General features: G+C 38.5%; 1 protein-coding gene across 2 annotated transcripts; it reads left to right on the top strand.

The window, feature by feature from the left end:
* Positions 1-41,775: 41,775 nt before the first annotated feature.
* Positions 41,776-120,334, top strand: LOC148874165 (Translation elongation factor EF1A/initiation factor IF2gamma family protein). 2 transcript variants are annotated; one of them, XM_088964961.1, is made up of 19 exons: positions 41,776-42,092; positions 42,657-42,710; positions 42,823-42,897; positions 49,814-49,867; positions 49,983-50,090; positions 58,982-59,093; positions 61,112-61,157; positions 61,945-62,016; positions 75,593-75,655; positions 75,767-75,921; positions 76,031-76,095; positions 84,363-84,513; positions 92,597-92,702; positions 92,786-92,921; positions 99,848-99,912; positions 100,052-100,216; positions 100,310-100,382; positions 100,469-100,539; positions 119,884-120,334. In XM_088964961.1, the coding sequence occupies exons 1-18, from the start codon at positions 42,089-42,091 to the stop codon at positions 100,534-100,536; spliced, it is 1,572 nt and encodes a 523-aa protein (XP_088821087.1). In that variant the 5' UTR covers positions 41,776-42,088; the 3' UTR covers positions 100,537-100,539; positions 119,884-120,334. The 2 variants fall into 2 exon arrangements, with proteins under 2 accessions (XP_088821087.1, XP_088821088.1); XM_088964962.1 differs by lacking the exon at positions 119,884-120,334 and adding an exon at positions 119,248-119,758 and having other exon boundaries at positions 41,841-42,092.
* The last annotated feature ends 23,845 nt before the right edge of the window (positions 120,335-144,179 follow it).

Genomic DNA, 144,179 nt, shown 5'->3' with positions numbered 1-144,179 from the left:
AAATGCTCTTTATCCATTCATATGTCCCTAAATATTAAGCAGTATTGGTGCTATTTGTAAACATCTATCTAATTTTACTATTTTATAAATAGATTGATGATGTCAAAGTTATTGATACTTTTTGGGGGGTGAGTTGCTCAACAAGACATTGATTTTTTATTGTTAAATAGTAAATTTCAAATTAAATGATACTGTTGTTGCCCCTTACTTAGTATGGGGTCATAGATAAAACATGGTAAGTCTCTTAAATCAAATAATTATTTGTTGGAAATTACTGAATTAAGTAAACAATAATAACAATCAATTATTTATCGAAATGATTAATAATAATAATAATCAAGTACTTAACTAAGTAAATAATAAAAAATGAAATAACAATCATCAATTATCATCAATGCTTATTCAAAGCATGCCCCATACTAATTACCGAATACAGTAATTAAACCTTAAATAAAAATTAATATTTATTAACAGTCATTAAAATTGTTAAGTCGAATCATTAATATCTATTCTTAAATTCAAAATATGAATTAACAAATCTATTATATAATAATTATAGTCAGTTGGAAAAATATTTTCAATAAATATTTAAATAATTACAAATTTAACTAATATTATTGTTATGTAACAAAAATTTTAAATTAAATACTAAAATAAATTAATAATAATAATAATGGTTAAATTAAAGTAATAAATGGTTCAAGTTGAATTTAGTGACCCATATAATTTTATGGGTTTGACATATAAGGGTCAATTTATATGGACCCGTAGACTGTATGAGTGTCTTAAAAATGACAGTTTATAAACAATAATAAACATAACAACAAAAATTATTAATGTATATATATACTATATATATATATATATATATATATATATATATATATATATAATAATTTTCTCGTACTTAGTACAGGGTCATTCACTAGTTTAAAAGATGGATGACGATTGAGGTGATATAAGACGAGGTGTGTTAAATGAGAGATGACGATGCGGACCCTACCTCTTATGGTGAAGAATGAGTTGAACTTGCCTATCCAAATGCAATGAGAATCTAGTAAAACCTGAACTAACCCTTAACAGAGAAAAGTTCAATAGTTTATGCTAAAAATAAAAAAAGAAAGGTTAAGTGAAGTAGAAAGTTTAAAGAACAAAAAAAAAAGACATGAGACACTGAAAAATATACTTCGAAGAGGACAAGCTGTCAATGCATGGTAATTAGAGGTGTAAACACTAAAACTGGCCGTGCTGGGCTAATATGGCATGACCAGCATGTGGCCCGTGTAAAGTGCGGGCCAAGCTGTGTTGTCTTGGGCTATGCCTTTCTCTCTTGGGATATTTTGGGGTTGGTCTGGTATGGCCCAAGCCCACATGGGGCTGGGCCGAGCCATGGATCATGTCAAGGTTATTTATTTAAAAAACTTGAAAAAAACTTAAAATTTTAATTTTATATGAATGTTGATGTATACAATTGTATATATACAATAATTAAATAAAATAGTATAATAAAATTGAAAAATAATGTTATTTTATTAATATATTATATATTATATAATTATAATTCATATAATATTATATATGTTATATAAATTATATATGGGTCGTGCGACAATGTGAGCCATGCCAGCATGACCCGCTGACCTAAAACACTAAACCCAGCATGGCCCATATAATCATGTCACGCTACAGTATGGCCCGTGAACCTTTAGTGGCATGGCCCGATTTACACCTCTATATCGCAATTGCAGGATCGTTTAAATAGAGAAAATGCTAATAGGATTCATCGATTAAAATAAAAATAAAAAACAAAAGAACGTCATCTAACAAAACTATCTATATTACAAATTATGCAAGCTCAATGAAAAATTTACCAATTAAGAATTAAAAAGATAAAAGTTAAGTAAAAAATTATGACTGAATCAACGCTAAAAAAATCATAACAATCGTGATGGTTCTAACATAGCGAATGCAACAAAGAGACATACGGGTCTTCCCAACACATCCATATGTAGCCTGAAGTATATTTGACATGCTGGAATATTTTATTTATGTTTGCACCACTCTAAACGATTTTAGCTTTTTCACTAGTGTTGAGCTCAAGTGTTTGGTTTGAAGGAAGGGGTAGGGAAAGGAAGGGAAAGGCAAGGAAATCTATGCTGGAATACTTTATTTATGTTTGAAGGGTTTACTTTTTCCTTCCTTTCCTTACTTTTTCCTTCAAACCAAATACAGCCCAAGGTAAAAGGGGTTCTTCAATCATCCTAGCATTCTTGGGAAACACTCTCTTTGTGGTTAGGGCATTTCCCTCCCTAAACTCTTGTGTCTTTAGGTTTGGAGAGTACCTATAGTTATAGGGAAATTTGTGCTTATCTTGCATTAAATCTTAATGGTTGAAATTTGATATGGGAAAATCAATTGTTATGGTTAAAGTCTCACTTACATTGGGAAATGGAGTCTTAGAGCTTCACCAATGAGGAACAATTTAGGACTAAGCTTACAAGATAAGATAGGACACTCCACTTCTTAAGGCTCCACCTAGACTCCCAAAGAATGAGACTTTCTAGTCTCATTGGTATAGCATAAATTACACCTCCAATTGTTAATTTAAAAGAACAAGATTACGCCTATACCATTGTTATGGGGGATGGTAAGTTTGGGTCCCAGGATGAGTGGGTAAATAGTTCATTTTTTGCTCAATCCACCGCTTGAACCTCTAATTGACCTCAAACACCGATCAAGCCCCTCTGATCCCTCCAAAACACCTAAAAAATTCAATTTTTATCCTAAAAACCCATAAATTCATCATTAAATTTGCCCAATACCAATTCGATGGTTCTGGTATAACTTAACCCTCAAATCATACACCACCATCAGCCTCAAGACCTCCCAAAATACCTACCCATAAAGTCCAACTCAAAATTCCCCCGTTTACCCTTTTATGAAACAATAATTCCATTTCGAGCCCTTTCATTAGCCTAAACACCCGCAACATAGATCCCCATTGATCCAAATACATATAATCCGATCAAACCATACAATCGAGCTCTAGACACACCAAAACGCCTACACATAAAGTTTCAATCCAAGATTCTCTCATTTACCCAACCATAAAACCAAGATTCCATTCTAGATCCCATCATTTACCCAAATTCCAACGATCTTTACAACCCTTAACCTGTCAAACATTTAGCACCAAATCCCCGATTATCTAAAATGCCCACCTATAAAATTTTAACCAAAAATACCCATGTTTCCCTCTTCATCGCTCAAAGATTTTATTTCGAGGCTTTAAATTGATCGAATCAAACACTCTTCCAAATCTACCCGATTCGAGCCCAATTAGCCTAGTCCGCCTCTACCAATCAAATTAGCATGTCCAAAAACTCTACGTTGCCAAATTTCAAATCAAAATACTTCTATCTACCAACTCACCCAAAAGATTTTGTTTTGACTAGTCCTACTAGCTCGTAAACACAAAACCATTGTGCACACTTAGACCCACCTCAACCCTTCACATTTTTACCCAAAATCTCGTTCATCCATTCAAAATCCCAGTTTGAAGTCCCTTAGACCCGAGACCCGGTTTTAACAAAATTCTCTAAAATTACAAAAATGCCCCTTATTTTCCAATATTTACATTACCCTTAACCCTACATATAAAGTCAACCTAAAGTTTTGAATCCATGCAAATAGACTGTTCGACACCATTCATCTCCATTTTACTCGATGTAGAACGAATAACGGCAGCGGTAACCCCCCTCCACCTCCAGCCTCTCCTCTTCTCTTTCTCTATCTCGCTCTCTCTCTCTCTCTCTCTTGTCTTCCCCTCCTTTTATTCTTCTCACCTTCTCTTACATCGGCAATTTGGAACACCCCCTTTTCCTCCTATCTCTCGCATTGTATTTTTTATTTATTTCTTTCTCAATCTTTCTCTCTCCCTCTTTCTCCTTCTACAGTCTATTTCTCTCCTACATTTTTTTTCTTCTTCCTCATCGGTTCCTTCTTTCTTTGATCTACTCGACGCTATAACTCACAGCAATAGCAGTTCTCTCTTCCCCTCATCTCGCTCCGTTTCTCTTCTCTCCTCCTCTATCTCCCTTCATTGGTGTCGTCTACAGCCCATCGTCCTCTTCTGTTATCTCGTCACAAAAGGGATTTCATATCAGTGGAAATCGCTTGCCTATTCTCTAATTTATCGAGCTGACTGTAGTAGATCACATTGGATTCAGGTGGAGCTCACACTTGGAAGAAGTTAGCCTCCTGACTTCAATCTTCTAGTCCCTATTTTCCAGTCGACTTTGTTACTCAGAGATCAATGAACCAAGGTCAAAGTCTACCAGAATCTCTATTGCATCGTTCTCATTCAAGCTAAAATCCCAACCAGGTATTCTACCTTTGTTTCTCCTACTTTCATTTGTTTTATTTATTTCCTCGTATCGCCTCTCTTATGTCGCATTTTGCCACAGATTAACCAAAGTTGAAAGGGAAAGAGCCGATGATGAACCAGCTCCTCTAACCTCCTGTAACCTCTCAATGTCCCTAGCCCCGCCCTGAACCCATTTTCAAAGTTGTCTTCAAATTTGCTAGGTTTAAGCCGTTTTATTTTGTGCTTTTTCCTTTGTTTTCTTTCCATTTCATGGTCGTCTTTCTTTTGAATTTCGATCTATTGTGTTGAAGATTAATGTTCGTATGAAGTTCGACCTATTTTAATTGATGATTGATTAGTCTAGATTTCCTTTTTTTTTTTGTTTATGTTTATATGTTTACCAAAATACAAATTGAATAAATGCCCAATAGTTGCCCGAGTTAGAAGAGTTTGACGATTAGAACTCTTCAGTGATAAGGGGTTTATTCGTAGTAAAGGATAAATAAAGTTTTATAAATCAGCAGATGATATTTCAAAACAAATAAACAAAATAAAGGAATAGGTAAAGGGATTAGATTTTCTTTGTAGATTGGGGGAATGAAGAGGGTGCTAGTTGCAGATTTGGATGTTTAGATAGAATACTAATTCAGAAGAGGGAAGGATTAATATAAAAAAAGAAAGAAGAAAAATAAAAAATATATTACTAAATTATAGAAAAGCACAAACAAAAGAAAGATTAATTTTTTTAGAAAATAAAAAATAATAAATTTCATAAAATAATTAAACAAATAGGGTGGTATAAGCAAATAGCAAAAAATAAATAACAAAAGTAAAAAAAAAAACAATAAAAAAGAATAATAAACATAATAAAAAATAAGTATTTATTTTGTGTTGGTTTGTTCTTGGGCTTGCTTTCTTTATTGTTATTTTCCTTGATTAATTGCATTTTTTTATTATGTTTGTTTAGGATACCATGTGGGCCCCACCAATTGGACCTAGGCGAGGTGTTCCTAAACCCTTCCCTCTCCCATCTAACTCTTACCTAGATTGGTGTAGCCGGTGCCTCGCTTTGGAGTCACTATTAAAACAAAAACAATTTTGAAAATCATTCTTGGATGTCCCATCACTTTCATTTCCATAACGGGTGGGCAGTGACTCTAAATCCATCAAAGAGAGTCGTTTTTTGACACTCACAATGATATTGGATTTGAGAGATTTTGGTACCATTGGATTCAATAGTTTAAACTCTACGTATCTACGTTTTCATATTTTTTACGTGATGGGAAAAAAGGCTTCGAATCAAAATGATCCCATCAGACAATCGGAATCAGTTTTGACTTTGAGTCTTAAGATGAGGGGGTAAGCGGTGTTGGATATGAATGACCTTAGTATCGTCGGATTTAGAATTTTGGGCTCTACGTACCTACGTTCATAGATTTCTAACTTGACATGGGATAAGGTTCAGGATTGAATTGATCTTGATCGGATAATTGAAATCGGTTCCAACTTCAGGTTTTCAGATGAAGGGGTAAAATAGTGTCGAATTTGGGTCATCTTCGTATTGTTGAAATTGCAATTTTGGGCTCTACATACCTATTGATGTAGCGCGATCTGGTTGCTCTCACATGTCAGGTGACTCGGACGCTGATTCGGATGATTACCTTGTCAGGCGATAAAACTATAAATGGCCGAGCTTTTTTTTTCTGCAAAGGAGACAAAATTAGAGTGCTGGGGTTGTTTTTACCCGGGGTGGGCACTCCAATGATTAAGTCAGAGAGTTGTTTGAGAGTTCTTTAGTAGGTAAGAGTATTTGAGAGCATAATCATGCGTACCTTTACTGGTAAAAATGAGGACTTTATATAGGTGTGAGTGACTTGAGCCATATCACAACGAGTTTCATGTTCTCACGGAGCCGTTTCTGCTTAGTCGGGAGAGTAATTATGTCAGTTAAATAATATGTGCGGGGGTTACGGTCCGTTTGGTTAATTTTGATGTGCACGATGCAATAGGCCAGCCTAATGGTCGATGTATTCGGAGATCTCGGGCTGGTAACGTATCTATGAGACAAGTCAACAGGCTCACCTTGCAGGTTGCCACAGGTTCTTATAGCTCGGTTGGTCTCTAAGGTAGGTCGCCATATGTCGAGAGACCTATTAGCCCAGCCCGGCTGAGGTAGTGGAGGTCAGCCTGGGCAAGGTGTTTTAGGTCGACTTGCTGAGCTGGTTAGCTTACTCAGTATCAAGGTGTCGCTTGAAGGCCATGTGTCATGATGTAATTCAGAGGACCAAAATACCCGTCATCAATTGCCCCCTACTCCCGAGCCTTCGTGAGCTCGGCAAAGGGAGTAGTTCTTAGTAAGGGAATTGGTCCGGCTGGTTCGTAGGTTGCTCGACTCTCTCACTTGATCCAATCTGAGACTAGGTGGTATTGCAGTGGATTTCAAATTCCAAATTCAAATTTTGTGACCTCTCCTTTGAATTTGAAATAGCTCGTGAATGGCGGCAGTGCCTCGACCGTCGATCTACTGCCAGCACATCTCAGTCGTTCGCCTTTCTTCCCAGTGGACTATAAATATGGGGTCCCCACTAAGGCCCCACTCACACTGTTTTTGGATATTTCTCTAAGGTGGAAGGTGTCTGATCTAAAAAGGTTTCTGTTGAGGTGATGTCATCGGCTTGTCTATTGAAATTTTGTTCGTCGCTGGGGCCAATTTTCTGTTTGTTTTCCCGATGAGTAGCTCCCTTTATCGATATATCTTTTGATCCTTCATAGGGTAGATCGCCAAACCATAGGTGGGCCAAAGACGCGGGCTCTTCGGGAGAGGATTCTTAGAGAGTCTTCTGGTTCTCAGTTAGGGGCGGGAGCAAAGGTTCGAGTAGTGGAATCCCCTTTTGCTCTAATCGAGCTCTCTGGAGAGTGTATAGTAGAGTTGTACAGTATTTACTAAATTCCTGTCGAATTTGACTGTATCTAGCCCGGCCCTGACGAGTATCCCTAGAGTCAGGACCGAGATGCGGTCTGTGTCTTTGAGGAGGCACTGGTCGTCAGTCTCCATTTTCCTTTGGACCCTTTTATTCTTGTGGTGTTCTCTTATTACGGTGTCTCCCTAGTTCAACTTCACCCCAATGCAGTCCGAACTCTAGTATGGCTGATTTCTTTGTGTCACCACTGCAACTTCCCTCTAGATTTTGATATTTCCCCGGACTGTGCTCTATGGTGAAGGTTCCCATTGTTCCCTATTGTTTTTACCTTCCCTTTAATGCCAGCTATAAGGTGTTAGTTGACTTTCCCTCCAAAGTTAAAGATTGGAAAATTAGGTACTTCTTCCTTTCTCGTAGTAGTGGCGGGAATATGGATACTATATGGCAGAGGGATTACCGAGGTTTTAATATAGAATTTGATGGAGAGCTGCGACTTGCAGTTCAACGTTTTGTTCACCGGAAAGTTTCAGTAAAAAACCTTTTGGCTAAGGATATGCTTATACAGGCTGACCCGAGTCGCGTAGGTAGGTTGGTCGTATCTACTTTTAATATTTTAATAATTTTTTTGGCTCGGCTAATTTCTCTTTCCCTTTTTTAGATATGGTGAGCATGGAGTCAATGTTGGCGGCATCTAAGAAGAAAGCTTCGAGGAAGAAGTGAAGGGTTGATCATTCGACAATGAAGGGTACCATGGCTAGCGCCGAGGTGAGGTCGTCATCGTTCACCCCTCCTATCATCGACCTCGAGGGAGGCGGCGACCAATGAGTACCGACTGGGACTCCATGGGCCCTACTACCTTTCAATCTCAGGCCGGTTAGGAGGAACGTGTTTCTAGCCCTTACACCTCGGTGTGAGCTCCGGGAAGCTCATGGCCGGCTCAAAGAGATTGAGTCGCCACCCATTTTTTAGAGGAAATAGGCCCTCACTTTCATATTTGAAAATCTTGATTTAAATCCTTGATAGTGACTCTGTTCTTGGCCAAGGAAATCACTTAACCAAGAGATTTTGGATTCAAAGGATTGGGAGAGGGAAGGTGTTAGGCACCCCCCCCCTCCAAGATGTTGTAGTAGCCTAAAACAGAAGTAGTTAAGGCTCAAATTTTAACGAAACATCAACTAAAAGAATTGCTCAAAGCTCCTGAAATCTGGAAACACGTTCCCAACTTCACCCATAACTGATTTGAGGTGATGTTATCGGGCCTTAGGTACTAGTTTCCCTAAGACCCCCGCCTCTCTACCTCTTTTTCTCAATCTGGAAGAAGTTGGGAATGCAAGTTCCCCAGTATTTTAGAACTTTTAAGCAAATTGAAACTAAAATAAAACAGAGAGATGGTGGAATGAGAGACTTACCTCTCATGTACAACCCTGAAACAAACTTACCAACAACTAAAAGGATTTCTAATGAAACATGAGCAAGGTGGGAGCTGGGATGAGGTATTCTGGTGTTAAGTTTGAAAGACAAGGGGTGAGGCTTGAGCTTGGCTTTAGGGATTTCAGGATTTTAGGCAAAATAGGTGTACCACAAAAGATGGGAAACTCTTCTCCCCTTTCCTCAAGTTCGAATTAGGCCTCTATTTATAGAGAAAATGGAGAGAGATGGGTCTAAAACTCGTCCAACAATATTGTCTGTGGTTCAGTAAAGTTTTTTTCTGAAATAGACAACAATTTTGAGAGAGAAGGGCTTGCAGTTGACCATTCCTTCTTTGTGCAACAAATTTTCTCGAGGGATTGGGGCCTGCCAGAACTTGCAGCCCCACATTTGGAGCTGGTAGTGGGATAAAACATAAATTTGATGAAATTTTAAATGAGGTTTTGTCCTTTCTTAGTTTTAAGTGGGGCTTTCTTTGGTATTTTGAGATTTTTAAGCCTATTAGGCTCAAACTCATTGATTCAGGTGTTTTAATGGGGTTAAGTGAGGAACTGACGCCAGTCCCCACCCACTTAAGATCTTAGGTTGGACAATTGATGTGGCGTCAAAAAGGTATCTCTCCAGTTTAACGTTCAAACGGACGAATTTGGTCATAAAATTTGGCATGCTAGGGTTTTTTGGGTCTCTGAGCACAGTGGTGAGTTCTGATCAAACAAATTGGGTCAGGATGATTGAGTTCTAAGGCTAACAAGTTCGGACTAATAAGATTTACTAAAATAGAATTTTTGTTTAATGAAGGGTCAAACGAGGGAATTTTTTGATGAAATTTGCTGGGTACGCGGTTTTGAACACCCTAAATTTGATGGAAGTGATGGATCTTTGATCAAAGGTGTAGATTGACTGATTCAATTGAGATCATGGTCTTAGCTTATGGTTTTCCAATTAATGAGAAGGTCTAAGTGGAATCTTACTTTTCAACGGTGAAATGGAAGTGTTTGGTCGTGAAATTTGATGTGTTGGGGTTCTTTGGGTCTCTGAATATTATGGTAGGGTCTAACTGGTCAAACAAGGCTTGGAAGATAGAGATTTGAGACAGGTGAGCTTTTGATCAAAAAGATTCGCCAAAACAAAATCAAGGCTTGTTGTTGGGTTAAACAAGGGAATTTTGGGATAAAATTTGGTAGGTAGGTATAGATTGGGATTATGTGGCTATTGGAAGGTTTGGTCATGTAAGATATGTATAGATCATGGGCTTTAGGTTTGAGGAGTGTTGTAGTATTAAACGCATCAAAAACGAATCTCTAATGGATGATTGGTAAATTCAGGAATTTAGGGTTAAAATCTTGTGTGATTGGTTATTTGAGGATTTTGCTTCATGTGATGGAGTTTCACTGGGCTAGATTTAACGGTGGATTTGTGGGCATCTGGGCTAGCATTTGGGTTTTTCAAGGTTTAGGCATGTTTTAAAGTGACTGGCGTGGTCCGATCAGGCATTGGGAATGTATGAGGTGGTTCAAAGAAATGAACAAGCAAAAAATTGGGTGCTAACACTTGGACATACCTTGCTTCGTCCCGAATGTCAACGCCTATGTGATTGATCATCTGGACAACCCATACGTAGCTCTTCAGATGGGAAGGGGCATGCTGATTCCGGAGGATGTATGGTTTTACCGTGGTTTGGACCCAGCCAACAATAGAGCTTGCTTGACTCGCAATATACTTCAGGTTTGTTTTCTAGCTTTAGGAGCTTCTGTCTTTTTGTGATGTAAATCTCGTACTTATCACACTTTTCTATTTTTTTTTTTTTGGCAGGCGAACACCATAGGGCAAGTCCTACTGGATTAGGTCGCCTCAGGCCAGAGGGAGAGAATCAAGTTGTAGTCTTAGATGCGTAGGATCCAACTCAGCACCAAGGAGGACCGTCAGTGTTTCATCGAGCTAAGCGGGAAAATGCAACGCGAGTTGGATGAGGCCTGAGAGACCATTGCCACCCTGGAGTGCCGACTAAAGAGAGGCAGACCAAGTACATTGAGGATATCCGCCGAGCAGAGTTGGCAATCAACGATCGTTTCTGTGGCCCTCTCGAGTATGCCCAGGAAAAGGTGGAGTATGCAATCCCCGTGATGAAAAAGGGATTTAAGCTTTGTTGCCGCTACTTGAAGATGTTGTATCATGATTTTGACTTTGGCACATTCTCTGTCAACGACGTGTCGAATGAGCTCATTATGCAAGTTGATGGGGAGCCCTAGACTCCAGACGAGGGTGAAGAAGTAGTTGGCACAGAAGAGGGTGAGAAGGGCGACGACGTCAATGATGAGCGGTATGGCGATGATGAGGAGTAGGTCGGCCTTATTGGTTTCTTTTCTTCTGATGTTTTTGGGAGCCTGTGAGCTCCTATAAGTTGGTGCTTCCTTGGGCCCGCACGCCCATGTTATTCAAAATTTGGTACTACCGCCTCTTTTTTTTTTAATGTAGCTCGGCCATAGGCCTTATCTTCTTCTTTTTCTTTTTTCTTTCTTTTTTTATAATATGTACCTCGTTCTTTGCCCTCAGCAACTTAATGAAATTTAGTTTTCCTATATCTAATATCATCTTCGAATTAATGTTTCTTTCTATTTAACTGTCGCGCAAATCGATAGAATTTTCGTAAAGTCGGTTGGATGCCTTAGTGCAAAAGCGTTGGTATCCCTTTAGGCTTTTTGGCCGAGCTGATGAGAGGTTGGCCCAGATGCCTTAGCAAATTTTTGCAAATCCGTGAACATAGCCCAAAACTCTTTGTCCATGCTTTCTTTTGGTCGAGCTGCTGAGAGGTTGGCCTAGATGCCTTAGTAAATTTTCACAAATCTGGGGACGTAGCTTGGAACTCTTTTTCTTTTCAAAAATAGTATCTCCCAAGGTTCTTTATATTCCATGCACGGGGTACCACCTTCCCCTCCAGTGTTTCGAGTTCATACGCATTTTTGCCTATTACTCCAAAGACTCTGTAAGGGCCTTCCCACACCAGGCTTGGGCACCATAACCTTCTTGATTTCCAAGTCGCCAACCCTAAATTAGTGTTTCTTGACTCGGGTGTTATAGTACCGAGCCATTCGTTGTTGGTATGTTGTAGTCGAATGTAGGCTAGGTCTTGAACTTCTTCTATTAGGTTGAGGTTAGTCCATAGATCTTCTTAATTAGTCTCTTCATCGAACATCTCAAATCGTAAGGTTGGCACTTCAATCTTTGTTGGTATGACGGCTTCAGTTCCGTATGTCAAGTTGAAGGGTGTTTCACCTATCGATTTCTTAATGGTCATTCGGTAGGCCCATAACACATTAGGCAGTTCGTCCACCCTTAAACCTAGCTTGGGAAAGTCAAGTTTTAAGGCCACAGAGGATTCCCAAGTTTGTCACCTTGGCCTGGCCGTTAGCCTGAGGATGAACAACTGAGGTGAAGTTTTGCTTTATGCCCATTACTACACACTAATTCTAGAAATTGATATCCTCGAACTACTTGTCATTGCCTGAGATCAAAACCATAGGCAGTCCGAATTTGCATACAATACTCCTCCAAAAGAAGCTCAGCACATTCCGAGTTGTAATGGTTACTAGTGGCATTGGCCTCTACCCACTTCACGAAATAGTCGACAATTACCACTAAGAATCTTCTCTACCTAGCCATTGGCGGGAAGGGGCAAAGTATGTCAATTCCCCATTGTGCAAACGACCGTGGACTGGTAAGGTATTTTTGGTCGACAACCGGTTGGTGCAAGATGTTGGCATGTCGCTACACTTGTTGCACTTCCGCACCAATTGAATCACGCCCGCCTTCATTGTGGACTAATAGTACCCATGTCGTAAGGCCTTTTGGGCGAGTGCCCTTCCCCCAAGTGTCCTCCATAAGTCCTTCCTGAATCTCATGCAACACTTGGTCTATTTCAGTTGGGCAATATTCCATGGCATAGATAATCAATGAGTGGATCTATCCAGCTCAGTAATGTTGTCATCACTTGGACAACCTCTTCTACCGCCCTTTCTATAAATGGGCATGGTAAGTCTTCTATGTAGACTATCCTTTTTGTCAAGTCGATTGCATTGGCCAACTTAGAGAGTGTGTCGGCCTCAATGTTTTCCGATATTGGGATCTGTTGGATGTACCAAGAGTGGAAGCCGGGCAGGAGTTCCCTTACCTTGGCCAAATAGGCCGACACGGAAGGCTCCCGAGCCTCATACTGTCATTCACTTGGTTGACCATGAGTTGCGAGTCGCTGCATACGACAAGATGTTTATCCTCGACTTCCTTTGCTAGTGATAGCCTGGCTATGAGTGCCTCATACTCGGCTTCATTATTCGAAGCTTGCAATAAGAACCGAAGCGTGTATTCCAGTTTTACTTTGCTAGGTCCTTAGAGGATTAACCCAGCTCTGCTTCCGCTCTGGTTGGAGGATCCATCGACATGGAATATTTAGGGCTCCTCGTCCTAAGTCGAGCTCTCCCGAGCTGGGGCAAGTGCCACGTTGGTTGAAGCCTCTGAGGTAGTTGCTAGCTCGGCAACTTCAGGGGTCGGTGAGCTGAAGGTGTACTCGGCAATGAACTCGGCCAGGACCTACGCCTTGATTACTGGTTGCAGCTTGTACTGAATATCATACTCACTGAGTTCGATTGTCCACTTCGTAAATCTCCCCGAGACCTTGGGCTTTTGAAGGATTTGCCTTAGAGGTTGATCGATTAAAACAACGATAGTGTGAGCCTATAAGTAGGGTCTTAGCTTTTGGGTTGTCCTTCATCCTGAGCAGCCAATCACATATTCTACCAATTTTATTTGCAACAGTATTTCACCCCTTTTTGCATTTAGGGGGTATATGTTTTATTATACAAGGGGGGAGTTCTAGATCGTCGGCCTGAACCAAAACTTCGATGAGGACACTTGCTTTTCCTTTTGGGCTAACTGCTTTATCGACTTCTTGGTGACCAACTTCTCTTTGGTGACTTGCTTCTATGCTTTGACTTGTTGCTTCCTGCTTCTTCTTCTTCTACTCGCTTTCTCTTTCTAGACAACTCTAATTGTGACTCCAAGGATTCTTCTGCTTTTATGAATTTATTTTCTACCGTGGGGAATTTTTCCATGGTTGTCGGGGGGTTCCATTCCATTTCCCAACGTAGGTCGATGTGAAGTACGTCATTCTTGGCCGTGATAAGTTGTACCACTAGGTTTAATTTCGGGATTTGTAGGCATTCTATAGTGAATCTTTTAATGTAATCCCAGAGTGTCCCATTAGGGCACGACGTTTCACAACCAGGTTGCAGATTTTGAGTGTCTTTTGCTGGTTACAAAATGGGTGATAAATAGGGTAGCAAGATGATTCGAGCTTTTTATGGAACCAGGGGCCAAGCCCAAGTACCCCAGTGGAGCTGCATCTCAAAGAGTTGTAGGGAATGTGATGTGCATGCTCGCATCATTGGCTCCGTGGAGTAACATTAGTGCTTGGAAGTTGTCAGCATGAGCAACAGGGTTTGTCGAGCCGCTATAGGTTTCAAAGCTGGGTGCCCTAAAATTCTTTGGCTTCAGGGGCAAGTGGTGATTCTTGAGTTACCGGGCACCCTGATGAGATGCCTACCTGGATGGTTACTTTACTTTCTTGCTTCTTGTTCATCACACTCCCAACCAGAGCAACCTGACTGTTCCTCGAGTTGTGGTGAGCACATCTTCTATGCCTCCTTTTAGAGCCTTCGGAAGAACTAGTGGCCTCTATTCCAATGGGAGCAGTAGCTTGATTTTCCACTGGAAGCTGATTCTAACTTTGGTTGGGGGCCGCGTTCTCTACTAGGGGCTGGTTGTTGATCGGGTCAAGGACCCGGTTGGAGACCTGGTTGGCGACCTGATTAGGGACCCGATTTGGGGTCGGATTTTGGTTGTTGTTCTGGTTTAGCCTGACATTTTGTCACTGTTGTAGCCGGGGTGGTTGTACCTACTTGCTTTGCTATCAAGTCTGCTGGTGTTGTGGTTGTTATTGCCCTCCCCCCATCATAGTGGCAAACTTACTCTCCCAAAATCTTATCTGGTCACTCATCCCCCACACGCATTGCACCAGGACGTAGAACTGGCGCACGTCGACCCCAACGGGACTCATTGTGGGCTCAACCACAGGGGGAGACGCATTCATGTGAGCTGGCACGACGGTCGGGTACATGGTAGGCAGAATGCCTGGTGGAGTCAAAGGGACTTCTATCTGTCCAATGGTCTCTGAGGGTACTTCTGGGATCACCCCAAGTTACTCATAGCTCCCAATGACTTGGTTGTCATTGGAGGGTTGGTTACTTAAGGATGCCATAGGCATTAATGTGTGATGTTATGGTAAAAAAAAAAAGAATGAGAATTTAGTTTTTTCTTTCGTTGTTCCCATAGACAATGCCAAATGATGTAGCGTGATCTGGCTACTCTTGCATGCCAGGTGACTTGCACGTTGACTCGGATGACAAATGATGTAATGCGATTTGGTTGCTCTTGCGTGCCAGGTGACTCAGACGTTGATTAATGGGTAAATAGTTCATATTTAGGTGATATTAGTACGATCGGATTTGAAATTTTGCGATCTTACGTACCTGTGTTTCCAAATTTCTAACTTACATGAGATAGGATTCATGATCAAAATTATTTTGGCGGGATGATTATAATTGGTTCCGACTTCATGTCTTGATATGAAGGGTAAACGATGTTGGATTTAGGTGATTTTGCTATCATAGGAATCTGAATTTTGGGATCTACATACCTATTAGGTTAGATTTGTGATGTTAGGCTTGGGATTGAAAAGACTCCAAACCAAGGGTTAGGATGAGTTTTGTCTCTAGGTCTTATGACGAAGGGGTAAACAATGTCAAATTTGGGTAGTCTTGGTATCGTTGGATTTGGAACTTCATGCTTTTACGTATCTATTGGTTTGATTTGATTAATTTGGCAGTCCGATGAAAAAATACCAAAAATACCTCAAGGTCGACTGAGAGGTTGGTTGAAGCATTACTTGAAGATCAAAGTGCTACAAAAGAGACATATAAAGACTAAAGGCCACAAAAATGGGGTGTCTACACCAAAAAACAATCTTCTTAAAGTAGTCAACTACTTGGCGTGTCATAGTTGAAGAACTCTCACAAGATCATCTGAGAGCATGGTGGATTCAAACCAAGCCAAGCCTACTATTTGGCTATTCAAGATTGACTCGCTAAAAAATGTTAGGCTCAAACACTATTCGAGCTAAAGACTTGAGCTCGATTTTAGATTGACTCAAAAGTGTATGCATTCAAGCTCAGCTCGACTCAAGTTCAACTATGAGCCAAGCGTCCTATGAAAATATTATTTTTTTTCATTTTACATACAAAAAAATAAGAATTATAAAAGAAAATATTTATTATCATACATATGAAAAAATAAAAATACTATACATATATAAAATATTATTATATATATAATAAAAAATATTTATTAGCTCACAAACCTCATGAGCCGAGCTCCACTGGGCTCGAGCTTGGCTCAATTAGCAAATGAGCCTATATATTGAGCTTAATTTTAACTTGAAGATCGGTTTAAACTGAGCATAATCGAGGTTTTCATGAGGCAAGCTTGAATAGTTGTGTATAGCTTGATTTACTTTCACTCCTAACCAATAGTCAACTACTTAAGAAAGATTGTTGGCTTTCATACAGAGACAAATTTTTGAACTTTAGTAGTTGATCATTTAATTCTAATAGTTAACTACTTGGCTCTTCCTAAACCTCACTATTTCAAGTAGTCAACTACTTAGCCTTCCAAAGCTATTTATAACAACTATTCAACTATAAGAGAATGGTAGTTTACTTAATACTTGCTATAGATCTCTTTGGAATGCTCAAGTAATCGACTCCTAAGGCTAGGAGGTCGACTCCTTAGACTCCCAAAGATTGACACATTACTTTTTAATCAATGAACTTGATTTTCCACTAATGTTAATGTTTGAAAAGTATTGCCCAAGGCCTTTCCTAGGCTAATTATTAGCCTATAAGATTTGAAGTGACCCAAGATAGGTCCATATTTGAGCCCTCGTAATGCACATGCATATTAATTGCATCAAGTTCTTGTATATAAACCTCTTGAAATGAACTTATCTTCATCATCTCCAAGGGAAGATTCTTGCATTTCTTAACTAAAGTTTAGTTTAATTGTGGGAAAACTATTGGCTTATGTTGGAGGGAGATTCAAAATTTCAAGAATCTCTCTCCTCCCTCTCTTGTGTTTGACTTTTCCTCTTCCTACTCTTGAGTGCATGGGAAGGGATCTATAGGAGGAGAGCACTATAGATATTCCATGCATGTGAAGGGGGGGGGGGGGGGGGGGGGGGGGGGGGCGAGGGTGCTTTTCACATGCATGCGCCGAGCCGCGCCATGTTGGGGCGAGGGTGCAGGTACATGTACATGTATGTGTGTTACACCAAAACACTTTTTGCTTTTAACCGGATTTGATTTTCGACTCTCTATGTTCTCTACATATCTGACCATTAGTCTTCTGTGGTTCGCGGAGGTTTGGTAAGCGAGTGCACGCCTACCAGTGGCCTATGGGTTGTTTTATCTTAGCAACCGATTTGTGATCACTCGAGTGCATCATAGGGAGCAAATTCGGTTTTAAGGAGAGTGACCAAGTGGCACGACTCAGCCCTCCTTCTCCCTGCAGTTCTAGGTTTTGAGTTTCTGCAACATTACATCTCTGCAATTTCGGTTTGAAAAGCGATTATCGATAAGTTCCATTCTGCCTTCTTTATTCTTTTCTACAACAGCTTATCTGTACACTTGGATTCAAGCTTCATTAGTACTTGCAATGAATTTGTTGTCATCAAAACACATATGGTCAATACAGAGATCAAGGATGGTGTGATGAATAAGAACTACATATGTGGACAAACATCAAATAAAAGAAAACAAGCACTTGAACATGCAAAACATAGGGGAGGAAGTAATCAACAATTTATTAACATCAAAACAAATATGGTCAACATAGATAGGAGTGCAACTTGGGCGGGCCCAGCCCGAGCCTAAGCTGGCCCAACCCGGAATTTTACACAGGTTGTGCTTCGGCCTAAGAAGTCGGCTTTTTTTATTTTTTAGGTCGGGCTCGGGCCTAGCCCTTAGGTAACCCGAACCCGACCCAATTATATACATTTATACATATATGTGTATATATGTAAATGTTGCATACATATTTATATACATACTTAGATATATATATTCGCATAAATACATTTATATATAATTTTAGAGTGGGTTCACTGACCAACCCGATCCCAACCCGAGTGCATCAAATTACTGGGCGAGATGGCCTCGGGTTGGGAAAATCGGGCTTGACCTCGGGCTTGGGCCATAAGCCCAAATTTTAGGGTCGGGCTAGAGTTGACCAAAAACCTGGCCCAACCCGCCCGACTTGCACCCCTAAACACAGAGAACTTAAGAGATGTGATGAATAAGAACTGCATGTGTGAACAAACATCAAACTAGGGGTGTCAATGGTATTAGAAAGTATGATTTTGAATTCAAGATTTGACACAATCGAATCAATTTTGGATATGACCTAATTCGATTTGATAAATATTTAAATTCAATAGATTATTTAATTCTTATATATAATACTACATGAAATATTTAAACACTTTATACAATTTATATATAACATTTAAATTATATAATAATTTATATATTTATATACTTTATATAAATAAAATATTTATTTTATATATTTATCAATTACCTAAAATAATTAGTCGATCGAATTGAATATTCAAATATTTAGTTGAATTCAAACATTGATTTTCTATATCCATCAGATATCGAATTTTCTAGTCGATTTCAAATTTGGATATTACCTGGTTTGATTTGAATTCGATCCATTTACACCTCTACTTCAAACAAAAGAAAAACATTAGAACATGAGAAACATAGGGGATGAAGGAATCAACCTCTCCTCGTGTGTGTGTGTGTGTGTGTGTGTGTGTGTGTGTGTGTGTGTGTGTGTGTGTGTGTGTGTGTGTGTGTGTGTGTGTGTGTGTGTATGTGTGCATGTGTGCACAAATTAAACTATTACTTTTTTGAAATTGGTTCCTCATTAAATTTGAGAGTACAAAATGTAAATAAACTACTACTTTTAACCACATTAATGATTTTCTTCTCATTAAGTCTTATGTTTATAGTATTACTTCCCATTTATGTTTATTGGATCATAATCTTAACTAAAACACCCATATCTTTGAATTTGGTCTCTCTTTGATTATAAGGGCAGAAAATATAATTTAAACTACTACTTTTGACCTCATATAATTCCACTCAATTCATTTTTACATTTAAGGTGTTAATTGCAATAAATTCTATCAATTAGTTTTAACAATATAAAACCCATATCATCACTGTATTTGTTCATGCCTTTTCCTAGCTATATAGCAGCAATTTTCTTTTTTTAAATGAATCATGTTTCCCCAATCAGTTCCTTTATCCATTGTTTAAATCATTTCTTACTATTTTATGCCCATGTCCTTGTTGGTCTACCACCAACTCTTTTAGCCCCTTTAACTCGTGACAAATCACTTATTCTAACAGGTGTTGTTGATGGTCTTCTATTCATGTAACCAAACCACTGTAGCTTACTTTGTTTCATTTTGTCATTTATTTGAGCTAGTCATAAGTTTCTAAGGATGACTTCAATCCTAATTCTATAATTTCTAATTTTTGGCTCGTCTACTTAGCATTCACATGTTTGCCACACTCATTTTTATAGACATGCTATTTCTTGACTACCCAACACCTTGTTCCGTACAACATAGTTGGCCTTACACTCTTTTATAAAAATCTCCCTTTACTCTAAGTGGTATTTGCCTATCACATAAAAGTTCATATGCATTCTACCTATATTAAAGGTTCAAAGTATCAGAAATGCCAAGTATATTGGAAAGGCAATTTCAAGAGACGTATCGGGATTCGCCTTGGATATGCATGTGTATCGGAGAAAAATTAAGATATGTGTGAAAACACTACAAATATTTCAATAAATCATAAAAATAAATTAATAACACTAAATATAAGACCTCAATAAGGTATATATACATTAAATTAATATATTTTAATGGTTTATGAAAAAATACATCGTAGTTAATTATAATTTCATTAAAAAACCAATGCTTAATTATAATTTATAATTTAAAATTCTTAAGTTTTATGGGATGAGAAAAACCAACTCCCCTATCCAACCATCAAACACGCATTGGCACAACTTCTAAGTGAAAATATAATTAATAATTATTTATTATTTAAATAATAATTAAATTTTTAATTCCAAAAATTATAAAAAATAAAAAATAAATAAATATTATACAATATATTCTAAAAAATACATATTAAAGAAGAATTTTCAATATCATTGTGGATATGATGGAAAATCCATAGAATTATAATATATTCAATCATTATGATCAAATGACAATTTAATATTTACTTTTTAATTATAAATATAAAAATAAAAAAATAATTATTAAAGAAAATTTTCAATTGCTTTGTATATATGATAGATCATGCATAGAATTATAATATATTCAATCGTTGTGATCAAAATGATAAAATATAATTAATTATTATTTATTTTTTAATTTAAAAATTTTTTAAAATTAAAAAATTAAAGAAGAAATTTCAATTGCTCTATGGATATGATAGATAAATCCAATGATCTAAAACATATTAAGGCCATGTTTGGGGGTGCTAAAAAATAAGTGCTTATTTGGGCCATTAAGCACTTATTGGTATTTGGGAATAAGCCCAAAATAAGTGCTGATTTTAAAAATAAGGGCTTATTATTTAAGCCCAAATTTTCGGCTTTTTTTAAGTGCTTATACAATGAGCACTTATTCAAATTTTTTCTTCCAAAATTAACCCCAGTTGAATTTTAAAATACCACTTATAATATTATCCTTAGTTGAATTTTATAAAAGTACTTTTATAAAAGCACTTTTTATAAAAGTACATTTATGAAAGTACTTTTATAAAAGTGCTTGCATAAAAGTACTTTTATAAATGTACTTTCGTAAATTTGTTTTTACAAAACTACTTTCACACAAGTGTTTTTATAAAAGTACTTTGATAAAAGTGCTTTTAAATTATGTATTTTGAAAACTTGAAAGAAAATGAAGGACATAATAGTCACAAATAGACCTGGCAAAAAGTTGACCCAACCCGCAAACCTGATCCAACCCAACTTGGAAAAGCAGGGTTAGGGTCTCATATTTAGCTACCCGAATGTGAAAATAAACTGACGCTCGACCCAACCCAAAAAAAACTGCGTTGGGTCATGGGTCAACCCGCTGACCCAATTGTCAAATCCAATTGGGATTATTTATGCATTGTTAGAAGTTTCCACTCTTTAATTTTTTTCTATTTAGTCTTTACTTTTTATTGTTTACTCTTTAAATTGTTAAATGTTCAAGTTTTTTTATTTTATATTTGGAATTTTAAGGTTAATTCTTTTAATTTTGACATTTTTTATGTTAATTTTCTTTATTTTTTTAAATTTCAATTATTTTTGTGATGACCCGAATTGACCCATGGGTCAACCCTAAGCTGAACATTTAGGGTTAGGGTCTAGCATTTGACAACCCAACCCGAAGACCTTGACCCAACCCAATTGCCAGGTCTAGTCACAAATGCTTATTTAAGTGCTTATTAGAGAAAAAAACTACCAATTGCCCAATATAAACAAGTGCTTATTTTAAGCACTTGAAAAAGTTGGGTGCCAAATGCAAATAAGTGCTTATTCGAATAGGCACTTGTTTTTAAACACTTATTTTTAACTTAAGCACTCCCAAACATGGCCTAAGTCTTTATAGGTAGAGAAAAAATTATATTTTCAAATTTTTTGTTAATTTATATTTTCCCCAAATATCTTCATGAAATTTCCATAGATATATTCATAACACAAAAAAAAATGTGATTTTGAATGTAGAAAATGTAGATCAACATATATTTAAACATTCAAAAAAAAAAAAGAAATCACAATATATTATAAAAATTTGAAAAAAAAAATACATATTTTTGCCATATATTTCAAAAATTGGCAATTCATGCTTGTTTCTTGCAAAATTTTGCATATCTAGCACTCTATGAATGAGGTTTGGAGTTTTAGAGTCATTTGGGGGTGAATAAAGGCTTATTTGAGGGAAAAGAATTGTTTCCCCATTTTTTTCAGTTTTTTGCCATATCTTTTCTGTAGTGTATCAGTCGATATGCCCCAATACACCCCGATACGGTAGAAAAAGGACGATACCGTCGATTTTGCACCATATATCGTATCAAAATTTAAAAGATACGGTACGATATGCTGAGTATCAGGCATATCATATCAAAATTTGAAACATTGCCTATACTATTATAAAGTAGATACTTTTCATTTTGGTGATGGTCATGAAAGATAAGTTTGATTTTCTAATGTCAACTTATATATTTTCCCTTACAATAGTGTTTTTAAAACTAGCCCAAAATGAAACTTATTTTTTACATCTTGGTGGTAGGTAAGCAAATTGGTCAACCCATTATATCATAATTAAACAATAAAACTTTTAAAATGAAATTATAGAATTAAAAATATTGTAACAAAAATTTGACACATCTCTAATATCTTATATTAACCCTATTAAAGAAAAATAAGCATGATAAAAAGTTATATTTTTATTGATGTTGGAAATGAAATATAAAATTAAAAATTGATAAAAAAATGAAATTGTTCTTTTGTTTGATGCCGGGTTAACAATCCAACCCTTTTGAATCATATGTGTCAACTGTTGGTATTAAAATTAATTAATAACATTTAAAAAGATAAAAACAAAAAACTATGATAAATACAAAAAACCAATGATATTTTATATTAATCCTATGAAAGAAAAATGTGTGTGATAAAGAATAATTGTTTTTTTACTAATGATGTAAATGGGATATAAATTTTAAAACCCACTCAACAATGAAATTTTTTTCCTATTTGATGGCAATCTAAGTATAACCTTTCAAGAAAAATGTGCCAACCATTATTATAGTAATTAAATGATACAAAAACTATCAAATATAATTGTTTTTTTATGATGAACATAAAATACAAAATTTAAAATTGACCAAAAAATATAATTGTTTTACTATTTGGTGGTGGGTTAACAATTAACATTTTGGGTTAAACCTGTTAACTCATGATGCCATAATCAAATAATAAAATCTTGAAAAGATAAAATAAAAAAAAATTATAAAAAATACAAGAATTTTGTAGAAAACAGTTTGGCACGTCTCTAACAATATATGTTAATTATATTTAATAAAAAGACAAGTATGATAAATACAAATTATTTTTATATACATATAATATAAAAAATGTAAAGGGATTTGGGCTACAAATGTTCACCTCTACTAACAATTAAGGGGTAGCCTAGTTGGTGTGCTGGATGAATTGTCCCAACCGTGGTGTGGTTTTGAGTCCCGCAATTATCATCTATGCAAGAAAATAGTTGTTGATCTGATTTTGCACTGTTCACTTAAAAGAGTAATGACCCATATGAGGGTATCATCAAGGTTCAAAATTTTGATACGCCCATGTGTATCAGTACTTAAAATGACATGCTCTTATGTTTTTTTTTTTTCAAACTTTGGTTTTTGGGCCTATTTTTAACCATAGTTTCATTAAATAGAGAGGGGTCTCGAAACACTTGTAAATAGTTGTATTGTGAAGCCACTGATATGATACGGGGTGTACATATCGAAATTTTGAACCTTGGGTGTCAAGCAATGATTAATACCAAAAAAAAAATACTAAAAATTGATTTTTAGAACTCTACCCCTAAAGAACAAGGTTCGTCCAACAATGGTGAGACACCATTTATAAGCTCAAATTCAACCATATCGCACTTTGCTTCTTTCTTGTTGTTTTGAGAACCTATTTTGCGCCATTCTTATTTTTTGAGGTTTTATTTATTTATCTTTCAAAAATATGATTAAAGTTGGGCGTTAAAATGTTTAGGTTCCCAACTACCTTTGGGAGACCAAATGTCTCAAAATATGCATTAGATTCTCAAAATCAAACTCATAGCCTCTCAAATTATCCATTTTCAAACGCCTCAAACATCACTCTCACAGCCTCTCAAAATCGACCTTTTCAAACGTCTCAAACCCAACTCTCAGAGCTATTGCATGTATTAAATGTCTCCTGTTTTAGGTTTTCAGCTTTCAAGGTTTTTTTTTTTTTTTAGTTTAGCATATTCAAACTCTTAAAAGTTTCAAACCATTCTAAGTTTAAAACACTTCTAGGTGGCAAACATTTCAATTGTACTAAATGTAGTTGTATTTGGTGATGACGTCCATGCGGTTAAGATTTTCATCCAAATTTTAAACACAACATTAGGTTGGAGGCCAAACCCCTTTTTTGTGAATAGATGTATAGAATATTGAAAAATGAAAAAAAAAAAACTATAAATGATAAAAATAGAGAAGAAAACTAATCGGGATTATGCACAACCCATTTTACCGTTTGGGCGAAGAAGATGATCGAAATGGGTCTATAGTTACCTGTTTTTCGATAAACCCGATTTAAAAAGTTGAGCAATATGTCCCAACTTGTGTATAGCACGGGTCATTTATCTATATATAGAACCAATTTCAATTTATAATAATAACAATCAATATTATTAAATTTGCTAATTTAACAATATTATTTGGATTGGATGGGAACAAGCTTTACCCAAATGAGAAATATGCTATTCAAAATTAGAAAATGCCAATGCTGAAAATATGAAATTTAATTAGAAAATGCTAAAAACAATGAAAACAATGCAATTAATTTGTTGTAGTTATTGAAAATACGCTGAAAAATTTTTTTTATCAATGTTTTATTTGGAAGTTATTCAAAATTAGCTTAAATTTGTTATTTGTGAAATTACAAAAATGACTAACAGTTAACGAAAAATACGAAAAATTAATGAAAAATATTGAAAATACGAAAAACACAAAATATTTATAAAAATAATTGAAAATATTAAGGAAAAAAAGGCAACAAAAAGTTAATTTTCAAGTGAAAGTTTATTGCGAATCAACTGAAAATTATTGAAAATACTGACAAAATATTGAAAATGGTGAAAATTTATAAAAATAAAATAAACTAGAAATTATTGAAATTTTACTAAAGATTATTCAAAATATACTCATAAATTAATTTTCCTAAATCTTGATGAAAAATGCTGAAGCATAATGAAAAGATACTGAAAGCCCATAGAAATTATGAAAATGCATTACTGAAAAATAACTGAAAATTGTTGACAAACGAGTGAAAATGCAAAAAAAATACTAAAAATTATTGAAAATCTCTGAAAATTATTGAAAAATACTGGAAATACAGAAAATGCAAAATAACTCTGATAATTAATTGAAAACTATTAAAAAATACGTACAGTGAATCAAGATTCGTTTAAATCAATTTTGCAATGGCTAACTATTAAAATGTCCTTTTATAACACTAGCAAATAATATGTAAAAAAACAATTATTTTATTGAATAATTATCGATAATTTATTATTTTTGTTAAAAATATCAATAATTAATCCAAATTACTATATTTATAAAATATTTTGTAATAAATTATTAAAATAAAAATAATTATTTTAAACACTATTGTATTCCTTATAATCAGTTTTTGTTGTTTTAACTTCCCTCGACAAATCTAGTACATCTCACGAATCCCTATTTTAACAACTAACTAGCGGGGACCCGTGCGATACACAGGATTTATTAAGCGAAAGGTAAATAATAAAAAGGTTCATTTACTAAAATACCCTTATAGCTTCATGGATTTACTAAAATCTACCATATAGTTAGCATTTTACTAAAACACCACTTATAATTTGCAACGGATTTTATCAATCTTCCATTAGATGATAGTGGAAAATGATAGTGATGACCCTAATGTTCATTGAAATAAATTAATCAAAATAAAATGTAATTAAAAATACCATTTTTGCCCTTAATAAGACATAAGCAACCACTCTATTGGCTATATTTGACCATTTTTTTCTCTATAAAAAAAGTGTTAAGGGTATTTTTGTAATAAAAAATCATGAGCCTAATGGCAAAACAAACGCTCCTTAATGAAAGGTTGATTAAGTAAATAAGCTGTAAAATATATGGGATGTTTTAATAAAATGAAAACTATAAGGTAGGTTTAAGTAAATATGTAAAACTATAAGGTGTGTTCTACTAAATGACCCTAATATAAACACATAAGAGTATACAATTGTTTTATATTTTTGACTTTTTTAATTATTTAATAACTTTTCATATTTATATACTACTTTTAATAAATTTTGTTATAATACAAAAAAAAAACAATAACTAATTTCAGTTAGGTTTATTCATCAAACTTATGAAACCAACTAACCCGATCAACTCGACCCAAGTTGGTCGGTTTTTTTAGTATTTTATGTCGGCTTTGGTTCAAATAATTCCCAATTTGACCAAATTGGATCAGTTTCACTTAGGCCATTCGTAAAACGACCAAAATCAGACGACTTAACCATGGATATATATATTAATATTTTATATTTTAAATATAATTTTTAATATGAAAATGTGAGAAATTTTTCATATTTCTTAGTCTAAAATATTTTATTTCATAAATCTAATTTTTAAATTTATTTTTTAATAATTGCACTATAATTTTTAAAATTTAATTTAATTTTTAAGTTGAAAACTTTTGAATCGACTAACCTCTTGTGAAAACCGACCCAAACCAATACAATTTTAGTGGATCGATTTTCACAAAAGGTTAGTCGGTTTCAACTGACCAACTACCCAACCTGGCAATGTCAATTTGGTTGGCCAAATAGCCTATGGCCAGACTGAACCAATTCATGAACATTCATAATTTTAGCTAAAAATATAAAAATAGTTTAATCTCAAATAATAGTAATTATAAAAATACAATAAGTACTAAGAATATATTAACTTGGTCAATAAATAGTATAATCTCAAATAATAGTTTAATCTCCAATAAATATTAGTTAGTCAATAAGTTATAACAAAATTACAATAAATACAATAAGTACAATAAATTAAATTTAAAAAATTCAATAATATTAGTTTAATCTCCAATAGTTATTGAAAGTTTTTTGTTAAATAACAAAACAAAATAAATTTATACATAATCATTGAAAATACATTTATCACAAAAACAATAAATAATAATTGAAATACAATAAATATTAATTTAAGTATATATAATTGTATAATAAAGAAGATTAAGAGTTTAAAATTATTATTAATAAATATTAATTTTTTTATAGTTATTTTCTCCAATTATTACTTGATATAAGTGAAACTAGTTATTTACAATATCATGTAAACATTTTAAATTATTATTAATTTTGATATTGTTATAATTGTTTTTATACTTTTAAGAATTTCTTTTAAATTTATTACATAACAGTAGCAAATAATATGTAAAAAATTATCATTTTATTAAATAATTATCAATAATTCATTTTTTTAAATATCAATAATTAATCCAAATTACTTTATTTCTAAAATATTTTTATAATAAATTACTAAAATAAAAATAATTACTTTAAACAAAATTGTATTCCTTATAATCAATTTTTGTTGTTTTAACTTCCCTTGACAAATTTAGTACGTCTCACGAATCCCTATTTTAACAAGATAAATTTTTTAAACTACCCTTATGATTTAGCTTATTAGATGTACCCTTATTATTTGAAAATTGACTAATTCTGACAATTGACTAACTTTACCCCTGTTAATGATCTGTCACAATACATGCACATGTGATCCCGCGTGATGTATACAATTTTTTAAAACCCAATATTGCCCTCGTACCCTGAGCCCCCACTCTCTCTCTTCTAAGACCTCCCCCTCTGCCTCTGCCCCCCTCTGGTCTCTCTCTCCGTTCTCAACCTATCGTCTCTCTCTCCCCTCCACCCCTCTGTTTTCGTTCGAAGAGGGCTCATCGCTGCCGCCAGAGCGAGAAGGGAATGCCGCTAGTTCGCCACTGTGTGCAGCTGCATCCTCACCTCTCCCTCTATCTCTCTTTGGTCTCTCTCTCCATTCTCAACCTCTCGTCTCTCTCTCTCTCCCCTTTGCCCCTTTGTTTTTTTTCGAAGAGTGCTCATTGCCGCCACCGGAGTGAGAAGATGATGCCGCTAGTTCGCTACTGTGTGCATTTGCGTCTTCGCCTCTGCCTCTATATCTCTCTCCGTTCTCAACCTCTCATCTCTCGTCTCTCTCTCTCTCTCTCTCTCCCTCCCTCTCCCCCCCCCTGCCCCTCTGTTTTCATCCAAAGAGGGCTCATTGCCGCCGCCAGAGCGAGAAGGGGGTGTCGTTGGTTCGCCGCTGTGTGCACCTGCGTCTTCACCTCTGCCTCTATCTCTCTCTGGTCTCTCTCTCCCCTCTTCCCCTCTGTTTTCGTTCAAAGAGGGCTCATCGCAGTCGCTGGAGCGAGAAGGGGGTGCCGCTGGTTTGCTGTTGTGTGCAGCTGCGTCTTCACCTCCACCTTTGTCTCTCTCTCCATCCTCAACCTCTCGTCTCTTTCTCCCCTCTGCTCCTCTGTTTTCGTTCAAAGAGGGCTCATCGTCGTCGCTAGAGTGAGAAGGGGGTGGTGCTAGTTCGCCGCTGCGTCTTCACCTCCACCTCTGTCTCTCTTTTGTCTCTCTATCTCTCTCCCCTCCGCCCCTCTGTTTTCATTTGAAGAGGGGTGTCGCTAGTTCGCCAATGTGTGCAGCTGCGTCTTCACCTCCGCCTCTTTGGTCTCTCTCTCCCCTTTGCCTCTCTATTTTCGTTCGAAGAAGGGGGTGTCGCTGGTTCGCTGTTGTGTGCAACTGCGTCTTCAGCTCTGCCTTTGCCTCTCTCAGGATGCCACTAATGAAGAACATGAGGTGGGTCGAGTACAGGAGCTCGATGCACATGTCGATATGAAAGCTCCGATTGCAACCACATAAAACTTCGTGTACTTGAGCCTCCCGTCGAATCCTGGTATGGGGTTCCAAACCCTAACCATGAACCCTTTTAGGTTCTTTACGTACCTCACCATCGAGCTCCATATGTGCCAAATCCCAACTAGAAGAAACAACGTCCCTGCAGAACATGACCCTTGAATGATCATGGTGCTGCACGATCAATGAAAGAACAGAGAGTAAGAGTGCTGAAAGTGCTTAAGCTTCAATACCTTTGCTTCGTGAGGGTTGGGGTTCTTTTATATCAGAGCTCGGTCACGTCTGGCATAACCGCCACTGCCCTAGCTGTTACTGCCAGGGCAGGAGTGGCAGGTGCAGGTTGCTGCTACAGGCTGCTATTGCAAGGTAAGGACTTTCCAGGCGTGCCATGCTTTTCAGAGACAGCAAGCAGAACGCTGCCTGACAAGGGATCAGAGCCCTACCACCGGATCTGGCAGGTATGGATGTCAGGCAGGTCTCCCTGCAGCCTGCCAAGTTATGGTACACCGAACCACCTGGGGCAGGTTTGCCTTGCATCGAGGTGTCGAGGTGCCTGCACTCGAGGCGGGCTTTAAGCAAGTTTGAACAGTCTCGACAGTGCTGCCTGAGGTGTCTTTCCCTCGGGACACTTAGCCAAAAATCGGGGAGCTCCCTTCTTAGGAAGGGAAAGCTTGGGGCCTCTTAGGGGGAGCTCGGGTCTTAAGGGGAACTCGGGCCCTAAGGGGAGTTCGAGGTCTCCCATACTTGGCGGGAGTCAAGGCTGGTCGAGTGTTAGTCCCCGACGAGTTGCTTAACACGCTGAGTGGCCAATGTTGGACTCGACAGGTCCCTCCCGTCGAGTCACGGTTGTGCTGTCAGGCTGAGTTGCTCGTTGAGCCAAGTCACGCACACGTGTCCCTGTGCTACGAGGTCGGGCCAAATCGCCCTCCATCAATTGCCCCCCACTCCCCGTGCTGAGGGTGGTGACCCAGCGCGGGGAGTTCACGGTGCATCGGGTGGATTTGGCTCGGTACTTATGCCACCCCATTGAGCAACCTGTTGGCCAGACCGGTCTGGTGTTCAGTTCACTCAGAAGGAAAAACCTGGGTTGTGTACAACTTACGTGTGGACGTCACGCGATCTGGACTTCACGGACGCCAAAAAATGCACTAAACCAATTTCGCCTCGAGAGTTTCGCAGCCGGTTTTCTTGAGGACCGTTAGATTGCTTCGATCTTGACCGTTGGTGTCTGGGCCCAACGACTATAAATAATGGGGGACCCTGGTCATTTTCTTCCGCCACTAAGTATCCTTCGTCTAGCTTAAGCTCGCGTTGGAGTCTTTAGCTCGGGTCTTCTAACACGTCCAATTCTAGTTCGGTTGCATTTTTTCTCGGTGAGTCCCCGAGCTTCCCTTTCTTTTTCATTTCATTTTATTCAATGTCGAGCGGGGATAGTTTTTTAGATGAGCCCGAGGTGGGCACCTCTGGTCAGGGTGACCCCGCTGTTGCCCAGCCTCCCCTCGAGGCACGGGTGACCTCGGGTAGGCGGGCGTCCACCTCCCATCGTGGTCGGGTGCCGGATCAGTTTGGTCCATCCACTATGACGTTGTAGAGACTTCAGCATCTCATCCAGCACTTCAACCTACCTCAGGAATCTACCTATAGTCTTCCTACCGGCAACTTCCCTTGGGAGCACGGTCTAGATGAGATCGTGGTCTTTAGGGAGCAACTCGTCGGCGAGCTTCATCTCCCTCTTCACCCTCTAATCCCTGAGGTGTTGAGACGCTTTAACGTCACGCTGGACCAGCTCCATCCAAACTCTATCCGAAACGTGGTGGGGACTATCTCCCTTTGTTTCGAATACAGCCTTCCCTTAAACATAGACATCCTATGTTCCATTTTGTCAATAAAGAAGAGCGCCTCAGTCATTCTCCCCGAGCACAGGCGGACTTACTATCTGTCCCCTCGCCCGGGCTTCAAATTCTTACATAAACTCCCAAGTAAGGTTCCGCCCTGGAAGCGGGACTACTTTGTAGTCCAAAGCAGCGCAGGGTGGCCCTTCCTCACTAACTGGAGGGTGGCTACCCAAGACCTCGGCATTATTCTTGACCGGAAGACAAGGGAGACACTCCACTCATTGGCTCGGGTCGGGTTTGATCACAAAGATTACATTGCCAAAGAGAAGCTCATTCAGGCCGGTTTGAGCTCGGGTAGGTTTATTTTTACCTTAGTGTATCGCTTATTCAACTAAGTGTTTTCAAGCTTACTGACACCGAGCTCTATTGTAGGTCCTATGGAGGAAGAGAGGATTACCGGTCAGACGCTCCTTCTTCAAATGAAGAAGAGGAAGAAGCGAGCCGCCAAGAAGGCGCGCATAGAGCCTCCGAGTACCCCCACCCCGGAGCCTGACTTCCCGCAAGCTCCCATCTCGGAGCATGAGCTCCCATAGGCTCCCGCCCCAAAACTCAAGGTCCCTAAGGACCCCCCAGTGATAGATTTGGTGGGGGACTTGCCATCTCAAGAGCCTAAGGTGGCGGTAGAGCCGGTCGCTGAGCCAGTTGGGGCTACTGCTGAGGCTTCCGAAGAATCGGCTCATCGTGTTGCTGAGGCGACGGTGTCCAGCTCGAGGAGTCAGGAGGAGGAGGAGAGCATCTTGATCCCCCACTATAGCATTGAAAAAAGTAAAGGGGTTGTCTAGCCCACAGAGGTTGTGAACTAGATCAATCTCACTCCTGGACAGCTCGGGGCCCGTGTTGCAACCCACGCTATGGTGGTGAGTTCACACTCTAAGAGTCGTCATTTTCCCATTCTTTCGTTCTTCTCTTTGGTACTGACCAACCTCCTTTTGTCTGGTGAACACTGCCGTGCACTCACTGACCCTTCAGTCTGACAGACATCTACAACGGACCTTGGCTACTAAGGAATCATCTCGCGCAGCTCATACTGATCTGAGAGCAGCTCGGTGCAAGACCCATCAACTGGAAGGTGACACTGCAGCTCAGAAGAGCTTCATCGAAGCTCTATTGTCAGAGAAAGATGAGCTAGCCCGCAAGAGGGACAGGCTGAAGGCTGAGGTGAACGGGCTCAGAGTAGGCCAGGAGGCCTTAAAGCTCGAGGTGGAGAGCCTCAAGGCGGGCCAGAATGCTTCGCAGCTCGAGGCGTAGGTGCTTAAGGAAGCCAAGGGGGCCCTGGAGCACGAGGTGGAGTACCTCAAGGCGGACATTAAGGAGAAGACCAAGATCTTCGATCAAGCTCTTGGGGAGACGAAGGTCCAGGCCGTCATCGACTACATTAAATCATTTAAGTTTGATGATGTGATGTCGTAGGTCTACCATAGGGGGTTTAAGCACAGTAGGTGGTTGATAAGGCATACATACCTCGACCTCGACACAAGTGCCATCACCACCTGGAGGATCATAGACAACATGGCCTGCTAGGCCATGGATGACCTGGACTTTGAAGAGGAGGGCGGCGATGAGGAGGCTGGTGCTACCGACCTAGCTGACACCCCCGAAGAGGCTCGGAGTGAGGTCGACAAGCCCTCGAAGTAGTTTTGTGTTCCTTGTACCCTGGGCCTACGAGCTCAGTTTTACTTTCTCCTTCTCTTGATCCCTTGTACTGAGGTTTTTACAATGGAAATGCTTGTTATGTAATGAGAGTGCATGTTTTGTTAAGTGTTTGTGTAATTATCTTCTACTGAAGTGTTTGTCTTATCCCGAGCTATCGAGCTAGCAAATTTAGTTCTCGAGGTGGGCGTCCTTTTACCGTTATCACCCCGAACTGTTTCCCTGTACTTGGTAGGGGTGACCATAAGATTTTACAACATACCCTGAGGGGGACATATTAAGGCGTGTGCCTGACATAGGTACTTAGGTCGGTGTGTACCCCTGTCAACTTTTATTGAGGTAGGCTAAGTGTTAGGGAGTTCGTACCCGAGATTCCTTTTGTCCTTGGCATACTGAGCCTATGCTGGAGAGACGGTTAAGTCATGCATAGCGTCGAGGTCCTCAGTTAGTTTAGCGCATTGCCCCTGCCAAGGTGGTGACTAGGTCTCATGTTGCCGGGGTCGTCGCTAGCTCAGTGAATTGGCCCTTTGGCTCTGTGAGCAACCCGTGGTCTACTCAATTCGATAATTTATGGGTAATGTTGTCGTAGTAAGGCAAAGTAAGGCATAGTAGTGCATATGCCCGAACTGTCTTCTGGTTGTATGACGAGGTGAGCTAAGCATTGCGGGATTCGCTGGTCTGCTTGCGCCCTCAATACGTCATGTACTGTGGTAGCCCCTTAAAATTTATCTGCGTCACAGAGGTGGTCTGCTCTCGGACTTTTATTGTGCCAAGGTCTTTGTTAGCTCGGCATTTTGGCCCTTTAGCCCTGAGTGACTCGAGGTCTACCCAGTTATAGGTAGCCTTAGGTTGACAATATTCCACGCCCGAGGTACTTGTTCCCCTTCTAGGGTTTCAAGCTTGTACGTTCCTTCCCCGAGTACCCGATTTACTCGGTAGGGTCCTTCCCAGTTCGGACCAAGCTTACCAACACCGGGCTCAGGCACCATAACCTTACGGAGGACTAGGTCGCCAAGGCGGAGAGTCCGCTTTTTTACCCTGGCATTATAGTACCGAGATACCCTTTGCTAGTAAGCCACGGTCCTGATGTATGCGAGGTCCCGTACTTCTTCAAGCAAGTCGAGGTTGGTGTGTAGCTCATCTTCATTCGCCCTACCATCATGCGCTTCTACTCTCAGCGATGGTACTTCAATCTCGGCCGGAATGACTGCTTAGGTGCTGTAGGTGAGGTTAAATGGGGTTTCTCTTGTGGCGGTCTTTTCTGTGGTACGATAGGCCCATAATACACTTGGCAGCTCGTCTGCACATAGTGCCTTAGCTCGGTTTAGTCACGACTTTAGTCTGTGGAGGATAGCTTTGTTCGTGACTTCCGTTTGACCATTTGCCTGAGGATGCGCCACCAAGGTTAAGTTCTACTGAATTCCCATGTCTCAGCATCAGTTTTGGAATTTGATGTCTTCGAACTGCTTACCATTGTCTGAGATCAGTACCCGAGGTACTCCGAAATGACACACTTTGTTCTTCCAAAAGAAGTTCTGCACATTCCGAACTGTGATTGTTGCGAGAGGTTCAACTTTGACCCACTTTGTGAAATAGTCAACTGCTACCACTAAGAACCTCCTCTGTCCTATAGCCGGTGGGAATGGTCCAAGTAAGTCAATCCCCCATTGTGCAAATGGCCACGGGTTAGTGAGGTACTTTAGGTCAGCGGCAGGTTGGTGGTAGATGTTGGCGTGCTTCTGACACTTGTCGCATTTTTTAACAAGCTCGGTCAAATCATCCTTCGTCGTTGGCCAATAATACCCTTGTTGTAGTGCTTTCTGAGCGAGGGCTCTACCCCCATGTGTCCGCCGCATAGGCCCTCATGGGTATTGTGGAGGACGAGCTCGGCTTCAGAGGGTTGTAGGTAGCGCAGGTAGGGGAGCGTGTAGGATTTTCGGTACAACCATCCGTCTATCATGACGTATTTGGCTGCCCGATGCTCTACCCTCCTGGCGGCATTACGATCTGCGGGGAGGGCCCCATATAGCATAAAGTTCATGAGAGGATCAATCCAGCTCGACTATGCTTGAATGACGGGAGCGACCTCCTCTGCCCCCCCTGAGAATGCTAGGCCGAGGCAAGTTTTCTATATAGACAGTCTTCATGGTGTTATCTCCCATGCTGGCTAACCATGATAGGGCATCGGCCTCAGCGTTCTCTGATCTTGGGATTCGCTGGATGAAGTGTCACTGGAAGTTGAGCAGAATCCCTCTTACTTTGGCTAAGTATGCTACCATGGTTGGTTCGCGAGCTTCGTACTCACCCAGAATCTGATTGACCACGGGCAGGGAGTTACTACAGACGACGATGTGCTTGGCTTTCACTTCCTTTGCAAGATCTAGCCCAACTAACAGTGCCTCGTACTCAGCTTCGTTGTTGGATGTTGTGAACTCAAAGCGTAGCACGTACTCCAGTTTCACACCGCTTGGTCCATAGAGAACAATCCCAGCTCCGCTGCCCTGCCGATTTGATGAGCCATCTACGTGAAGGATCCAGGGTTGTTCATCCCAGTTCGGGCTTGGCCTAACTAGGAGAGATGCCACGTTGGTTGCTACTTCATGGTGCTCGAGTTCAACCAGCCCGGGAACTCCGAGCTCCCTCATACTGGGGGCCTCGTGTTCCACCGGCCTATGGACTTAAGCTAAAGGTGCATTCTGCGACGAAATCTGCCAAGGCTTGGGCCTTGATAACAGTTCGCGATTTATACTGGAGTTCGTATTCGCTGAGCTCGATGGCCCACCTTGTCAACCTTCCCGAGACCACGGGTTTGAGCAAAACTTGCCTCAATGGTTTATTGGTAAGGACAACGATGGTGTGAGCTTGAAACTGTGGGCGGAGCTTTCGGGCTGCTATAACCAATGCATAAGCTAACTTTTCTATCTCCGGGTACCTTGTCTTTGCTCCCTACAACACTTTACTAACATACTAGATGGGCCATTGGACCCAATCTACTTCTCTTATTACTACCGAGCTGACCACCTCGTCACTTGCCGAGAGGTATAGCTCTAAAAGATCACCCACTTCAGGTCGGGTTAAGACTGGATATTGGTGAGGTGCCTTTTGAGCTCGTCGAATGTGAGGTGGCACTCTTTGGTCCATTCAAAGCCTTTGCTTTTTATGACTTTAAAGAAAGGCAGACAATGATCTGCTGACGTGGACAAAAAGCAACTTAAAGCGGCCAACTGGCCATTCAGCTTCTGAAACCTCCTTTAATTTCCGGGGTGGTCTCATTTCTAGAATGGCCTTGATTTTGTCCGGGTTGGCCTCAATGTCTCGCCGGTTAACGATGTACCCTAGGAATTTACCCGATGTGACACCGAAGACACATTTGTTTGGATTCAACTTCATATTAAATTTACATAGAATTTCAAAAACTGAATGTAAATCTTGCACTAATTCATGTGAAAATTGGGTTTTGACGACCATGTCGTCTACATAACACACTACTTTTTTGCCAACTAGTGGCTCAAACAACTTATTTACAAGTCTTTGAAAAGTGGCCCCAGTGTTCTTCAGCCCGAAAGGCATGACCTTGTAGCAGTACAAGTTGAACTCGGTTATGAAGGCAGTTTTCTCCTCATCAGCTGGGTCTATTTTGATTTGATTATAGCCCGAATAAGCGTTCAGGAAACTCAACAACTCGTGCCTTGAGGTCGCGTCCACTAGACGGTCGATCCTGGGAAGGGGGAAGTAGTCCTTTGGGCAAGCTCGGTTCAGGTCGGTGTAGTCGACGCACATGCGCCACTTACCATTAGCCTTTTTCATCAGAACAGGGTTGGCCACCCAGCTCGGGTAATGGGCTTCCCTGATAAAATCGGCTGCAAGGAGTTTCTCGACCTCCTCGTCAACTGCCCTTAAGCGCTCCGGGGCTAGGTTGCGTTTCTTCTGTCTAATGGGCCTAACTACAGGATCAGCATTAAGTCTATGAGTGATAACGTTGGGGTCTATGCCGGGCATTTCTGCCACTGACCATGCAAAAACATCTAAATTTTCGAGTAATAAGCTTACCAGTTGAGACCGCAGGGACTCCTCGATAGAAGCGCCAATCTAAAGTACCTAAGCTGGATCATCTGTTGAAGCCGGGATGGGGATGGTCTCCTCGGTGGGTGTAGCCCACTCCGCGAACTGCTCTGCAGGTCGTCCTAGGTCAAGGTCGTCAGCTACCTTGGCCTTTCCTTTGAGGGCGGCAACGTAGCACTTGCGACACTCGAGATGATCGCCTCGTGCCACTCCGACTTCAAAGTCTGTAGGGAACTTCGTTGCTAGGTGATAGGTGGAGACTACCGCTCATAGGACGTGGGTGATGGACCGTCCTACTATCGCGTTGTATGGAGAGGGGGTTCTGACCACCAGGAACTCGTGGTTGAGCCTTACCACATTGAGCCAGGTACCGACCTCCACCGACAAAGTGAATTTCCCAAAAGGCTTGACTCCTCGCCGTCGAATCCCACTAGTGGAGTGCTTGCGGGCTTCAGGTCGCTTACTGGGAGCCGAAGCTGATCGAAGGCTACCTTGAAGAGGATATCCGCCAAACTACCTGAGTCTACTAGGACACGACTAACTTCAAAGTCATTGATCTTAATCTTGATGACGAGTGCGTCATTGTGGGGATAATGGACCCCTCACGCATCGTCTTCATTGAAGAAGATTGGTTCCTCCACCCTCTGTCGCTTTGGGGGGTTTAGTTCTTCTCTGGCGTCTTCGCGGGCTGATGACCGGGCTACTGCCGAAGTGCAGCCCACGACAATCGACCCTCCGACGATTACATGGATTGTCCCTCGGACTGGTCTCTCGTCTGGAGGCTGCTCTGCCTGTCTACCAGACTCGGGGGCTTCTTTATTCTGCTCCTCGTGTCGACCTTCTTTATTATTATTATTATTGCTATGCTACACAAAATTTCTCAAATATCCGCGACAGATGAGTTCTTCGATCTCATCGCGAAGATTCTTACAACTTTCGATACTATGGCCGTGATCTCTATTGAAACTGCAATACAAATTCTTGTTCCTAACATTAGGATCGGCCTTGAGCCGAGGTGGCCACTTTACATATGGGGCGTCCTTGATCGCCATGAGGATCTCAGCCCGTTTTGTGTTGAGGGGCGTAAACGCCCTTTCTACTGCTGGAGCTCAAAAAGGCTGGACTGGCTTTGCTCCCCGAGCTTGGTCCTTCTTCTTCTTGTAGTCACTTAGAGCCGGGGGTTCCAGTTCCCTTTTTCTTTTCTCGAGGGTGTGCTCACCCTTCTGGTTGATCTCCTCCTCTGTCCCTATGAACTGATCTACGTGTTCGAGGAACTCGGTCATGGTCTTGGGTTGGTCGACGACCACATGCCATTTAAACTCTTTGTGGGTGATGCCCCGTTTGGCCGCAGTGAGCCGAACTACCTGGTCCAGGTTGGGTATCTGCAGGCAAGCGTCATTAAACCGCTTGATATAGTTCCGGTGGACTTCCCGTCCCTCTGGACTATGGTGAGGAGGCTTTCCCGAGTCTTCAGGCACCTCTTACTGGTGACAAAGTGGGAGGTGAAGACCTGCACAAATTGTGCCCAGCTCCTTATTGAGCCTGGCGAGAGGTTTCAGTACCAAGTACGGGTCACTCCCTTGAATGTAGTGGAGAAGGCCACGCAAATGCAAGATTCACTCGCCCTGGCCAGATGCATCTGGGATTGGAAGGCGTCGACATGGTCATTTGGATCGAAAGACCTGTCATACTTGTCCAATGGTGGGAGCTTGAAGTCCCTAGGCATGGGGACAGTGATGAGTTCTAGAGACAGAGGAGAGGGGACCGAGAGAAGTGGTGCAGCTCTTACCTCTCCCGAACTTATTTCTATTTTGCCCTTGAGCTCGGGCAAATCTTGGGTGGTGGTAATTCGGCGAGCCCGGCAGCGTCTCTGTTGCTTCTTGGCCAGTTCGGCGTTGGTGTTGCTGGCCTTAGTATTGGTGATGAACCTACAATTTATCAATAATTTTTGAGGACTTTAGCATGGATTTTTATGCTGGTTTTATTAATTTTTGCCTTAATTTAGCTTAATGCTAAGAATAAGTTTTAGGGGTAATTAATCCAAGAAAATGAAGGAAAAAGGCAAGAAAATAAGGTTCAAAAAGACCAATTTCGGCCCAGCAAGGAAGGCCCATTCTCAGCCCAAAAGAGCAGCTCAATGTATAGCTATCATGTGCTAAGAGAGAGCCTAAGTGCAGCCCAAATAGCAGCCCTTAGGAGGCTTTCAAGAGAGCTCTAGAAAGTTCAAGAAATGGGTGTAATACACCCCATTTTAGAGGCTTCAAGAAGGGGCAAGAGCCCCCTTGAAAAACTATATAAGGAGGCCTCTAGGAAGTGAGAAAGGTGTTCAATTGCTTGAGAAGAAGGCTCTCCCACTTTTAGAGGTTCGGCCACCTTGAGAGAAGAGAAGGGAAGAAGGTTAGGCACAAGGAAGAAAAAGAAGAAGGGCTGAAGGAAGTTCAAGACAAGCAAGTTAGAAGAGAATGTGAGTTCAAAATTGGGGGTTTGTGATTCAAAGATCATTTGTAATAATTCAATTGTAGTTTCATTATCCTTTAATTTGAATTCTGTTTCTTTGTTATATTTTTTTTTCTTTCTCCTTCTTCCATTCTTCCTTGATGTATTTTAGTTTGTAAAATTTCAGTTCAGCAATCTATTTCTTTTTTATTCATTCGATTGGTCATGAATTGTACTTGGAGTTTCTTGAATAAGGGTGTTATTGTAGATTAATTCGGCCAACTAACATTCAAAACTCATATCTGAATTATCAGATCTGAGATTGCAAGATCTGAATTGCTTGAAAGAGAATTCAGATCTGCAATTTTCAGATTGGCCGAATGGATCTAAAGCTTGGAATTCCTAGAGTGCTTGAGAGAGACTCTAGGAATTCAGATCTATTATTCAAAAACTGAATTGGATGCAAGATTAGAGATAATTTGCACAGTTCAGTTGGTGATCAATTCAGTTTTGAATTGATGCCTTAGAAGTGTTTGAAGAAATGCATGCACGGGGATTAGATTATTGTTAGAGATAGAAGAATTGTCACTCATGCATAGGATGAATATGCGCTTGAGAGAGGCTGCTCATGACCTTGGGGTTTCACCAAACCAAGGCTCAATTATGATTTATTCGAATGATCCAAATTGATAGGTTGTTGAATTCTGAGATTGAAATTTACTGCTTATTCTTCTAACCTGATTTAGTTTTCCTAAATCCTCGTGGGAACGATACTTCACTCACTACTTTATTACTTGAACGGCTAGTGCACTTGCTAGTGTCACAATGAGCCACACATCAATTGTTGAGCTCGATGGGCGTAGGGGGAGGTAGTGATGGCTGTCGGTAGCTACGGACAGAAGGACTTTGTTCCAGGTCAGCGACTAACACCTATTCTCTGCAAGTAGAGGCTCGAACTGCGAATGCTGAGGTGATGCCGGTCTAACTGGCTGGGAAGCCCCCGACCTGACTATGGGCCGCTTGGCGGGGGTGGAGAGTCTTCCCTTCTTTCCATGAGATGATGCCGAAGTCTCTCCCCGACAAGAAGGGAGTTTATTGCAATGATGAGGCTTAGTTGGCTATGCAGCCAGGTGTCGGGGAGGGTGTGATGGGAATTGTTGCTGGTACTGATACTGGGATACTTGGTGCAACACTTGCTGCTGGTGGAACTGAAGTTGTTGAAACTGTTGCATCTAGACTTGCATGGCCCGCATGCACTGCATCAGGTCTTCAAGTTGACCTTGACCGGCCACTGGAGGGGGCATGGTGGGTTCAGCGAAGGTCGTCCCGGCTGCAAGGGGCAGCGGAACAGTCACGGGTGCCACCGTCGTAGGCATGTTCAGGCTAGGGACCCTGTCATCAAAGAGGGGAACGATGAACTGCCCGATGCAAATGATGGGCAGTTGAAGTTGCTCCTCTGGGGTGTTCTAGCGTGTGGTGCCAAATGATGAGTTAAATAGAGGGAAGTTTCACAGAAGTTAGAGGGAGGCTTTTTGAAGCGTTTCCCACAGACGACGCCAAATGATGCTGCATGATCTGGGCACTCCTCGCCGGATGTGACTTGGCTTCTGGTTGGAACAGACGACACCTGAGAGGAAGGAGAAGGGTTTCCGGGGAGTTCTCCCGGTGGAACACTCTGATGGCTAACTTAGAATTGGAGAAATCTCAAGGAAAGAACAGAGATTAAGAGTGTTGAAAGTGCTTAAGCTTCAATACCTTTGCTTCGTGAGGGTTGGGGTTCTTTTATATCAGAGCTCGGTCACATCTGGCATAACCGCCACTGCCCTAGCCGTTATTGCCAAGGCAGGTGTGGCAGGTGCATGTTGCTGCTACAGTCTGCTATTGCAAGGTACGAACTTGCTAGGCGTGCCATGCTTTTCAGAGATGACAAGCAGAACGCCACCTGGCGAGGGATCAGAGCCGTACCCACTAGATTCGGCAAGTACGGATGTAAGGCGGGTCCCCTGTAGCCTGCCGAGTTATGGTACACTGAACCACATAGGGCAGGTTTGCCTTGCATCGAGGTGCCGAGGTGCCTGCACTGGAGGCAAACTTTAAGCAAGTTTATACAGGAGTCTCAACGGTGGTGCCCCGAGGTGTCTTTCCCTCGGGACACTTAGCCAAAAACTGGGGTGCTCCCTTCTTAGGAAGGGAGAGCTCGGGGCCTCTTAGGGGGAGCTCGGGCCCTGAGGGAAGTTCGAGGTCTCCCATACTTGGCGGGAGTCAAGGCTGGCCGGGTGTTAGTCCCCGGCGAGTCACTTAACCCGCCGAGTGGCCAGTGTTCACGGTTGTGCTGTCAGGCTGAGCTGTTCGTTGAGACAAGTCACGCACACGTGTCCCTATGCTACGAGGTCGGGCCAAATCGCCCTCCATCAGATCCCATATCTCCAACTCACCCACTGATAAACTTTGATCTCTAAGCTTCTTTCTTCTTCTTTTCTGGTCGTGATGGAATATCAAAATCCCTATTTTATGTAGCACAATTGCTGACATCTGTTTCCCATAGTGTTAATCCAAATTTTCCTGTTACAATGGCAAGGATTTCAAGATTTATGCTCTCTATTTAAAATCACAAGTGACCGAAATTTTCAAGGATCGAACTTCTACCTTAGATTTTAAATCGAACAGAGGAACAAAAAATCAAAATTCTTTTGCTCTATTTTCTAGTTTTTTTTTCGTCATAGATACTTTGACCTCGTCAATTTTTCTATTCGAACCCTAAATAAATCACAAAAAAAAGATTTCTTTCCGATTTTCTCTGTTTTATTTTGAAAATTTAAAGAAGAATAAAAGGCAAAATAGTCTTTTTTGCCTTTCTGTTAAAGAATATTAACAAAAGAGGTAGAATTAATCAATTGTCCGAAACATAAAGGTAGTGTTAATTTTAAAATAGTAAGAATAAACTTAATCAATTAACTAAACAATAAGGGTAGTTTTAAGAAATTTACCCTTTTAACAATTAATGGATATCAATTTTCCGGTCCACCGCACGGATCCTCGCTAGCTTTGTCAACAACTTGTTAATGTTAGAACACCTCGAAATTAGAATAGAGACAAAGGAAATTCGTGCAGATTATTATCGATGGTATCCAACGCGAACTTTGAAATCTGAGCCGTCCACGCAAGTAGATGTGAAAAAGGCGTCAAGGCGTGATACCCCGGTATACATGTTTTGGCGCCGCTGTGTTTCACCAGCTGCGCGTTGTCCGATCCCCTCGGCCTCTCTCTCCTCTCACTGTCTTGTGCACTTTGCAGGCGAAACCCTAGAGTGCTGTAGGACAATTTCTCAACAATGGGTAAGACACCAACCCCCCTCTCTCTATCTGTTTCCTACTGTCTACTGTTTTTTTCCCTTTTCTCTCTCTTGTCACTCTACAAGTCGATTGATTTATACCTGTTTATTTAGTTATCTGTTTGTTTGCTTATAGTTTTTGCTTATGTTATTTAATCTTTATTTTGATTGATTGGTTGATTCTCAGTTTGATTATATTGTGAATTTGGGTTCCTGATTTTTAGGTTTCTCACATCGTATTTTTTCTTTTGTAAATTTTAAATATCTTTGAGCGCAGAATCTTATTTTTGTTTTATTTTACTATTGATGTAACATGCAAATGAGTTGTGCAATTAACATGTTGTTTGTTCGATAAGAAGACAAAGGATGGATTCTGTCGGAGTGGGATGACAATGTCTTACAATTTGAACAAATATTGAGTACATTGAAATTGTTTGTTGGCTATATCAAGTCATATACAGGGATTTAGATGCTTCATTGAAATTTTTGGTTTATGGATTTTGAGACAAATTAACTGCTTTAATTCCCTTTACTTTAATTGTGTTTGTTTTAATTTGCCTGGTTCTAGATATCGAGGAAGAGATCCGATCAAGCATCCAGTCACTGCAATTGGATTCTTCAGGTAATTATTCTAAAATGATGACCCAGTTGTTTTTTCCCTGTGAAGAGAGGGAAGATTTTGCTTATTTCTGCATCATTTTAATGCTCTCCGTGAATACATTGCTTTTGTGCAGAAGATAGTAATGAAGTGGCTTTTCCAGAAGAGGTTAAGGCAATAGAGGTTGAAAAACCTGATAAGCTGGAAGAAGGTAGGAAGCACTAGCTGGAGTTAGCTTGGAAAAATTTGACCATGCATGCTGAATTTAAATAGTTTAAACCTGATCACTGCAATGATTTTGAATTTAACGTCATCGTTCTATTTTTATTTTTTGGGGTAAGCCGGTAAGGATTCTGCTTTCATCTGTAAGGATATTATTACCCTGCTTGTTTTCTGGCAACCTGAGTTCTGGACTTTTTTGGTTCTCTCCCTGAAGTTAATACTTTCTTTTTTTCCTTTATTCCCCCAATACAAAATCAAGAAAGAGAAATTAGAGGACAGAATCTTCTGTGTGGGAAATTACCTCTTTTTTATTGTTGAATGGGAGACTACCATTTTGCAGCACTTCATGATACTGAGATAGCATTCTTATTAATTTGGGGGGGCTAATACCCAAGGGGGCAGGACAGGGGGAGAATGTAAAAAATCTAGAAGAGGTGGTTAACATAGACTAGCCACCTTTTAAGGAAAATAGAACTACTCCCTGTACTCTTTAATATTCACATTAATAAAATCCAGAATAGTTATTTAAAAAAAGGTCACTTGCATATCTAACTGCCATGTACACCAAGGCGCTGAACAAAATAGCTTGATATTAACATATGAGTAAGATATCATGGTCAAAAATCAGTTATATGGCAGTTGTTTGAAGTCTTTGTAAGCAACAAGCCATGATCATGTCTTTGATTCTCCCCATCACCACCTCTCATGTTGTAGATATGTTGTTCAAATAGTTGGTTATTTCTTTTAGGCTACACAAAAAATAAGTTAAAGGTGTTAGACTCCAAACTGCTTTCTTCCTCTTGCTTAAGCCTCTAAGCATACAGCTTATCGGGAAAAGAGTAATTGAAAGCTGTCTTTGAGTGAGAGAGCAGTCGTGGAAGGGGTGGAATGGCCAAGAATTGATGATGGAGTGGCAAGGTGGATGGAAAGGGATTTCGAGGAAGAAGAGATTAAGAAAGCTGTCTTTCTAATGGATAGATCCAAGGCTCCAGGTCCAGATAGCTTTACAATGGGTTTTTATCAAGATTGTTGGGAGGTGTTGAAAGAGGATTTAGTTGAAGTCTTTAAGGAATTTGTAGACAATCACATTATAAGCCCTGGAATTAATGCCACCTTTTTGGCCTTGATACCTAAGAAGAATGATGCCAACCCAAAAGATTATAGGCCTATTAGTCTGGTGACAAGCATCTATAAAATTCTGGCTAAAGTGCTCTCGTTGAGGATCAAAACAGTCCTCCCTTCTATCATTAGTGAAACTCAGGGGACCTTCATTCAAGGGCGACAAATAACAGATCAGATCTTAATTGTGAATGAGTGTGTGGAGGAAATGAAAAAGTCTAGTAAGAGAGGTTTCATTTGTAAATTGGATCTTGAAAAGGCCTATGATTTGTTGGATTGGAAGTTTCTATTAGAGGTTATGCGAAACTGTGGATTTGGGGACAAGTGGTGTAGTTGGATTTTTGGGTGTATCAGTACATGTCACTACTCTATTATGGTAAATGGTATGGTGAGGGACTTTTTTCCAGCTTGCAGGGGTGTCAGGCAAGGGGATCCACTCTCACCCTTTCTTTTTACCTTAGTAGCTGATGTGATTAGTAGGATCATTACCAAGGCTGACAGTGAAGATGCCATTAGGGGTTGGAGAATAGGGATACACCAAGTCCCCGTCACCCACCTTCAGTTTGCAAATGACCTAATGATCTTTTGTGAAGGAGGTTTTAGCGAAAATGTAGCAAACCTAAAGGAGCTAATCAAAGGATTTGAAAGTATTTCTAATTTGATAATAAATTTGAAAAGAGCTACATAGCGGGTATAAATTTGGAGGTAGGGGAGGTCAAGGCTATTGCGGAGTGTCTTGAGTGTTCCACCTCTGCTTGGCCTATGTCATATTTAGGGCTTCCTTTAGGGGCAAATCCTAGGGAGAGTAGATTTTGGACCCCAGTGATAGAAAAGTTTGAGAAGAGATTAGCCTCATGGAAGTGGAATTATGTCTCTTTAGGAGGGAGAATTACCCTAATAAGAGCTACCTTGGCTAACTTACCTACCTATTTTTTGTTTGTTTTTAGGATACCACTTAGGGAAGCTAGGAAATTGGAGAAGTTGATGAGAGATTTCTTATGGGAGCCGGGACAAGAAAAAAAGAATCACTTGGTTAATTGGGAAATTGTGTGTAGAAGTAAAGAAGAGGGGGGTTTGGGACTTGGGAGGGTAACTAGAAAAAATCAAGCTCTGTTAGGGAAATGGTTGTGGCGATGGCCATTGGAAAGAGAGAGATTGTGGCATGAGGTGGTGGGAAGCATTCATGGGAGGTCAAAGAATGGATGGGATGCTGGTGTATCAAGGCAAGCTAACCTAGCAGCACCTTGGAAGGCCATTCACAACACCCTTCCTCAATTCCTCAATTTTATCAGGTATGAAGTTTGTTCTGGCAACATTGTTCATTTTTGGGAGGATATTTGGTTAGGAGACACACCTTTAAAGGATCTGTTCCCTTTGCTATTTTTTGTTTCTTTGTTCAAAAAAGAGGTGGTCTCAAAATTTGTCTCACCTTTGGGAAAACCCTTAGATCCTACTTGGGATTTTGGGTTTCATAGAGGACTTAGGGATGATGAAATTGAATCTCTTTCTGTTTTGTTTGGTTGTCTTAATCAGGTTTGTTTGGATCCCTCCAAGCCAGATAAGAGGGTATGGACTCCTAGACCCAATGGAACCTTCACTTGTGCTTCTTTCTTCAAGTCTATCTCTCAACTTTCTACTCACCAACCCTTTCTGTCAAAAGAAATTTGGTGCAGGCCAGTTCCCCAAAAAATTATTGCGTTTTGTTGGCAAGTATTCCATGGGAAAGTAAACACTCTAGATAACCTACAAAAGAGAAGACCTTTCCTCTGTATTTCTCCTAATTGGTGTATCCTCTATAGAGCTCACGGTGAGGATTGTTACCACTTATTAATATCTTCTCCTTTTTCTGCAGACCTTTTGGGCTTGGCTACTTTCGTTGTTTGGGAGTAGTTGGAGTCTACTAGCAGAAGTTCACATGCTCTTCAACCATTCTACCTTTTATTGGCCTACAACAATAGGGAGAATTATGTGGAGATGTGCTCGTGCTGCCTTTATTTGGACTCTTTGGGAGGAAAGGAATATTAGAATTTTTCAAAAAAAGGAAAGGAGCAGTTAGGAATTTAAAGTCTGTGTGTTAAATAGGGCAATACCTTGGTTGAAGATCTTGGAAATCTTTCATCAATTCTCCTTTAATGATCTTTGGAGAAATTGGTCAACAGTAGCGAGGTGTTCATCTCTAAAGGACAAATCAATTACAAGTTGGTCTCTTCCATCCGAAGGCTCACTGAAGTTGAACTTTGATGGAAGTAGCCAGGATTATCCGGAATTGGGGGTGCTTTGAGAAATGAAAAGGGAGAGATTTTGTTGCTATACTCAAGTCCCTTGGGAATTGGGGACTCCATCACGGTAGAACTTTTAGCTGTTGTACAAGGGTTGCAATTTGCAAACCAGCTGGGGGTACAACACCTAACAATCGAGGGGGATTCCAAAGTGGTGGTGGGTTGGTTGAAAAATCCTAAAGAGGCTATGTGGGGCGTTACAAGAATGAAATGAAGAAATTTAGTTGGTTGACAAGGAATATGTTGGTCACTGTACAGTGGGTGGGGAGATCAGCAAATACTTTGTCAGATGTGTTAGCTAAGCAAGGGGTAAACAGGGAAGAATTGTTTTGGGCTCAGTTGTGATTCTTGCTTTTCTTTCCTAGTTTACTTGTATGATTCAAGGAGGGGCTGCAGCTCGCGCCTCTCCCCGGGATGTTGTATGAACTCACTCTAAATCTGCTTCTGAATTAATAAATTTGTTATCATTCATAAAAAAGGAGTAATTGAAGCTGAGCTGAAAAGTAGCTTCTCCACCCAAAAGCCATCTAAGATTACATGATACAGTTTTGCCGTAAAATGGCAATGTAAAAATAGATGGTTTTTCCATCTCCATCATAGTTTTACATTCTTGGTGTGTTTTGTTTTAGTGTTGGCAGGATGGGTTTGGTGTGTTGTCGTAGGAGGTTTTTTTACTTCTCTTGGGTGATTTTTATCACCTTTCTTGCAAGGTTTGAAATTTCGATACGTGTCGTATTAGGGGCTTCCCGATACGCCCCTCCAGGGGGTGTTTCAGGATTTTGACCGGTTCAGGGGGTGAATGGACCTTAAACCAGACCCTCTGAACCGAATTTGAAAAAAAAAAACTAAAAAAAAGCTTTCAATACTGACTGATACACCTCTACCAGCGCATCGGGCGTATCGATATTTTGAACCTTGCTTTCTTGTATTCTCTTTTTTCTTTTAATAAAATTTTTATTTATCATAAAAAAAGGCCCCAACTGACCTATTAACAACTAGGCACTTTTCTAGAGTTACAGTCCACACTGGGAATTTCACTTTAGTTTTTGCTCCTGGTTGCTAGATTATGTGACTGGGGAAGTTGATTCTAGTGTGATGGTCCAGCTTCGTGAAGAAAGCTTTGACAGAAAAAAATACCTGTCCTGTCCCACTCCCTATGCCTTTTACATGTTTGACTCACCTTTGGTGTAACTGTTTGAGTTAATGAGTTCTTTGCAATAGCTCTACCATTGATTCCACCTCTCAGTCATTCAATGTTCTTCTAAATTGGGGATTCCATATAACATTTCCATTTAGTGCTTCATAATAGTACTTGGTTAATGCCTCCCTGTTTTATGCCACCAAAAGCAGAGATGGGAAAGTTTACACTAATATTTTTTTTATCAATAAGTTTTCATTAATAGTTGTTCATCACACTGTTTGTCCTGCCAAAATCTAATTTGATTGCCCTGACCAATCTTATACCTTGTTTATAGCACACTGGTAGTAAGAAATGTTTCTCCTTGGTGTCCAATCGAGCTCAGTTGTGTCATATTTCGTTGCTATTATTTGCCTCAACGGACTGTCTGGTTCTTCATTATTCCCTCCAATGCAACTTTTCTAGCAAACACCATGTTGAAGGTTCTCTAATAGTCTAATTTCTTACCTCTAGATCTCCCTTCTTAAGGGGTACAGACTACAGATGTTCTTCCAACCGACAAGGTGAAAATTGAATTCTTCTTTCCATCCCTTCCATGGAAAAGCTCTCTTTTCCAATTGCTTGGCCATGTCAACAGGCAAAAGAAAGAAAGACTAATAAGTTGCTAAGAGGCTATGCACTCTTCATGAATACTAATTTGCCCCTTTTGTTAGGTACCTGAATTTTCAAGAGGCCAACCTTCTACTAAAGCATTCTAGCAATTAATCCCAAATGCTTCTGGATAAAACACCTAGCACAAAGAGTTACAACCCAAATACTTCGATAGCAACTTCTCTACACTACACCCAAGTGTATCTTCCAAGATTCCCACATCGGATATTTATCCTACAACCCGTATCTCACTTTTTTGCACGTTGACCCTTATTCTGGAGGCCAAATGAAACCATCTGAGATTATATTATAGATGCTCCTCAATAGAAACACGGAAAAATAAGGTTTCATCGATGAATTAGAGCATTTTCTCCAACCTCACTGCTTAAAATTAGCTGGCTGGCTTGGGACATAGAATAAAAAATTAAATGTATATATCTCTTGCTCAATTGATCTACTTACACTGTTCTGTTGAGGTTTATATAACTGAGCAGCCATTTCCGTAATGTCTGGGCATGTAAATAGTCTGGTCAGGTATGCTAGTCATATCTTTAGAAGGATTTATGTTTTGCTTGTTATGATTTTGCTCTTCATTCATTCTTATGTTAGCATGTGTATATAATACACTTATGCTTCTTTTTTTCTTCTCCGTCTTAATTCTTTTGCTAGCTACAAAACAACATATGTAGTTGATGTAGGACCAGCTCAGTTCTAGTCCTTAGAGAATGTGAATGGTCTTCTTGGATCAGAATTTTATGGCTGTAATGGTTTCTTGAAGGAATAAGAGAGGTAATAGGGAGAGAAAGAAGAAAGAAAATACCTGGAATCACTCACAGGGTGCCTAGAATCACTCTAAGGCATGGGAATCATTCACCATAGCTAGCATAAGCTGAAGAATACTCAATAAACTTCATTGCCTTTGTGTAAAACGTCCATACATATTTATAGATTCTAGACTCATAATAATCCTAGGAGTCAAACTGTTAATCTCATTATAGTCTTAGGAGTCAAACTGTTAGACTCAATAATTCTGGTAGGACTCAAACTAAGTTGTCATATCCTACTTCAATTCAAAGAAGACTCAATAACCCTAATCCTATTTATGCAATGACTCTGAAATTTTAAACAAAAACAAACTATAACTAGACAAAATAAACCCTACCATTGGACCCCACAGAAAATTGCAAAATGGCAAAAATACCCCTACTGTCCAAAAAATACAGAAAATCATTAAATTCCAATTTTGACTCTTCAGCTCCTGCATCAGTAGTGCTGTAAGAAGATCATTTCAAAGTTATCAGTTGACATTGAGCAGCTTAATTACTGATGAGCTTACTAGAGGGGGTGGGGTTTCAGGGATGACTTGGTACGAGAATCTCATTTTAGTGTGCAGGTGTTTTCTTCTGTACATTTTATATAGAAATAGGGTATTGCCCTGGTTTGGATCTCTAAATTGGGTCTTTTTATGTATGCTTTGCTTTTGATATTAATACAGTACATTTTTGTTGGTCACAGAATAAAAAGGTATTGACTGCCATATCCTATTTTGGCTTGCTATAATACTGAAGTGAGAATGTAATGTTGCCAGTGTAATAGTTCATAGCTTTTATCTCTATTCCTCAATGCTAGCAAGTACCATAGAGTATGTACCATACTACCATCCGATGCCAATACAGAAGCACATCCTCTAAACTTCTCTATTTTATTGCTGGTTTCAGACAGCAAGGATGAGGTCCAGGCAAATACTGAGCCATTGCAGAAAGAGCCAAAAGGTGCAATATCATGTTTTTTCTTTCTTCCTTATAATTGAGCACATTAATGGGTTATTATGATTGTTTTTGATATTTTTCATTGATCACTTTATTGTGCATTCTGTTGAGATTTCAGTGAAAGATAAGGAGATAGCTGCTCCAGCTCCAGAAAATGTCGAGGAACCAGATGAAAATGATGAAAACAAGAAGCGGCACCTAAATGTTGTATTTATTGGTCATGTTGGTAAGCCATCATGAGTTTGGGGGCTATATCCATAAAATATTTAATGTTTTTTTGATTAGCTTAGCTTTTAGGTTTCTTACTGCATCGAGTTGTCTTGTCGTGGATGTGGTGCATCTGGTACATTTTGAATTTCATTTATCATACTACTTTCTTCTTACATTATTTTGGGTGGCACAGTTGTGGTTTGTGAATTCCACTAGTTGACATAAAATTAGAAGTTATCCAACCGTGCAGGAAAATTACCACTTAGTTTTATTTATGTTAGATTTCTTCTTGTGCTTTTTTTTTTTTTGACTTGGCAATTAATTATGTAATTCCTGTTTAGGTGGTTTGTCGCTAATTCTTATTCTTTTATTAGCATTTTTAGTTCTTATTTTCTTTCAACTTTTGGACTTGTCCTTCTATAATATCTTGTTTGAATGTTTTATTACCTTGATATGCTCCTTTCTGTACCTTTTTGAATTTAAGGGATATTGTGTTTCATATTAGTAAAGATAGTTGTGGAGTAGCTGTAGCCTTTTCTTGATAATAAAGAAAATCCATCAAAAAACAAAAATAAGATGGAGAGAGATTGCGAGGCCTGGTGAGAGAGCATCACCTCAACATTAACCATTGGAGAGAGAGGATAGTTTTCAAGGCACCAAGGTGAACCTACGCGACAAGGGAGTGCTTAGTTGCCTAGGTGTCATTTAATGTTCGAAAAAGGACAGAACAACCAAGAGCTGAGTGCTTGTTTTTGTTGTAGAAATACGAGTAAAAGAAAGGGTGGAGCCCCTGTTCTTGTCATAGAAAAATGAAAGAAAACATGAATAAAAACCTCAGAAGTGATGGAGAAGGGGTGGAGCCCCTATTTTTGTTCAAAAAAAAAAAAAGAAAAAGAAGGGGCGGAGACCCTGTTTTTTTGTTCCAGGGGTGGAGCTGAGCCTCTGTTATTGCTCCAGAAGAAAAGAAGGGGCAGAGCCCCTGTTTTTGTTCCAGAAAAAGAAAAAGAAGAGGAGTCCCTGCTTTTGCTCCATAAGAAGAAGGGCTGGAACATACCTTCTATGGTTGTTCATTTTCCTTGTTTCTTTAAAGACTTTGAATAACTATTCTCATTTCTTTAGTCTTCGTTTCCGTCATGCCAAACATCTCTTTATCATCTGCTGCAGAAGATTGCCTTACCATCTTGCCTTTTTCAATAATAAACAGGTAATCTTGTAACTTACCTGCGAATCTCTTCCAACCTTCACCCTCGTTTCCTTCCTGAATACATACCATCTACTTCTTTCGATCCGCAAAGACCTATGTAACTGTGACAAACCAGCCTTTCCTTGTACATCTCAGTTCAGCTTCATAACTGTTCCTTGTTAGCACCAGATGACTCTTCCAACCAATCCTTTTCACTGAATAAGTTGCTCCATTGACAGAGCCTTTCAGCCATAGTGTTGCTTTTCCAAGTTTCAGTATGAGTTAATCTTCTAGTGGCACACTTCCCAACACAAGGCCCTAATTTTAGGTGGAATAGGCCCTGCCCAAATGGATCTGATTTGAAAATCCTGGATTGAAGGAACAAGATGGTAGAAAGACTTGAAAAATGTAGTGCAAGAGAAGGAGCCCGAAGAAGAAATAGACCACACACAATTTTGATTTCTCTCTCACACCCCTAAATCTCCTTGTATTCATCTTCATTGGATTCTTCAAAAACCTCATATGTTCCACCAGATTTAATTGGATGGATGCCTGACGAGTCACTCTTGAAACTGCCCTTCAAACCCTTTCTAAATGCTTTCTTTTGCCTATTGACGCTCCCACTAGTTCTCTATACGATGTTTATCCCCATTTATATCACCACCTCCCATCATTGTCACATTTTCAATTCGAGAAAATAGATAAACTCCTGTAAATGAAAACACATTTTTCCCCCTCTTGGCTTTATAGAAGCATTTAATATTTAAATAATTTATATCTGATTGCTGACTGCTCCACTTCTCTATACCATAATTGCCACATCATCAAAGCTCATATTTGCAATACCAGAAGAGTGTAAACCCACTCTTCAACCTTTTCTCCTGACTTTGTGTGCCAACTCCATGCACGATACATTGTCTTCTCTTCTAGCTCATCTTTCTCTAGTAATACTTGAAAGTCCACCATGATCAATCTAAATCCATTGTGTCAACTGTCAATTCCTCTATTACGTTAGGATCTTCACCTTTGGTCATCAGTCTAGTTTCATATACTCCCCCCCCCCTGCCACACACACACACACACACACAAAAGACAAATCAATAAAAGATGGAACTATGGTTTGAGTCTCAACTTGTAGCCTGAAGTTTATCTCATTAGTCTGTTTTTGAATCAATAATCATCCACATGCACTTCCTATCGCCAAAAGTGTCTGCTTGCACCACACATATAACAAGATGCGAGCCACCAGAATCCAAAACATTTTTTTTCATCTGCAACTGCTTCAACTCTCCTATGATGGACATCAATCATCTACCAATCCTAGACTCTGGATCTTGTTGCTTCAATGACTCCCAATCCAACACCTCTTCTGCTTCTATTTTGTTCTATTCTGCTGTGGCCTAGTTGATGCCATTCCTTTCTTGATCAGTGGTGTTGATGCCATTTTCACAGTCAGGGGATTAATACCCATGGACTGTAAGTCTTACCATTTATGATATGATTCACAATTTGAATCATGAATCCCAAGGGTCTGATTTGAATCTTATGTCTGAATCCTTTTCTGCAAAAAATCTTACGATTATTGTTTGAGTCCTACGATTTGAATCATAAATCTTACGACTTGCTACAAGTCTTGTGATTCGAATCAAATTAATTAAGAATTAGTTCTCTACTTTGTCATTTTAGTTTGTTAATATTTAGTTTTGGCAAAGGTGACTTGTTATAAAGACGCTACTAGAAATTGACTTATTTACTTTATTTAAACAATATATTGAGTTTATTTTCCATCATATATAGGATAAAGAGTCATTGTATTAGATTATTTGACTTTCAAGTTTCAAGTCAAACTTGATTATATCATCCTAGACTTCTATTGTATAAGTGGTAAATACTATTGATTTAAGTGCATACATGGTAAGTATGGATTAAAAATAGGGTAGAATCTCTTTTCTATATATATTTTGCCTTTTACCATATCCAATATTTTATTTTTTTACAAGTTTAAAAAAATAGAAATAATCTTACGATTTACGATACAATTCACGATTCAATTCAATTCAATTTTCTCTACGATTTACGATATGATTACGGTTTTTAGAACATTGCCAAAATGGGTATCGGTGCATATCAATATTTTAATCCTTGGTTGGGTTGAGCCAATATCTGGTCTATAGACAGAAGATAAGAGTAGGGGTGTCAGTGGACTAGGTTTGGATTGGATGCAATCTGAATTAGAAGCAATTTGGAGTTTTGAATAGGTTGGATGGTCCAATAAAACATTAAATTGGACCAGTCCAGATATTAGTCTGATTTGATTGCACCTGGTTCATCTGTAATAGTCTAATAGACTCATGTTGGACCAGACTGGGTTGGGCCAATATCCAGTCCATTGACAGTCCTACCTCTAGCAGAAAAGGATAGGAAGGAACCAAAGTCTAGACATGAATGGTTACAGGCTTGCCACAAAAAGGCTTTGCCTAGGATATTATTTTTGATAATAAAAGAAAAAAAATTTGTTAAAGAAAAACCAAGAACAACCAAGAAGGTGCTAAGATATCACCACCCAACAGTTGCAAAGCAAGCTTGCTCAACTAAACGACAACAAGGGCAGCAAGGCCACCGGAGAACACATTAAGAAACCCTTCTTAATGTGGAAATCGCAAAGCAAGTGGAACTGTTCCCACTTACTAATTTCCTGTCCTTTCTCTGCAGATATTTGGTAATGGCTTTCCTCTTTATATTGTTGCAGGTGGGCTTTGCAAATGGAGGTACATAAGCTTTTTGACCCTTCTACCTTCATTTGGCCTAAAAAGAGAGAAGGATCATGTGGAGAAGTGCTGGAGCAGCAATAATTTGGACTTTGTGGGAAGAAAGAAACAATAGAATCTTCTCAGGAAAGGAGAGAAGTAAAGAGGTGATATATTAGCTTAGTACCCTGGATTCTTTCTCTCATTGGTCCTTTGATGGTTTATGGAGAAATTGGAAGGCAGTGGCAAAAAGTTCCTCCTCAAGAGTAAAAGAGAAGGTTCTGTGGACACTTCTAGCTGAAGACTGATATGACCCAGAAATTTGACACGCAGTTCACAGACTTACAGCAGTGTTCACACACTCGAACATCAACAAAAGAAATTAGTATTCATTCAGCAGAAAACATTAATAGTTGGTCGGTTCTTCGAGAGACCGCCGACTCTCCCAAACACTCACAATATTCTTTACTCAAAGAAAACATACCCCCCTATCCCCCAAAGCCCCTTCTTATACTCTTCTGATAGCATAACTGACTCCCTCTATAAATGCCCAGCTGGCCTAGTTATAAATGCCCCAAAACTCTTCTTTTTTCATAACTGACATAGCTATAAATGCCCCAAGATTCTTCTTATTCCCTCCAGCTATAATTGCCCTCATGTGATTAATTGTTCAATTATTTGCCCCCCTTAGCTGATTGTTGGCCTTTCCTCTTCCTGGCATATACGTAAAGTTAATTGGGGCCTATCATTACCTGCTGCCCAAAGTCTAACCTTGTCCTCAAGGTTAAAATGAGGAAACTGGTCTCGAAGTACGTCAAAAGGCTCCCAAGAATCTTCAAAATCAGGCAGGTCCTGCCAATGAATAAGCACTTCCAACCAATAACTCCAGGCATAGTGGATGGATGCACATCGCACACGGCAGCAGGATAATGGAGCTTTGCAACTCTTACAGTCTTTGAATAAAATTCCTTCTTTCTTTGAAAGCTAGACCTTTTCAATCTCTTGGCTGCTACCCTTGTTCCATCAGGTAAAATCCCACTATATGTGCCACCAGTCTTGGCATTTCCAACGAGACGTTTACCTTCACTGAAATTCTTTGTAATTGGCCTCAGTTCCTCATTGCTGAAGACTTTCCATGATGGGTTAACTGATGCAGATGTTGATGGATTAGATGCTTTGCGAGACCTTTTGCGCCTCTTGCTCCTGTATGCAAGCAACTAAATTACAACAACCAAAGTTGTGCAAAGGATCATCCCACTAACAGTTGCAAGGATGATAAGATACTCCTTGTGGCGGCGCAGGTGGTAGCATTTGTTCTCTATATCAAGCATACAGATGAACTCATGAGAGTTGTTGCATCTCCCACCCACAAGGGTTGGCTGGCCATTAGTCACCGAGGTACATGTATTGATTAGATTAGTGCCTTTGCATGATGAATTGGAGCCATTGGAGTGAAATGGTGCCCTAGGGGAGATGGACTCATTCCAATGTGTTGCATTGTCAGACCACTTCCAACTAAAACCACTTGTAGAATTGAAGCCTCTTCCTCTAACCCAGCAGCCTCTTGCTGTATTAGTGCAGAGTTTTCCTACAAAACTTAGTTCCTTGGCTGATGTCAGTGCTGCCAAGTGCTCATTATAATCCCTACATCGGGACTCTGAGTCATCCCAATAACTGGAATTTTCTATCAGCCAAAAACACTTGCTCTTATTTGGAATGATTACAGGCAAGTCTTGTAAGGGAGCAGAGAGCACCTCAAATTGGCGACGATATTCCTTAACAGTAGAAGACTGATGTAACGAGAAGAGCTGCTCCTATAAATTACCCTCCTGAGTCGATTGAAAACGTTCAAGGAGGAGCTCTTTGAATTCTGTCCAACTACGAAAAGGTCGCCGACCATCTTCCCAGTAATACCATGCCAATGCATCGCCCTCTAAACAGACAACTACAGCTTGCAGACGCTCCGTCGGAAACAAGCCATTAATCTCAAAATAGCGCTCCACGCGAAAAATCCAGCCGTCAGGAATTTCCCCATCAAAGATAGGTAACTCCAACTTCCGAGGAAGTGAATCAGAAGTATGTTCCGGGACTGACATTAAAGAAGACGTTGGGAAAGTTGCACTTTTCCCTTTGTCAGCCGCACGACTCGATGCAACTAAAGGAGGAGCAATGCCATTTGTAGACAAAGGAGCTGAATAAGCCTGTTGTTGAAGCAACAAATCAAAACGTCTCACCAGATCTTGAACGCCTCTTTCCAGAGATTGTACCGAGTTCTCCAGGGACGAGATCTTCGAAAGTCCAGCAACTACCTTATCTAGATCGAGTCGCTGAAACTCATTGCGTAAGCCATCCATCTCCAAACGAAATCCAGAATGCAGAGAAGACAGGCGTTCTTCGAAACCCTCCACCTGCGATGCCACTTCCTTAGCTGTCACCATGGCCGAGGAAAGACGTGCTCTGATACCACTGATATGACCCAGAAATTTGACACGCAGTTCACAAACTTATAGCAGTGTTCACACACTCGAACATCAACAAAAGAAACTAGTATTCATTCAGCAGAAAACATTAATAGTTGGTCGGTTCTTCGATAGACCGCAGGCTCTCCCAAACACACACAATATTCTTTACTCAAAGAAAACATACCCCCCTATCCCCCAAAGCCCCTTCTTATACTCTTCTGATAGCATAACTGACTCCCTTTATAAATGCCCAGCTTGCCTAGTTATAAATGCCCAAAAACTCTTCTTTTTTCATAATTGACATAGCTATAAATGCCCCAAGACTCTTCTTATTCCTTCCAGCTATAATTGCCCTCATGTGATTAATTGTTCAATTATTCCCCCCCCCTTAACTGATTGTTGGCTTTTCCTCTTCTTGGCATATACGAAAGGTTAATTGGGGCCTATCAAAGACTTCGTGAAATTAAACTTTCATGGGAGTAGCCAAGGTAATCCAGGCCCTTCAGGTGTAGGAGAGGTGTTGAGAAACAAGGAAGTAAACGTTATAGCTCTTTTCTCCGGTCCTGTGGGATCAGGGGACTCTATGAGGGCAGAACTGCTTGCTGTCATGGAAGGGGTACAGATTGCATATGAACTGGGTGTGACAAATTTAGAGATTGAAGGGGATTCAAAGCTGGTAATTGATTGGTTGAAAGATCCATACTCGATAATTTGGTGTTACAGGGGTGAGATGAAGAAATTTAAATGGCTAACCAGGAACAGGTACATGAGAATAAATTGGGTTAGGAGAACAGCTAATGCTATAGCAGATAGGTTAGCTAAACAAGGGGTAAACAGGGATAGCTTGTATTGTGCTCAGTTGTAATTGATTTCTGTTTTTTCTCTGTCTTTTCTAAAGTCTAAGTGAGAGGTAGCATCTCGTACCTCTCCGTGGGAGGCTTGTATTGTTTATTTCTTGCGACTATTGATATACAATCTTTTTACTGATCGAAAAAAGAGAGACCCTTCTTAACAGCTACTCAGATCGCCCCAGAGACAACACCTAAGCAAACAAGCTCAGACCTTTTCATCAAAATAATCTTCCTTCCTCATTCCAAATTTCTCCCCCTTCCCCAATTCTGGTCTTCTTAAGACTCTCTTCCCTCCTCTTCTCATACTCCTTAAAAGCTCTTCTTGCAACAATCATCCAACAATTGCAAAGCAAGCATACTCAACTAAACGACAAGAAGGGCAGCAAGGCCACCGGAAAACACATTACGAAACCCTTCTTAACAGCAACTCAGATTGCCCCAGAGACAACGCCTAAGCAAACAAGCTCATGCCTCATCAAAATAGTCTTCCTTCCTCATTCCAAATTTCTCCCACTTCCCCCAACTCTGGTCTTCTTAAGACTCTTCCCTCCTCTTCTTCTACTCCTCAAGAGCTCTTCTCGCAAAAGCCTCACCGCCCAAGAGAATAGACCCAAAGACTTGCCGACCTCACCTCCACCTCTTTATCCTCTTTCTTCTTTTCTTCCAAGCCCCCACTTTAACCCTCTGAGGAATATTCAACGGTATATCAGGACTCCTTTGAGGAATATCCAAAAAATTGCACCTTCTAAACTTCCTCGGAAGGAGTCAAGTCTTGGGCCTTTGGATTTAATCCCTTTTCTTTTGTACAGTTTTTTAAATTTGTTAGTTGGGCCTGCCCCCAAAAGACCATCTTTCAGTCACGGAAAACTTTTGTAACATGCACTAATGGGTTTTGTTTGAGGCTCTTGATATTTTTTTTTCTTTCAAATATTCCACTAAAGCATCAGACTTGGATTTTTTGAGTTTTTTCCTCCTACACCCTAAATCTACACCTAGCTTTCTAACTACCACTTCAGCAACCAAAGAGTTCTCACCGTCTTCATCAAACGTATCTTTGTTTGGAATAAGGTCAACATGAACAGAAGCCACACCAGAATCCTTGACTACTCTCTGCATCCCACCAGTCCCTCCCTCCTCGTTTTCTTCTGCCTTACCCTTCCTAGGATATTACTCCTTGTATGATGGAGAGGGGTTGCATCCACCTTGTTCAAAGATGCTGCAAGTGCCAAGTGCATATGAATTTGATTCATGTGCCACCAATGGAGCTTCATAACTAAAGCTTCATAACTAAATATTGTCACTTAAAAATCAGCCATGTGCATCACATGTGGCCTCCCCTTTAGTTGTTGTTAAAAGATCTTTTCTACCCAGCTATCATCTTTGCTTCATTATACCAGCTTAGGTTGCTTTCTCCATTTGGTATTGGACCACCATTTGGTTGTGATACCCTTTTACTGTAATCATGTTATCAGTTTTAAGTTTATGTTGGGTGTTAAACCATGACTGAATTGGTTGCTATATGGAAGCTAGTGTTCTGATTAGGATATTTTCAATTAAAACTATGAAGTTGTGTAATGTTGCTTGTGTCCTTATGAATTACGAGATCTATTGGCTTCAATTCATTGTTTTTGTTTGTTATTGAATATGTTTCATGTGGGTTGCAGATGCAGGAAAGTCAACCATTGGAGGTCAGATACTCTTCCTTAGTGGTCAGGTTGATGATCGAACGATCCAGAAATATGAAAAAGAGGCCAAGGATAAGAGTCGAGAAAGTTGGTTAGTTCTTGTCTTGGTTTTGAAATTTTGGATGGTTATAAGCCTTGGCGATACATTTTTATTTGTGATCATTAATATGTCATTTGATGCACTAATTTAGCAATTTTCATACATTACAAACTTTAGTATCAAGCAACTTAAATGGTTGTTTTTAGAAGTCATATTGGGGTTAAGTATTTATGATAAACAAGGGAATTTAAATGGAATTGTTTGGGTTTTCATTTATCTAATAAACACTAAAGAGGTATCACTTATCCCATTAATGAGGTATTTATATGCATCATAAACAGTAAAACAGATGGAGAATTTGAATCCAAAAGCGGCTATTTCATGTAACAAAGTGCTGAAGGGTTAGGTTTGTGTCTAGTCCAATAACTAGGACAAACTTTGGGTAATGAGAAGGGTGTAACTTGGGTGGGTTGGGTTGAGGATCAATCCAGGGTTAGGTTCGCTCCTTTTTTCGCCAAACATGAATAAGTGCTTTTTTTGCCACTTGTTGTGTGGTCTCACAGATCCCAAATAGGGGCTAAGTGCCTAAGTCTTATGCTATCAATTAAGAGGCTAAAGCATTTCTCAACATAGTTTTCAAGGTGCTAAGGTAAGCTAGGCGATAGGGGAGTGCCTTGTTGCCTAGTTGCCTAGTTGCCTAGCGATGGGTTTTTTAAAATAAAAAATATATATCCTAGGATTTTAGGTTATGCACCTTGCCTAGGTCCTAGGTTCAACACTATCAAAAGGCGCATGCCTGGTGCGGCTTGCGCCTCAGCCCAGGTGTGCACCTTTTTAAATTTTTATGCTTTTTTGTTCTTTATTGAACCTAGCGGTTGGGACGGGGGCTCTGCCCCTAGACCCCCGATCTTGCCCCTTCAAGGCAATCCCAAAAGTCCATGTTAGGGTCTTAAATTCTTAATTCTCAACACAAAAAATAATGATTTTTTAATTTTAATTGCCTTTTAAGAAGATATTTCGCTTGCTTTGCTTGCTCACCAAAGCTCTGAGAACCCCCTATTTGCAAATGTTGTTCATTCATTCATCCTACTAAAATATCTTCTTAAAATCATTATTTTTTTTGTGTGAGAATTAAGAATTTAAGACCATAACATGGACTTTTGGGTCTTCCTTAAGGGACTTGGTACAAAGGTGGCTCGTACAATCAGGAATGCAATATGTTTTACATCACATTATCTACTTGAAGTAATGCAATTTAGGTAAAAAGAGATTGTGGGTTTTACATCCTTGAAAATGTTTTATATGTTTGATTTTATTTTTCAATTTTGATTTGAATATGCTTTACATGTTATGTTTATGTATTTTAATTTTAGATTATAGGTTTTTTAAAACATTTATTTTAAAAATTAGGTTTATTTTATTTTTGATTTTTTGGCATTTTTAAAATTTTTACGCCTTGCTTCAAAAAGGCGTGTGCCTCGGGCACGAATTTGCCTTTGCACTTTTTTGTGCCTTGTGCTCTTAAAACACTGGAAACTAGTGTAAGAATAATACTATTAATACTATAAACCCATTACCCACAATATGAATTATTTAGTCTAATAATATCTATTGTACTACTAAATTATCAAAAAAATATCTATTGTACTACTAAATTATCAAAAAAATATCTATTGGAACTGTCTTGTATATTCCCTTCATGATTTCATGGTGAAACTCCATTTTTCAGTTTGCTTGACACATTCTTTCGTTCATACCCATACTAGCTAACTGGTACTGAACTTCTGTGGTCTTAGAATTGCTTTTGAAGCACTAACTCCATAGTGCATTTCCTTATATGTGTAATTTTTCTTGCCCATATGGTTTTTTGACCTCAAAATTTGGAAAATTGAGATTTAAGTATCTACTATAATCTTATGATTTTTTGACCTTTTCTTTTACAAGTTCCGAATGTTGTTTTACTTTGCATTGAACAGTACTTTCAGTGGAGCAAGCACAAGAAAATTAGTTCATAGTTCTTAATTTTTTAAATTTCCTTTATTTGAGTACAAACCTACTTTATTTGGCAGGTACATGGCATATATCATGGACACCAATGAGGAAGAGCGTGTAAAGGTATGCTCTAAGTTGTTCATATGCTTTACTTATATACTATATCAGTTTTTGCAACAAAATGTTGAAACATGTATTGGTTGCTTTTCTTTTCATATGCATGGGTGACATATTCTATGACTAGTGTTTAGAAAGACGGACCGGACTGGCTGGTCGGACTGGTTGAACAGTGACCCGGGACCTTGGGTGGTTCAATCCTACCCCAATAATTGCACTTGATAAAAAACCCGTGAAAACCGGATGACAGGCTGGTTTAATCCCAAAACCGGTGAACCGGTCCCAGTTTTGTGCAACCGCCTTGGTCTTTAACAATTGAAATTTTAAAATGTGTTTTGTAGGACTTGAACCCATGACCTCTAATTTCTCTATATTGCTTAATTACCATTAATCCACCTCTTTACTTGTGTTAATTAATGACTCTTTATTGTGCATATTACTTTATTATACACGTATTTTAAAGAAAATGTAAATTAATAGACTTGGACCCTAGTCATTTGCTTTAAAAATTAAGGAACTTGCCATCTAACTACCATGTTTAAATATATTAAAAATTATAAAATATATTATATATAGTATTTATATGACCCATAGTATGTATATGTATATGCCACATCATCATGGTCCGACCTCCGGTTTGACTTAGGTTGAACCTTTGATCATGAACCTCTCCCTTCTCCGATTCTACGCCCTGTCCGGTTTTCTAAACATTGATGACTATTGTATCTGTGAGCATTGTTTTTACCTAATTCTTTGTTAGAAAGCTATGATTATTTATTGGTTGCTTAAACAGGGAATAACTGTGGAGGTTGGTCGTGCACATTTTGAAACAGAAACCACAAGGTTTACAATTTTGGATGCTCCGGTAAATTTTCTAGCTTTTCTTGATGCTGCTTATATTTTCCCTTTTATCCATGATGCAAATTTGTTGCATGTAGTTGGATAGATAGACAAGGTGTAATTGCTTGATGTCATAGTAAAATCTTGGTTTGATAACTGTAAACACAGGTTTGAGCCTGAAAGTAACCACTTTGTGCAAAAATGTTCCGGAGGTTAGGTCTGTATCCAGTCCACCCCTTCCCACGACCTCAAATAGCTGGGGCGAACATTGGGTTATGGTCTTTTATAATAGTTGGATTGATTTCTTGTTATTTGAATCAGAAGAGGATGAATAAAGAGCAAGAGAAGAATAGAAGAAGAAGAATAAAGAGTGGAAGAATAAATGTATGGCCGAGAAGAAGATTGTTCCTTCTGCCTCTTAGTTTCATATTTATACTGAATAGCACAATGACAAGTATACCTTTATGGGTATGAGACAATAGTGGCCTTCCATTTAAAACAGTATGGTATATCAATATCCCCTCAAACTGATCATATATATACTGATTGGTAACCATGAAACTTATAAAAGAATATTGTATAAAAGAGTTACATAACCATAAAAGTTAGGCTATACGTAATCATAGATAAGCATAGACATTTTTCATGGCTAGCTTCATTAAATTTTAACAAAATCTGACTTGGCTACAATGTTTGTGAACATGCAAATGCTAAGCCAAGTAATCTTTTGATCTCATAAAAGGAAACATTCCCCAGCAGTGGCCTTTTTCTGTTGATCTACCTTGATGTGCTCGGTTCTATCATGTTGAACTAGGTTATGAGTGATGCAGGATCATTGTGATTCAGCACTATTCGTGCACCCAACTTAGGTCTAAGGTGGCGTTTGATAAATCTGAAAATTCATATATGAAAAGTTAAAAAGATATTAAAAGTATCTGAAATATGAAAAGAGGCATAGATGCTTTTCTACTTTTTAGAGGATCTGAATCCTAAGTTTGTTTGTGTTGGATCAACCCTTTACGATCTGAAATTTACTGATTTTACTATTTTACCCCTAAGACATACTATTTGGAAATGTTGAGTTCAATTTGCATTATCTCATAAAAAATAATTTTCAACCTTAAAATAATATCGAAACAATACAAATAAAAATAATAAATTAATAATTACTAATTAATAAATGAAACGATTAAAATTAAAAAATATTAAAATAATTAATAATTTACACATAAAATTAAAATAATTTTTAAAAATTAATGAAATAATTAAAACTACTACTTAATAAAAATAATTTCTAATTAATAAATAACACATACATTTAATAAAAAATAATTAATGTTTTGTAAAGAAATATTAAAGTAATTAATAATTAATAAAAGTAATTTATAATTAATAATTAGTAAATAACACAAATAAATTTAATAAAAAATAGTCAATGTTTAATAAAAATATTAAAAGAATTAATAATTAATAAAAAGATTATTATTATTCACCAAACCACCGCTGCTGCATGTTTCAAATTGTAGTAGCAAGAGAGAGAGAGAGAGGAGAGAGGGCCCTCTCGATCCCATCGACGATGCGAGGGAGGGAGGGAGAGAGAGTTGCTGTTGCAAGTTGTAGCGGCGGTGGTGGGAAGACAGGGGGAGAGAGCGAGAGCGAAAGAGAAACCAAATGAGTCATGCGTGAGAAGACAGGGGTAGCGTGCGTCATTTCCAAAATATTGTAAGGGTATTTTGGACTATGCATTGGCTTTGAAACACGTCTGAGCCCGTTAAGAGCCGGTCCAATCTCTATTATTTTCATATTTGAAAATAAGATTCAAACCAAGTTTAAGAGGTAAAACTAAACAAAGGGGTAAGGTCTGAAAAAGCAGCATTTTCAGATTTAGATCTCTGAAAAGTGCAATCAAATGATCCCTAAGTGTGTAGCACAAACAAAGAACTAATGGAGAAATTTCAATATTATTTTGTTATCACACCTAAGGGTGAGGGCAATCACACTCCCAACTTGGTTGTATGTTATCATGTTTTTTTATTATTTTGTTATTTTCTAATTAGTAACTACTTAGAATTTTATTAATTAAGGGTGAGAAATTTTCAATATATCTGTAAAATGCTGGCTTTTTCGTAGGTAGCTAACTCAGCTAATCACTACTCTAGTCCTCAATTACAAATCCCCCTTGGGGCACTAAACCCCAAGTCATCTTATTTCTTGGTGCCATTGTTTTTCTAGACCATCTGCTAGGCTTTTGGGGTTTTATGTGTGATGGGTTATGTAGCTACAACGTGTTGTTCCATTTTTATTAGTAGTTCTCATTAGTCTCCAAAGGCCTTAGGTAGGAGGATGGGGAATCCCATTCCCTTTGCTTTTCATTTTGGAGACGAAAATGCTTAGTGCCTAAGATAGAGGGTGCATTAGGGGTTTAATAGTAGGAAGAGATGCTAATACTGTCTCTTACATGCAATTTTCTAATGGCATTATCATTTTCTGCAAATTCAGAGTTGGATGTGAAAAGAGTAAAAGGATAGATCAGAATTGTAGAGATGACTGTGGGTTTGAAGATTAATTTACCCAAATGCAGTTTGACTAGCATTAAGAGTAAAAGGACTAGCATTATTGTGGGTTGTCCTTTTCCTTTTAGCCACATTCATACCTAGGCAGTAGAGGTGTAAATCGGGCCATGCCGCCTGCGGCCCGACACGATGATCTGTAGGCCGTGCCAAGCCCGACACGATCGTGTGGGCCATGCTGGGCCTAGGGTTTTAGGTCCACCGGTTGGGTTGGTGTGGCACGACCCAGTCCGTAGCTCGACCCATATATTATTTTTATATATTATATATATTTTATATATATTTATATAATATTATATAAATTATAATTATATAATAATATATAGTATATAATATATTAATAAAATAAATATTTTTTTAAATTTTATTATACTAATTTATTTAATTATTGTATATATAAGCAATTGTACACATCAAAATTCATATAAAATTAAAATTTTAAGTTTTTTGTAATTTTTTTAAATAAATAATTTTGGCCCGATGCACGATCTGACTTGACCCAAGGCTCGGCCTATGGACTTGGGCCGTGGGCTGTGTCGGGCCAACCCCCAAGTTGTGCCAGGGGAGGACGTCATGGCCCGCACTTTGCGCGGTCTACCCACGGGCCGTGCTGTGCTGCCCGTCACGGCCCGTTTTAAAAATAAATTCCATTTTTACGAACTTCTCAAAAATTTTTAAAAATATATAGGACAAATTTACTTTTATATATTTGATAATTGAAAAGTTACTTTATTATCAAAGTGTAAGCAAAGATAATAGGATCCCAAAGAGAGGCATGAGGTGCTACCTCTCTTGAAAGTAAGTGTGAGAGACCACAATACACTATAATCAATCATTACATGGTTGCCCAATACAGATGTTCCCTCAAGATCCCTTGTTTAGCGAGACTATCAACCATAGCATTTGCTGACCTTCTCACCCAATGTGTACTAACATTCATATTGCTTGTTAACCAGCTTGCCTTCTTCAGGAAGTCCTTGTAGCACCAAATTACTGAGCTCGGGTCTGTTAACCACTCCACAACCACCTTAGAATCTCCTTTAATTAGGAGATGCTCAACTCCTATTTGATTTGCTATTTGAATACCTTGCAGAGTTGCCGAAAGTTCAGCCTTGGTTGAGTCTCTTGTTCCCATTGGACCAGAGTATAAGGCCAAGATGCTTTGCTATTGGGCCAGGATTTCCTTAACTACTACCATCAAAATTTAGTTTAACCCATTCATCTAGTGGCGGAGTCCAATCTACAATGACCTTTTCTTTTCTGGAGGAGCTATTTGCCACTGCTGACCAGTTTCTCCAAAAGTTATCAAAGGAAACATGGCGGAAAAAATCCAAAGTTTTCAGCCAGTTAATTGCCCTTGTTAGGATACATTTCTTAACAAGTAAGATGAAGTGTAGTAGCTCTAATACATTTCCACATAGTCTTCCCTCTGGTGGGTCATACAAAGGTTGACAGGTCAAAAAGCAGACTTATATTTGAAGGCTGGTTCCACCTGCATTCAAACAAGGCAAAAATCCAATCCCAAAAAGCCACAACAAAAGAACATGAAGTTAGTAAGTGGAAGCAACCCTCACCATTGGCTTTGCAAAGAATACACCAATTAGGGGATAGGCATATGAAAGGCCTTTTCTTTTGCAAACAGTCTAAAGAATTGATCTTCCCATCAAACACTTCCAGTAGAACAAAATAACTTTGAGGAATGGGTGTAATCTAGAGCTTCTTGATTGGACAAACATCCTGAGCAGGGGAAGAGCAAAGTGCCTTGAAGAAAGAAGAACAAGTCAAGACGCTTTTTGGGTGGGGAGACCAAATACTCTTATCTGGCTTTAGAGGATCCAAACAAACACTATCTAGGACACAAAGAAGCTCCAAAAAACGAGTTCAACATATCTTAAACCCCTACGAAAGCCAAAATTCCATTCAAAGCCAAAGAGGAAAAAAGGAAGGGAAGAAAATGGGAGACAACCTTATGCTTAAACAGGGAGATGGAGTAAAGTGACGGAACATGTCCTTGAGAGCTGATTTACTTACCCAAACATCTTTCCAAAATAAAACAGAGATTCCTAAACAAACATCATACCTGACAAAGTTCAGAAACATGGGTAGGATACTGTGAATTGCTTTCCAAGGAGTGATCAATGTTGCTTGTCGAAAAGCTCCTGCATTCCAACCGTTATCTAGACAACCATGAATACTAGTTACCACCTCATGCCATAACCTCTCTCTTTCCCAAGGCCATTTCCTCAACCATTTACTTAGCAAAGCTACATTCTTTAGGGTCAAATTCCCTAACCCCCACCCACCCTCTTATTTTCTCCTACAAACCATCTCCCATCTTATTAAGTGTTCCTTTTTCTCTTCCCATAGCTCCCAGAGGAAATCCCTCATTAATTTCTCCAATTTCTTTGCCTCCCTAGAGGGTATCCTGAACATAGAGAGAGAATAAACTGACAAATTAGCTAGTGTGCTTTTAATCAAAGGTTAATCTTCCTCCTAGAGATATATAACTCTTTTTTCAAGCCTTTTTTTTTTTAAATTTTCCAGGATTGGACTCCAGAAACATCTCTCTTTGGGTTAGCCCCTAGGGGAAGCCCAAGATAAGACAAGGGCCAAGAAGCTACATGACTACTTAAGCACTCAGCCACAGATTCAATAAACCCTTCCTCTAGGTTAATCCCTACCACACGACTCTTGTCTAGGTTTATTTTTAGGTTAGAGACACCTTCAAAGTAACTTATTAGAGCTTTAAGATTCCTCACTTTTCTTAGGTCATCCCCTTCACTGAAAATAATAGTATCATCAGGAAATTGGAGATGGGTCACTGAGACTATTTCTTCCAATCCTTCAATCTCTAATTGCCTCTTCCCTATCTGCCTTTGGGAGTAGCCTACTAAACACATCTGTTATCAGGGTAAAGAGAACATGGGAAATGGGGTCGCCTTGCCTTAAACCTCCAGAGGCTGGAAAGAAGTCCTTAACCACAACATTTACTAGGACTGACAAATGAATTGAACTAATACAACCCTTCATCCAATTGAATCACCTATTACCAAAACAAAGGTTTGAAATGTTGATGTCGGTGGAAATGCCAGTCATCCAAATATAAGAAACATGGCGGAAATGTCGTACGGAAATATTGTAAAGATTATTGATATGGCGGAAACATTGTAAAATGTGCAAAATATAGATTCTTATTTTATGAAACGATAAAAGAAGCATAGACACACGATTTTAAATTATTATCTTGTTCTAAATCATTAAACAAAGCTAAGAAACTAAGGTTATAGATAAAAGAATATATTCTAAAGTTACCCTGTAAACCTTAAGATTTGGAGCTTCATGATAGAATGAGTTAAAGCAAACTTTGAACTTATAGAAAATGTAAATGGTTGTAATAGAGTAACCAAATTATCTATTACACAAGCAGAAAATGTAAATGGTTGTAATAGATTAACCAAATAATCTATTACACAAACAAAAACTATATTTAACTTTATATTTGAAATGAATATTGAGTAAGCTCAAAGTGGTAGTCATATAAGTTAGGTGGACAATAACTTGCTACTTCACATACCTACAATAGTTACCAAATTATGTTATAATACTATCTCTTGTATTCCACATAGTATTGGTAGTGTTCAATGGGGAATATGTCAATTCCAGTAAAATTTCATTTTGTTACCCATGGAAGTGGAAATGGAAGTATGTTGTGGAAATTATCTCTTGCACTTCACATAGTGTTGGTAGTGTTCATTGGGGAAATGTTGAATCCAGTAAATTTCGTGTCGCTACCCATGAAAATTGAAATATGTCGTGGAAATATTAGGGAAATTAGGGACATTTTAAACCATGACCAAACTACTTCCCTAGGACCTCAATCAAGAAGCTTCAATCCACTAAATCATAAGCTTTTTCTAATTCCAATTTACAAACAACACCTTGCTTGACTTATTAGAAGAGGTATTACCGTTTTAAGCCTCAAAGGCAAAACCTTAGCCAAAATTTTGTATATACTAGTCACCATGCTAATCGGCCTAAAGTCATTAGGGTGTTTCGCCTCTATCTTTTTTGGAATCAAGGCTAGGAAAGTGGCATTTGATTCCTGGGATTCTCTAACCTTCATAGTTCTTTTGGTTTTTTGAGCTCTTGTGAAGGTTGTCCTCAAGAGAGGTGGGGTCTGGGGTTGGGTATAGTGTCCTTTGTCCATGATAAGAGTTCCGTTTTTGACATTTTCCTCGAGTGACTTGTTATCTCTGGAATTTAATCATTGGTATTAAGTATGATTTCAATTGGAATGGCTGGGAAACTGAATCAATTTAAATGGTTGCCTTTTGGTGCCCATGGAAAGCGGTATGATTGGCAGATAGACCTTTTTATTTTGCCATTGTTATACCAGACCTTAGAACATTTCCTGTGTTTCTTGGAGGGAGAGAAGTTTAATAGATCCTATCTTCAACAAAGGTTTATTGGATCCTTCATCATCATCATCTAAGCTTTATCCCAGTTCTCAACTATTATGTAAATCCTGTTTCACCATTCTGTTTTGTTAAATGCCATATCCATTGTTAAATTATGACTGCTTCACTTCTCACCACTCCAGTTTGTGTCCTTTCCTGGTCTGCCCCTATCCCTTCTAGTTCGTTAAACTTGCAACAGATCAGTCCTTGACATGTTCTGTAGATGGTATTATTTGCATGTGAGGAAACCGTCTTAGTCTACTTTCTCTCAGTTTTATCATCTATTGGATTTACTCATGGATTATTTGGAATTACTTCATTTCTGATCCTATTCTTTCTAGTTTTTCCACTCATCCATCTCAGTTTATTGGATCCATAATCATCATTGTTTTATTTGTGTTTTGGCTATATTATTATTTTTTAACAATCAAGTGTGTGGCATTTCTACCATTAGATAGGTTTTTAGTTACCAATCCAATAAAGACCAAAATCTCGAAAATTCAATGCATCTTGAAAGAGTTGTGGCCATTAGATGAAAGATAATCTGGACCATGATTCCTACCATGGTGCTCTGGCCTGGTTGATCTCGCCTGAGAGAAACAAAAGTGTTCAAAAGCAAGGCTTCTAATGAGTACATCATCCTAGGTCCAGGTGAAAAAGAAGACTAAGACAAGATGATATCTTTGATCAAGTCTGTGGTTAACAAGATCTAAAGTCAGGATTCAAAAGCAGGTAGTGATGGAGTTCGTGCAAGCAGGTCGGTGGAGGAGATCCTTGAAGGTAGAAGCAAAAAATATTTTGTTCGAAGAGATCAGAATCAAGGGGAAGGTAAGGGAAGTAAAAAAGGGTATAATACTGCTGGAATGATTAGAAGTAGTTGAGTGGTTAAGAGACTTCATAGCTTGAGCCTGCTTAAAAGGCAAGCAGAAAAACTGGCAGGAACTTGGTACGCTAGAAGGGAGAAGATATGTAGTTGAATGTAAGAGGAATAGCAAAGGCTCCTTCATAGCTTTGCTGAATATTTTGGCAAAGGGACGAAGGCAACTGGTGTCTCTACCAGCAGGAAAACAGAGTCAAGGATGGGGGGAAGTAAACAGGTTGCTCAATGAGTTTTTAGCTTGATGAGTATCAAATGAAAAAGAAGCTTTCGCAAGGGAGGAGAAGGCTTACCAGAGCAACAGCAGGGTAGAACAAGAGCAAGTGGTCATGGTAAAAACAAAAGGCAAATGCATAATGGTGGGTGGTCTAGAGAGAAAGATTGGGATAGTAAGTTTGTGATACAAGCCAAGGAACAGGTTAATGATTCGAGGATGGTAGCTGATTTACTGACAACTAATCTAAAGCTGAAAGGAGTCTTCATAGTAACCCCCTTCGATAACTGTAAAGCCCTATTAGATCTAGTAGAGAATGAAGTGGAAATATCAGTCTTCAATTTTCAGGCTGAGTTTGGATCAATCACAGTTTTCAAATGGAGTCCAACATCTCACTCCAAGGACTTCTTTGTTGAAGATGGTGTTGTGGTGCATGTAATAGGCCTGTCGTTTCATCTATGGAAACAAGAAGTAGCAGAATCTATAGCATTAATGCGTGGAGGACGCTTAGAAGGAGCATTCTGGGGCGATCTTCATTCAGCAGCAATTCTGCTTAGTGGTGTGAAGGCAGAAGATAATCCATTAAAGGTAGAGGTACGAACAAAGAGGAGTTTCGTCTCTGTGTGGCTAGCATCCTCCATTGAAGTAGGGCTGTGGAAGGAGGCTCGCATGGAAGGAGGTGAGAAGGAGGAAGAAGAAGCTCTACGTTGATTTACGAGATTGGCTAGTTCAAATGGGAAGGAATGCTTCACTAAAAAGGGCCAACAACTTCTAGGAAGCCAAAAAAAATTGGGGCAGATGGGAGGTCAAAACTGTAGAGAGCAAGGAAACCCTTTGACAATTGGCAGATCATATGCGTAGGTGGCTTTAGGGGAAAAAGACTAAATTTATCAAGTGGGTAAAGTTTGGGGGGGGGGTTGAACCAGCAACCTCAGACCGGTTCAAAAGGGAAGGTCGCTGGTTCGACTTTTAAAACAAGGGTGGTGTGACCTCTTAAAGAGTCATGCAGGTGGAATTCATTTCTGTTGAGCCGACAATGGCAGCCTAAGTAAAATCAACTAACTCGGGTGCTCCAATTAAAAGGCTCGAGCCCAAGGGCCAATCTAGGATGGAAAACATGCTTTTTAAAGCATTACCTAGGGTCACCTCTGATCACTGTCTTATCCATATAAGCACTGAGTCTTTTCCTACTGGACCCAAACCTTTTAGATTTGAAAATATGTAGCTTACCCATCTAGATTTTGTGAAAAAAGTGAAGGAGTGGTGGGGTGTGGAGGGGGGGGACGATCGAAGGGGGTCAAGTTTCATAAGAAGTTAAAGATGTTGAGAGTCAATATAAAAGAGTGGAATAGATATCAGTTTGGCAGAATTGAGGAGCAAAAATTGAGCCTAATCTCTTGAATAGGAAACTTGGATGTAAAAGACCCCCAAAATGGTTTGACCAAGGATGACCGAGTGTTAACAAGACAAGTGAAAAAGGGTCTAGAAGAGGCGTTATTGAGGGAAGAAATCAGTTGGAGACAAAAATCTAGACATAAGCGGATTAAGGAAGGTGATGGGAGCACTAGATTTTTCCATGACTTGACCAATGGGAGATGAAGAAAGAATTTTGTGACCAAGCTAGAGATAGAAGAGGAGGTGATTACCAACCATGATGACATAGCTAGAAAACTTGTGGACCACTTCAAATCGATCTATAGAGGACCTTTGAGTGAGAGCAGTCGTGAGAGGGGTGGAATGGCCAAGACTTGAGGACAGAATAGCAAGGTGGTTGGAATGGAATTTGGAGGAATAAGAGATTAAGAAAGTTGTCTTTCAAATGGATAGATTCAAGGCTCCAGGTCTAGATGGCTTTACAATGGCTTTTTATCAAGATTGCTGGGAGGTGGTAAAAGAGGATTTAGTTGAAGTCTTTAAGGAATTTGCAGACAACCATGTAAAAAGCCTTGGAATCAATGCCACCATAGTTTTCAAGGTGTCTAGGCGATTCTGGGCGACACTGGAGCGCCTAGTCGCCTACCTAGGCGATAAAAATTTTATAATATAAAAATCTGACTTTTGGCTAGTTTCCTAATTTTATATACCACCCAACATGTATATTAATTGAAAAAATAGCAATTCTCTTTATTAAGAATATTAAATTTCCTCTAAAAATGTGGCAAATCATCACATCTAAAAGATAAAAATCTTTTACATATATTAATTTCATTATTTTCAAAAATAATACTACTACAATAAGTATTTAATAGAGAAAATCCATATTAATTAGCAGCTAAAGATGGTTATCAACTTTATATGATAAATATTCAAGATGGAAAGTAAAATAGAAAAAAAAACAAGGATGGAGTTTCTGTTTTATTTAATTAGAGAGAGAGAATAGAAAAAATAACTTTATTATTCTATTCTTTCTTTCCTCTTTCTTTTCTTTCTTTCTTTCTTTCTTTCTTTTTCTCTTCTCAAAACCCTTTGATCTTTTAAATTTCAATAGTAAAACATTAAAACAAAGTATAATTTATATATATATATATATCTATATATATATATATATATATATATAGCATATAATAAAATGTATTAACACATACATTAATAAGATATAGCAATATAAATGATATTATAAAAGGCGCCCGCCTTGTCATTTTTGTCGCTTAGGCGGGCGCTCAATTGCCTAGGCGGGCGCCTAGTCGCCTAGTTGCTAAAAGTCAAGGCATTTGGGCAAGGAGCCTAGCCAGGTGCGCCTAGTCTTCTAGGCGACGCCTTGACAACTATGAATGCCACTTTTTTGGCCTTGATCCCTATTAGTCTGATGACAAGCATCTATACAATTCTGGCTAAAGTGCTTTCTTTGAGGATCAAAACAGTTCTACCTTCTATCATTAGTGAAACTCAGGGGTCCTTCGTTCAAGGGCGACAAATAACATATTAGCTAATTGCGAATGTGTGTTGAGGAAATGGAAAGGTCTAGGCAAAGACATTTTATTTGTCAATTGGATCTTGAAAAAGCCTATGACTTGGTGGACTGTGAGTTCTTGTTAGAGGTGATGAGAAACTGTGGATTTGGGGACAAGTGGTGTAGTTGGATATTTGGGTGTATTAGTACCTATTACTACTCTATTCTGGTAAGTGGTGTGAAGGATTTTTTTCCATCTTGCAGGGGTGTCAAGCAAGGTGATCCACTATGTCCCTTCCTTTTTACCTTAGTAGATGATATGTTTAGTAGGGTCATTACTAAGGCCAATAAAGAAGATGCCATTAGGGGTGGGGAATAGGGAGACACCAAATCCCAGTCACCCACCTTCAGTTTGCAGATGACCTAATGATCTTTTGTGAAGGAGGTTTTAGTGAGAAGGTAGAAGACCTAAAGGAGCTAATCAAAGGATTTGAAAGGGTTTTTAATTTGAAAATAAATTTGGAGAAGAGTTGCATAGTGGGTATAAACTTGGAGGTTGGGGAGAATGAGGTTTATGCGGAGTGTCTTGAGTGTTCCATCTCTTATTGGCCTATGTCCTACTTAGGGCTTCCATTAGGGGCAAATCCTAGGGAGAGCAGATTTTGGACCCTAGTGCTAGAGAAGTTTGAGAAGCGATTAGCTTCGTGGAAGAAGAATTACATCTCTTTGGGAGGGAGAATCACCTTAATAAGAGCTACTTTGGCTAACTTACCTACTTACTTTCTGTCTGTTTTTAGGATACCTACCACCTAGGGAAGCTAAGAAGCTGGAAAAGTTGATGAAAGACCTCTTGTGGGAGTTCGGACAAGAAAAAAGGATCATTTGGTTAAATAGGAAATTGTTTGCAGAAGTAAAGAAGAGGGGGGTTTGGGACTTGGGAGTGTGATTGAAAAAAATCAAGCTCTGTTAGGGAAATGGTTGTGGTGATGACCATTGGAAAGTGAGAGGTTGTGGCATGAGGTGGTGAGAAGCATTCATGGGAGTTAAGAGAATGGATGGGATGCTGGTGTATCAAGGCAGGCTAACTTGGCAACACCTTGGAAGGCCATTCACAACACCCTTCCTCAATCTCTCAATTTTATTTGGTATGAAGTTTGTTCTGGCAATGCTATTCGCTTTTGGGAGGATATTTGGGTAGGAGACACCTCTCTAAAGGACCTTTTCCCTTTGTTATTTTTTGTTTCTTTGTATAAAAAAGAGGTGATCTCAAAATTTGTCTCATCCTCGGGAACGCCCTTGGCTCCTAATTGGGATTTTGGGTTTTGTAGGGGACTAAGGGATGATGAAATTGAATCTCTCTCTAACATGCTATGTTTCCTTAATCATGTTTGCTTGGATCCCTCCAAGCAAAGGAACCTTTACTTGTGCTTCTTATTTCAAGTCCATCTCTCAATCATCTGCTTAACAACCCTTTCCATCAAAGGAAATTTGGTGTAGGCCAGTTCCCCAATGATTATGCCATTCTGTTGGGAAGTATTCTATGGAAAAGTAAACACACTAGATAACCTACAAAAGAGAAGACATTTCCTTTGTATTTCTCCCAATTGGTGTATCCTCTACAGAGCTCACGGGGAAGGATTGTTACCATCTACTAATATCTTGTCAATTTTTTGTAGACCTTTGGGTTGGCTACTTTCGTTGTTTGGGAGTAGTTGGAGCTTACCAGTAGAAGTTCGCATGATCTTTGACCATTCTACTTTCTCTTGGCCTACAAAAAGAGGGAGACTTATGTGGAGATGCAGTTGCGCTGCCCTGATCTGGACTCTTTGGTAAGAAAGGAATGCTAGATTTTTTCAAGAAAAGGAAAGGCGCAGTCAGGAATTGAAAGACTGTGTGTTGCATAGGGTAATTCTTTGGCTGAAGACTTTGGAAATCTTTCATCAATTCTCTTTTAATGACCTTTGGAGAAACTGGTCAGCAGTAGCGAGGTGTTAACCCTTAAAGGACAAGTTAACTACAAGCTGGTCTCCTCCATCTGAAGGTTCATTGAGGTTGAACTTTGATGGAACTAGCGTGGGTAATCCAGGATTATCCGGAATGGGGGGTGTTTTGAGAAATGAGAATGGAGAGATTGTCTTGCTGTACAAGGGGTGCAATTTGCAAACCAGCTGGGGGTACTGAATTTGATAATTGAAGGGGATTTCAAGGTGGTGGTGGGCTGGTTGGAAAATCCTGAAGATGCTATATGGTGCTACAAAAGAAATTCAGTTGGTTGACAAGGAATATGCTGGTCTCTTTACAGTGGGTGGGGAGATCAGCAAATACTTTGTCCGATGTGTTAGCCAAGCAAGGGGTAAATAGGGAAGAATTGTTTTGGGCTCAGCTGTGATTCCTGTATTTTTTTTTTCCTAGTTTAATTGTAAGATTCTAGGAGGTGCTGCAGCTTGCACCTCTCCCTTGGATATTGTATGAAATCACAACTCTAAATCAGTTTTTGAATTAATAAAATTATACTATTACTCATAAAAAAAGTGTTTGGCATTTCTTCATGTTGACTTGTGTAATTTATTTGTTCTATTACTTGCTACTTTAGGGTCACAAGAACTATGTTCCAAACATGATCAGTGGGGCATCTCAAGCTGATGTTGGTGTTCTGGTAAGCTAATGCTCTGACACATTTTTTTTGTCAAACTATCTGTCATTGGAAAAATCTGGTTTTATCCCTATTAGTATTTTTTCTGATAAAATATTCTTCTTTGATATTTAGGTAATATCTGCACGAAAAGGGGAATTTGAAACTGGATATGAAAAGGGTGGACAGACACGTGAACATGTCCAGCTTGCGAAGACCTTGGGTGTCACTAAATTGCTTGTTGTTGTCAATAAGATGGATGATCCTACTGTGAAATGGTCTAAAGAGAGGTGCTCAACAGTTATTTTTGTTTGTTTTGCAAATTTCTTTTTGTTTTTGGGGCCTTTAAGTTGATATGTAAGGATTCAGCAGTCCTTTACATTTAAATATTGTTTGCAGGTACGATGAAATAGAGTCAAAGATGACACCTTTCCTTAGATCTTCGGGTTACAATGTGAAGAAAGGTAAAGAAGGACCTTTTCATCTTTGGTTGACTATTCATAACATAGTTATCATTCTGGTCTCGGTTTTGAGAACCATCCATCTTGCTTTATTTCACTGTAAATAGGGCAGAGAACTTTGTTTATGCTGTAGAAGGTACAAAAATGTTATTAGCAACATAAATGTTCGACAAGATTCTTGTTAATACTAGAAAGATGTTAGCAGTGGTTGGTGTGTATTGTGACCAGAATAATAAGAAGATATGATTGAGAGAACATGGAATGAGTTGACTGCTTGTGGTTGGTCCACCCTAGTTTATATCAATGTTTTAAAATGCGGAGGCGTGACGCAAGGTGTTCCACTGCATTGAGGCGCAAGGTGTAGTTCAGAGTGTAAGAAGGGTGCTTGAGGCACATGAAGCATGTGGCTCAAAGGCATCAAAGCTTTTGGCATGCACCTCAGGGCGTTTTGGGGTGCTTTGCATGGAGGTGCGCGCACCTCCAGGCATATGCCTTCCATGCCTTTTAAAACATTGGTTTACTTGAGTGTTAAAACATTCAAAATTACAATAATACACTGTTGTTGAAAACATTACAGCAGGGACATCGTAGTCGTTTCTACGCTGCCCCTCAAGTTGAGTATTTATGTCAATCATATAATTTATTCTTGTTTACCCCTTTAGTCAAGAAATCAGTCAGCTGGTATTCAGTCCTTACACAAGGCAAACAGATATTTTTCATCTCAACCTTCTCTCTTATGAAATGTCTTTCAACCTCTACACTTCAAGTAAGGTGGTTACCACCTCCAGAAGGGGTTGTAAGGTTGAATTTTGATGGGAGCAGTCAAGGAAATCCAGGACCTTCGGGTATAGGAGGGATCTTGAGGAATAAGGATAGTAACATTCTCTCCTTATTCTCAGGGCCAGTGGGCTTTGGAGATTCAACAAGGGCTGAACCTCTAGCTGTGGTACAAGGACTACGGATTGTCAACCAACTTGGAGTGACTAACTTGATAGTTGAGGGAGACTCTAAGGTGATAGTGGGATGGCTGTTGGACCCGAATACTGTTGTTTGGGGCTATAGGGACATCATCAGAAAAGTCATATGGCTCACAATAACCATGTTGATTAGTTTCCAGTGGGTTAGCAGATCAGCCAAAACTATGGTAGACTCTCTAGCTAAACAAGGGGCTCCAAGGGATTCTTTGTTGTGGCCTACTTTGAAACTGTAATTTGGAAAAAGGGTTGGGATTGATCCATCCTTGAGGGGAGGTAACACCTTGTGCCATTTCTGTTTCTATTTAATAAAATTTATAGTCATTCATAGAAAAATGTGTTTCAACCTCTGCATGCTTGGTGCAATCATTATTTTTGATCAAGAGCAGAAACTCTCAGTAAATGCTTAGTGCAATCATGCTGCACCGGATTGTGTGTAATGTTAATGGTAGCTTTATTATCACGATAAAGTCTCATAGGTTCTTGAGTGGTAATTCCAAGCTCTCCCATTAATAATTTGAGCCACACCAACTCCGATATTCCATTGGGGATCATCAACCAATCATGCCCAATTTGTATCTATGTAAGCTTCCAGTTGCAAATGTCCATGATTACAGAACAATAACCCTCTTCTAGGAGAAGCATTCAAATATCTAAGAATTCTTCAGCCGCTTGAAGATGAGGGATTCAAGATGCAAATATTGGCTTATTACCCCCATTGCATAAGCTATATCTGGCCTTGTTAGGGACAAATTCAGAAGCCTCCTCACTAGTCATTGCAACATTCTCTTGTGTTCTACCAACTCTCCATCAGTGCCATTGAGATGGTGATTGGGATCAATTGGAGTGTCTGAAGGCTTAACACATATCTTCATCGTTTCTTTAAAAAGATGAAGAGTATATTTCCTCTGAGAAGCAAATATACTTTTCTTAGACCTTGCCACTTCAATACCTATAAAGTATCTGAGTTCTCCCAAGCTTTAATTTTAATTTCTGAGGCTAAGAAGACTTTTGAGTTGCTGAATCTCTTCCTTATGATACTCATAAAAAAATCTCTTCCTAATGATTACTTATTACAACTAAATCATCACCATATACAATTAAAGTTGTAGTGAGCCCTCTCATGTTTAATAAATAAAGTGATATGACTCTTGAGTGTACCTAAACTTCTTAACTGCTTTGTTGAGATGATCAAACCAAGACCTTGGAGTCTTTCAACCCATAAATAAATTTCTTTAGTTCACACTGGGAGAATTTACACCTTTTCAAATCATCATGAAGCCATTTTTCACATCCAATTGATTTATATTTAATGAGAATTTACACCCTTTCAAACCATCCAATTGATTTATATTTCAAATCGTCATAAATAAATTTCTTGGTGTAGTCAACACCATAAATTTGGGCATAACCCTTGGCAACCAGCCTAGCTTTATACCTCTCCATTGGACCATCTGATTTATATTTAATGATGTATGTCCATCTATACCCCACTAGTCCATTCCCCTTATGAAGATCAACCAACTCCAAGGTTTCATTATTCATAGCTACCTTCCACTCTGGTTTAGGTAAAACCTCAGAAACATTTTTGTGTATAGGAATGGAAGAAATAGCAGCAGGGAAAGATTTGTAGGATGAAGACAAATGAGAAACAGAAGGTTCAGAAGGCTCAACAATAATGGGAGAAGATTCAACAATGGGAACATTGGGAAAAGTGTTGGGAGGTGATTCTGGTGAGTTATCACTGATAGTCTCTACATCCTTCATCTTATTACGCCGTTCTGAGAAGGCTTACAAAGAAGGAGGCGGAAGAGGCAAAAGTCTCTCTTCAGCTGTGTTCTCCCCATGAAGAGAGACTGGAGCAAAGGAAGGAGTTAAAGAAGGGCACTCAAAAATTGTTGTAAACTGGCTGAAGAAAGGGGAAGGAGTAATATGGAAGCTAAGGAATGAGCTCGGGCACTTCAAGCAGATTTCTAAAGACATGGTGATTCAAATAAGATGGACTAGGAGATCAGCTAACAGCAATCAGCCAGGTCTAGCCAAGCAAGGAAGTTCAGTGACAATCTATGTTTTGGGCTGTGTTGTAGTTAGTGGATTTTTCCTTTGGGCTATGTTTGAGGCTGTGTTGTATTTAATGGAATTTTCCTTTGGGCTATGTTTAATTAGTGGAATTTTCCTTTGGGCTATGTTTAATTAGTGGAATTTTCCTTTGGACTTCTCATCTGCCCACAACTTCTTGTTCTACATGATTTTTTAATTTAATGAATCATTTCTGTGATGTTGATAAAAAAAATACTTCTTACCAATGACCGGATCATAACACTTATAACCTCTTTAAGTGGAAGAATAACCTAAGAAGACACCATTGATAGCTCAGAGATCAAGTTTAGAGTGGTTTGGGCCCAGGAAATGAATGAAACATACATGGCCAAAAACATCAAGATAGAGAAGAAAAGGATACTGACCCGGAAAGAGAAATGAAAACAGGGGACTGCAAACCAAGACTGTGGGGTGACATTCGATTTACAAGGTAGGCAACTACCTACACCCCTTCAGCCCAAAAACGATGAGGCACATTTATATTGTATAAGAAAGCCTGTGTTACTTCCGTCAAATGCCTATTTTTCTTTTCCACCATTCCAAATTGCTGAGTGAACTTTGATGAATTATCTCTCTTTCTTCCAAAAAAACATTCAAGCCTTTTACAAAGTATTCTTTCCCATTGTTAGAGATTTTCAATGTATACTTTTTCAAAGTATTCTTTTCCACTGGTTTCAAGACCAATCCAATCATTGTATCTGTTTGAGATTTTCAGTCTTGCCTCAATTGAAAAATCTTGGCCCCGTTCCTCTTTTGGGCATAAGTCTTGTTCACTCTTTCGCAAATCTGAGCAGCAGTTCGAAGAAAGATAAGGTCATGGCTGATTTAAGGAGTCATATATTTCCATAACCATGACATTATGATCATATTTTCTTGCTTCCATACTTCTATTGAAGGATTTGCATCAGCAGGGCTCTTTGTTTTAGCTGTGAAGTATCCGAGCTTTCCTCTTCCACTAATATAAACTTTTTTGAGAAGAATCCAGAAAATTGGTACCATCAAGTTTAATGGTGGCAATTTGAAGGTTTTGAATGCTTCATAAGGTTTTATATAGATCCTCTAGGGGCCAAGGTAGTAGTAGACCTTGAGGTAGAGGATTCTTGGGCCATCTCCAATTGACAAAGCAATAGTCCAGACTAAGGAGATCAGGCCCCAAACAGAAACGCCATAGAACAACAGAAAAATAGCCTTCTACAAAGAGTTTCTGGAAAAAACGGTAATATATGAGCAGAAAAAAATTCTAGAAAGTTCATTACGTCATAAAAAAAAAGAAATTCTAGATTCGTGTGAGAGGTAAAAGGGTCTTCGATTGCCATAATTTGAACCCTGTTACAAATTTCAGCAGAACAAATATAGGAAAAATATAATACCTTATTGTTTGTTTCTCTGATCACACTTAAAAGACATCTTAAATCCTCCTTGATTAAGGGGTGTGTTCCCGTACACTAGTAGCTAATACCTCTAAATAACTCCTTATTGTCAAAGGGAGTGTTTCTACAATGCCCTGAGTTTTCACAATGTAAAAAAGACATTCCCTCCAACATGCTTGGTACAAGATCTGAGACATGGTTTTGTGTATCTGTCTTTAAGGAAACAGATGTTAGCAAATACATTTTTTTTTGCCTCTTTCATTAAAGCACTAATTTGGCAAACTAATATAACACAAAGGTTAAAAAACACAATGCAGGTTAGTTGAATTCAATTTGTTAGGTAATGCTTCCTCCTAACGGGTTGCTCTAATTGACATTTTTTTTGAAAAAGGTAAGAATAATTTCATTAAAGTATTACAAGTATAATAGTTACAGTGTATGGCCCTTTACACAAGATTTTTTACCTTGAGCCTGTACAACCTTTCAGACTTTATAAAGGAGATAACTATTATCAAAGAAGTTTTCAAAATGTGTTCCTTTAAAAATTTGGATGCTCTAAATGTCATTCCCATGAACTATTTTTAAATTTCTCGGAAAACAAGTTGGTAAATCTTTTGGTCAATGAAGTTTGATTTGATGTACTTTCTCAATGGGTTTCTTTATGAGTAGACTCCACTTTTGAGTTTCTTTCTCTTTTCCCTTTGGACTTCCTTTACTTCAAATTTTAATTGCTGAATTATCTAAATTTCCAGTTTCTAGTTTTCCTAGCAAAGAGGTTCCTTTTCTCATTCTTTCCAATTATCATTCGTTATTTTGGGGTTTGGAGAAAGCTTACCAACTTAGCATATATTAGTGGTGGTAGATGCATGCGTTAGGAAATGGAAGAGATATAGGCAAGAAAACAGGTGTCTAAGAATTCAATGGGAAAAGCTAAAAGGAGAAAATCTTGCTTAATTTAGAAACAAGTTGATAATAGAAGGGAATTGGAATTTAGTTGGAAAGGTTAATGATATATTTCTTACAAATGGCAAATAACATGAATAAAGTAGCAAAGGATGTCTTAGGAGAATATAAAACGAAATGGAATAAGTACCAAAGAAAGTTGGTGGTGGAATGAAGATGTTCACAATATAATTAGATTAAAACGAACATATTACGAAGAATGGGAAAAAAGTTAGAAATGCAGAAAACTAGAAAAAATATAAAACCATAAGAAAGTGAATGAAGTTAAATGTAGGGCTTATGATGAGCTTCACCATAAATTAGGCACTAAAGATGGAGAAAAAGGAATGCATAAACTAGCAAACTAAGCAAAGCTGAGAGGAAGGAAAGACAAATTTAAAATATGTTAGGTGCATTAAAGATGAAGACCAGAGATTCTTGGTAAAAGATGAGGAAATCAAACATAGAGAAACTATTTTTTTTTATCAATAGATAGAGAAACTATTTTGAAAAAATTATTAAATGAATAGCAAGGAGAGGGTGCTAATGGAAGAGAATTTAGCAATACTAGAAATGTGACAAGTACATGTACCTTCGTAGAGTTAGGCCTATTGAAGTAAAAGAGGCACTGAATAAGACTAAGAAGGGAAAGGTGTTAGGACCTGATGGGATTCCAATAGAATTATGGAAAGGTATGGGGGAGATATGCTTGTTACGGCTAACTAGGTTATTTAGTAAGATAGTGAAAGAAAAGAAGATGCTTTATGATTAGACAAATAGCTATATGGTGCCTAATATTTAAGAATAAAGTGATATACAAAGTTGTAATAATTATTAGGGGATTAAACTCATGTGCCGATTAATAGAAAAATTCAGAGAGAAGAAGAATGATCTTCATATGGTGTTCATGGATCTAGAGAAAGCATATGATGGAGTTCCAGAGAGATAATTTGGTGGGTCTTAGAAAAGAAAGAGTTTCAGAATAGGTGTGCAGGCCTAATTATGGATGTGTATGATGGGCAACATCTAATGTTTGAACCCCAGTGGGAGAGACTTCAGATTTTACAGTTAAGATGGGTATTCACCAATGTTCACCATAGCCCTTATCTGTTTGCACTGATCATAGATGAATCAACTAAACATATTCAGGAGGAAGTTCCTTGGTGCATGCTGTTTGTGGATGATATTGTTTTAATTGATGAAATTAATGAAAGATTAACTGCAAAATTAAGCTGATGAACAGATGGCATAGAAACGCGAGCTTTTAAAATAAGTATGACTAAAACAGAGTATATGGCATGTAAGTTTAGCACTAATAGGAGTGTAAATGAGGATGTACTTAGGATTGAAGATCAAGAAATAACTCAATGTGACCATTTTTGGTAGTGGTTCAAGAATTCATAATAAAAGAGAGGTTGAGGAGGATGTCACCCAAAGTGTTAGAGCAAGATGGACAAAATGGAGGGGTGCGTCTAGACTTTTATGTGTGATAGGCAAATACCACTTAGAGTAAAAGGAAAATTCTATAAAATAGTTGTAAGGCCAGTTATGTTAGGAGCAGAGTGTTGGGCAGTCAAGAAACAACATGTTCAGAAAATGAGTGAGGCAGAAATGCGAATGCTAAGATGGTTGAGCAGAAATGCTAGAAAGGATAGGATTAGCAATGAAGTCATCCGTAGGAACCTAGGAGTTTCTCCAATAGGTGATAAAATGAGAGAAAGTAGACTAAGATGGTTTGGTCAGGTGCATAAAAGACCATTGACAACACTAGTTAGAAGAAATGATTTGTTAGAAGTTGAAGGAAGGGGCTAGAAGGGATAGGGGTAGCACAAAAAGGGCATGGTAGATGTTGTAAGAAATGATTTAAGCACTAATAATTAATAGTGAATATGGCTTTAAATAGAACGGATTGGGGAAACAGGATTCATATAGCCGATCCCATATGATCATGATGATGATGATTTTGGGGTTTGGGGGTAGCTGACAAGAAGTAATTAGAACTTCTGTTTTTGGTAATTAAACAAAATAAGGATTTCAGAACTTAGAAGACCATATTTTACAATTTTTTATTGATATCCTACTTTAGAATTTTGCTGTTCTGATATCTTTATATGGTAGGTATTAATACTGCCTTGCTGCATGTTTTTTCATTCTGCTTGCTTGGGATTTTTTTTTTTTTTCCTTTTTGGTCAGTAACAAGAAACTTTATTAATGATATGAAACTATGTTAAACTTAAGGTACGAAAGGGGAGGTAAAATGTCTTAACTCCCCACCAACAGAATACAATTGAAGAAAGTCAAAAGTTAGCCCAAAAAATCGATTCCCTATTCACCCCTTGCTTGGCTAACCCATCAGCAAATGAATTAGCAGTCCTCTTCACCCAGCTGTAATGCTCCACAATATCCCTACTCAGCCATTTGAATGTTTTCTTCTCATTGTTATAACTCCACAAATCGCTGTCTTCTTCCTTTGGCCACCTAATCACCACCTTCGAGTCACCTTCGAGGACCAAACATCTGATGTTCAACTCCCTTGCTCTTTGGATACCTTCCAGGGCTGCAAGAATCTCAGCCCTAAAAGAGTCTCCTTCCCCAGTTGGGCCTGAGAACATAGCAATGATAGCCCCATCTGCATTCCTGAACACTCCCCTAATTCCAGAAGGCCCTGGGTTCCTTAAGCAGTTACCATCAAAATTCAATTTTATGAACCCGGAGGGAGGAGGGGACCAAGGTCCTCTTACATAGGGAAGAGAAGCTATCTCTTTCCAGTTTCTTACCAAATCAGCCACTGAATAATCTGACAACAGTTCCATAGTTTTCAGCCAATGCTTGCTTGGGATAATTATTGTGCTATTTGATCACTTTGCTATTCTTATTTATACAGATGTTCTGTTTCTCCCTATATCTGGTCTGCTTGGCTCTAACCTGAAAACAATGGTGGAAAAGAGTGTATGTCCATGGTGGAATGGCCCATGCCTTTTTGAAGCTCTTGATGCCACAGAGTTGCCACCACGGGATCCTAAAGGTCCATTCAGGTATGAAATAGAATTAATATAGTTTATTGATAACTCTTTGTCTAAACAACTGTGATTTCTTGGTATGTGTGCACTAATTATAATTTTTATAACAAAGACTTGGCTTCTTCTCTTATGTTGTTTATGCAACTGTACAATGCACTCTCTTTTGAAGCATTTATTTATTATTAGTGCTTTTATTCATTTACTTATTGTTACCAACTATAAATGCACTTATTTCATTTTGATTCGTTTTTGTACTTCTACATTTTTAATTTATTCTTATTAGGTGAGTCATTTCATCACCAGCAAAAGTTCATTAGAGACATCTGTTAGTTTTAGAATAACTACCTTTAAAGCCCTTCTCAAAATTGAGGTCAGTTGGAAAGATGTCAAAACATCCTGGAGAAGCACAACAATGGACCCTTGGGTTCATATTCCAAAATGAGAATTTGGTAAGTAAGAAATCATTAGATGGTCATTGAAGGGCATTATTTCTCACTAATGGGCTTCAAACCTCTATGAGACCTGGAGTGCCATGAGAGAGAAGCTTCAGACTAATAGAATAGGGGGTAGCAGTTTAAGGCGTAGGGAACTTTCTCAAAGATGACCATTTGCCATGGCCTATCTTACTAAAATCTGACCCTTTTATTCTTGGGACCATGGTATCGTTTATGAATATTTATATTCTATTTATAAGAAGTGTAGTAGAGAAGATTTGAGCAAGAGAAAATTGAGAAAAGTGGGAGAGAATGGTATGGACCTCCTACAGTCGACTGCTCACTTATTTATATGTTTTGTTGTACATATGGAAGGACGCCACTAGCTTTGAATCACTTTAGATAACCAACTTACTATTATTCATATCCCTTGCCCTTTGTACTCTTTCCATTATAGCCATATTTTTATTATGGCTTATGTTTAATTTTATTATTAATTTATTACATTTTCACTTTCCATATGTTTTATATGTTATGTTTATGTATTTTAATATGATCTAATAGGCTTTTTAAAACATTAGTTCAAAATTTAATTATGCTTTTTTATTGATATTATTTTAAATTTTTTGTTTTTTTGAATTTTCTTTGATTTTTTGTAATTTTATTTTTTTAAATTTGTACCTCACTTCCAAAAGGCGTGTGCCCAGGTGCAAATAATCCCCTTGTGCTTTTTTATGCCGTACGCGTTTAAAACACTGGTGGTGATGGTTAGACACTTTTACTTGCCTAGAAGTTTTCTATGTTTTCTAGGATCACCATAGAGCTTACCTTGATCAGTAGTCAACTTGGTATTGGGATTAACAGGAGACTTTGTCGGCCTGGAACCCAACAACTCCATCTCCTCAAGTTTTATCTAAGATGCAATTTGACATAGATTCATGCTGTTATCAAGATTGGACCACTTCAATATCCCAAAAATATTTTAGATAATCAAGAAACAAGGAACTAGAAACAGGATGTGCGGTATATGAGTGCTTACCTTTTTTGAGAACAATGGGATGGTTAGGACTAAGTTGGTGGATATGCTGAGAAGAAATGGTAGATAGCCCCAAGGCTTTCATATAGTATGCACTCATTTAATTTTTGCTTCTCCATTGGAAGTAGACTAAGAACAAGAAATGCAAACAGTAGCTGGTAGTATAACCAACAAAATTTCAAGAGAAACCACATCAGTAGCAAAAACAGGTACAAACTCATATAATGTGAAATCTGGACAAACAAAGGATTTTCTCAACTTAGGACTGTATCATTGATAACCTTTTTGATTATGAGCATATCCAAGGAAAATACACTTCATGGCTTTGTCATCCAGTTGACCAATACTTCGTTCCGGATGGTGGACAAAGCATATACAACTAAGAACACATTGAGCCAAAAGAAAAGGAAATTGAGAAGGAAACAAAACAGATAAAGAACTCTGATTATGAGGAATAGACAGAAGCATTCTCTTAATTAGGAAGCAAGGAGCAAGAACAACATGTGGAATTTTTATGGTATGTTCATTTGTTTCAATAATGATCTGGTAGTAATGTAGTATCAAGCAGGTAGTAATTATTTTTCTCTAAGTCACACCATTTTACTTTGGAGTGTATGAAAAAGAGGTTTGGTGAATGATATCATTCTGCCCAAGATAAGTATGAAATTGGTTTCATGATCATCATTACTGATCAGAAAAAATATTCATGATCATCATTGAATCGTAGAATTTTTAACAGAACTTCCAAACTGGTTTTTGATTTCAGCATGAAGCAGCTATAATATGGAAAGTAATTCTTATCTTTCTTTCATTAAATATAGCCAAGCCATTCTTGAATAATCATCCACAAAGATATAACATACTTTATCCATTACATATCTTGACCTTTGTTGGACCTCAAACTTTTAAATGGATAAAAGAGATTATATGCTGCTTACACAACTAACAAGACTTACAATCTAGAAAGGACACAAGATTAATAGTATGTGCCAATGACTTCAACTTCTGTAATGACAGATGGCCAAGATGGTAATTATTCATAATTTTCATAAGAAAAGTATAAAGTTCATGGTTTTTTTTTTGATGAATAAAGTATAAAGTTCATGTTAAATTATAGAAAATCAACATATTCATGAGAAGATGTTGGTCTTGGGTAAATTCTTGGGTGTGTCGATGGAGGGGTTGGAAGAGGAAACAATCAAGTTCTTGGAGGGGATTGAACACAGGGTTCTGTTGGAAAGAGGGAAGCTTGTGGCTAAGAGTGGGGGAACAAATTCAAAGAGTAGTAGGGAATTGATGAGGTTGATCCGGGGGCTGAATGACAAGGCGGGGTCTAGTGAGGGGACGGCGAGGGGAGGTAAAAGACTTTGAGTTCTGGTTGGAGAGTGGCTGATGTTCTTCTTATGAATCAGATGGATTTGAAATTTTTATCTTGGAATGCTAGAGGTTTGTGTTCGGGTAGAAGGCGTGCTGTGGTGTGTGCTTCTTTGAAGAAATCGGGGTCGAAGATAATTATGCTGCAAGAAACTAAATTGGATTACATGGATGCTGCCATTGTCAGAAATATATGGGGTGAAGGGGATGTTAGGTGGAAAGCTAAATTGGCTGTGGGTAGTGCTGGGAGCCTGCTGACTCTTTAGGATCCCACTATTTGCAGTCTTGTTTATGCTCATGTTGGTAATTTCTCAGTTTCATTGGTCCTACAGATAGAAGCCGCCGGGATGATTTTTGGGAGGAATTGTCTGGAGTGAGAGCCTATTTGTCTATTCCTTAGGTGATAGGAGGTGACTTTAATGTTTGACTTTCTGCCGATGAAAAGAGTACATGAGGTAGGAGATCTAGGGAGATGATCCAGTTTGCAGATTTTATTATCAGTTTTGAGCTGGTGGATCTTCCCCTTCAGGGTAGTCGGTTCACCTGGACAAATAATCAAGATTCCCCTACTCTGGTGAGACTGGATAGATTATTGGTTTCTCACAGTTGGGAGGATTTACTCCCTGATTTCAGGCAGGTTGCCCTCCCTAGACCAGTGTCTGATCATTGTCCAATCCAGTTGGTTTGTGGTTTTCGAGGCAAAGTTAAAGCCCTGTTCAAGCTAGAGAACTCTTGGTTGGAAGAGGCAAAGCTTATTCAGATTTTGAAGGATGTGTGCAATGGGCTGCAAGTGGAAGGTTCAGCTTCTTATATCTTGGCAAGGAAATTAGGTGCAGTTAAAGAGAAATGAAAGCTTTGGAAAAAGGAGCTCTCCTTGAAGTCAGAAATAGAGAAGTGTGCCCTTTTGAGTACCATTAAGGACATTGATTCTGCTGAAGAGGTGGGCCCCATTTCCGAGGAAAGCAGACTCAAAAGAGCTCAAGCAAAGCTCAGGTATGACAAATTGGCTGTGGAGGATGAGATTAAGTGGAGACAGAGGGCCAAGGTGAGGCGGCTGAAAGAGGGAGATAAAAATACACACTTTTTTCATAAGATGGCCAATGCAAGGTTGAGAGCTTCTTCTATTTCCAAGCTGGAATGGGATGGTAAGGTTGGAGTTTCCGATGCTGATTTTAAAGGGGTTGCTACAAGTTTTTATAAAAAGCTCTATACAGAATCTTGGACTTGTAGGCCTTTTCTCAGGAATATCCCTTTTAAGAAGTTAAGTGAAGATCAAAAGGTGTATATTGAGAGGCCGTTCTCAGAGGAGGAGGTCAAATCTGCTATTTCCTTGATGGCGGCTGATAAGTCTCCTGGCTCGGATGGTCTCACCATTTTGTTCAATACCAAATGCTGGGATACTATTAAGCAAGACATTATGAAGGTTTTTCAGGCTTTTCATGAAAATGCTTCCCTTCAAAGGAGTTTGAATGCTACTTTCATTACTTTGTTCCAAAAGTTGAGGGGGCTGTGAATGTTAAAGACTTTAGGCCCATCAGTCTTCCCCACAGTTTCTACAAGATTTTGGCTAAAGTCCTTGCTGAGAGAATGAAAGGGGTGTTAGGAAGTGTCATTTCCAACAACCAATGTGCTTTTGTGCCTGGTAAGCAGATGCTTGATTCGGTTCTCATTGCTAATGAATTAATTCACTCAAGAAGAAGAGAGGGTGTTCCAGGTTTAATTTGCAAATTAGATATAGAGAAAGCTTATGATCATGTTAATTGGAGGTATTTGGGTGCTGTTCTACATCATATGAACTTTGGGCAGAAATGGAGGAATTGGATTAAGGTTTGCACAACATCTCCTAAATTCTCAGTTCTGATTAATGGCCAGTCAGCTGACTTCTTTGAAAGTTCTAGGGGGCTGAGGCAGGGAGATCCTCTGTCCCCTCTGCTGTTTATCTGTGTAATGGAAATCCTTACCCTTTTCTGTAAAAGGGTTGCTGAAGATGGCAGTTGGGAAGGCTTTGCAATTTGTCAGGGAGGAGAAAAGGTTAATCTTCTTCAGTTTGCTGATGACACATTGTGTTTTATGGATGCTTCCCCATCCCAGTTGGATCTCATACTTGGTGTTTTAATTTGGTTTGAAGTGGTGTCTGGACTTAAGGTGAACTTGAACAAAAGTTCTATCATTCTGGTGGGGCAGGTTTATAATTTAGGTGTGTGCTGATGTCTTGGCCTGTAAGACTGATTTTCTTCCTGTGAAGTACTTGGGTCTCCCTTTGGGGGCAAATTGTCTTTCTCCCTCGATTTGGTATCCAGTCATTGAGAGAATGGAGAGAAATTATCTTCTTGGAAGGCGAAGTACCTCTCTTTTGGAGGGAGGGTAACCTTGATCAAAAGCACTCTCTCTAATTTGCCAACTTATTTCTTATCCTTAATTCCTTTGCCTGTTGGTGTGACTAAGAGATTGGAACAACTTCAGAGGAATTTCCTATGGAAAGGCTAGGAGGACAGCAAGATTCATCTAGTTAACTGGGACCTAGTCTGTCTCCCTAAGGAATCAGGTGGTCTTGGAATAAGGAAGGTAAAGAGTTTCAACACTGCCCTTTTGTGCAAGTAGATCTGGAGATTCTCGACTGAGAGAAATGCTTGGTGGAGATCTCTTATTGCTGTTAAGTATGGGAGTGAATGGGGAGACCGGAGAACTAGAGAGACCCCCCTTGGGGTAGTTCTCTGTGGAAAGGAATTATGAGATTTTTTCCTATTTTCGGAGAAGGGATTTCTGTGAAAGTTGGTAAAGGTGATAGAACAAAATTTTGGAGTGATGATGAATGGTGTTCAGAAGGCCCTCTTGCTGTTTCATTCCCTCACATATTCAGTTGTGCAGTGAATCATGAGGCTACTGTGGCTGACTACTTCTCTCTGTAGGAGAGCTCAGTTGCTTGGTCCCCTCTTTTAAGGAGGAACTTGTTTGATTGGGAGTTGGAAGAATTCTTGGAGCTGCTGAAGACCCTCTTTAGTCAGAAGATTGATGGATTGGGGGAGGATGAGTGGTGCTGGAAGTGGAAGCCGGATGGGATCTTTACTGTGAAGTCCATGGCTGATAAATTATGTACTGAGGGGCATGCTGATTTCCCAGCTGCTCTGATTTGGAATCCGATGAGCCCTTCTAAAGCTAACTTTCTAGTGTGGGCGATGGCTCTAAACAAGTGTCTTTCAAGATCAAATCTGCTGAGAAGAGGCATTCCAATTATGGATCCAAATTGTGTTCTTTGTGGGAAGGATGCAGAAACTACGGATCACTTATGTCTTCATTTTCCATTCTCTCTTCAGATCTGGATGCATTTTTTCCAAGCTTTGGGTGCTAAGTGGGTCATGCCGAGATCGGTTAAGGACCTTCTCTGTTGTTGGAAGCTGAAGGGTCTGAATAAGAAGGGAAGACTTATTCTGCTGTGTTGTGGTCCATTTGGACTGAAAGAAATTGTAGAATTTTCTGTAATAGGTCAAAGGATTTGGATGATGTAATTCAGAAAGCTGTGGGTAAGCTGATTTCTTGGATTTCCATTTCTGGGAAGTTCAGGAATATTAGCTTGCCTGTATTATTTCAATCTTGTTCCTGGTGGAAGTTGTAACCTTGGCTGCTTTTTAGACTGCCTTTTTGGGTCTGAATTGCAGTTTGTTTGTGTTGAATAAATTTACTTTACCTTTTCCAAAAGAAAACATATTCATGAGAAGATAAAGAAGGAAAAGAAAACTAATCAACATATTCATGGACATCAACTGTATAGTATAACCATTCCTTAACCACAGATGCGGTCCAAACTTTGAACCCTGGGTAATACAGCATCAAGTACCCAAATAAAACAAATAGACATCAAAGAAATCTAAACAAAACTAATAGACATGACTCCGTAGAATGCAATGACCATGGCCTCTGACCCTGCACCAAACATCTCTAAAGATCTTTCGAAACACCGTGGTAATTCCTCATATCCAATTCACATGTTTTTTGGTGGAAATGTAATTTACTTCTAATTCTAATGGTCTCAAATTGCATTTTGTCTTTTGAAATGCTGTTAACTTTTTTTTTTTTTTATGAATAAAGATAATTGTATTACTTCAAAAGATAATGGAGAACTGAAATGCTGTTAACTATTGTGATATTGCTTGGTGTTAAAAATTAAAGTTTGCATCTCCCACTACATTTCTTTCACTATAGCCTCACTTGAAGTTGGTAATATTTATGTTGCCAAGAATTACTTCTTATATACTTTAATCTCGATTTTAATCTGCATGCCAGTACCCTTGAAACATAAACTGCCAATCGTATTTGTATAGCAAGTTCGTAATGTTCTCGGTTTGCATGTCTTTAACTTCTCGAGTTGATTGGGTTAATTGTCTGGGTCTAGAGTTTTCCCTAATCATCTTGAATTTTGGAAAGTTGGAGGCTATTTCATTTCCATTCTTTCTTTCTTTTTTGGTTTGGGTTTATTGGCCTTTAGATTGGTAGCTTTCTTGTTGTGATGATAGTAGCTTCCTTGTTGAGGCACTGTCTAGGGAGTTCGGCTTCTATCAGGGCAATGCCTGTTCGAGCAGACTTTACAGCCTTGCATTGGGAATATCTCCACACTCATGTGCTTTATTTCATGGGGAGATATTCACGATACAAGATTGCAAGAGGCTGTTGGGATGATGTGAGCATGGGCTTGCCCTGACTGAAGCCGATCTCCCATCTAGGTGGGTGCTAGGTGCAAGGTGCCCTTGGAGGGTCACCCTGCCCAAGTACTTACATGTTTTTTTTACAAGGCACCACATACAATTTATATATATATATATATTTATTATTTTTATGATATTATAATATTATGATAGATATTATTGTACTAAATTGTTCATTTCGTGGGTTTATAATATTTTTATACTTATTACTAAGTTTCTTCATTTTATTTTCTTATTTGTTTCAGTTTAATAGATACACGTTTGTAAACTTGAACCAGTAAGTAAGGAAGAAGTTGAAGGTTTTATTCAATCAACACACAAAAAGTAACTACGGAATGGTTTCTTCTTTCCCTTTCTTTTCTTAGCACCTTTAAAACTATGATTGAGATGGAATTCTTCGTGGGAGAGCCTATTCCATTTTTATGTTGATTCTTTGTGAAGTTGCATAGGGTTGGCCATATATATGTATGTATATATATTAGCTTTCCAGAATTGAATTGCGAGTTTCTTTCATGGCCAGTTTTTTCATCTGTTTCAAAAATCTTGTCATTCAGGATGCCAATTATTGACAAATTTAAAGACATGGGAACCGTTGTTATGGGTAAAATAGAGTCTGGTAGCATCTGTGAAGGTGATAGCTTACTGGTCATGCCCAATAAGGTATGCTACCTAAGCTTGTTTTGTTCTCCAAAATTGTTGATGCATCTTAAGAGTGATTGAGGGATTCACCTGTTGATATGCAGGCTCAAGTGAAGGTACTTGGCATACAGTGTGATGAAAACAAAGTGAAACGTGCAGGGCCTGGTGAAAATGTCCGGGTAAAGTTGTCTGGGATTGAAGAAGATGATATATTGTCTGGCTTCGTTCTATCCAGTGTTGGTAAACCTCAAATTTCATATGGTTTTCTGGTTGGAATTCCTAGAAATTTGGCATGAGTTTGGTTGAATAGTATATATGCAAAAATTTTATTCTTTCTTTTTTGGTTTTCAATGAAAATTTGAGCCGTGTTGTATTGGGGGTATGGTGAAGCATAGTAACCCTGTAGTCTAACCAGGCGATCATTTAGGTGATTACTTTTTTATTAAAAATGGTTAGTTTTATATTGTTTCCCTAGTGTTTCTTTGGAGGTAGGGATGAATAATGAACTTTATAGCTAAGGTCCAAGCAAATACATCTATGAAAATTATATAAATTAAAGGACTGGACACAGATCACAGAAAAGATGAGAATTGTTCAACCTCCTTTATGTAGGAGGTCGAGGACTTGATGCAGGACATTTGCATAATTGAAATATAATCAGTTAATGGAACATTCCTAGTGTCTAACGTATTTTCTGGACCATCAATTATGGTTTGTATGTTTACCAAAGAAAAATATGGTTTGTATAAGTATAGCATTAAAGTGGAAAAAAATGAAAACCATACAAAATAAATGAGGGAGTGCAGCCTCTATTCTGTCCACTAGAAAAAAAAAATGAAAACCAGACAAAACAAATGAGGCAATTTTGTTTTCGTAACTTGGGATTGTGGTTTTTTTTATTTTTTATTCTAATTTTCTTGTGAATGGAACTTAATGGATGTGTCACCTCTTTCTCCTCTTTAGAATGAGGCACCATTTCCTTAATTGACAGTAGAGTTGACAATCAAATCAAATTATTTGGTGTAGACTCCAAAATATTTGTGTTATGATTCAAATTGTATGATAAATTTCATTTATAAGTTCTTCAAGAAAGAGGTTGGTTTGTCTTCTCTGGTCACCTCTAACTGATGATTTCATCAAGCTCAACTTTGATGGCAGAAGTCTCAGCAATTCGGGTTCCTCTGGAATTGGAGGGATATTTAGAAATAGAGATGGACATGTCATTGCATTGTTCTCAGGCCTAGTGGCCTAGTGGGAGTGGGGGACTTTTGTAGAGGTTATCTCGAAATAGCCAACTCTCAGGTGGCATGGAACACTTTTGAATGCATTTAAGTACGAGAAAGATGGCAAGGCCCTCCCCCATCAGTAATTGACATTGCAGATGGTAAGGACTTCTGGATTGTCAATCTCTGGGTGAAAATTGGTCCAGAATATCACGAGGGTCAGATATTTAGGCAATACCAGAGGTAGAGGAAAATAGATTACAGGGATGTTTAATGGGGAAGACATGGGGGAGAAGGTCATTAAGGCTTTATGCCTAAGAGCCATTAGGTTGGGGAAGGGACCTATTCAAGAAATGGAATCTTTAGAGCCAGTGCTGCAGTCTCTAACAGAGGAAGATGGAGACGATGCAAGTCTAGACTCCTGTCATGAGAAGGAAGAGTTAAATGGCACTATCCACTAATGGTATTAGTGGCACTAAAAGGAGGGGTAGGGTCCAGTGGAGATGTACTAGAGCAGCACTACTTTGGACTGTTTGGGAGGAAAGAAATGCAAGAAGCTGAACTTTGATGGGAGTTATGTGGGTGATTTGTAGAGGCCTCTCCATCTACAAGATAGCAATTTGTAGAGGCATGGTCTCCCCCAACAGATGGATGGAAGAAGCTGAACTTTGATGGGAGTTGTGTGGGTAATTCGGGCCCCTCAGGCATTGGGTGGGGGGCATTAGAGATGAAAATGGAAACATCATTGCTCTGTATTCTGGTACTGTGGAACAGGGTGATGTGGCAAGGTCAGAGTTTCTAGCTGCAGCATATGGGGTTGAGGAGGCTAAAGAGTTGGATATTAATAGACCGATCATTGAGGGAGATTTAAAAACTGTGATAAATTGGTTGCAAAAGGGGGAAGGAGTGACATGGAAGTTGAGGAATGAATTCGGGAGACATAAATGGCTGTCAAGGGACATGTCAATCCATGTGATATGGGTGGGGAGATCTGCCAACAGTTTGACAGACAGCTTAGCTAAGCAAGGGGTTCAAAGAACACATGTTTTTGGGCTCATTTATAATTTTGTTTTGGGTCAGCTTACTAAGGCTGGTTTTTTTCACTTCTTGTATCCATAATTTTTTCTAATTAATGAAATCATTTCAGAGTTGCTGATAAAAAAGAGCTACTTTCCACAGTGGAACTGGGAAAAGGGTTTTGACTTCAAATTTCAAAATTTGAAGATTATTTTGTCTCCCTCATTGACCACCAAGTTACCAAGCACATGGACAAGTGGTAAAAGAGTATTTGGAAGAAAAAAAGTCATCTTGCAGCTTTAAAATTAAATTCACGTACAAGATATTCATGTGGCAAAGATTCCAATTTAATGGCAAAGCTGACACAGGTGGTATTACCTCTTCCTTCTCACTAAGTTCCAATAGTGAGTTGGGATCACACATTATGATGAAGGGCTTGGTCCACCTGGATAATGAATGGGTTAACCAATCAATCGAAAGCTGTGTAGCTCCAGCTCTAGTGGTAAAAAACTTTCCTCCCTCACAGTTGACAGAAATGCACGACAAAGCGGAAGAGGCAGAAGAACCTCCATCCCTGAAGCAGAACAACCTAGTTATGGTGCTAGAGAATGATCTTGATCGATTGGAAGATATAGCTATGGAAGTGACCCCTTTGTTGGTAGCAGAGCATAATGATAGAGTTATGCATTCTCCCAATCTCTTTGGAGATGGCTTGTTCTACACTTAATGGGGATGAGAATAATTGGGAGAGGCAAACATGTTGCCAGGTATATGGAGAGGCAAAAATGGCACCTATTAGAAGTAGTTAAAAAGAGAATCATTGAGGAAAAGGGAGAAGAACAGATAATGAACTCTTTAGGCTGGCCTGGGGTTTAAATGACAAGGTAGGAAGTTTGGGGAGCAGAACCTTTGGGGGGGGGACAGAGATCTTAGCTGAGTTTGATGGAGAGAAGTTTAAAAAGTATCTCATAGAGTGTGAGAGGTTTGAACTCGGGCAGAGGTGAATGGCAATTTATTCGTTCTTATTGAAGTGGCTGGCTGATATCTTATGTTTTTAGAAATAAAAAATACGGCAGATGGAAATTGCATACCGGTGGTATGGGATTGTAGCAGGGTGGAAGTTACAGAGATAATGGTTGGCTGACTTGGCTCATTTTCTATCACATCAAAATTTAACCTAAGGTGGTTTTAGTGGAGTTCTAACTACTGTATATGGCCCAACTGATAGTGCTTCAGGGGAAAATTTTTGGGCGAGAACTAAAGAACATCAGAGAAGAGGAAAGCTGTCTACATTGGTCTATATGAGGTTATTTTAACGCTAGGCCTGGACAGATTCATTGTGGTTAGTAAGATTGGATTGCACTTCTATAAGCATGACATGATGGAAATAATGGGAAACTTCACTCAAGGGCTGACCTAGAAGGATGTCTTAATTCAACTTTACCAAAAGGTGGTGCATGTGAAAGCAGAGACTACAGACCTATCGGCTTACTAGGCAGTGCATACAAGACTATTGCTAAAGTCCTTGCTTCTAGAATGAAGAGTGCGATGGGTCAAATAATCTGAAGCTCCCAATGAACCTTTGTTGAAGGTCAGCAAATCTTGGATGGTGTTCTCATTTGTAAATTGTAAATGAGATTGGATTCAAGGCAAAGAGAAGGAAGAGATTGTGTGCTCTTCAGAATGGGTCGTTCGTTCAAATCGGACAGTCAAACCGTCGATTGGAAACCGGTGGCCAGAACGGTTCTGGTTCATGATAAATAATTACTAAAAAAGTAATCTAGAATTATGGAAACTAGTAAAAACATAAAAAAGTAAAATTCCTACTTTTAATACCAATTAATAATAATTGTAATGGTAATATAAGTATTAACATACATGTGAAGTAGTAAATAGGGAGAGGGGCCTAAGGTGTGGTTGTAACCACGAGATAATGGTGTGGTCGATATTTTGGGGTGTGGTGTAGTCGATATTTTGGGGTGTGGTGTAGTCCACACCACAAGATAGTGGGTTTTAAACCACACCACACCATAACAGAACGCATTAAAGTATTGTGGTGTGGTTTAAAGCCCACTATCTCGTGGGTTCACTACACTACCGAGCACCACCTTAATCAATGTGATTCTACCACCCAGAGTTAAGTAATTCTTTTTCCAAGAGGCTAATTTCTTAGTGAACCTATCAATTATCAGGTTCCAAAAGCTATCTTTGCTTGGATTATCCCCTAGAGGCATTGCCAAATAATTTATAGGCCATTGAGACACCACACATCCCAAAGCTTCGGCTCTCTCCATTATATCTCTTTCCTCCATATTGATCTCCACCACACAGATCTTATCAAAATTCACCTTCATATTGGACATTTTTTCAAACAATTGAACCACAAACTTCATATTTCTGACCCACTTCACATCCTCCCTTTCACAGAACATAATTGTATCATCAGCAAACTACAAGTGGGTGATAGGAGTACTATCTTTTCTAACCCTTCACCCTCACCAGACTTCTCGAATCTGCTCTCTCAATTAACCTCCCAAAATTTCTGCATTCAATGTAAAAAGGAAAGGAGAGAGGGGGTCCCCTTGTCTAATTCCCCTAACAGCTGGGAAGTGATCCACTACATTGAGATTTTAAATGCCAAGGTTGGAAGCCTTTATTATAGAGAAGGGTATTGTTATTGGTGAAGGTTTCCTCGATGTTTCTAATTCTACTGCAAAAGCTGCAACTCAAGAAAACGTTGATGGGGAAGGACAACAAGATATAGAGCAAAAGCTTATGATCATGTGCAAAATTTGGATGTCTGTCAAGTTCCACAAGAGATTTCCTATAAATTTCACCATGTGCTTGAAGAAGAAATGATTCATCATATTGAAATGGTGATTTTTGAAGACAAGAATACAAGTTTTGGTGTTGCTGATTTTTCCATTCCTTTGGTTTTCAATCCAAAGTTCTAATTCGTGACTGAACAAATACTGCCCCCCTGCCATTGCAAAGCTTGAGGATGATTTTTTTTTTTAATTGGGGAACAATGATGCAGATACAGAAGCAAGGAAGGAATTCATGGAGAAATCAACCAATTTTCCAATTCCTATGCTGGTTTCAGAATTGTTGGGTTATAGGATACTGTCTCAGTTTTTCCATTTATTTTCTAGTTGTGGCATGAGTTTGTTTCTTAAATTTTTATTACTATTTCAAAATTGCTATTTATAGTAACATTTAGACTTACAGTGTTTTTTGTACTTACTATTTTTTGTAAACTCATGGATTACTATTTTAATAATATCTGGTGTCTTTAAATTAAGTTGGTCTTAGTGGGATTAGGAAAGTGTTATATTAGAGTTGTTTAGGAATTGGAGTCATCCTTTAAATGTCCAAATGGGTTACTTATTGATTTATGTTAGTTTTAAAGCAATTAGGAGTTAATTTGAAGAAATAAAGTTTAGTTTAGTGAATTCTGGTTGTTGCCAGAAAATTCTCTTTTTTCCCCTGCTTATTTTTTTCTTCGAGGCGATCTGTCTCTTTGCTTTTTACTGTAACAGAGTTCACCTCTCTTCTAATTTCTTACTTTTTTGGTGCATAACAAGAACTCTACTCTCTTTTCTATCCATATTTTTTTGTCTCTAACCACCAACAGCTCCTCATTCACCTCACAAAACTCACCACTAGATCCTAAATTAGGACCCTTACCCCGTCCTACATCAGCCACAATAGAGGAGTAGACTAGCAACATAACAATGTAATGGGTAATCTGGAAGACAACCTTTAGAAGGAACCTGAATAACTGGGAAATTAACCCCAATTCAGAGTTTGTGGGCATGCTTCATAGTTCATATGATACCATACCTTTAAATGATTCAGCCAATGACAAAAGGGATTGGGTCTGGGTAAAATTGGGACAGATCTCTGTACATTCTTGTTAAATGCTTAACAGCTGATTTGGTGATTAGAAGAGGCATGAATGGGATCATTGATAGATGCTGTTTGTGTGGTGATTATGCAGAATCAGCAAACCATATCTTTATTCACCGCAAATTTATAAATGAGCTATGGGCGGTAGCAATGTCTTTTTTTGGTTTTCATGGATGCCTGCTTTGAGTCTATTGAATCTATTTCAATGTTTGAGGATGAAGGGCTTAATCAGCATAGGAAAAATTTTATGGAACATATACCCCACCTCTGTTATTTGGACAATATGGAGGGAAAGAAATCAAGAATTTTTAAAAACAAATTCAATGACATCAGTGGTGAAAAAAATGTTTTTGTATACAACAGGAATTCTGGGGCGTCCAACCACAGTACTTTTTTAATACTGGTTCCCTATTCTTTAGCTTTTTTTATTACCCTATGTACAGTCCGTCAATGTTGATGGGTAAATGTATATATTGGCAGTTTATATTAATGTAATACATTGCTTTCTTCAAAAGAAAAAAGATTCCATTGTCAAAAAAATCAACAATATTTGTTGGATATTTTGGCTGAGGTTGATAATTAGGGTTGGGTTGAAGTTTGGTTAGGGTTAGGTTGAAAAATTATGAGCCCAAACTTGTGGCAAGGTTAGAGCTGATGCCTTGGGCAACCTGACCTGATCTGAACCTGACAAGTCTTCATGTTTGCATATTTTGATACACATGCCTATATGTATGAATGCACGTATGTATATTCAAAAGTCAGATTTAACCAGAATCTCAGTCCATGTCTTTGGGTTATGGGTTCGACAACTTGGGGTTGGGTTAGAGTTATCTCAAACTGACCTAACCCAGCCCAGCTTGCACCCAGTTGGTAATACCTCAATACTTCTAATGTATCGTTATATGTGGGCATAATGAATAACTTCGAGCTAAAATTTTGTTATCTCTGTATAATGGAGATTCGTGTTTTTCTATCAACTTCATTAACTGAAGTTTTAATTTATTGATCTTTGTGCAGTAAAACCAATAGCCCCAGTTTCTGAGTTTGATGCACAGTTGCAGATCCTTGAGCTACTGGACAATGTATGTTTACTTTAGTGGGTTGCTTACTTTTAGCAGCCTAATCTGGTTCCTTGGTTCTTCAAAGTTTGTTGAGCTTATGTATAATGGAGTACAATTAGTTAGAGGAAATTTGAACCCTAAATATATGTTATTGTTCCAGGCAATTTTTACAGCCGGTTACAAGGCAGTACTGCACATTCATGCTATCGTCGAGGAGTGTGAAATTGTAGAGCTGTTGCAGCAAATTGATCCAAAGACAAAGAAACCTATGAAGAAGAAGGTTCTTTTTGTCAAGAATGGTGCTGTTGTTGTATGCCGCATTCAGGTCAACTTTATGAGCTACCTATGAATCCATAAACTTTTTTGCTGGAGTCTGGATGGGAGTTGCTGAGTTATTTTTGTAAAATGTGTCTCGCAGGTTAATAACTTGATATGCATTGAGAAGTTCTCTGATTTTCCACAGCTTGGAAGATTTACTCTTCGAACTGAAGGTAAGAGGAATAAACAATTTACTTTTTGTATATGTTCATGCTATTTTTTATATTGCATTAGTTACTCAGGTTATTGTTCTATACAGGGAAAACGGTTGCAGTTGGGAAAGTTACTGGTCTTCCAACATCTAAAGCTTCAACAAATTTGGGATGAAAAGTAAGAAAGAAGTTTCTGATTTTCTATCTTTCTCCTGATGTTTCACATCAATAGCTTTTCTGGATTGCCTTTTATTGTTGTAACTATACTCTGGGAATTAAGTTGGAAATATGTTATCAATCCATGTGTGTACTGTGTAGATGCTAGTGCAAGCTGAAAAAAAGGTTTTATGGAGGACCTTTAACCCCCCTGATGTAGGAAGAACAGGAGAACCTGGTGAGAATAAAAAATGACTTGGAAAGGTTGGTTGATATAAAAATTGTAGTGGGAAAGAAACTTGGGTTGTTCTTTTTGGATGGTGAGGAGGCTTCTAAGAAAGTGCTTCTGGAACTAGATAAAAAGATAGATCTTTAGTGGATGATGATGGTTCACAAGTCATTGTTTTAGAGAGACTTATGATGGTTTGTTATAGTGATCTCCAGATTGAGTTTAGATAACGTTGAGAGATTGAAAGAGAAAGGTTTTGTTTTGACGGCAGGTAGATAGTTATACTGAATGGTTCATGAGCAGTGTTTAGGAAACCAGACTGGCCGGTTGCACCAGTTGAACAGTGATCTGGGGCCCTGGCCAGTTAAGTCACACCCCAAGAACCAGACTTGCTAAAAACCTGGTGAAAACTGGCTGACCTGCTGGTATAACCGGAAGACCGGTGAACTGGTCCTGGTTTCAAGAAACCTGTTGGGTAATCAAATATTTGAAATTTCAATAAGCATGTGACAAGAGTTGAACCCATGACCTCTTATTTTTATATATTGCTTAAATACCATTAGTCCACTTCTTTATTTTTGTTAATTAATGACTATTATATATATTACTCTATTATACATGTATTTTAAATAAAGCATAAACTAAGAGACTTGAACCCTGGTCATTTGGTTTTAAAATTAAGTAATTTGCCATCCATCCACCATAATTTGCTTTGACAAAATTTGTAAAATATATTATATATTATTTATATGACCTCATATATATATGTACATGCCACATCATCACGATCCAACCTCTGTTTCGACTCCCATTGAACCTCTGACCCATGCCCTTTTCTGGTTCTCTGTCTGGTCTGGTTCTCTGAACATTGTTCAGGAGTGCTGTTGATATGGTTTGCGGAAAAATGTTGAGAGTACATTGAGATTGATTTTAAGGAAGTTAGTTTATGCAGGTGTTGAAAATTGCTGGTTGGAGTCTGTTTTGGCAGAGGCATCGAAGCTGGAAGATGGAAATTTCTTGAGGAGATTTTTTGTTGTATGGCAAGGTCCTTTTGGATTCATATTGGTTGATTGTGATGTAGATGGTGGTGATTTACCAATTTTTTATTACCCATTCTGTACTTGTTATATTTTACTGAAAATTTCTCTTTATTATACATTAATGAATGTGGTGGGAAGAGAGAAATCGGGGATCTGGATTATGAGAGGAAGAGATTCAGATCTGAATGGAAAAGAGAAAGAAAAGGAAGAAAAGAAAATTGCATTTTTAGAAGGAAAAGAGAAAGAAAGAAGATAACAATCTTACTAGCAGGTAACTTAACACTCATGCCGCAAAAACAACTTTTGACCATGTTGTCAGACTTTGATTAAACATAAAACTATTTTGGTCATTGGCCATGGATTTGATGGTCCAACCACTAGGATAACCTAGCGACTAGGGGTAATCATTTCTAGCATGGTCTAGCCGAGAATACAGATACACAATAATAACTACAAAAACACTAACAAAAACAATTACAATGACATGACTTAACATAATAAACCATTTTGTTGGAAGACTAGAACATGCATACACTATAGGTGACTTCTGTTATCAGTTTGGTTTTGACCAAATAATCCCTTGTAGGAAGAATCTTGAGAAAAAAAAATAGGTTTGTGCTTTCTTTTAGTATTTCAGTGCTTTGAGTGTTTCTTCTTTTGAGTATTTGTTTGCTTCAAGTGTTTCTTGGTAGTGTCTGTGAGAGTTTTTAATAAGCTTGAGTGTGGTAGTTTCAAGTATTTCAATCAAAGCCTTGTAAATTTTATATTATTCTATCCCTTAGAGTCTTTATCTTTTACTCCTATTCTGATTGTATAGATTTTATTATTTCTGCTTTGAATGTATTTCGAGTTAATAAATTATATGTACTTGTGATTAGATTATTCTGTTCCATTGCAAACTAATATCAGGAGTAATGTTAAACTACCTTAGCCTATTCTTTGTAAAGATGTAGCTTTTCCAGAGAATTGGATCCTAAACTTGACAGATCTACCAAAGCTTTTAGAGGCGACAGAGTTAGAGTCAGTATCCAGGATAACAATGGATAGAGGGTCATATTGCAGAAATCATACTGCTCCCCAAGATGGTCTGTAGACATGTCAAGAACATCAGCAGAAAATCTAGATCCCTGATATTGGGAGTTGGTATGCCATATGTCCAGTAGAACCAGGGCCAGAATTTTCAGTTGAAAGACCATCCTCAATAAAATCATATGAACGTTTGGAGGCTGACTTTGAAATTAACATCATGGAAATTGAGCAAGTTGAAAGGTTTGAAATCAACAATTAAATATTAAGAATAGTTTTTAACTCTCAAGTAAAGAGGAAAAATTGGCCCTTTCATTTTTTTTGAGGCTTGCTATCAGCTCCTCTTCACCTATTTCTAAGGGTTCCATGATTTAGTTATTTTTTCCATGACACTGATTTCTAATTTCTCAATAGGAATTTTATGATATTTAAAGATATTATGACTTCTAAGCTGATTCCAAAATAAGTGTGACATTTATTCCTGATAATAGTTTGAAATATTGTGGTCATTGTCTTTTTACTTTCTATCTTAATTAGGACAAACTGTATTCCTCACCTTGAAGTATACTCTGTACATTAAAGGCTACATTAAATTACAATCTGCTTTATTCCTAAATCAGTCAAGAGTTTTCTGGTCAATGGGTCAAAAGTTTTCATACATATTATGTATTGGTATGGTTCTTTCTACTGTTTTTATGTTGTAATCTGTTTTGAGTTTAAATATTCCTCGCTTATTGATTTTTTATTAACTGGGACCTTAGTCCTATTTTGCAGAAACTATTTAATATTTTCAAAACTTATTTTCTCCATATTTTTTATGGACATGACTCTAGAGCTAGATCACCCATTGTCACTGATTATAGACAGAGATTTCATTTACCTAGCCATAGTCTTCCTTCTAAGTTCAGGAAATTTTATCAGGCAGTCAACAGCATTGCACCACGACCTACTTGAAACATTTCAATTGGTCTAAATTCCACTCTACCACAAGTTCTGGAGTCGTCCTACCGAACTCTTTAGAGATTGAGTGTAAATTGGATAATGATGATAGGAGTGAAAATTAGGGTACAGACAGGATTGGAAGTCAAGAGATATCTTAATGTGACTCATAGAATCAGAGCAAGATGATCAAAATGGGGGGGGGGTGCACCCGGAGTCCTATGTAATAGGAGAATGTGACTTAGGCTATGAGGAAGTTTTATAAGATAGTTATGAGGCCAAGAATGCAGAGTGTTGAGCTACCGAGACATGTCTAAAAATGAGCGGTAGAAATTTGAATTTTGAGATGGATGAGTAGGAAAACAAGGAAGAATAGGATCTGTGATTTGATTGATCTAATAGTAAATAAAAAGAGAAGCAGGTACAATCTGTCCTTGTTCAAGTAGAAGAGAGAAGATGAGGGAAAAGAGGAAAAGAAATAGGGCTGAAAGCAAAGAGTGGTCGAGCTCAACTAATCTCTAAACTGCCCAACTTTTTTATTTATAATAATCTCGAATTCACATATCTGGCCTTATCTAATAAACAAAGACAAGACAAATAATAAATAAAGAGAAAAAGACCAAAATAACCCTAACTACCAGCAATATAATTTAACAGGCTTCAAGTTGGAGAATATATGTCATAAAGCTCCAAAATGTTACAAATGTATTTTATTTGTGCACAACCCAGTCCTTTAATGAAGAGGTCAGTTAGCTAATCTTTAGACTTCACATGGGGTGTAACAATTTCTCCACTGACAACTTTTTTCCCCTTACAAAATGACAATCCATATGTTTGGTTCTCTCATGAAACACTAGATTAGAGGAGATATGAATTGCTGCTTGGTTATCACAGAACAACTTCATGGGTGTTTGAGACCACTACTCCTATTTCCTATAACAATTGCTTTAACCACACCAACTCACAAGTAGTATAGCCCAAGGTTTGAAATGTTGATGTCGGTGGAAATGTCAGTCATCCAAATATAAGAAACATGTCAGAAATGTTGAAAATGTCGTACGGAAATATTGTAAAAATTATTGATATGGCGGAAACATTGTAAACTGTGCAAAATATAGAATCTTATTTTATGAAATGATAAAAGAAGCAGACACCTTTTTAAATTATTATCTTGTTCTAAATCATTAAACAAAGCTAAGAAACTAAGGTTATAGATAAAAGAATATATTCTAAAGTTGCCCTGTAAACCTTAAGATTCGGAGCTTCATGATAGAATGAGTTAAAGCAAAATTTGAACTCATAGAAAATGTAAATGGTTGTAATAGATTAACCAAATAATCTATTACACAAACAAAAACTAATATTTAACTTTATATTTGAAATGAATTATTGAGTTAGCTCAAAGTGGAAGTCATATTAGTTAGGTGGACAATAACTTGCTACTTCACATACCTACAATAGTTACCAAATTTTGTTTTTTTGATGAATAATAATACATTTATTGATTCAGAAGCAAATTTAGAGTGAGTTCATACATCATCCCAGCGAGAGGTGCGAGCTGCAGCCCCTCCTTGAATCTTACAAGTAAACTAGGAAAGAAAAACAAGAATCACAACTGAGCCCAAAATAATTCTTCCCTATTTACCCCTTGCTTTAGCTAACATATCTGACAAAGTATTTGCTGATCTCCCCATCCATTGTATAGTGACCAACATATTCCTTGTCAATCAACTGAATTTCTTCATTTCATTTTTGTATCGCCACATAGCCTCTTAAGAATTTTTCAACCAACCCACCACCACTTTGGAGTCCCCCTCAATTATTAGTTGTTGTACCCCCAGCTGGTTTGCAAATTGCACCCCTTGTACAACAGCTAAAAGTTCTGCCCTGATGGAGTTTCCAAAACCCAAGGGACTTGAGTAAAGCAACAAAATCTCTCCCTTCACATTTCTCAAAACACCCCCATTCTGGAACCTGGATTACCCATGCTACTTCCATCAAAGTTCAACTTTAGTGAGCCTTCGGATGGAGGAGACTAGCTTGTAATTGATTTGTCCTTTAGAGATGAACACCTCGCTATTACTGACCAATTTCTCCAAAAGTCATTAAAGGAGAACTGATGAAAGATTTCCAAGGTCTTCAGCCAATGTATTACCCTATTCAACACACAGTCTTTCAAATCCTGGCTGCTCCTTTCCTTTTCTTGAAAGATTCTAAGATTTCTTTCTTCCCAAAGAGTCCAAATCAAAGCAGCACGAGCACATCTCCACTTAATTCTCCTTATTTTTGTAGGCCAATAAAAGGTAGAATGGTTGAAGAGCATGTGATCTTCTGTTGGTAGACTCCAACTACCCCCAAACAACGAAAGTAGCCAAGCCCAAAGGTCTATAGAAAAGGGACAATATATTAATAGATGGTAACAATCCTCACCGTGAGCTCTATAGAGGATACACCAATTAGGAGAAATACAGAGGAAAGGTCTTCTCTTTTGTAGGTTATCTAAAGTGCTAATTTCCCATAGAATACTTCCCAACAAAATGCCATAATTTTTGAGGGAACTGGCCTACACCAAATTTCTTTTGACGGAAAGGGTTGGTGAGTAGAAAGTTGAGAGATGGACTTGCATGTGAAGGTTCCATTGGGTCTAGGAGTCCAAACCCTCTTATCTGGCTTGGAGGGATCCAAACATACCTGATTAAGACAACCAATCAAAGTGGAAAGAGAATCAATTTCATCATCCCTAAGACCTCTACGAAACCCAAAATCCCAAGTAGGATCTAAGGGTGTTCCCAAAGGTGAGACAAATTTTGAGACCACCTCTTTTTTGTACAAAGAAATAGAAAATAGCAAAGAGAACAAATCCTTTAACGGTGTGTCTCCTACAGAGTTGCCAGAACAAACTTCATACCTGATAAAATTGAGGAATTGAGGAAGGGTGTTGTGAATAGCCTTCCAAGGTGCTGCTAGGTTAGCTTGCCTCGATACACTAGCATCCCATCCCTTCTCTGACCTCCCAAGAATGCTTCCCACCACCTCATGCCACAATCTCTCTCTTTCCAAAGGCCATCGCCACAACCATTTCCCTAATAGAGTTTGATTTTTTCTAGTTACCCTCCCAAGTCCTAAACCCCCCTCTTCTTTACTTCACACAATTTCCCAATTAACCAAGTGATCATTTTTTTCTTGTCCCGCTCCCATAAGAAATCTCTCATCAACTTCTCCAGTTTCCTAGTTTCCCTGACTGGTATCCTAAAAACAGACAAATAATAGGTAGGTAAGTTAGCCAAGGTAGCTCTTATTAGGGTAATTCTCCCTCCTAAAGAGATATAATTCCACTTCCATGAGGCTAATCTCTTCTCAAACTTTTCTATCACTGGGGTCCAAAATCTACTCTCCCTAGGATTTGCCCCTAAAGGAAGCCCTAAATATGACATAGGCCAAGCAGAAGTGGAACACTCAAGACACTCTGCAATAGCCTTGACCTCCCCTACCTCCAAATTTATACCCGTTATGCAGCTCTTTTCCAGATTTATTCTCAAATTAGAGATACTTTCAAAACCTTTTATTAGCTCCTTTAGGTTTGTTACCTTTTCGCTAAGACCTCCTTCACAAAAGATCATTAGGTCAACTGCAAACTGAAGGTGGGTGACGGGAACTTGGTGTCTCCCTATTCTCCAACCCCTAATGGCATCTTCGCTGTCAGCCTTAGTAATGATCCTACTAATCACATCAGCTACTAAGGTAAAAAGGAAGGGTGAGAGTGGATCCCCTTGCCTGACACCCCTGCAAGCTGGAAAAAAGTCCCTCACCATACCATTTACCAGAATAGAGTAGTGACAAGTACTGATACACCCAAAGATCCAATTACACCACTTGTCCCCAAACCCACAGTTTTGCATAACCTCTAATAGAAACTTCCAGTCCACTAGATCATAGGCCTTTTCAAGATCCAATTTACAAATGAATCCTCTCTTACTAGACCTTTTCATTTCCTCCACACACTCATTCACAATTAAGATCTGATTTGTTATTTGTCACCCTTGAATGAAGGCCTCCTATGTTTCACTAATGATAGAAGGGAGGACTATTTTGATCCTCAATGAGAGCACTTTAGCCAGAATTTTATAGATGCTTGTCACCAGACTAATAGGCCTAAAATCTTTTGGGTGGTTGGCATCAATCTTCTTAGGTATCAAGGCCAAAAATGTGGCATTAATTCCAGGGCTTATAGTGTGATTGTTTGCAAAATCCTTAAAGACTTCAACTAAATCCTCTTTCACCACCTCCCAACAGTTTTGATAAAAATCCATTGTAAAGCCATCCGGACCCGGAGCCTTAGATCTATCCATTAGAAAGACAACTTTCTTAATCTCTTCTTCATCGAAATCCCTTTCTAGCCACCTTGCCACTCCATCATCAAGTCTTGGTCAATCCACCCTTTCCATGACTGCTCTCTCACTCAAAGCTCTTCTATAAATCGATTTGAAGTGGTCCACAAATTTTCTAGCTATGTCATCCTGGTTGGCAATTACCTCCTCTCCTATCTCTAGCTTGGTCACAAGATTCTTTCTTTGTCTCCCATTTGCCAAATCATGGAAGAATCTAGTGTTCCCATCGCCTTCCTTAATCCACTTGTGTCTAGATTTTTGTCTCCAACTGATTTGTTCCCTCAATAACACCTATTCCAAATCCTTTTTCAATTGTCTCCTTAACACTTTGTCGTCCTCGGTCAGCCCTTTTTGAGATTCCTTTACATCCAAGTTCTCTATGCGAGAAATTAGGCATAGTTTTTGCTCCTCAATTCTACCAAATTGATCTCTATTCCACTCTTTTATTTTGGCTCTCAGCCTTTTTAATTTCTTATGGAACTTGATCCCCTTCCATCTTACCCTCCTCTCCTCCTCACCCCACCATTCCTTCACTTTTTTCACAAAATCTGGATGGGTGAGCCACATATTTTTGAATCTAAAAGGTTTGGGTCCTATAGAAAATGACTCAGTACCTATTTGGATAGGACAGTGATCGGAGGTGACCCCGGGTAACGCTTTAGTTACCAAGTTTTCCAAACTATTCTCCCAAGCAGGGTTAAATAAGAATCTTTCCAGCTTCGAACACAAAGGGGTTTCCTGAAGATTGAACCAAGTGTAACTGGATTGCAGCAAAGGTATTTCCTTCAATTCACATTTTTCAATAAAACCATTAAATTTCCTAATGCTTGTTGGAATTACCTGTTGGGGATTACTGGTTTCATCAGAGAATTAATGACATTAAAATCCCCGCCCAGGCACCAAGGACCATCCCATAGCCCCTTGATTGCGTATAGTTCCTCCCACATCTCATTCCTCTCTCAATAGGAATTAGGGCCATAAACATTGGTTAAGACCCATACACACCCATTCTCTACATTCTTACACTTAATGGAAGCTGAGAATCTGCCTATCAATTCTTCCACTACTTCCACCACATCCTCCCTCCACAGTGTTACGATTCCCCCCGAGGCTCCCCAAGAAGGAGACAAGCTCCAATCTAAACCTCTGGATCTCCAAAAACTCCTCACCCATCTCCCATCTAATTCCATCATTTTGGATTCTTGTAACAACACAATATCAGGTTTTTCCCTTCGGAGTAGGTCTTTGATCACCCTTCTCTTTCTTGCACTCCCTAATGCTCTTACATTCCAGCTAATAATTTTCATCGAGAGAAAATAGCAAAAAACCCATGAAAAGGCCATAGTCTCCTCATTTTAGGCCCTTCCTCCTATCCCCTCTACCACTGAATTCTAAATCCCCCTCAATGTCTGAAATTAGCCTTTCCACTTCAGATCTTTTTTTCTTATTTGTTCCTTTTTGCCCCCCCCCTTCCTGATACAACAATCATCCTTTTTCTTTTCTCCATCCTTTCTAGCCAATGTTTGAGAAAGAATTTTACCCTGCTCTCACTTACTTTGGCTACAACATCTTTCTAAGAGTCCTTTTTTTTTTCTCCATCATTGTACAAATCAGCTCCCAAATTCTGTCTGCCTCCCCCTTACCACTTCGTTCCAACACCCTCTCTCGTTCTTCCACTATCACCCTCTCTCTTGCATCAGAACCTCCTGGATGGGAAGCTGGGATATCTGTTACAAGCATAGCAAACAAGTCAGTAACTATAAAAGAATTGACACCCATACCTGGTAGGACGGGGATAGGACTAGAAATACTGGAATTGAAGTGTTGATAGGAGGCAAATGGTTTTAAGGCCTTTCCCTTTTTTGGACATGGTTGTGAAGTAGACATAGTGAAAGAATCACTTCCTGACGACCTACCCACTTGGAAAACCTTTCTTTGTGTTTCCGACACTGGAATACCCACATCCATCCTCACGGCCGATTCTTGTCCCTCTCCACCAACATCTTGTAATTCATTAGACTCGGGGACAGCTCCCTCAACGAAGGGAGGAGGAGTTTTCACAACTTTAGAACCAATTTCTTCACCATTTCTAGTCTTCCCGCCACCTACCTCTTCAGTCTCTTCCTCTAAAAACAATAGCTCTGTATGCAGACTTTCTGTTTCAAGTAACTCATTGTTGCTTTTCGGAGACAGACTTCCCAAACTTAACGCTTCGTCTCTATCAGAATCGTCACTGTTGTTTTGTTCACACAACCAATCTTCAGGTATCTCGGGTTGCGCCTATCTGGTGAAAGATGGTTCGCCAGGTTCGATCGAAAGGAGGGATTCGGGGTAGAAGAAGATAGACGCTTAGTCTCGTCTATCAGCTCATCCCTCCTCCCAGTCACGTGCTTACTTAAAGTGTCCCTCGGCCCAATTGTTTTGTAATGGGCCGTAGGCTCAAGACTAAAGGAACCCAACTCTAAGACCTTTACTTGAGTTGCCTTCTTTGGCCCACCACAAAAGGGATCCACTCGATTGGGCCCATTTTCTAATTCTTTTCGTCCCACGTGACCTCTTAAAAAAGTCACGCCCCCCTGTTTTAATGGTCGAGCCAGCAACCTTCCTAGTCTGAGGTTGCTTGTTCAGCCCTCTCCCTTTCACCAATGGTAAGTTTTTGTCTGTTTCCCCTGACACCACCTACGCAAAGGATCTGCCATTTGTCATATCCTTATCTTGCTTTCTCCCGAACTTGTTGGCCCTTTTTAGGTGAACCATTCCTTCCCATTTGAATTAACCAATCTCTTAGGTCCACGTAGTGCTTCTTCTTCCTCCTCCCCTCCTACTATACGAGCCTCCTTCCACAGCCTTGCTTCAATGGAAGAAGCTAACCACACAGAGACAAAGCTCCCCTCTGTTCGTACCTTATCTTTCGTGGAATGTCTTCTGGCTTCACACTACTTAGCAGGATTGCTACTGAGTAAAGATCACCCCAGAAAGCTCCTTTCAAGATTCCTCCACACAATATAGCTATAGACTCTGCTATTTCTTGTTTCCATAGATGAAATGGCGAGCTTATTACACGCACCACCACACCATCTTCGACAAAAAAATCCTTGGAGTTGGATGTTGGATTCCATTTAAAGACTGTGAATGATCCGAGATCAGCCTGAACATTGATAGCTGATATTTCCAAATCATTCTCTATTGGATCTAGGATGGCTTTACAGCTATCGAAGGGGGATACTATGAAGACACTCTTCAGCTTCAACCTGGTTGCCAGTAAATCAGCTACCCTCCTCCAATCATTAACCTTTTCCTTGGCTTGTATCACAAACTTACTATCCCATTCCTCTCTCTCTAGACCTCCCACCATTCTGCATTGGCCTTTTGTTTTTGCCAAGACCACTGGCCCTTGTTCTACCCTGCTGATGCTGAGATATGCCTTCTCCTCCCTTATGGAGGCTTTTTTATCATTTGCTACTCTTTGGACTAGGAACTCTTTGAGCAACCAGTCAAGTTCCCCCCAACCTTGGTTCTGTTTTCCTGCTGGTATACACACCAGTTTCCTTCGTCCCTTACCAAAAAACTCAGCCAAAGCTATGAAGAAACCTTTTCTATTCCTCTTACATTCAACAACATATCTTCTCCCTTATAATGTACTAAAATCCTTCTATTCCTCTTACATTCAACAACATATCTTCTCCCTTCTAATGTACTAAAATCCTGCCAGTTTATCTGCTTACCTTTTGAACAGGCTCCAGCTATGAACTCTCTTAGCCACTCAATCACTTCTAGTCCTTCCAGCAATATTGTACCCTTTTTCGCTTCCCTTACCTTTAGGCCTACCTTCCCCTTGATTCTCATCTCTTCGAACATGAGATTTTTTGCTTCTATCTTCAAGGATCTCCTCCACTGACCTGCCTGCACGAACTCCATGGATCTCCTCTCCCCAGTTTTGGTTACTGTTCCTCTATCCAAAGAAACAATATAGTTACCAAATTGTGTTATAATACTATCTCTTGTATACCACATAGAATTGGTAGTGTTCAATGGGGAATATGTCAATTCCAGTAAAATTTCATTTTGTTACCCATGGAAGTGGAAATGGAAGTATGTCATGGAAATTATCTCTTGCAGTCCACATAGTGTTGGTTGTGTTCATTGGGGAAATGTCGAATCCAGTAAAATGTCGTGTCACTACCCATGAAAATGGAAATATGTTGTGGAAATATTAGGAAAATTAGGGACATTTTAAACCATGATATAGCCCATGGTTCTGTATTTAGCCTTAGTAGTTAGCACTGCTCCTAGCTACCACACTTTTCATCTCACTTTTCCAAGTGAAAAATTCCCTGCCATGAAAGTGCAATAGCGAGTTCTCGACTTTCTATTCTATGACTGATCCCTCTAAGAATAATTCTCCTTTATTATAAATCTATCCTTGACTTGTGGCATTTTTAGATAGCTTAATTCTATACCTCCCATTGAACTATCCATGGGTTTTGCATAAACTGGTTTAATAATCATACACTAATGTTGTGTTTGGTTTGATGGAAAAAGTAGAGAAAGGAAGGAAAAGGTAAGAAAACCTTTCGCCACTAAACATGCTTTGTACGGTTGTACCTCTCCACATTACCATTTGCCCGATGCTTAACTATATAAACCCATTGACAATTGTTGAGTGGGCCGACTTGTGTTTCGTTTATTTTCTTTTAAATTAAGATGTTGTTGGGCCTTGGGCCCATTAGTTTTTATTTTTGAAAGAGTTGTATTTACTTAGTTTGAGTTGCCGCCCTACTAAGGGCATCCTTGTAATATCTCATACTTAATTATAAATAGAATGAGGGGCTGGCAGCCAGGGTTATGTTAATCTATCCTAGTCGACCTTCTTCTCTTTTCTTCCCTTTCCTCTGTCTCTTGGTGAAATCCCTAACTTTCTACTCTTCCTTTCACAAGAAGCTTGGCCGAAATCAGCACATAAGGCTTTCTACTTGGTATCAGAGCAGGTTGAAGGTTCTTGAAGAGATTCGTTCTTGCAGCTCTAGATCGGCCGACTGCATGGAGATTTAAGAGGCTAATCGAAGCTTTTAGGTAAGCCCAGTTTTTGGATTTTCTTGATGGATCTGTATGCCCTGTAGCTGGTCTAGGGTTTCTCATCAGAATCAGGAAAAACTAGAGAAAGGGGAAGAGTCCTGATTTTGTTGGACTTTTCAATTTTGACCTAGGTAGTGGCGCCCTATTTTTTTAGGGTTCCTCAAGGTTTTTTGTAAGGGGTGATTCAAGTTCCATGTGGTTTGGAGGCCTCTAGAGAGGGTGGTTGCTTCTCTCTCTTCTCCCCATCCTACCGAAAAAGAATCTTTCGTGGGAAGAAAGTCCAGGACACCAAAGGAGTGTCGTTGGTTCCAGAAGGTATTCTGATTATTCTTGCATTTTTTAGCTGTTTTCTGTACCTCTTTGAGACACATGGAGGGACACAGAGTTGAATATAAGCCCGAGAATGAAATGGGACCAGTGGGAGGAGGTGCTGGAGACCCCTTCAGAGTCGGAACCATTACTACAGTTAGGTTGGATGGTACAAATTATTTGGAATGGTCCCAATCTGCAAAGATGGCCATTGGGGCTCGTGGAAAATTGGGGTATATTACTGGTGAAGAGGTAAAACCCGAAACTGGCAACTCCCGGTGGGTGCAAGAAAATTATATGGTAATGCCATGGTTGTGTAATTCTATGTTGCCACATATAAGTAAAAACTTTTTATGGGCAAACACTGCTAAGGAGATATGGGATGGGATTGCAGAGACCTATTCACAGAAGGAGAATGTTGCTAGGGCTTATCAACTGAGAAATCAGATTATTGCTACTAGGTAGGGAGATAGATCTGTTGCAGCTTATTTTTCAGTCCTTAAGACCCTGTGGCAGGAGATTGACCATCTAGAGACCTTTGCTTGGGAAACCACCAAGGATGCAACTACCTATCAAAGACACTTAGAGAAGTATAGGGTGTTCGAATTCCTTGCTGGCCTTAACCCTGAGTATGACATTGCACGACAACATCTTCTTTCCAGGGACAGTGTCACTCTCTCCCAAGCATATGCATTCGTGTCAGGAGAGGAGTGTAGGAGGGATGTAATGATGAAGAATCTCATGTTTGATCGGTCTGCTATGGTAAGTGCTGTGAAACCTAAACAGAATGGCAATGAGAACAAGAAGGAAGACAAAAGGGACTTAGTCTGTGACTACTATAAGAAAACAAAGCATACAAGAGATACTTGCTGGAAGCTTCACCCACATCTTGTGCCAACCAAATTGAAGAATAAGAAAGGAAATGCACATATGGCAATTACTGGTGACACTCCGACCCCCCCTACTACAACTGTGGAACTCACTCTACCTCTCTTGCTCACACAGGTAGTCCACATGTCACTGCAAACTATGTTTCGGCTTCAGGTAAGGAGAGATCTCCTTGGATTATAGACTTTGGAGCCTCAGAGCACATGACCCGTTGCTCCACCATTTTCTCCTCTTACCAGCTCATTTTTGGCAGAGATAGGGTCTCCACAGTTGATGGATCCCATGTTCCTATTGCTGGGAAGGGATCTATCAAGATTAATGATTCCATTTGTTTACCCTCTGTCCTCCATGTTCCTAGATTGAGCACCAACTTGTTATCTGTTAGTAGTTTGACTAAGAATCTGAACTGCTCAGTAATTTTTTCTCCTGGACATTGTATTTTGCAGGATCTGGATTCAAAGAGGGCGATTGGGAGTGGTCGTGAAGTGAATGGAATCTACCTCCTGGATACTCTTCCAATTCACCAAAGTTATCATGTTTGCAAGGACAATGAGTCAAAACTTGTGGATCGGATTATACCTTGGCATAATCGTCTGGGTCATTTGTCTTTTTCTTCTTTAAGTTCTTTGTTTCCACAACTGTTTGAGTCTGTGATTTTGTCAAGGTTGAAGTGTGAAGGTTGTGAACTTGGAAAGCATTGTAGACTTTCTTTTAAACCGAGTAATAAAAGATGTTCTTCTCCTTCTGATGTTATTCATTCGGATGTGTGGGGCCCTTATCATGTTCCCTCTATGGGCGGCTATCGCTATTTTCTCCTGTTTGTGGATGATTTCTCTTGATATTCCTGGATTTACTTGATGAAATCACGTGATGAGGTACCATCCTTGGTGAAGCAATTCCATCAGATGGTATTAACACAGTTTGGAACTAGAATCAAAATGTTCAGATCTGACAATGCTAGGGAATATTTTGAGAGACATCTTGCCTCATATCTGTTGGAGTATGGTGTTGTCCATCAGAGTAGCTGCTCCTACAGTCCACATCAGAATGGTGTTGCAGAGAGAAAGAACAGACACATTGTTGAGATGGCAAGAAGCATGATGATCACAGCGACAGTTCCGGTTCGTTTTTGGGGTGATGCTGTTCTCACGGCAGTATATCTGATTAACAGGATGCCTTCTCGTATACTTGGATTCAGCACTCCATTCAGCCTTCTTTTTCCTCGGGGGGAGATGTTTCATATTCCTCTAAGGGTGTTTGGGTGTGTTTGCTTTGCGCATATTCTTGGTCCTTACTGTTCGAAGCTTGATCCCAAGGCAAAGAAATGTGTCTTCCTTGGATATGCAGAGAATCAGAAAGGGTACCGCTGCTACGATCCAGTCTCTGGGAACCGGTTTGTTACTATGGACATCACCTTTTTCGAATCTACATACTTCTTCTCAAGGAATCCTTCTCAGGGGGAGTGTTTGGGGGAAGTAAGTCAGCAGTCTATCCCTCTCCCAGTTCCAGTTTCTGTGTCTACTACTGTGCTTGACAACCATCCGATGTCACCTACCTTGCCACCCCCTTTGCGTTCCGTCTCACAGTATTACTCACGGTAGAGACTTCATAAGGAAGTTGATTCCACTACAACAGAACTCACACCACTTCCTGTCGATCCCTTGGAGACTCCAGATTCGGCTGATACAGATCCAGGTATTCCTCTTGATCCCTCTACTATTTCAGTTCCCATTGGTCCCACTAACACTGTTACAGATAACCTTGATCTCCCTATTGCTCTTAGAAAAGGGAAGAGGAAGTGCATTGCTCATTGCATATCACAATACGTATCCTACAGTGGACTTTCTCCTTCCTACCGTGCTTTTCTCTCTTCTCTTGATTCCGTGTCTATAACCAAGGGTGTTAGTGAGGCTCTCTCCAAACCTGAGTGGAAGGCAGCTATGCAAGAAGAGATGGAGGCTTTGATTAAGAATCAGACATGGGAGATTGTGGACCTACCAGAAGGCAAGGAGACAATTTGATGCAGATGGGTTTACACAGTAAAGTATAAGGCAAGACTAGTTGCAAAAGGATACACACAGACCTATGGCATTGATTATTTAGAGACCTTTGCACCAGTTGCAACTGGATGTGAAGAATGCTTTCCTAAATGGGGATCTACAAGAAGAGGTGTATATGGATCTTCCAGTTGGTTTTTATGATAATGCTAAAGAGAGAAAGGTATGCAAGTTGAAGAAGTCACTATATGGTTTGAAACAATCCCCAGAGCATGGTTCGACAGATTCATAAAGGCCTTGATTGTTTTTGGCTACACTCAAATTCAATCTGATCACACCTTGTTTGTGAAGCGCAGGGGATCCTTGGTGTCAATCCTAATTGTTTATGTGGATGATATTGTTGTCACTAGGAATGATCTGACTGAGATTGATAGTCTAAAGAGGAACCTGCATAAGGAATTTGAGATTAAGGACCTTGGAGAACTGAGATACTTCTTAGGCATCGAAGTTGCAAGATTGAAACATGGAATTTTTATCTCTCAAAGGAAGTATGTTTTGGACCTTCTCCAAGAAATAGGGAAACTTGGAACAAAGGCAGCTAGCACCCCCATTGATCAGAACCATAGAATCAGTGCATCAGAAGGTGAACCAGTAAAGGATCTTGGGAGGTACCAAAGACTTGTGGGTCGGCTACTATACTTGTGCATGACAAGACCGGACATCTCCTATGCAGTAAGTGTAGTGAGCCAATACATGCGTGCTCCACGAGACCAGCACTGGAAGGCAGTTGACATGATCCTTGCTTATCTGAAGGGACATCCCGGCAGAGGCATATTGTTTACTGATCATGGACAGTTCAAGCTAGAGACCTATACAGATGCTGACTGGGCAGGATGCCTCGATGACAGAAGATCAACTTCAGGAGTGTGCACCCTAGTTGGGGGTAACCTAGTCTCATGGAAGAGTAAAAAACAAACAGTTGTGGCAAGATCAAGTGCAGATGCCGAATATAGGCCATGGCACATGGAGTTTCAGAACTTCTCTGGATCCGTTTTCTGCTGGAAGAAATCGGTGTTCAGGCAGAAGAACCTATGATGCTATACTGCGATAACCAGGCAACAATTAATATTGCTCATAATCCAGTCCAACATGACTGAACTAAGCACATTGAAGTAGATAGACATTTTATTAGAGAAAGGGTAACTTCTGGAGAAGTTTGTCTTCCATACATTTCTTCTGATCTGCAGTTTGCTGATGTCCTCACAAAAGGCATTGCAAAGAATAAGCTAGAGCATGATCTACGCAAGTTGGGGACGTATGACATCTACTCCAAACTTGAGGGGGAGTGTTGAGTGGGCCGACTTGTGTTTAGTTTATTTTCTTTTAAATTAAGATGTTGTTGGGCCTTGGGCCCATTAGTTTTTATTTTTTAAAGAGTTGTAATTACTTAGTTTGAGTTGCCGCCCTACTAAAGGCATCCTTGTAATATGTCATACTTAAGTTAATTATAAATAGAATGAGGGGCTGGTGGCTAGGGTTATGTTAATCTATCCTAGTCGACCTTCTTCTCTTTTCTTCCCTTTCCTCTGTCTCTTGCTGAAATCCCCAACTTTCTACTCTTCCTTTCACAAGAAGCTTGGCCGAAATCAGCACATAAGGCTTTCTACTACAATCAATTGTTTTTCTTCTCAGAAAGTAGAGAAGGTTCCAAGTATGATCATAATGGAAGAGCATGAAATTCATCATCCATTGCCCTCTTCCATTCTGGTGAGAGAAGGGCATCATGAACTAACCTAGGAACATTCACAATCTAACGAAAGCAGGTACATGAATCCTATTTTGTCAATCCGTTCTATTTCAAAGCCATATCCACTGTTAAATCATTAGTGCTTAAATCATTTCTTACTACTATCTATGTCTTTTTTGTTCTACCCGTAACTCTTCCAGTTCTTTCAACTTGTAATAAATCACTTCTATGCATGTGATCAAACCATTGTAGTTTACTCTCTCATTTTATTACCTATTGGAGCTACCTAGGTTCCTACGGTTGACTTCATTCTTGATCCTATTCTTTCTGGTTTTTCCACTCATCCATCTTAGCATTCACGTTTCTTTTACACTCGTTTTCTGAACATGTTTCTAGATTGCGTACCATTATGCTCCATACAACATAGCTGGCCTTTCAACTGTTACAGAATTTTCCTTTTAATCTAAGTTGTAGTTGCATATCACATATAAGTCCCTATGCACCTTTCCATTTTGCCCATCTTGCTCTAATTCTTTAGGTGATAAATACATTTATATTATTATCAAGCCTTATATATATATATATCTATATATATGTATGTATGTATGTACACCCACGCCAGAAGTCCAGTTGGGGCCCATGTAGGGCTGGGCCTAGTTTTATGTTTGAGCCCAATCTCTGGTATGGGCTTTGCCTCTTGTTGTAGCTGTAAGCCTGGTCCATGATCACCCTTGCTGTGATTATGAGTGTGGATCTCCTTGTGCAGACTCCGATTTACTACTTCCAACTGATGTTGTTTGACCAAAACCACCTGGTCATCGGCTGGACAGTCCAATTACTAGGCTGACTTTAGCGACGTCTGGTGCCATATTTGTTTATAGAGTATGCAATATGACTTCTACTATAATATTTTTGGTGGGAAGATTTTTGATATGAAAAATAGTAGCTTGATGGCTGCTATTTTGATTTATGCAATCCAAGTTCGAGTCATTGTAGTTGCATTTTTTGGCATAAGATGTAGATATGCATACAATTATTATACAGAACACTGTCACTGAACCTAGAATTGTTGCTTTATTGTTGACTTTCAGGTTGTGCATTTTGCATCTCCTTGATGTTCTTTTAGTAACAATAGTAAAAGCAATTGGCCCAGGCAGGTTGTTGAAAATTGTTTGGTTTTCAGTAAACCACACGTCACTGGCAGTTGTAACGGCTTTATTGTTGGAATGATTTATGCAGCTGAAAGTTGATTGAGCTTAAAGCTCAACTGCTGTTTTGTGAATCCTTTTGGGCTCTTTTTGTTTTAGCGAAGTTTTCTTTTTCTTTTTTTTTATCTTACCCCAAAAAAGAAAAAAAAAAGAGAATTTGGGGTGGCATCTAAAATCATTCTATTCAAAAGATTTCTATGTTATTGGATAAATCACTTACCTATCTTTTTTTATTTTTTATTTTTGGGTATTAACTCAATTACCCATCTAACGACAAAAAATCATGCGAAGTGTACAAAATAACGTGATTTTGACTTTTGACTCGATAAACAAAATTGACTACTTGTGATCGACTCTTATTCCTGATTACAATAATATTCTATTCACACAAAAATGAACTTTTGAGGGAAGCATCTTCATGAATGACAAGTTAAACTTTGATACGTATGACTTACCCAATTTCCTTGCATGGATACAATCATCAGCGGCTGTTTTTACATTTCATTCTCTCTTTGACAGGAATGCCATTTTATGATAGGAAACGTCCACCTCTAAAGTACACTCGGGAGCCATTGCACATTCCGATGCTCTTTGCATTGTCGAGCGTGTTGGAATTATTCTGAACTCTGTTGCGTTTAAACTGCTCCAGTGGTGCTGATTAGGGTTTTATATCAGTCATGTGAAGCGTTGTCCATCTTCAGTGATGTGTGGGCTTTTATAGATTCACCTTATTTATTGAGGTTTTGATTTTTCATATTTTGATTCCAGTTTGACCTAGTTGTCCCTTAGCAAACCTCAAGCTTTACAGATATTGTTTTATGAAATCCTAATTTGTAGTAGTAACTTGAGTGAGTCAAAAGTACTTGCGCACTCAAGCTTCTTCGTCTGGAGGATGTCAAATTAATTGAAAATTCTTCAGTGGCCCTTTTAAGGCTATAGTTAAGCGATTTTAATATTTCTGTTTTTACAATTATATGTAATTTCTGTTTGCGGAAGTGATTGCAGTAACTTGAATGGGAGGGATATGCATCTAATTTTGTTGAACAAGGTGGTATCAAATAGAGAAAAGAAAGCTCACTCCCAGCATCAGCATCAGGTGTGTTCGAGATCAGCATCAATGAGCCAGCTGTGTAGGCCTTTGTTAAGGTTCGGCTATTCTTTAGCAGTTTAGATTCGCTTCTAGTTATTGATTTCATTGGTGGATTGAGCTTGAACTTCCCTGAGGAGAATAGTATCTCAAAGAGAATTAGAAGGAAACTTTGATATGGCAGAAATTTAAGCAGGGAAACTTGTATGAATCTTAAAATACATTAATAATGCCAGATTCAATTTTTAATTGACCTTAAATGAGGGTTCAAACTTCAAAGTGTTGATATGCAAGGGTGGATACGAATTTAACTTTTTACAAGCTATTGGAACTTGGTTTGTGTAACTTGATTTGGTTGGGGTTAAACCGAGTTTCAAGTTGAGTTTTGATTCAAAATATAAGTTAGCATTGCTAATTGAACTGAACTCAAGCATAATGAAGCCTTCGTTTTTTAAGCTCGCCGGGCTAATTAAGTATATATATTTTAATTTTTATATAATATTTAAAATTTTTATATGTAAAAGTTTTATTTTTTAATTTTTATTTGAAGCTTGATTCATTGTCGAGCTTCAGCCAATATCTGAGCCTTGTGTGTGTTTTTTTTTGTTATGTTCGAATAGCCAGATACTTGACTTGGCTAAACGATAATATGTGATTGTAACATTTCTTATCATTTATTATCATCTAGAAAAAATAAAAAAAAAAGATATCCAAGGAATCAACAATATTCTCGATACAGAAAAATTTGTATCGAGAGTTTCCTACTTTCATTTAATCGATACTTTTCAATTTTTTTTTACATTTTTGGTTGATAATTTATGATTGGAGATGTAAATACAATATTAAAACACCTAGAGGAAAAAATAAAATAAAATAAAATATTGGACGACTATATCAGTCCTCTTATTGCAACGGCGTGTAGGCCAAATTGCCAAATGCCAAGACCTTTAACAATGGTCTTTCATCAAGTTGAACTCTTATCTGAAGATGGCGAGAGACTGGAAAAGGAAACAAAAACACAAGAATAAGATGGGGTCGTTAAATTATGATACATACCCCTACAGATTTAAGAAAACAATGAGAAGAAACACTAGATCTACAAAACAACATAAAAATATAACAACTACCGGTACCAGTCGTCTTGTACCGCACCAGTAATTCAAACTGTTTCAGAGGAAGATGGTGAAAGACCTAAAAAAAAGCATAAGAAGATGGGGTTCTCGGGTGATCTACTTGTGTTACATCGCCTTCAATTCACTGAAGTTAAAGTGTCTAGCCAACGGGCGCTGACTTAGAGGAATCATTTGGAAATGAAATTAAAATGTGGTTTCAATTGGGATTTGGGAAAGATTTTTAATTTCAATAATTAATTAAATGTTTTGTTTCTTCTTTTATTATATATATATATATACACACTAAAGTAGAGCTTGCAACGTTAGCAGCCCTCTCCTTGCTTGTTTACCCAAACCGAGCAACTCTAGAGGGGGTGCAAGATTCCCTCTAAAAGCCCATAGAGTTGCCACCTAGCATGTCAATCTCTCCTTTTTTGCCCCATTAAATTAGGAAGAAAACCCATTAACTTAGGAAATCTTTTCCTATAATCTCTCATAAAATCGCCATCTCTCCCAATCCACACAAATGGAAACTTGCCTAAAACCTAACCCATCCATGTAGGAACGTGGCAGCCTTCTCTTTTTCATTAGAGTCCCACTCCATCTCTCTCTCTCTCTCTCTCTCTCTCTCTCTCATGTTCCCAAAACACTTAGCCAACACCCCTCCTAAAATATCTCTCCCACCTAAAATTCCTCCTAAAACAACTCTTAATCTATATTACATGCCCCAATGAATAAACCAAAAAAATGTGGTTAAATTAATTTCTGAAATATTTTTGTTACTTTCAATAATTATTGATATTATTGAATATTATTCATTAAATATCAACACCTAAACTATACTTTTTCCTAATTTTTGTAAAATGGAAAATTTAATTACTAAAAATTACATGCTAAAAATTACTGATTTTGGTAATTTAATTTCATAAATTTTTGAAAATTAATTATTGTAATCAATAATTACTGAAAATTGATAATTAATTAAAATATTAATAAATATAAATTTATTAATTAAAAATTATTGGTAGTTTTTCATTAAAAATTTTATTTCAATAATATAAAATTATTTTTTACATTTTTAGTATTTTTTTTCAATTTATTAATATTTAATGATATTATCAGATAATAAATAAAAATTTTCAGTGATTTATTTTTTAGTGGAAAATTAATTTCAATAAATATAAATCCATTTTTCATATTTTCAGTAATTTCGATATTTACTATAATTTTGGTAATTTAATTACTACTATTTACTGATTTAGGGTAATTTAAATTAATCAAAGTTAAATTATAAAACTTCCAATTATTCAAATAAATAATTGGAAAATTTTAATAATTTCCATAAGTATTTGGCACTACATTTATAATTACCGTAATTATTGGAACTATATTTATGGGTTTTAGCCATGACCCCCAGGTACGAATGACAATGGGTGGATTTGGAGTTGGGCTCATACTCCACATTCTGATTCTGAGTTTAATCAATTCTTGTCTTTGACCTTGATCCCCATTGGGGAAAAAAGTTAGCTTGCATCCTTGATGGGGACCCTGATGGAGACGGGTTCCCCATCAAGGACTTAGATCCCCACATTTTTTAATTAAAACTTTGCTTTTGGAAAGGTATTTATTAAAATAAAGGAAACTTAATATGCAAATAATATTTTAAATATATTTATATATATATAATATTATATATTTAACATAATATTTACACATCTATCTATCTATCTATCTATCTATCTATATATAAAGCAAGGTGGTCCACGTCACCATACCTCTCCTTGCTCCAAACGAGAGCAAATAAGCCCCCCACAAGATTGCCCCTCACGACGTCCCACAGCACATTCAAGTCGTCTATTGGGAACATCTTCCGATGATGATACTAGAAATGATGATATCATCATCAGAGATGTTCACAACACTCAGCGGGGATGTGATGTGGGACATTGTGGGGGGCTGATTTATACTCGCTCCAAACCCCCCATGCTGCTCTTTCCTTAATTCTCTCTCGCCCCCTTCCCACCACTCCCAAACTACCAAGTCATCCATCTTTAAAATTTTTTACTAAAAATATTACTAAAATCTCTCACTTTATCCCCTCTCCTAAAATCCCTCCATACTCCCAATTTATTGTCCTTAAAACTCTCATTTTCCCACCCTTATTCTCTCTCCCTTTCTAATACAACTTTCCAAATATTTAAGAAATGCCATCTCCTAATTCCTAAAAGCTCTCATCATTTACTCCTAATTAATCCCCACTGCCCCACTTGTAACTAATATACGACTCTCTCTCTCTCTCTCTCTCTCTCTCTCTCTCTCTCTCTCTCCTCATTCTATAAATTTCATTAATCCAAACCAGTTACGGCCCATTTACTTTGAATGGTATAAAAAAATTGTTTATAATTAATAATTTCATTTTATTTTATTATAACTCATACCAAAATTAATGAATTACTTTCGTGGTTAATTAAAAATTCCCAAAAAATATTACTATTTCTAAAAATTAATAAAAATTATTTTATTAATATTTTTAGGATTAATTACATTTATTTTCTACAATTTACTATTAGTTTACCAACATTAATTAATTATTTTCAGGATTAATTACAAAATACCAAAATTCACTTAAAACCTATTATTTATATCCATTCTTTATTAAGAATTATCAAAATATATTATTTTTTAATAATTAATATTAGTGATATATTACCAAAATTAATTAATTACCAATAATAATTAATTATTTTATTAATATTAAAATTTAAAATTTAATAATCATTTTCATGAATAATATTGGGATTAATTAAAAATTTCCAAGATTCAAGTAAAAATATATTATTTATATATTCATCATTAATTCAGAATTACCAAAGTTTAATATCAAATTATATTGCTGTTTTTAATAATTAATGTTAGTGATATATTACCAACAAATTAGTTACTTACCAATAATAATTAATTATTTTATTAAGATTAAAATTTAAAATTTAATAATTATTTACATGAATAATTAAATTGATTATTTCATTACTTTTTAAATAATTCATAATATTAGTTTTATTAATTAATAATATTACTGAATATTAACTATTGACAACAGTAATTTTTTATAAAATAAGAATTATAAGATTTATTAATTCATAATTAATAATTATTAACGATAGTTATAGATTTATTCATAATTTCTTAAATATTAATTATAAAATTTAAAATCCATTATTAACTATTTTCGTGAATAATTAAAAATACCTTAAAATATTATTGTTTTTAGTAATTAGTGTTATTGGTAATAACTATAAAGTAAAATTAGTGCTATTGATTACTAGCGGGGACCCGTGAGATGCATGAGTTTTGTTAAAAGAATTTGAAGCAAAAGGAGTTAGGGTTGTAGCTTGGGTTGGGTGGGCCTAACTCGAGCCTGACCCAGCTCAACCAAAGCTTTTTCACAGGTTGGGCTTGGGTTTTCAAACTTTTAAATGGGTTTATGCCAAAAAATTCAAGGCTAACTTAAACTCAGGTTGGGCTTGGGTTAAGGCCTTGAGTAGTTCAAGCTCGATCCAATGGCCCAAGTCTAGCTCAAGATGTTAGGTTAAGCTCAGGTTGGGCCTAAGTTGGTAAACATGGGCTTAACCTTGGGTTGTTAAACTCATGCCAGGGTTTGCAAATTACCATTAATTTTTGTCATTCTAATTTTATTATATATTAGTAAATTATTAGTAATTATTGAAAATGACCAATAATTTTTCTCTTACCAACCTAACCTTAACTGGAGCTTTAACCTATTATCTTGGTTTGGGCTTAAGATTGGATGTGTTGAGCTTTGTGGCCAAATTTCTAGGTAGAATATATTGATAATAAATATGTATATTACAAAGTGTTGGGCGGGCTCAAATTGATCGAATCGGACTCAAGCTACCCAAGCTCAACCTGAATTTATGTTAGACTTCATTTTTTTTGCCTAAAATTAGCTTGAAGTTTAAAAACTCAAGTCCAATCTGTACAAAATCTTTGGTTGAATTGGATCGAACTAAGGTTAGACCTACTCAATCTGCACCTTAACTCTTTTTGCCTCAAGTTATTTTAACAAAACCCGTGCATGACACAAATCCCCATTGGTTATTGTGTTGAAGGAAAGGCGAGAGAAAATTCAGGAGATGAAGACCATGACTCCTCAATATAATCCCAGACCAAACTGAGATCTAGCATATAGTGGAGGTGGTGTGTACACCTAGGTCGCCTGAAACATTGATTAATTCCCTTTTATGATTAATTAGTCCTTGATTGGACATTTGAGCATGAGCTGCTGACGAGACTGAACTGTTGGGTTGTCTTCCTCATGAGATGGAACCCACAAATAGATAAATACAAATGAAGTAAAGTGAAGAAGGACAAAGAGGGGAAATTAAGTAAAAAGGGCCTTTTTCGTATTATTTGGCTTGTCTTGCAAGTCAATACGTTTTTTGGCTATCAACGAATTTGGAGAGTTTACTCTCCACTCTCTTAACTTCAGCAGCTCTCTACGAGATGATAGAGAACAGAGAAGGGGTTTTGAGAAGAAGGGTTTGGAAGAAGAAGGAGATTTACAAGGGCTGAAACGAAGAAGACAAGTCCATTTTCCGCATCTCTTCCTGCTTCCATTGCTGTGTTTCCACCTTTGGTGAGAGATTTCCTATTTGTTGTTTACTTTGTTGATGTTTTTGTTGTTGGAATCCAAGAGATTTTTTGGTTTTCATCATTTAGTTCTCAATAGATAGAAAAACATTATATCCCATTCTCATTGCTGATAGTGGATGATTTGGATTTCAATCCCATGGTTTTTACCCTCACATTGAGGGGTTTTTCACATAAAAACTTGGTGTCTACTACTGTTGCTTGCGTTGATTTTGGTTATTCTTTTTCATTACTGCATACTTGTTATTTATTGGTTCAAATATCCCTAATTTGCACAATGAAAATATAGGGATTGTTCCCAGCAAAGTGGTATCAGAGCTCTTGGTTCTTGTGCAAATCATGGAAGGAAATTCAGTTAGGATGATTTCTTTGAATGGAAGCAATTGGTCTCTTTGGAAATAAAAGATGAAAGATATGTTGCTCTCCAAAGACTTGTATGCACCATTGAAAGGTGAACAAGGCAAGTCCAAGGATATGTCAAGTGACCAATGAAAAATTCTTGACTTGAAAGCCGTTGCATGCATTCGACAATGGTTGGATGATAGTATTTATCATCTTGTGGCAAATGAAACTTCAACCATTCCTCTTTGGAACAAGTTGGAAGAGTTGTATGAGAAGAAACCCACTGGCAATAAGGCTTTCTTAATAAGAAGGCTTGTAAATTTGAAGTACAAGGAGGGTTTATCCATTACTGAACAGCTGAACCGGATGCAAGATGTTGTAAATCAATTGGCTTCAATGAAAATGGTGTGAATGATGAGCTCCAAGCCTTATTGTTACTGAGTTCATTGCTGGATAGTTGGGAGACTCTTGTGGTGTCTCTTTGTAACTCTGCACTCGAAGGAAAAGTCACAATGAGTATGGTAAGAAACAGTTTGATCAATGAAGAAATTAGAAGAAAATCATTGGACACTAGTAAATCAGATGTACTTCTTACAGAAAGTTGGGGTAGAAGTCAAAGCCGAGGTCCATACAACTGTGACAAGTTAAGAGGTAAATCCAAGTCAAGAAAAGACATCACTTGCCATTATTGCAAAAAGCCAGGACACTTCAAGAGAGAATGCAGAAAATTAAGAACTGACAAAAAGAAATAAAAAGGTGAAAAGAAAGAAGGAAATGAAACAACTGCAGTAGTTTCAGATGGTGAGGTTATGATCTTTGTAGGATGTGAAGAGTATTGTTTTAAGCTTACATGCCAAGACACAGATTGGATTATTGACACCGTTGCGCCATACCATACTACTCTAAAAAATTGTGGGGTTAGGTGATGTATAAATAGATTTTGATGTTGGTTGTAAATTGATTCTCAAGGATGTGAGGCACGTACTGGATCTTTGTTTCAGCCTAATTTTTGTAGGAAAATTAGATGAAGAAGGCTACAACAACAATTTTGGTGAAGGAAAATGGAAACTCACCAAAGGATCTCTTATAGTGGAAAAGGGGCGAAGATGCTGTACTCTTTATAGAATGAAAGCTCAGTTATGCAAGGGGCAATTGAATGTTACAGAAAGACTCCTACAATCTATGGCATAAGCTGCTTGGTCACATGAGTGAGAAAAGACTCTAAGTTCTTGCTAAGAAACAACTCCTCCCGGGCTTGAAAGGTATGCATTTAGATTCATGTGTTCATTGCTTTGCTGGTAAACAACATAGAATTTCTTTTTAAAGAAATCCTCCTCATAGAAAGCAAAATGTCTTAGAATTGGTTCACTCCGATGTATGTGACATGAAAGCCAAGTCTCTTGGTGGTGCCTCTTACTTTTGTTACATTCATTGATGATGCATCTAGGAAAGTATGGGCATATACCATGAAACATAAAAAAAATGAGGTCTTGAAAATATTTAAAGATTTTCATGCTAGAGTTGAGAGAGAAATAGGAAAACTCCTCAAATGCATCCGTACAGACAATGGAGGTGAATACATTGGTATATTTGAGGAATATTGCAAAAGTAATGGTATTCGGCATGAACAATAAGTTCCCAAGACTCCACAACACAATGGTGTGGTTGAAAGGATGAACCACAACCACACCATTAAGGAAAGAGTTAGGTGTATGCTTTCACATGCTAAATTGCCAAAATCTTTTTGGGGAGAGGTAATGCATACTGCTTGTTATTTAATTAATCTATCTCCTTCAATTGTTTTGGATGGAGATGTGCCAGAAAAGGCGTGGACAGGGAGAGATATTTCGTATGACCACCTACGGGTGTTTGGTTGCAAGGCATTTGTGCATATTCCCAAAGATGAAAGGTCTAAGCTTGATGGAAAGTCCAAGTAATGCATTTTCTTGGGTTATGTAGATGAACAATTTGGGTATAGGTTATAGGATCCAATTGACAAGAAGCTAATAAGAAGCCAAGATGTGACCTTTCTTGAAGACCAAATAGTTGAGCTTGAGAAAACTACAAAGTTACAATCAAAGCTTGGAAGCTTTGCTGATTTGGATATGGTTCATTCCTCTATTGTGCATGGTGAAAATAGAGAAGACTAACAAGATAATGTGGTTGATGATGATAGTGCTTCAGGTGGCAACCTAGGTGAAGTTGATCATTAAGAAGGGGAACAACCCATAGAATCTCCTTAAGTGCCACAAGAGCAACCTCAAACTCAAGTAGAACCACAACTAAGAAGGTCTACTAGGGAATGAGTGTCATCAAAGAAATACTCTCCTCATGAGTATGTTATGCTTAGTGATGTAGGTGAACTACAATGTTATGAGGAAGCTATAGAAAGTAAACAAAATGAAGAATGGTTGAAAGTTATGCAAGAAGAATTATATTCATTGCATAAGAATTGCACTTATGACTTGGTGGATTTACAAAAGGCAAAAAGGCACTTATGAACAGATGGGTATTTAGGTTGAAAACAGAAGAAAAATATTCACAACCAAGGTACAAAGCAAGGTTTGTTGTAAAAGGTTTTGGTTAGAAAAAGGGCATTGATTTTGATGAAATTTTCTCTCCAGTTGTGAAGATGTCATCAATTAGAGTAGTATTGGGCCTAACAGCAAGTATGAATTTAGAGGTTGAGTAGTTTGATGTCAAAATTGCATTTCTTTATAGTGATTTAGAAGAAGGCATCTATATGGAGCAACTGGAAGGGTTTGAAGTCAAGGGAAAAGAACACATGGTTTATAAGCTAGGGAAGAGCTTGTACGAGTTAAAACAAGCACCTAGGTAGTGGTACAAGAAAATTGAGTCTTTCATGGTGGACAATGGGAACAAGAAAACAACTACAGATCATTGTGTATTCATTAAGAAATTTTCTAATGATGATTTTATCATTATCATGCTCTATGTTGATGATATGTTGATTGTTGGGCAGGACTTAAGCAAGATTAACAGGTTGAAGAGCATTGGAAATCTCTCGTGATAGGAAAGATGGAAAGCTATGGTGATGGAGGCCCATCCTAAGGCCCATCTCATCATATGGGCGACAGCTCATGGGAAGAATTCAAGATAAGCCAAAGAACTCAAAGAATCCAAGATAATTTAGGAATTCAAGATACATCAAGAATTCAAGAGTCCAAGATAATTCAAGAATTCAAGAACCATCAAGAATTCAAGAATTCAAGACCCATCAAGAATTCAAGAACCCAAGATCATCCAAGAAGCCAAGAGTTCAAGATAACCCAAAATTCATACTAAGATTAGGATAACTCATGCATGGATAAGATCCAGGGAGATCGGACGATGGAGATCAAGCCAAGAAGAGTTCGAACCTATCTACAAGATTGAGATGTTTAGATCAATTACAAATTTTATTTTCTTTCCTAGTTCTTTTACAATTTTCAGATGTATTATAAATACTGCTATTTTCCAGTTAATAACACATTACACTTCAGAATTTCTTAAAATTTCCTATTCCATTGTCGCCACCTTTTCTCACTCCTAGAGAAATCGTGTAGTTTCGCTAGAAACTAGTGTTCGCCCGGTGCTTGCATAGCCAACTCTGGTTTTTCATTGCTTCCACGCTGCGTCATATGGCTACAACAAGAAAGGTACATTGAGAAAGTATTGGAAAAGTTCAACATGGACAAAGCCAAGTCAGATAACACTCCACTTGTAGGCCACTTCAAGTTGAGTCTTGAACAAAGTCCTTCAACTGAGAAAGAAAAGGAAGAAATGATGAATGTTCCATACTCTTTAGCCGTAAAAAGTTTGATGTATGCTATGGTTTGCATTAGATTTGACATTGCACATGCGGTTGGTGTGGTTAGTACATTTCTTGCCAATCCAGGCAAAGAGCATTGGAAAGCAGTTAAGTGGATTTTCAAGTATCTCAAGGGCACTTTTGAATTATGTTTATGCTTTTGTAGTGGTAAGACAATGTTGGAATGCTATACTGATGCAAACATGGCTGGGGACACTGACTCTAGGAAGTCCACATCAGGTTTTTTAGTTACTTTTGTAGGGGGAGCAGTGTCATGGCAATCCAAACTACAAAAATGTGTTGCTTTATCCACTATAGAAACTGAATACATTGTTGCAACCGAAACTTGCAAGGAAATTTTATGGATGAAGCGATTTTTGAAGAATTGGGTATACAACAAGATGAATATGTTGTTCTTTGTGATAGCAAAAGTGCTATCCACTTAGCTAAGAATCTAACTTCTCATTTCAAGTCCAAGCACATTGATGTTAGGTATCATTGGATTAGAGATGTTCTTGAGGAGAAGCAATTGTAGATAGAGAAGATCCATACGGAAAGGAATGGTTCAGATATGATGGCTAAATGTTTACCCAAGAACAAGTTTGATTTCTGTAGAGGTTGGCAGGTTTGAGTATGAAGAAGACTTCCTCATGAGTCGGAGGGGGAGATTTGTTGGGTTATCCTCCTCATGAGGTATTATTTGGCTTGTCTTGTGAAAAGGGCCTTTTTGTATTATTTGGCTTGTCTTGTGAAAAAAGGCCTTTTTGTATTATTTGGCTTTTCTTGCAAGCCAATACATCTTTTGGATATCAATGAATTTGGAGAGTTCACTCTCCACTCTCTCAACTTTAGCAGCTCTCTAGAGATAACAAAGAACAGAGAAGGGGTTTTGAGAAGAAGGGTTTGGAATAAGGAGATTTACAAGGGCTGAAAGAAAGAAGACAAGTCCGTTTTCAACATCTCCTCTTGCTTCCATTGCTGTGTTTCCACCTTTGGTGAGAGATTTCCTATTTGTTGTTTACTTTGTTGATTTTTTTGTTGTTGGAATCCAAGAGATTTCTTGGTGTTCATTGATGAGGACAGATTTGGCCCTCTACTGACATCATGACACATGGCATATCAGAATAGTTGGACTACATCCCAGCATCACCTAGGCGACAACTTACCTTAGCCAAAATGGGGTTCCAACTGGCGACTTGCCTTTGCCGCCGACCTGGCGACCTATCTCTCTAGAAGTTTGCCAGTTGTTTCTGAACCTTTCGGGATTACACCGCGTAATCGTAGGCCTTATCCTCATCCCACCCGAATCAGAGGGAAACGGTAAGCCTTATTAATTGGCACATTATCCTCCTTCCAAAGCGGAACAGACCCCTACGTCGTGAGCTGAGGATTTCGGGAGCATTTTGCGAAACCTATGGCAGCCCAACTATATAAGGGCATCAGCCCTTGAGACCTAGGTAGATGCGCAATTTAGTTCTCGCAGCTCTCCGGCTCTCTCACATTTAGCTATCTTAAAATCTTTGATTTGCTAACTTAAGCATCGGAGTGCCTACCTCGGTAAAGCAACCCGGGCACTTTGGCACTGTTTCCTTGCAGGTTGTATCAGAGCCACCTCTCCAGTTTGTAACCATTCAGCTAGGCATCAGAACCACCTCTCCAACTCGTCACCATTCAACTAGGCATCAGAGCCACCCATTCAGCTAGGCATCAGAGCCACCTTTCCAGCTCGTCACCATTAACCTAGGCGTCCAAACCACCTTATAGGTAGGAATCATTTAGATAGGCGTTCAAGCAACCTTCCAAGTAGGGGTTATTTAGCCAAACATCTGAGTCACTAGTTAGCCGGGAACTACCAAAATGACCATCATCATTCATCATCTAGTTCTCACTAGATAGAAAAACATTATATCCCATTCTCATTGGTGATAGTGGATGATTTGGATTTCGGTCCCATGTTTTTTACCCTCAAATTGAGGGGTTTTCCACGTAAAAACTTGGTGTCTATTATTGTTGCTTGCTTTATTTTTGGTTATTTCTTTTTCATTACTGCATACTTGTTATTTATTGGTTTAAATATCCCTGATTTGCACAAAGAAAAATTTAGGGATTTTTCCCAACATGAACGTGGCCTTCTCCATTAGTGTCTTACACCCGGTCTTTCCTTTCAACAATATCAAAGAATGATATAGAATTTGCTAAAATTAGGGGTGATAATGAAAAACTAAAAAAAACTGAATCAAATCCGATGAGACGGAACTTGAACCGAATCGTTTGGTTCGGTATTTCTGAAAAATTGAAAATACCAGTTCGGTTTTGGTTAATCAATATAAAAATCCGGTAGTTAACTGAATCGGTCGTGTATATATATTATTTATTATTTATAATATTATATTATATAGTTTTTTATAATATATTTATAGTATATATTATAAAAATAAAAAACTAAAAAATCGATAAACCGAACTGGTAGTTAACCAAATGATCAATCAATTAACCAATCGGCTTCGATTCAGTCTCAATTACCGGGTTTTCAAAAACCGGTACCTGTTCAGTTTGAAAAATAGGCTCATGGTTCAGTTAACTGAAACTGCGAGCACCCCTAACTAAAATAATTGATGTCATCACTGGGGTCTCTTTGACCGTGTACCCTCCGGTTGATCTCCAGCCTTCTAAAATGCCATCGGCAATGGAGATGTTTCTCAATTCGAATAGCTAATTAAACATGATCCATACTAAATGGGTCAAATGGCCTGACAATAAAGAAACAAGTGATCCATGTCTTGTACTGAATCAGTGCAAAGTGAGGAAAGATTATCCATCTTCTTGGTGAGATCGGAAAGGTAACTCTTGAGAGACAGAATATGTCGAAGTATTATAGCTTTATATAAAGACATGGATGCGAGGAGGAAGTTTTTGGAAACTTATAAGATGAAGCAAGTGTATCACTTAGGCTGCATTTGGCATTTCCTATTTTAAGAACTTATCTCCTTTTTGTTATTAAAAATTTAGTGTTCTGCATTTTAATTGCAATACAGATACCAAATACGGCCTTAGTATTCTCCATATAAAGACAAATTGACTACTCAAAGAGTCAGCAAGTGCATCACTTACTAACATAGGATAAAGCACTAGAGAATCTTCTATGGGGCTTTAAAATCCAAGCCAAACGGTCCTGATGAGAGAGTGGATTAGAGGGGATTTCAATGTCTAGAATTCTCTGACTGTTGAAGAGTCAAAGATAGAACAAACTAGATCAGTCTTCCATCTACCATTCTCGAAATCAGGTCCCAACACCTTACCGTTGTGATGAGAATTGTCGTGTTGAAGGATAGTGTTAGATACCCATGGATCATTTAAAACATTTGTGCTACACCCGTTTGAGATCAACATCCTTGTTCCTTTTAAGGCTACGTTTGCTTTTTAGGAAAATTATTTATTCGGGTAAATACATTTTCTTAGGTAAATATTTTTCAGAAAACACTTAAGTGAATTTATCTATGTTCTTTCATTTTCCAGGTAAATAAGATAATGATCGTTTTAGCTATAAAAAGCCATTATTAAAAAGGATAAATTATCCCATTCAGGTGTTGATAACTTTCTCCCTATACAGGAAAGTTATTTATCCACCTGGGAGATGGGTATCACTTACTCGGGTAAGTGGTACTCAGGGAAAATAAATTTTCCCTGCACTCTACATAAATCTAAAAAAAATGGAACGTAAATATCTTGATCAATGGAAACCAAAATCCCTTTGACCAAGCTTTCTCCCTCTCAAAATCCAAAAAAATGAACGGGCCCTAAGAAATCATTTCTTGAATTTAACATGCAACACCAAGAAGTAAGGAGTGTTCTTTATGCTCTAAAAAGATTCATTAACATTTAAATATTAATTTGAGCCTCACCGCTGACGAGATCGATTATCCCAAAGACTGCTTTGCTTATAGAGAAAATGCCATGTTTGATGATAGCATCTTTGTTTTCAAGATTGACATCTTGAATACTAGCTAGCCCACCGTTTTCTTTCTTTTTGATAAACCTATGCCAGCCTTGCATGTAATTAAATATGAGATTGTACATTCTTATAACCCAACCGAAAGTCACGGGCTATTGAATTTAAATGAGAGCAAACCACCTGTAGACTGGAGTTTGCGTCGCCATAAAACTCCACCAACTTTCCTCAGCAAGTTGATTATGTGTATGTTTCCTAGAAAATGATGTTGTTGGTGTGTGGGTTAGAAGTATCGTTTTCTCAAAAAATTGTCTTTTTTATTTTTTTTATCTGATTGAAAACGTTATTGCTAGGTAGGATGTTTTCTGGAGTAACAACAATACTTTCTACTTGGCATCAGTCCTCCATGTCTGTTTTCAGTACTAGTACCCATTATAGGAAGTCCACGTTACTGCCGCATTACGTTCTTATTGGCAATAACGAGCTGCAATATGAGAAAACATCAAATTTGGCATTACTCTAAACCACACCTTCTCGATTTCCAAGACATGACTTAGAACACTGTTTTTTATGAAAAAACAGTTCCAAACAAACATGCATTTCTTAAAGCACCATTTTTTCCGATGTAGTACTGATGTATCACTGTTTTCTGGAGCAACGACATCGATACCAAATAGATACTATACTTCTCCTCCAATGCACATTTTTGCTAAAGTAAATGGTTGGTTTAGGCACTTAACTAGATTAATTCTCTGACCTGATGAACAACATTCAAAGTTGTGAAGAACATCTTAGATGGTGATGGTTCCCGAGATAGGGCACTTACCAACAATGAGCATGTCATCAGCAAAAATAAAATAGGTGTTTTAGTTTGGGGCGGTTCCTGGCTAGCTTGAATTCATGCAAATTGACTGTCTCCATCTTGTGAGGTACATGGGATAAGTAAGTCCATAAACAGAATGAAAAGATGCGGAGATATTGGGCATCCCTATTGAAAACTTCTCTTTAAGAAAGTTAATGACCTCTCTTAGGTTTGAAAGAGCTACTCAGCTTATCTTGATTTTGTCTCGCAAGAAAGCATCTTGATAGTGTGTGCCATCGGTTTAATCTAAAAGCAATAATCTTAGTTATCACCTTATGCGGGACATTAGTGAGTCCTACAGGCTACAAATCTGATACATATTCCCCAAAATATTAGGTCACCAAGTGGAGAGAGATTATAAGCTTCAAATCTGACCACCTTTCAACAAGGAAACTGTTGAGGAGTAGGGGTGGATTCGAGCCAAGCCGAGTTGAATAGTATCAGGTTCAAGTTTGGCTCGAGACTATTCTACAAGGCTTGAGTTCGAGCTCGAGCTCGGTTCGAGCCAGAACCTTGAGCTCGAGTTTGACTTGGCTTGGCTCGACTAAGCTTGTTTTTCGGTTCGAGCCAGAACCTTGAGCTTGAGTTCAGCTCGGCTCGTTTTATATTTTATAAAAATATTTGGAAAAAATATTTTATAAAAATAACAATTATACATAAACAAGTTTATTTTATATTTAAAAAATTAAGCTCGTGAAAAGCTCGGCTCGTTGCCACCCTTATTGAGGAGATTAAATCAATCCCCATAACATCATCATTTTTGGTATTATCATCGAGAGATCGATATTCCTAATACACGGCGAGGATGTGCTGTGGAGCGTTGTGGGGGGCAATCTTGTAGGGGGCTGATTTGAACTCTCTGTTAAGGGTGAGTTATAAAGCAATGGGGCGATGTTAAAGCTTTTGTCATTTTGATAAATTTTAGTGGTACGAGTTGAGTTTTGCTTTGTGAGTTGAGTATGAGTTTGTAGTAGTTGGATATCCATTAATTTGTATTGATTGAGTATGGTTTGCAATGGTTGAACGTGGGTTTATAATGGTTTGCAATTGATATTGCCAAAAATGCTCACGTCACTCAGTGTGTGACATGTAGACCTATTCATGGGCCGGGTGGCCTGACGGGCCGGCCCGGCCCCCGGATGGGTTTGAACATGTTTATAGGCCCACAAGCTTTTAAACTTGGGCTAAAAAGCCCGACTCACAATAAATTTGAGTCGGACTAGGGTTTTGTCAAAATAGTCCAGCCCAAGCCCAGTCTGGCCTAACCTAAAATTAGACTTAAAATGGATTATGTGATTATGTCCATTTGAATAAATTTTTTGATTTAAGAATGTAAAACTGTTTTAAAACGTAAAAGAAAGGAAAAAAATCATCTTGTTGGCCCATTGTTCATTTAAATAGGAAAAGAAAAACCATCTGAATTTTTAATTCTAATTTGAATAGGGAAATTTGTAATTTTTTTTATTAGGTCGGGTTTCAGGCTCGGGCTTCGGGCTTTTTATCAGGGCTGGGCTCGGGCCTAAATTATAGGCCTGTTGGTCAGGTCGGACTCGAGCTCGGGCCTAACATATTTCCATTAACGATGAATAAAAGCCCGGCCCGAACCTGATCCGGCCCGACCCATCAACAGGTCTAATGACATGTGGTGGCGTTAGAGAGAAGGGTAGTTATGGGATTTTGCCCAATGGTGTCCCCTTTGAGAATTATGACATGGACTAAGCATTCAAATTCATTAAATGCCAGAGTAACTCTTGGCTACGTGGTCGCTGCTCTTAGTGGAGCTAGAGATGTTACAATCAATTCGACATGATGTGTAGGTGTTACAAAGTCCCCTTAACACCACATTTAACAAGGTCTCGTACGACGTACTCTCGTCTAATAAATAGGATAATAAAACATTAGGTATTTCTCTTATGTATACTATTACTTTTGCCCTTGTTCTAGTGTATACTGTTATCAAAGGCTTAGGGCCTTTGATGTCTTTTTATACTTGCATGGTATCTTCAGCCAAATTTACCTTGAAAGTTCTTGATTTATACTCATTGTCAACTTTGGCAACATCAATTGGCATTTTTTGTGGTAACAACAGACCATGGTTATAAAACTGGATTGAACTGAAAAAACTGGGAATTGGTTAGGTGATCGATTCCGTTTTATCTTAAAATTATTAATTTTTCAAAAAATGTTGATTTGGTCAGCAAATCACTGACTTGAGTGGTTAAACCATTCAGTAGTTTTGGCTGTTTTTATTTTTTATTTTTAATTTTTTTATTAGAGTGAATCGTCTGTTTGATTCGAAAAATCGGACCGTTTGACTTAAGAATCGGACCCTGACCTTCGGTTGGATTATAAAAACCTTGCCTTAAATAGATATGACCAATAGACTAAATTTACATGTGGACAACTCTAGATCGAGACTCGCCCTTCTTTGAGGTGAAGCGCCCCATCTGCTCCTCAAGCTCATGTCACTCAAGAACAACTCTTGTAGTTGATGGAACTGGTGGCTCTCTTGGCCCGCTAAGATGCGTAATTTGAGGTAACTAGTGGAAGGCTAACATCCAACGGCTGTCCCACTAATGCTAAGTAGCACTTTAGCCAAAGGTCCATCGACTGACCACCCTTGAGGCTAAGTTTGGAAGGAGTATAAATGCAAATATATAGAGTGCAAAACTTAATATTTTATATTATTTTGTATGCATTTGTACTGTATATATTTGCATTTGTACTCTTCCAAACTGAGATCACATACCAACACTGATTGTTGCACCAATATCAGTCATCATACTGGCGCTACATTATGTTCCAAATATAATCAACCTTCAAATTAACACTAACGAGTAACTCCCCAGTAATTAAGCGACCATGACAAAAGATTTGATAAACTTGCCTCCTAATCCACATTGAAATCAAGTGAAAAGGAGGGTAGACTAGACGCCTCCTCAAGTCACATTCACTTGCTAGAGACCACCTTTGTAGATGTATTCACCTTGGAGACATTCCCACTGAATTTGGAGAGTTATGATGGAACAATCTAATTGAAGGACTACATTGAAAGCTTCTAAGAAATTGCGCTCCTCCATTAACTTCTCTAATGCCATGACGTACTAGGCCTTCCAAGCCACTTTATTCAAAGAGGCCTGACACTAGTTCTTTAGACTAGGGTGGTGACTCCTCTTTGAGCCAATCATGAGTTTCTCGAAACTCACAAGGAGGGTTTTTAATTTACACAACTTATAATTTAGTTAGAAATCAGATTTGGAAACTCATACTAGGATTATAACTTTCCAACTCTATAAAAGATAGAGTAGGAGAGGATTTTGAGAGAGATTATCATCCATTATCATAACTCAAAAACTCTAGTTCGACCAAGCCTTAAAAGGCAGATTTTTTTCTTATTTCTCTGTGTTTGACCAAGCCTTAAAGGGAGATTTTTCTCTTATTTCTCTGTGTTCTTCCAACAAATACCAAGAATCCTCAAGTGACTAACAACTGCTAAGAAAAGAGCGAACTTAGATTTCAAATCAATTCATAGAAGTTGCTTAGATGGAGTTCTTGATTGGAGTTGCACCATCTTTAGCTTGGAACTCAATTTGAAATTGGATTGGGTGTGACTTGCCACTTTGGAAATCAATTTTCTATCCATATTGTTAGCACCCAATTTTTGCTCAGTCTCTTCTTTGACCCATCTCCTACACTTTGGATGCCCGATCGGACCATACCAATCACTTTAAAACATGCCTAAACCCTAAGAAACCAATTTTTAGCCCAAATGCCCATAAATTCACCATTAAACCAACTTGATTCCCTTTTGATGGTCTTGATTATGCCACATCACCATACCTGATCCTTGATCAAAATTCATCACGTGAAACAAAACCCTCAAACAAACAATTACACAAGATTTCAACCCTAAATTTCTGGATTTAGCCAACATCCATCAAAGATTTCATTTCGACGTATTTAACACTACAACACTCTTTGAACCTAAAACTTGTGATATATACATACCTAACACAATCAAACCCTTCCAAAAGCCCCATAATCCATACCTACCCACCAAAATTTATCCCAAAATTTTCTCATTTAACCTAACATTAAGACTTGATTCTGTTTTGCCGAATCTTATTGATTAAAAGTTCACCTGTCACAAATATCCATCATCCAAACCTTATTTGACCAATCAGGCCCCACCACCATGTTCAGAGACCCAAAGAACCCCATCACAACAAATTTCACGACCAAGCACTTCCATTTGACCATTGAAAAAGTAAGATTCCATTTCAGACTCTCTCATTGATTGGAAAACCATAAGACTGTGATCTGAACTGAACCAGTAAATATACACCTCTAATAAAAGATTCATTACTTCCATCAGATTCATGATGTTTAAAAATGCCTACCCACCAAATTTCATCCCAAAATTCCCCCGTTTGACCCTTCATAAAAAAAGATTTTATTTCAGCAAATCTTATTGATCCGAACTTGTCAGCCACAGATCTCAATCTTCCCAACCCCGTTTGTCTAATCAGAATTCACCACTGTGTTCAGAGGCCCAAGAAACTCCACCACACCAAATTTCATAGCCAAATTCATCCATTTGACTATTAAATTAGAGAGATACCATTTTAACACATCAGATTGAATTGCCACATCAACAGTCCAACATAGCATCTTAAGTGGGAGGGGACTGACACCAACTTCTTACTTAACCCCCTTTAAACATCTGGACTAATGAAATTGAGCCTAATAGGCTTAAAAAGCTCAAAATACCAAACATGTCCCTATTTAAAATCAAGAAAAGACAAAATAACATTTAAAAGTTCTTCAAATTTATGTTTTTTGCCACTATCATCCCCAAATATGGGATGCATGAAACCCATAAGAAACCACCAAAAACTGAGAAAATTTGTTGCACAAAGAAGGAATGGTCAACTGCAAGCCCCTTTCTCTCAAAATCCTTGCCTATTTCAGTGAAAAAACTTTGCTGAGCTACAGACACTATAACTTGACAAGTTTTAAACCCATATCTCTCCATTTTCTCTAGAAATAGAGGCCCAGCTCGAGCTTGAGGGGGAGAAGAGAGTTTTCCAAATCCTGTAACACACTCAGTTTGTTTGAAACCCTACAATCCTTGAAGCCAATCTCAAGCCTTATCCCCTATTTTCTAGACTCAACACCAGAAACATCCAACTTAGTTCCTGCCTTGCTCAAGTTCACTTGAAGTCATTTCAGTTGCTAGAAAGCTTATTTCAAGGTCGTACATGAGAGGTAAGCCTCCCATTTCACTATATCTTTGCTTTTAGTTTAGTTTCAGGTTGCTTAAAACCCTGAAATCTTGGGAAGCTTGCATTCACAGCTTCTTCTGATTGAGAAAAAGGGGTAGAGAGGTGAGAGTTTTAGGGAAACTAGTATCTAAGACCCGATAACATCACCTCAAATCAGCTCTAAGTGAAGTTGGGAACAATTTCGCTAGATTTCAGGAGCTTTGAGCAATCATGTTAGTTCGTGTCTTGCCAGAATTTGAGACTAAATTATTCCCGTAGTGGGCTTCTATAGTAGCTTGGAGAGAGGGGTGCCTAACACCTTCCCTCACCAAATCTTTGGTACCCAAAGCCTTTCGGTTTAGTGCCTTTCCTTGGTGGAGAGCGGAGTTACTACCAAGGCAAGTAAACCATTTTTCAAATGTAAAAATGAGGGCCAATTTCCTCCAAAAAATGGATGGTGGCTCCAACACTTTTGAGCCGGCCATGAGCTTCCCGGAGCTCACAACTGGCAACTCCACTGGGGACTTTTAAGGACCTTTGAAGGGAGACGTTTTGGCTCAAATTTGCGCTCAGTTGTTGTACGCTTTAAAGCTTAGATTGTTTTTTCTTTGGTTGGTGATTGAAAATCGCACCTCAAGAAGGCTAGGCGTGATAGACCTTCCCAACATTGTTCAAAACCACATTTTAACACTCGCTGGTGCGGGTAATCTCCTCCTTGTACACTCAAAACCATCTTGGGGCCAAATCACACTTGAAACTTCACCTAGAACCATACCTTTATCACAATATGGTTTAGTTCCATCGCAGCCCAAAAATCCAAATTCCACCTTCCTTTCAACCTCCTCACAACTTAGAAGCTCGTCGCACCTTCAATTCAACCCAACTTCATCGCAACCTAGAACCTCATCGCAATCCAGAACTTCATCGCAACTCATAACCTCATCGCAAAAGCTCATCGCAACCTAGAACTTCATCGTAACCCAAAACCTCATCGCAACCCAAGACTTCATCATAACCCAACTTCATCGCAACCCCGAACTTCGTCGCAACCCCGAACCGCATCGCAATCCAAAACCTCATTACAACCCAACTTCATCGCAACCCAGAACCTCATTGCAACCTAGAACTTTATCATAACCCAGAACGTCATCGTAGCCCAAAACTTCATTGCTACCCAGAATCTCATCGCAACCCAGAAGCCCAAAACCGGAAGTCAGTTCAATCTCATCGCAAATTAGAACCTGCTCATCGAACCTCCTTCCTGCTCGTCGCCCCTAAATCACACCCATCTACCCTCCTCGCGCCCTATTACCGCATTGCAACCCCTGTCGTAATGCATTAAGTGTCTACTGTGACCAACCTTCGGTATAGTAAAAAAAATCATACTGTTTCCAGATGCCAGGCCCCTTATTTTTTTTTCCTTTTTTGTTTTTTTTTTGTTGTTTTCTTTCCACTTATTTTCCTTTACTAATCTCTCAAAATTTGTAGTTTTTGCTTTCTCTATAACTAAATGTGTTTAGCTTAGTTGTGGGTAGTAGTAAATTGCATTTGTTCCTTGTTCTACTCTTTTCTCCTCTTTGTTTTAGTTAAAAAGCATCAAGAGAACTTAGCTTCTATTAGATCCCCAAATGTGGCTACTTAGAAACTTGTAGGATTGCTTGAAAACTTAAACATGTGGCTGCATTCTCTCATTGTTCTTTTGTTTTGTTGCTTTCCTATTCAATTTTCTTGCATGCTTGAACATTCACAGTCACACACACACTCATAATCATACACACTCACAGTGTGTGCCCCTGGATTTTGGTCTTTAAAGGCTCAACCAAAACCTTTAAACTAGCCACCAACCAAAGAAACCCATTTATCCATGGCTAGAGGTTTGAAGGTTAACAACATTGTTGGAACTTTAGAGTCTAGAACTCCCCCAACAACTTCATGCATTGCACTTAGAGTACCCATACATAAGAGCTTTAGATGGAAGTAGGATAGAAGGACCTTAGCATAATTAGGACTAGGACACTAAGAGTGTTGCACTATGTGGTTTCCATCCTTGGGAGTAAGATCAAAATAAACCCTAAATCCCTTAAAAGAAAAAGCTTAATCTAAAAAACATCAAAGTACCCTTTAAGCTATCAATGTTACATCCAAGATCAAAGTTAAAAAATTCAATCAAATCTGAAATCAAGAACAAAATCCTTTAAGTTCTCCAAATATAAAGAACCAATTTGAAATACTTAAGAAAAAACCTATCTTGCCACTCAAGGCTGTTGTTCTCAAGGTTAAGTAGATGCATGCCCTTATAAGATTAGCCATTGGGAAGAAGCATCAAAAGGCCAATTTTGACCTCTTATGTGCTTCATCATGTGCCCATCTCAAGGCTAAGTAGATGCATGACTCTATGTGCTCAACTCTTGAGGAATAGCATCAAAAGGCCATCTTGACTTCTATTGTTGTTCATCCTATACCCATCTCAAGGCTAAGTAGATGCATGACTCTATGAGCTCAACTCTTGAGAAATAGAATCAAAAGGCCATTTTGACTTCTACTATTGTTCATCTTATACCATTTCAAGGTTAAGTAAATGCATAACTCTAAGAGTTCAACTCTTGAGAAGTAGCAACAAAAGAACATTTCGACCTTCCTTATTTCTTGGAGTATTTAGTAGGTATGCATATGGCAAGGGTCTAACCCTCTCTTGACCAATATCAAAAGATACTTCATCTTTTAGTTGATGCACTTTGGCTTTGCTCTGTTATGTCTAGTAGGCAAGCGTATGGTAAAGGGCCTGACATCCCTTTAACCAATACCAAAAGATCTTTTGCTCTACTGTGTAACTGTGGTCTAGAGGTATCCAATAAGTACAAATATGGCTAAAGGACTAATCATCCTTTTAATTAGTATTAAACGATACTTCATTAGTGTTCATGTTCTTTTATTTAAAAATTAAGGGTGTTACAATAATGGCAAACTAACCCTCTTCTTCCTTTTTTGACAAAAAATGGATCAAGCCTTTTTTGAATATCCATGATGTTGTGCACCCCTTAAAGACCAGATTCTCGCAAAAGCATATGACATTAGAGCCATTGGAGGGGAACCCCATTGGGAAAATGTTATGAACTTATCATTGGTGCAGTTGGAATGGCCAATGCTTAATGCGGCTTTTGAAAGTTGGGATCCAGAAATAAATGGTCTTCTCTTTTGGGAAAATTGAGATGTGTCAAACATTAGAAGAGGTAGCTTATCACCTACGAATGCCCATCAAGGAAGAGATTTCCTTCCCAGTTGACAAGCAGGGGTACAAAGCCGACTTGTGCCAATTCTTAGCATGCAAAAAGCTTCAACTACAGATGGCAGATGAAGAATCCATTACAGTTCAGTTTCTTCTAAGCCGTAGCAACCAAGTCCTCAAATCAAATAAGCCAGAGAAAAATAGGGAAGGAAAGAAAAATTCCTTGTTCATGGCCATCATAGGACATCTCCTCTTCTCACTTGACCACGAAAGGATTAACGCTAGATTAGTCACATTGTTGCATCAAATCAAAGAAGCATCATCAGTCACCTTGGTCCCATGATCTTCGTAGAAATTCTGAGGAGTCTAACCATGTTGTAGACACATAAAGCATGGACGTTCTGTGGATCCCTCTAGATCTTGCAGCTATGGTTGATACATCTGTTGCATTTGGTTATCCACACCAGAAAGTTTTTATCTCAACCCACATA

Source organism: Nelumbo lutea, chromosome 1, assembly GCF_056320005.1.
Source record: "Nelumbo lutea isolate HS-2025 chromosome 1, American lotus-T2T, whole genome shotgun sequence".
NCBI lineage: Eukaryota > Viridiplantae > Streptophyta > Magnoliopsida > Proteales > Nelumbonaceae > Nelumbo > Nelumbo lutea.
The sequence above is the reverse complement of the archived record's forward strand: the minus strand, read 5'-3'. Positions and strand labels throughout refer to the sequence as shown.

Coding starts and splice junctions, on each gene's coding strand:
- LOC148874165 (XM_088964961.1), top strand. Junction 75,922..76,030: donor GTGAAATGGTCTAAAGAGAG/GTGCTCAACAGT, acceptor TATTGTTTGCAG/GTACGATGAAATAGAGTCAA. Junction 99,913..100,051: donor TCCTTGAGCTACTGGACAAT/GTATGTTTACTT, acceptor TTATTGTTCCAG/GCAATTTTTACAGCCGGTTA.